Genomic DNA, 121,896 nt, shown 5'->3' with positions numbered 1-121,896 from the left:
AACATAAGGTTTGCTTCCTGGTTGCTTTGTCAGCTGTGGCTGTTCCACGTGACTCCTTCATTCAGAGCCCCAGGCAGACAGAGAGCACCCCACTCCACCATGGGGTATAGTCTCATGCTAGAGAGAGAAGAGTGATGGGGAACCACCCAGTGGTTCTTGTATAGCTGCTCAGAAGTGGCCCCCAGCTCATCCCGTGACGGGGGCCTGATGACAGAGGGAAGAGCAAGTATAACCCTTTCAATGTGAGGGGCAGTGAATAAATGGGGGTAACAGTGCATCAGTCCCACTCTAATACCGCCAAGCCTGATATCTGTAGCCTTTCATCCCCCAGAGCTGCACACCTGGTGTGGGGACAGAGCCAGGAGTGCAGTTTCCAGGCTCTCGCCCTCACGTGCAAAGGTGCTGGCTCAGGTAGTAAACAGCCATCAACTGTGATTGGATGGCCATCAGCTGTGGCTAGTTGGCCGTCAGCTGTAACCAGTGAGCCATTGGCCACTAATATAACTGCTGTGGCTACGCTAGCAGGAAATGGGGGGCTAGCAAGAAGATGGTGGCTGAGCTAGCAAGAGCGGATTGCAGCTAGCAAGTGAGGTTGGTTGGCAGAGAAGCGGACGGAAGGTTGCGGATAGTGTGGCTCCTGCTTCCTGAGTCTCCAACCCAGCCTCCAGCGAGAATATAGTGGTGTGACTCCCCTATCTATGGCTCTGTGGGTGTTCCTTTTTGGCCTCATCGTGTCCTGCGTTCTTATGTGGGGAGCGGGACTACAGACCTCGCATGCCACCCTACATGACACCTGGGTACCCACCGCCTACAACTCAGCCCCACCAGCTATGTCATAAGCAGCTTACATTTCACTTTCCCCAAAGTCCTGATTCCTCCAACCCAGCCTGTTTGTCCCCATTTGGGTTGAGGGCACCACTAAGTACTCAGTGGCCCCGGCCCCAAACCCGGAAGACTCCCTTTTGCCAGACTCCTTCCTCCCCTTGTCACATGCTGAGTTCGGGAGTGCAGGGGTCTCACAGACAAGGATCTGACCTTTAACCTGCCCTCCAACTCAGTCTAGACACTGCTTTAAACAATTACAACTGAGAGCGAGGCGAGGCTGTGATGGAGGGAGGAGCTACAAAGAGGGCTGACGTGTCCCGTTCCAGTCTACCCTCATGACCTCACAGTGTGTGGGTTCCTCTCATGGCCCCTTTTTCACAAATGAGGAAAGCAAGGCTGTAGGAGGTGACGTGGCTGACCTAAGGTCTCGGCTGGTAGGAAAGTTGGACCTGTCTGATTTCAGAGAGGCCGTGCTTCAAATGAGACCGGCAGCCTCTCCCAACGGCACCTCATGGGGCCAGAACAGGGCACTGATGCTCTCTGGGGAGACGAGACTCATCCTCAAGGGAGCTGGTCCTGCCGGAGCAAATGGATGGAGCGATCACTCGTGTGCTCGCATCCTCACAGCCCTGAAACAGCTGTGAACTCAGTTCAAGTTTGGTCCCGTGAGCTGTGGCATCACGAGCTGTTGGGAAAGTCTCTTGGTAGCTGGAAGTTCACATTCCCTGGGGCCTCAATCAGCCAGGCCAGTGAAAAGAGGGCTGGACTCGGCACCAAAAGCCAGCCGCCACCCAGCTATTCCCACGAGGGATGGCTGCTGCTAACAGAACAGGGCTCAGGTTACCTGGAGGTCCTGGTTTTCAAATGGGGGGATGGATCCAGACCAAGGACACCCAAACCTGTAGAATAAGTAGGGAACCTTCTCCACAGCAACCACTGTGCTCCAGCATATTTTGATATGAAAACAAATACAGGCTACACGGCTGGTGGGAACACAAAACGGTGCAGCTGCTGTGGAAAACAGTTTGGCAGTTCCTCAAAAAGTTAATCATAGAACGACTATATGACCCAGCAATGCCACTCCTCGTAGGTATATACCCAAGAGAACTGAAAACAGGTGTACAGACAAACCAACATGCCTGTTCATAGCAGCACTGTTCTAAGAAGCCAAATAGTGGCACAATAGCCAAAGGTGAAAACAACCCAAATGCCCATCAGCCATGAATAATAGATCCAGAAAATGAAATATTACTCACCCGTGAAAAGGAATGGAGTACTGATATGTGCTACAATGTAGATGAACCTCAAAAACATTAGGCTCAGTGAAAGGAGCCAGGCACAAAAGCTCACATACTGTACCATTCCACTGAGATGAAATGTCCAGAGGAGACGAATCCACAGAGACAGAAAGCAGATTGGTGCTTATCGGGGACCTGGGGTAAGGGAGGAGGCAATGGGGGGTAACTGCTTAACAGGTACAGGGTTTCCATTTCCGGTGAGGAAAACGTTTTGGAACTACATAGAGGTGTTGGTTGCACGACACTGAGAATGTACTAAATGCCCCTGAATCGTTCACTTTAAAATGGTTAATTTTATGTGATGTGACTCTCACCTCAATTTAAACACTAAAATAAAATAAATACAGGCAGGCTCTAAAAGAGAATGCAAACTTGCTTCAAGGACGCTTCCCACCGCACCACCCGCTGCGGCTGGGGAGTCAGGGAGGAGAGCTGGCAGGACCGCCCTAAGGGGGGGGCTCTGGTGAGGACGCACAGCAATGGGGGAGTTCCAGGGCTCCCCAGGCCAGTCTCATGGGGGTTAGAAGACAGTCTCGAGGATCCCAGAGATGTCCCGGCACACCCAGGCTGGGTGCCCTCAGAAGCAGCACCCACCACTCCCTCCTCCTGTGCCCACTGCCCAGGGACTGGCTCCTTTCAGCTTCTGCAGCGCCAGCCACCCTGGCTTTGGCTTCTCCTGATCCCTCGCTGCTTTTAAGTTTCTTCTCACGGCCCCTGCCGCCTGCCTTCTCAGCTTTGGATCCCTCTTGTGAATCTGTGGTGCCCCTGGGGAACCACACCAGCCTGCTGGGGCTGTCTTCCTGGCAGCCGGGGGGCGAGCGCTCCTGCTTTAACCAAACCCAACACACTTCTTCTCCTTTCAGGGATGGCAAGTGGGACTGTGACTCGCTTTGCACATCTGTGAAAGGGAAGCGGTCTTGCTACCTGGCTCAGAAGACAGAATTGAGTCATCTGAGTGGAGACCCCGGACTGGGTGCCCTCCTCTGTGTCCTGTCACTTTTTCTGTCCTCCCACTGGGACAGGAAAGCTGTGAAGGAACGCAGCCATTTGTAGCCTTGAAATTAACCGTTTACATCAGCCCATTTCACAGATAAGGAAGCTGAACCCCAGAAAGAGATGACGGTGGGGGGGAGGTTCAAGACAAGTTACCAGAGCCAGTTCAGTTTCCAGTACCTCACAGCCAGCAAACTCCAAACACCATCCAATAACTGCATGTACAGCCAGTCTCACGGGACCCTAACACTCCTATGAGGTGACCATGAAAGGTGCTTATTTCCCCATTTCACACGAGGAGGTCAGACAACCAGGTGTTGGACAGCCTCAGTCTCTCAGCCTCCACCCCCTTCGCTTACCTGATATTAGTCCCCAGCCCCCGCCCTCTAGAGAAACAATCTAACCCCTCAATACCACATGGACTCACTCATTCACTCACCACCTCACTCACTCACTCTGTGAATATTCATTGAACTCAAATTCTTGGGGAGATTTTATTAAAAGTTTTCGTGCAGTTGGACCAACGGGTCATTTCACCTTGGTGGGGTCAAGGGAGAACGCTGCCCCCCAGGAGTGGTGCCCGGCTCAGTCCTGGAGCTTGCTGGCAAATACCTCCGCCCTGTCCAGGGCCGGCCCTCGGTTCACAGATGTGTACGAAGGTTCTGAGGTGCCCAGGGACTTGGGGACGGCCTCCTGCGTGATCTGGGAGTCGTGCGTGGTTTCCCCATCAGAACCGCCCATGTCTCTAACCAAGAGGATGAACAGAACCAGGGTTAGGGGCGCAAAGCAAGCCCAAACCCCTTTAGCTGGTCAGGGACCTTTCTATTTAGACATTGCTTTCACAGGTGTTCTTTTAGGCATTCATTCAATAAACCAATCTTTCCAGAGTACTTACTGTGTGCCAGGCCCTGGGATAAGGAAAGTGTCACCCTTTTGGAACTATGTGAGCAAACAATTTACAGGTCTTCCCATAAGCTGGGTACTTGGAGTCCATTGTCCCATGTCCCTAAAGAGCTAAGATTGTATGGAGAGACAGACCACAGCAGACAATGACCAGACAGAATGGACAAATCCAGTTGGGAGCCACAGGAGGGCTTCCTGGAGGAGGGGGCAGTTAATCTGGCCCGAAAGGAGAAGAAAGGGGGCAAAGAAAGGCATTCCAAGCATTTGATCAGAGTGGCTGGGGAGTATCTGGGGCAACAGTAGGAAGTCTGGTGCAGCTGGAGCTGGGCAGGGGACGGCAGGAGGGGTAAATGGAAGAGCCAGGCTCAGTCAGCTAATTAGACCTTTGGTGCCAGATTAGGGTGCTGCCTAAAGGGACGGAAGGACAAAACTATGTCCTGACTGCTCCCCGGTCTGGCCAGACAGACCAGTCTCTGGGTGGCTAATCTCACCTATTATTGGTGTTTTCATTAATGTAAATGTCAGAGGCTCAGCATGATTTCCAAGTTCACTGCCCCCCTTCCCACCCCTGACCCACCCGTGTCTTTTCCTGCCTGGCTAATTTACGTGCCCACTTAATTTCCCTGATTCCAAGCAGCTTTTCCACCTGTTTGCTCGCTCCCACTGGGACACGCTCCCCTCTTGATCTTCAAAGTCCCCTGGGCTCCCTCCCTCGCTGAGAAGCACACTGCATGTGACTTCCATCCATCCCTGTCCCAAGGAGCGTTGGCCCTGCTGTCCCTTCCTCCAGGAACCCCACCCTGATGCTCCAGCCAAGATCTGCCCGGTCCCTTCTCGATTCCCAGGGCACCGTGGGCACCTCAGTCCCTGCCCCGCTCAACCCCCCCAGGAATAACGGGCTGTGTGACGCCTGTCTTGCTCCCTCCTGTCTTGCACCCGGCAGCCCTGTTAGCTGCCCCAGACAACCCATGGAGACCAGGAGTCCTAATCCAAACAGACACAAGTCAGAGCTGTTAGTGGAGTCAGGAGATTGGGGCTCGGGTCCCAGCTGTTTTATAACAACTGGCTGTGTGACCTTGGGCCATCCTTCCCCCCCTCAGACCTCAGTCTCCCCATCTGTACTGCAAGTGGGTGAATTATAATGACAACAAAAGCTGATACTTGTTTAGTGCCTGGGCACTGCCCTGAGGACTCTCTAGGGATTATTTCACTCAATCTTCACAACTCCGAAGGGTGGATAATATTTATTAGTAGCTCCATTTTCCAGAAGAGGAACCTGAGGCATAGCAGGATAAGATACTTACCCAAAGTTGTGCAGCTGTGTCAGACCTGGGATCTGCCCTCAAAGCCACACCCCACCCAGCTGACCTTGACCTTGGATGCCCCAGGACTCAGCTCTCCCCTCCCCAACCCACCACACCCAGGGTGAAACGCAGCTCCTTTGACTGCAGGGCCCTCCCCTGCCTCAGCGTTGGGGTCTAGTGTGTCCCCAAGTCCCGCCCTCCAGCTGGTGGGTACTCACACAAGGCTGAGGACGATGGCACCGACAAAGCCCAGAAGCAGGAAGAAGGGCAGGGAGCCCAGGATGGAGGTGATGACGATCATGCCGCCACTTCGCCGGCCTGGCCACGTGTCGATTGCCAAGTACGGGGTGACTAATGGGGCACAGGTCCATTACTCCCAAGACACTGCACCCTCAGCCTTCTCCCTGGGATGCACAGGGCTCCCGGAGGGCTGGTGGCTGCCAGTCCCAGGGATGAAGTGGGGACCAAATTCCATGACTGTCTCCCCCCAGCGTTGAGGTTCAATGATCTTGCTTGCCCCCATCCGACTTCCCAGCTTTCTCCTGTGTATGTCTGGTCTCCTCCTCTTTTAAATGTCTCTGTACATAATTGTAAATTATAAACTGACTCCAATCTCCTGATGAGATGATAGGGATGCAGATTATAAACTATTAAAGGTGAAGCAAAGAGCCAGCTGGCCCGTGGCTCGCCCTCCGCTCTGGCCAGGGTCACGCTTTTTGGAATGAAGTGAACAAAGTGTAGTTCACTCACTGCAGCTTAGGGAGGCTGACTTGAGGGCCACTCGGACGCCAGACACGAGCCGATAGGTCTGTCTGGTCCCAAAGGGCCTGCTCTCCCCACAGACTGACTTCAGGTCCTGCCCTAAGAGAGCTGGGCCTAGCCCTCTTGTCTGGATTACCCAAGCAGCTTTTCCACCTGTTTCCTCACTCCCACTGGGGAGGCCGAGCAAGGATTCTTCTTCCCACTTCTCAGATATGGAAACTGAGGTCCTGCATGGCTCACACAGCAGCAGGGCTCAGAGGCTGGGCTTGTTCTCAGGACTCTTGGTCCCAGGGTAATGGCATCTCAGGAGCTGCGCTGGCCACACACAGGCCTGACTACCCCCCACTGCGTGACCTCTGGCAACCTTTCAGAGCTGCTAAACGGCACACTCCTTGGATGCAAATGCACCATAAGGGCTGGGAAATGCCCCTGACTTTGACTCCAGCCCACCCATCCAGCCAGGCCCAAACGCCAGCAGTCCGCCACCTTCCTTTGTTACAGCACCTGGCCCTCAAGGAAGGAGGGAAGGAAGGAGGGAACGATGAGGTTTCAGGTGAAATTATTTTAAGATGTATTTTCCTCATAGACCAGTGGCCTGCCTGTGACTGGGGAAACTTTCCAGAGTGACAGCCTGAGTCTGCCTTCCCAGATTCCCTTGAGGACCGCCCCAGCCCACCCCTACAACTTACGCCTGTTGGTGCGGATGGGGTCGGACCACAGGGTCTGGTCCTGTACCAAGCCCGTGGACATGTTGACAAGGACGTACTTGAATCTGGAAGGAGACGGAGTGAAAATGACTTCCATGCACAAGGCGGTGAGCTCCAGCCACGGGGAGGTGAGAGGGACTAAGACGGCCGGGGTGGGGGACAGAGTGAGGACTTCTGGGCGGCCACAGGTGGGCCTGGACAACAGGATGGTGCTGGACTTCGGATTGGCCCCTTTGCCACATATCACTGCCCAGGCCCTTCCCCAGGGCAGATGCCACCTTCTCCAGGGAGCCTTCAGCACCCATGGTCCTCCTCTCGGCTGTCCCTCTGAGACCCCAGCTGGTTCTCTACTTTATATACACACAGAGGGTGCCAAACACATGCATACACATTTTAAGAAAGGAAAAAACTATTAAAATTGTAATACTCAATACATATCGATAAGAAAAGAATGCAAGTCACGTTTGACTTCTGCAATTACAAGAGGTGCTCAAAGTGGTGACCATCAGTGTAATTTTAATACAGTTTTTTTCCTTTCTTAAAATGTGTCTACATTTTCTTGGCACCCTCTGTGTGTGTGTGTGTGTGTGTGTGTGTGTACACAAACGTAGCATATTTGCTCAGTCTTGACCCATTTGTCCTCACATGTTTGCCTTCCACTATTCCCAGCTTGGTCCTTGATAGCACACAAAAAAGAGTTAAAAAATAATAACATCCATTCCCGCCGCTCTGGGATAAGGGCTATATTTTACATGCAGAAAATCTCAATCAAGCATTACGAATCATAAAGGAAGGCCAGGCGATACAGTCCAAAATACCCATAGCCACATTAAGATCCATTTAAAATAATGGATGTTCCAAGAACTAAGAAATTGACAGCCTCGTGCTCGCTTCGGCAGCACATATACTAAAACTGGAATGAGACAGAGGTTAGCCTGGTCCCTGCACAAGGGTGACACCCAAATTCATGAAGCGTTCCCTATTTTTTTCTCTTGCTCCGGGTCTCCTCGAACCCACCCGCTGTTCTTTCTCTCCTCTCCTTCCGCCTTCTGCTGTGTTTTCCCATCACCCTGGAGCCGCACTCCTTCCTCCGACAGCCCAATTGTTTTTACCTTATATTCTAAGCTCCTACCACCAACCTTCTGTCCCTTCAAATTTTGCCCTCCTCAACAAAAGTAAAAAATAAATTAACGAATTTTTTTAAAAAAGAAGAAATTGGCAGCCTCTAGTTTTACACAGAAAAAAATTAAGACCTTTAAAATCAGTGTTTTGCCTATGGGGTGGCCGGATGGCTCAGTTGGTTAGAGCACGAGCTCTCAACAATAAGGTTGCCGGTTCAATTCCCGCATGGGAGGGTGGGCTGCACCCCCTACGACTAAAGATTGAAAAGGCGACTGGACTTGGAGCTGAGCTGCGCACTCCACAACTAGATTGAAGGACAACGACTTAGAGCTGATGGGCCCTGGAGAAACACACTGTTCCCCAATAAAAAATTAAAAAATAAATTAATAAAACTGGTTAGCATTTTTTTAAAAAATCAGTATTTTGCCTAAAAATCCCCCACTTCTCTAGGTCTGAAGATGAGAGTTTCGGAGGCTGGGATCTGCGCCTGTGTCCCCAAGGTGGGGTGGACTTTGCGATCAAGAAGGAGGGAGAGGTTAGGAACAAGGTCAGAGGGGAGGATTGAGGGGGGGCCAGAGGAGATCCAGGGCTGAGGCCAAAGGTGGGGCAAGCAATCCGACAGGACGGCAGGTGAGTGACGGCCTGGGGAGCCTAGAAGGTACAGAGACCCCAACCTACGCATCTCCATGGTAACAGGAGTAGCTTTGACACCAGATAAAAAGAAGACCCTCTAGCCGTGGGTCAGGGCTGAGGCCTGAGATCTGCACGGAGAAGATGCTCAGGAAACACCTGTGCAAATGAATGTGGGGCTGCTGTGGTGGGGTCGCCACAAAAATGTGCACTGAGAGAGGCAGGCAAAAGCAGGGGCTCAAGTGGTAGCTGGAAAGGCCTTAGGTGGGGCTCAAGTTCATGCCAGGTCCCAGCTTTTCACCAGGTGACCCCCTTCCCTCTCTGGACCAGTTTCCTTTCCTGTCAAATGAGGGGCACCGTGGTAAGTGCCCCCTGGGTGATGGGGAAGGACCAGGTGTATGATTTGTGGGGCCCAGTGCAAATGAAAATTTAGACCCCTTGTTGAAAAATTAACAATTTCAAGATGTCAGAGCATTAAGCCAAGCAGGGTCCCTTCTGAATATGGGATCCTGTGCTTGGTCACATGACCAGGAAGCCCTTTATGGGACCCAGGATGGTCCTGGCACATAGTAGGCTCTCAAGACATGTGGCCTCACACACTTCACCAGCTTTGGGTCTTCCCGAGTCGGGGTGGAGCACACCTGCCACTCTCCCGCAGCTGCCCACACCCACCTGTATTCGGTGGCTGCTGACAGTGGTGGGTTGCAGAGGCCCTGGAAGTTGGGGTCAGACAGGCAGGTCCCATTGGCGCCCACTCTGACCAGGTAGGCATTCAGGATCTCGGAAGCCCGGGACACATCCCCTACGGCATCCAAGCTGGGCAGGTCGCTGCAGGGCGTCAGGTCAAAGGCCGAGGCCTTGTACGGGCCTGTCCTCCCCCCCTCTGTTTGCTGGAACGTGGAGCTCAGCGGGGCCTTGGTGTTGTCCTGCACAGACGCATTCCTGGAGCTGGCTGGAGAGACAGTGCTGGGCGTGAGCTTCCTGGCCACCCCAGCGCCGTCACTCACTCAGTCATTCATCAAACGCCCCTGAGCATCCTCTATGAGTCAGCACTGTGCTCTGGGCACAGGCACAGGGCAGGCTCAGTCCCTGCCCTCAAGGGCACCTCTCCTGCTTCGGCCGCTCTGTGCAGCTCTCACCCACCTCATCTTGTCACAGGCCTGCAGTCCTCCCACCCCAGCAGGCTACTGTCATGTCCTCACTGGACTCTCTCGTCTGTGAAATGGGAACAGAGGGCCACACGGTACAGGGGAAACAGCGTGGAGGCAGGCAGACCTATGACGGGCCCGAGGCCTCTTCCTTACTAGCTGAGTGATTTTGGACACCTCACTTTACTTCTCTGGACCCTGGCCTGTGAAATGGGAGAAAGATACCCTGCAGTGCCCACAGGTTGGGCACAGGTAGGTAGGAGGTCAATAAACGTTTGCTGGAAGAATACAATAACCCTAAATAAGCTGTTGTAAGTGACCAGTTTCTATTATAGAAAGGTAAGAGGTTGCCATTGGGTTCCTTCTCTCTGGAAGCCCAGGATTACTCCTAGTCAATGGGGGAGGGAGACTGGGCCAGGGCCAGCAGGCCCTAACACGTGGGTGCCCTCGAAAAGACACAGCTGAGCCAACTCAGGCAGGACTGGGGCGTGAGGACCAGAGAGTCTGGATTCGCTCTCCGGTTCCGGGGGCTCCGCCTCTCTGAGCCTTGATTCTCTGCTCTGTGATGGACATCATAACACAGTGGACCCATGAACAATGTGGGCGTTAGGGGCGCAGATGAAGGCCCGAATATAACTTCTGACCCCCAGAAACTTACCGACTAATAGCCTACTCTTGACCAGATACCTTTCCAATACCGTGAACAGTCGGCTCACCCATATTTTGTATGTTATATGTATCATATACTGTATTCTTACAATAAAGTAAGCTGAAGAAAATACAATGTTACTAAGAAAATCATAAGCAAAGGAAAATACATTTAGAGTATTCATTGAAAATAATCCATGTATAAGTGGGCCCAGGCATTTCAAACCCGTGTTGTTCGAGGGTCAACTGTAGTTACCTTGCAGGCTGGCTATAAACATCAGCTCTAAGGTGAGCCGAGCACCTGGCGTGATGTAGGTACTGAGTGACTGGTGCTGTTATGATTCCCACCACTAGACTGGATGTCCCTTCAGGGCAAGGACGTGTCTGTGACTGCAGCACCCAGCCCAGGGCTGGCACTGAGCAGACACAAGTGCAGGTTGGTGAGCTGCATGGGGTAGGTGGCTTACAGGGAGGCAGCACCCCTCCACCTGCCTCCTTCCCTCGGCCCTGTGGACAGGTCAAAGCCCCTTTCAGCATAGCCAGAAAAAGCAGGTGCCTCACCCGAGTCCACCAAGACGTAGAGGTAGATCTCACAGGGGCCACTGAGGGCTGCTGTGCTGTCGAACACGCAGAGAGGTTTTTCCAAGGCCACGGTGCTGAGGGTGGGGTTGTTGGTGGCAAAGGTCACGCTGGCCAGTTGGGGCTGGAGGTTCACACCTGGTGGATGCAATGACAGGAGCTGACCGCTGGCAGAACTGTCCACACTCATGGGCATCCTCTGTCCTCCCCTGAGACACACACACACACACACACACACGTTTGGATGCACTTACTGAGTACCTGCTCTGTGCCAGGCACTGGGCTTCACACTCCCCACGCGTCCTCTCAGGAACGTGACTTAGACATGGGCAGCACTCCTGCCCCCACCCAGTCATCCGGGCCAGGAATTGGGCCGTCCAGCTGAGCTGCTGCCCTCTCTCCCCCCCTGCAGACTTTCAATCACCCTGTTGGGGTTCTCTCCACCCTGTCTTGGAGTCCCACCCTCTTCACCTGGACCCTAGGAACAAGCCCTCCCCCATCCTCTGCTCTCTAACATGAAACTCTGACCGTGTCACTCTCCTGCTAGGCCCCTTTTGTGGCTCCCCCCGCCCTCCAATGCAGTCTGGTCTCTCTGAAGGGTCAGTAAGGTCCTGAAGTTATGGGCGTTGCTTTATTGGGTCTCCAGCCTCACCTCTATGCACCCCAAGTTCCAGCCACCTGGGTGGACAATGCACAGGAGGTTCCCGGGATAGATCATGCCACCTCCCTCCTCTCTGGACCTGCCCATGCTGCTCCTTCACCTGAAAAGTTCCTCCACCTCCCCTAGTCCAGGAATCACCATGAGTCTAGCTCAGTGCTTTCTCTGCTCTCCCACAGCCCACCGTGTATCTGTCTTTTGCAGCATCCATCACAGGGCTCTGTCATCCAGGAGACCTGGAATCCCCACCAGAGGAAGCTTATTAATCAGTATTGGTTATTGCTAATATCTGGGCCCCCAGAGCCTGCACAGGGCCTGGCACAGAGCAGGCATCCGTGCCTATTCCTGAAGTGAACAAATGAAGGTCCCATCCCTAACGCCCCTTCCCATCCAGGCTCTTATCAGGACTCCTCGGGAGGGTCAGGATGCAGGACACAACTGCCCACCTGCCCTGGGCAAAGATCCCTCCTCTCATCATCCGCTTACCTGAGCAGAGCCGCAGGCAGCCGAGGGCCAGCAAGGCCCAGAGCGGAGACATGTCTGGGACAAGCCGCGACAGCGTGCGGTGGGAGGTCCCAGGGGACAGCGGCACCGCGCCTCGCCCGCGGCCTCACCTGCGAGCCCTGAGCCCTCGGCGCGCCCCGCCCCCGCCCGCGCCGGCCAATCCGTGGCCTCTCGAGGGCTATTTGCATACGCCCCGCCCCGGGCCCCGGGCCCACCCCCGATGTGTACCCCAGGAAACTTATCAATCTGCGCAGAAGCCGTTAACAAAGTGCCTACTACGTGTGGAGACCTGGGTGGTGCTTTCTCCGCGTCTCCAAGTGAGACCTTGGGGCCAAGACACCCCTCTTTGAGCTTCAGTCTCCATACTGTAAAACGGGGACGCTAATTTCTGTAACTATTTATAGAGATCCTACTAGGCACTGACTGGGCTCTTGAGAAGATGAACCGAGTTAACCAGTGAAAGTGCTGTCACGGAAACCTTGGCGACCTGAGTCTGTGAGCTGTCTGGAGACTGCTGGTGCGGCCCTCCTCAGTTCACAGGTTCAAGACCAAGGCTGCACCTGGATAAAAACAAATAACCTATAACAAACACTATTACAGTTAGTATGACAATGAGAAAATTTTGAATTATGGAATGTGTATTGAATAACAATATTGATTAGATGTTAAATTTCCTAAGTGTGGCCATTGTACTGTGGTTATGAAGAAGATACATGCTGGAGTCTTCTGGGGGAAGTGTCACCCGACGTGAAACTAACACACACACACACACACACACACACACACACGCGCTTGTATATGGAGTGAGGGGAGAGAGTAAGCGATAAAACAAATGCAGCACGATGTTAATAATTGGCAGATATGGGTAGTCATTGTATTGTCCTCGAAATGTTTCTATAGATTTGAAAAGTTTTAAGTAAAAATGTGAGAAGACAGAGATTCTGTGCTCAGCCAGAAACAGTGCTCCTCTCTCTGGGCCTCAGTTTCCCCTCCGTAAAATGGGGAGGGAGAAGCTTAATGGCTTCTCAGCTCTGAGTGGATAATCAGATCTTTATCTCCAGGGAACAGAAGATGCCCCAGAGACAAGGAACTCATGAGTAAAGGGGGAGGTTTTCCTCCAAGAATTTTTATGGACTGATATTTCTCGTCCACGATTCTTTGTGAACCTGGAGTTTATCAGAGGCTGGCAGAGTTGATCCCACAAGCTCAGCCCAGAGTTACCATGAGAAGGAGAAGGCACAGTAAGCCGACGTCTTCTCCAAAACTCAGCAGTTTCAAATGAAAAAACAAACAAAAAGTCCTCTGCTCTCTTGGCTTGCCCAAATATGGAGAGAACATTTGGGGGGAAAAGTTAAAATAATAATCTGCTAAGACTCAAAAACGTTCTGCAAAAAAAGGAAGTCTTGGATTTATAAACAAGTCTCCACAGATGCTGACTTTTGTCTGGCATATTCTGAAGAGGGAAAAAGTGCAGGAAAAATGAATCACTGTGGCAAATTCGATTGGGAGACACCTATGCTGGTCTGCATGGAGGGACATGGGTGAAAAGAGGCCCTGACACCTGTCAATGTCCCCCTACTGTGCCTCAGTGCCCCAATGGACATTCTAAAAAATGGTGACAAAAGAAAAAAAAATATTTTTTTCTCTTTTCTGGTCAAGTGGATTCCAGGGCACTGGGCTTTGGTCTGACTTAGGTCTGTTTCTATACCTCAGTCCATCAGCCGGTCTGTCTGAACCCTGGCCTAGAGGACGTGCTTGTTGGGAGGCTGCAAAGCAGGAAGCTCTGTGATGTGAAAGGTTATGCAAACCCCAGCCCTACACAGGCCTCCTTTGAATTTGAAACACGGGGAATTTATGGGTCGGAAATTCTTGACCCAGAAATATTTCTCCAAGGATCAGAGAGGCCTGAGCCAGTTTCCATGACCCTTTTCTTTAGAAGTCAGAGAAGTTGCGGGTAACCACTGCCCCCCACCCCGTCCTCCTCCCCCTCCCCCCACAAACACTTGCTTTCGCCTTCGCCACCTATGACAGGTCCTGGAAGCGAAGCTTTTCTGCACATGGAGATTCAGTCACTTTAAAACAAGACAAAACAAAATGCAAGCAAAGAAAGCCAAGCTCCTGGCCCTGGGGAGACCACCCATCTTCCCCCAGCTCTAAGTGGCTCTCAGCAGCCCCACCTGTCCCCCAGGCTCCAGCCATGGGTCCTACACGGGCCTGGGGGGTATTCGCGGTGCCCCCTTGCAGAGTGGAGGCATGAAGTGCAATCGTGGTGTGACCGTGCTCCGTAACAGGGGTGCTGGGCAGTGTCGGGGTTAGAAATCTCTCTCCCACGCATGCAGGCCTCACCCACTGCACGGCCCTCTCAGGCTTGTTCTGCCTTCTCCCACCATCACAGCCCCCTTCCGTGCTCTTAGGGTAGAATCCAATCTTACTCAGCAGATATTTATCCAGTGCCTACACCGTGCTGGGCAGCCTAGTCTCCCAGGCGACTCGAATCCATCGCTTGTGTGCTGGTCCTGCTACTGCTGCCTGGCACCTTGTCTTCCTCACCCCTCTCTCTCTAACCATATTAGTCTGCTCAGGATTCTGGAACAAATACCGCAGACTGGGGCTTAAACATGGATTTCCTCATACTTCTGGAGGCTGGAAGTCAGACATCCAGGTGTCCTGGGGTATGTTTCTTCTGTGGCCTCTCTCCTTGGCTTGGTAGACAACTGTGGGGACAGAGCCAGGAGTGCAGTTTCTAGGTTCTCAGCCTCACATGGAAAGGTGCTGGCTCAGGTAGTAAATGGCCGTCAACTATGATTGGATGGCCATCAGCTGTGGCTAGTTGGCCGTCAGCTGTAACCAGTGAGCCATTGGCCACTGATACAACTGCCGTGGCTACGCTAGCAGCAAATGGGGGGCTAACAAGAAGATGGTGGCTGGGCTAGGAAACACGGATTGCAGTTAGCATGGCGGATTGCACTTAGCAAGTGAGGTTGGTTGGCAGAGAGAAGTGGACGGCAGGTTGCGGATCGTGTGGCTCCTGCTTCCTGTGTCTCCAACCCAGCCGCCAGAGAGAATATAGTGGTATGACTCCCCTACCTATGGCTCCGTGGGTGTTCCTTTTTGGCCTCACCATGTCCTGCGTTCTTATGTGGGGAGTGGGAGCTGAGACCCCGCATGACACCCTAAGTGACAACTGCTCTCCTCTCCCTGGGTCCTCACATGGCTGTCCCTCTCTGGTTATCTGTGTTCTAATCTCCTCTTTTTATAAGGATGACAGACAGCCATCTTGGGTCAGGGCCCACCCTAGTGACCTCATTTTACCTTAATCACTCCTTTAAAGACCCGTCTCCAAATATAGTCACGTTCTGAGGTACTAGGGGTTAGGACTCCAACACACAGATGTGGGGCAGGGGGGACACAATTCAACCATAACACATCCTGGGCTCTCTCCATGGCTTCTTGCCTGGACTTATAACACAATGACAATCGCCCCGTGTGTCAGGGACTACACTAAGCATTTTTTGTGGGGTTTTTTACATATATTAACTCACTCATTACGTTGTCTGGGAGGCAGGTATGATTATTACCCCCATTTTACAGATGAGAAAATGGAGGCTCTAAGAGGTCAAGTAACTGCCCACTAGAATGTAAGCTCTGCCCAGGCAGGAACCGTGTCTCTAACCCCAGCACTCAGCACGGCGCCTGACACGGTTATGCTGGATGGAGAGACATGCCCTGTGCCCCTCCCAACCCAGCAGGTAGGAAGTAGGGAGGTGGATTTTAAACCCAGGTCATGGGACCCCATTGTCCACGCCCTAACCTCTATGCAGAGCTGCCTTCTCCTTGGTCTGCTCACCCATGGGTCACCCCTCCGAGGCATCTCCACCCAGAAGCCAGAGTGGCATGTCTAAAGTACAAATCTGGTTGTCACTTCTCTCATGTAGAACTCGTTGGGGCCCTAACTGTGTTCTGGATGAAACCCACGCTTCTGAGCGCTGTCAAGGGTGGCCCTGAGCGCTGGCCTGAGGAACCGGAAGGATGGAGCTGCCCTTACCTGAGATGGGGAAGGCTGCGGGAAGCGTGGGTGCGGAGAGGAGGGGAAACAAGGATGTCGGTTCTCGGCCTTCTCGTGCTCTGTGTGCAGCGGAGGTTCTGGAGAGCAGAGGGGGAACCAGCTCAGCCTGGCCCCCCCAGAGCTCGGAGCGGGGGTCAGACTCCAGGGTGCTTCCCACCCCCAACACTGGCCACTGTGGTATCCGTGAGGCTGGTTCTCTCACCAGGGAGACCTGTCCCTGGGCTTCTGTGCATTTGTGAGCGAGCGGCAGCTTCTCCCGCCCAGCGACACCTGAGGGGTAGTAGGAGAGGGGCACCGATTTACAACCTGAATTTAACAGACATCCCCCAGTGCTACCAGCTGTCCAGTCCTGTGCTGGGCACAGGGGATGGAGGGCAATCAGATTCCGGGTTCTGGAGAAGCTATGGAGCCCCTGTGTCAGGCCAAAGGGCAGAGCAGGGTGGGGTGGTCTGGCACTGCCCCCTCGCCTTGGGGAAAGGTGAGGTACCTTTAGTTCAGCAGCGGCAAACTGGTTTGTCTGTCTCTGGAATGAAGCCCGGATTAGATATTAACCTCCCCTTGTCTGTGTGATCTGGAGGCTGTTGTCATGGGGGATGGGGGGGGCCTTTCCTGCCCAGTCCTGAAAGGCCTGTGATGGCCCCTCACCCCGGCCCACCCTGGGGGGGCACAGCTGGGAGGTGAGAGCAGGCCCTGGTTCAGCCCACAGTACCTCTGCTGCATCACCTCTCTTCATCCCCATCATCCCCATGGCAGCTTGCGGAGGCTCCCAGCCTCACCCCTACGTTACAGAGGAGAAAACAGGAGTTATGAGCTGTTTCCCCAGAACGTGAACCTGCGTCCCCAGCCAACAGTTCTGTGCAAGCTCTGCTCCATTGAGTGTGTGTTTCAGGGGTTTGGGGTGCGGATGGGGGCGGTGGATGTTGTAAATAGAGGGGGTAGGTGGGGCCTCCCCTGCCATGGGTAGTGGCTGGACACTGCGAGCCTGGATTCCAGCCTTCGGTCTGATTTGAATGCTCCCCCCCCACCCCCCACCCCCACACACGATCCATTCCAGGTGCTTCTCTGCCAGCCGAAAGGGACCTCTCTGTGCCCCTGGATCCGCTCTCACATGGCCTGCTGGGGAGACTGAGGTCTGGATGGAAGAGTGGCCTCGGGCCCCTTCTGCTGCCTTGCCCAGCACAGGGAAAGAACAGCTCTGACTTGCTGTCTTCTGACACTGCCCTTTGAGTGTTACTGCCTGCATTTTGAACATGATGCCAATAACCCCTGCTCTAAAATGAGTTCTCTACTTCATGGCCTCATCTGAACTCAACCTTCTAACAGCCACCACCCTAAAAGGCCTGACAAGCTAGTTCGCATGGCTCTGTGAACACCCTGGGCCTCCCAGACAGGTCCCTGGGGAAGCAAGGAGGCACCCAGCTTACACCCAGGACTTGCTGTCAGCCAGACAAGCTGTGGCTTTGGGCAAGTCACTTACCTCTCTGCCCTGTGTCCTCATTTGAAAATGATCATAGACTCTTACCCATGGATCTACTCTAAGAATGAAATAAGCTAATGTGTGGTATCTGAATAGATGATCTGAATAGACATTGTTCCAAAGAGGACATACAGATGGCCAACAGATACACGAAAAGATACTCAACATCACTAATTGTCAGGGACATTCAAATCAGAACCACAGTGAGATACCACCTCATACCTGATAGAATGGCTGTCATCAAAAAGATGAAGGTTCCTTAAAAACTTAAAACTAGAACCACTGTATGATCCAGCAACTCTGCTTCTGGGTATTTAGCTGAAGAAAATGAAAACACTAACTTGAAAAGATATCTGCACCCCTATGTTCACTGCAGCATTATTCACAGTGGCCAAGATATGGAATCAACCCAAGTGCCCATCAAGAGACGACTGGATAAAGAAGAGGTGGTACATATATACAATAGAACATTACTCGGCCATAAAAAAGAATGGAATTTTACCATTTGCGACAACATGGATGGAACTAGAGGGTATTATGCCAAGTGAACTAAATCAGACAGAAAAAGATAAATACTGTATGATCTCATTTGTATGTGGAAACTAAAAACAAAAATAAAAAACCCCAAAACAAACGACCAAAAAAAACTAGCTCATAGATACAGAGAACAGATTGGTGGTTGCCGGAGGTGCTGATGAGGGATGAGGGGTGGGTGACATGGATGCAAGGGGTCAAAAGGTACCAGCTTCCGGTTATAAAGTAAGTAAGTCCGGGTGTGTGAGGTACAGCATGGCAATTATAGTTAATGACCCTGCTTTGCATATTTGAAAGTGGCTAGAAGAGTAGATCTTGAAAGTTCTCATCACAAGAAAAAAAATTGTGATTATATATGGTGACAGATGTTAACTGGACTTATGGTGATCATTTCACAATATGGACAAATATCAAATCAATGTGCTGTACATCTTAAACTAATATAAACTATCTATTGTACTTCAATATTAAAACAAATAAGCTAACTATATCACAGGACTCAATGGTGAGAATTAAACGAAATGACACACGTTTTGAGTACTTGATAAATGAATCCTTGATAAATGAATGGGCATTTGCTCATTTGGCAGAATCTTACTCTAGACAAATAACCCCACTGGGTGATTTAGAACACCAGTGAGAAGGGGGAGGGTCTTCTGGGGAGAAGCTGGTCTCTTGCTGCTCTTTAAATCAACCCATAGAGTTAGCTGAGCCTCTCTCTAGAGTCACACTATCCAGTTAGAGCCACTAGACACGTGGCTATTTAAAGTTCATTGCTACTAAATACAATGAAAAATTCAGCTCCTCGGGCAGCTGGATGGCTCAGTTGGTTAGAGCACATGCTCTTAACAACAAGGTTGCTGGTTTGAGTCCCACATGAGATGGTGGGCTGTGCCCCCGGCAACTAGATTGAAAACGGTGACTGGACTTGGAGCTGATGGATCCTGGGAAAAACACACTGTTCCCCAATAAAGTCCTGCAAATGCACACTGTTCCCCTTCCCCAGTAAAATCTAAAAAAAAAAAAAAAAATTCAGCTCCTCAAGTGCCCACATTTCAAGGGCACTCACCACATTTCAAGTGCACTTGTCACCTTTCAAGGGCTCAGTAGCCAGCGGTTGCCACACTGGACAGCATGGCGCTGACTAGAAAATTCCATCTCTACAGAAGGTTCTACCAGACAGTGACAGTGCTGTTCTACAGGTCAGGGTGACTGTCTGTGGGGGATCACGCCGGAATTCCACATATTGGTTAAGACGGGGGCCAGGATAAGAGGCGGAACAAAGCAGGACAGACTATGAGAATGGCTGCTCGTGGAATAAAACTCCTCATTAATTCCTTCCTTCAAATGAATATGCATTTGACCAGTGTTTTATTAAGTGCCTACTACTGTGTACTGTGTGCTGGGAATACAACTATTCTACCCTCACGGTGCTTTATTATTAGGAAAAGGAGGGACTGACTGTTCGTCAAATAAGCTCACAGAACTATGCCAAATACAACCACAACAGGCTAAGAAGAGGCTCAGGGAGCGTGGAGCTGGGGCTTGGACTCCGTCCAGGTGGGCAGGAGAGCTGCTCCAGGAAAGCGGCCACTTAGCTGGGCTTTGAGGGACGCAGTGTAGTGCAGGCAAGAAATGGGTGCACATCAGAAGGGGTAACTGGGCACTGCTGCAGCCTTAGGAAACCAGTGGGGTGGGAGGCGGGGCATCCCCTGGCAGGCATGGCTACACCTCACTTCCACCCCAGGTCTGTGGGGCAAGGAGACAGTCAGCAGGAAGCAGGACATCCAAGGCCTGCAGGTGGCCTCCAGAGGAGCCAGACGCACCCAGCAAAGAAGTAGGGAAGCAAACAGCTCTCCTCCACCCTCCAATTTCCAACCAGGTCCTCCACTGGCTGAATCCTGGGGAAATGGGCAGTTGACCCAGCCCAGAAACACCAAATCTCAGAGCCACAGTCACCCCAGAGAAAGGACCAAGGAGGGCATCTCAGCAGGATGAGGACTTCCTGTGTGCCGGGTACGGCTAGAGCTTTCCAGGACCATCCTGTTGGGGGGTTGTCTGAGGCTTGATGTCTGTGCCCCGTCTAGGATGTAATCTCCCCGAGGACAGTCTTGGTGTTCCAGGAGCCGAGCGTGGCACACAGCGATTTGGATAGTGATGACGTGAGTGGCTGACCCTTGGGTCCCCTGGGGAAGTGGGTCCCACTGTCCTGTTTTTATAGGTGAGGACTTCCCTCGGGAAAGCTGGGGGGCCGGCAAGAGCAGGACCTGGGCTTCAAATCTGGAAGGGGTGAAGGAGATTGCATGGGCCCTTTCTCCCAGTCCCAAGCCCGCAGCAGGAGGAAACAGAGGAGGAGGCAAAAGCCGTCATTCTAAACAGCAACGACAATGGAACAAGGAAACCCTGGCCTGGCATTTGGGGCCCTGTGGTCCAGCCCCAGCTCTGCCTCTAGCTGCTCTGTGCCTTAGCCAGCTCAGGCCGCCATCACAACATACCATAGACTGGGCGGCTTAAACAACAGGCATTTGTTTTCTCACAGTTCTGGAGGCTGGCAGTCCAAGGTCAAGGACCTGGCTGACTCAGTTATTACTAATCCTCTGAGCACTTCCTCTGTGCTCCTTAATCTCCCTGAGAATGGGGGGGAGGGGATAGCTCTGATATCACCATTCCGTTTTACAAATGAAGACACTGAGGCAGAGAGAAGTTCAGTAGCTTACCTAACTAAGGTCACTCAACCAGCCAGAGCCGGAGTAGGGATTTGAACCCCGGCAGAATCGCTTCAGTCTGTGCCATGAACACCTACGTGGCGCATGTGTGAGCCTGAGGCCAGCAGTGGCCCCTGGGGACTGAGAGGCTGAGTGTTCTAGAATGTTCAAATCCAGACTTTCCCAAACCACCTTGCCTGCCAGACACACTACCTCTGCAGGGCCAGCCCCTCCTGCAAGGTCCAAACATATGCGGGAAACCCATAATTACAAGGATAACAGGGTTCCTTCTCTAATTTATTAATTGTAAGAAAGTAATTTCCAACATCTGAGTACTTTATTATTGCTCACAAATTGACAGTGTGTCTCACAAACGACCCCCACCCCACCCCAGCTGAACACTCCCCTTAGACAGGAGGCAGCAGGAGGAGGCTGGGCAGTGGGAAGGGTGTTCCTGGCAGGGGGACCAGCTACTGCAAAGACCTGGGGACAGAGGGCTGGAAAGCTCAAGGTCAGCACGCAGGCTGGCAGGACAGGGTCCTCAGAAGTTATTACAAAGATGTTATGCAAAGGTGATGGGGATGGGATGCTGGTGGGAGCCAGGGAGCCTGGTTACTGAGCCTTTGTGGCCACTTAGGCCCTAAGCAAGAGGGTGGAGGGGACAAGACGTCCACCAATGACCCAGGAAAGTTGCGTGGGGCTCCCAGCTTCCAGATTCATTCACCTGAAAACCACTTCCCCAGTGGCCATTCTGGGGTCCTGGGTGACCCAGGCCCATCCCAGCCCGCAGACTCACTGTGCACTGTCCTGGAGAAGGAAACAGTGACTGACATTGTGACAGGGCCCCAGCAAGCTGTGGGAGCCCAAGGAAGATGCCCGGCCCAGCCTGAGGCCCAGGAAGGTTTCCTGGAAGCCGTGGTAGCTCAGCGGGACTTGTTGGCGGAAGAGCGGCCAGGAGGGCCATAGAGTAGGTTGTTGGCGCTGCGGAGACCGCAGGGGGTGGGCCGGAGCCCCCAGCGTAGGGCCCTGCGGGGGGAAGAGCGCTGTGTCTCCCTGGCGCTCAGAACCTTTGCCCATTGGGGCGACGCGCTGGTGTCAGGCGCCCCCTGGTGGCATCTCTGCGGTCGGTCAGGACAGGGATGGGGCGGAGTGGGGGCGGTGCTGGGAATGTGGGACCGCGCCCACCCCACGGCTGACTTACCCAAATTCTATCAGAATCAGAAGAGAATGGACTTTTACATAGAAGAAAATGTCTTAGCATGAATACTGATATATTTGTCTTTACAAAGTAGTTTTAATTTATTATTATTATTATTTATTTATGGAGGAAGGGTCCCACAAAGGCAAAAGTGCCAAGAGCCCAGGAAAGTCATACTGCGGTCTCATCTGGGCCCGCCTCTCGGACCCAGGCCCTCCAAGGCAGATGGGGACAACACGGGGGGTATGAAGGTTGGGAGATTTGGAGGAGAGGTGTCAAGAACAGCAAATGCATGGCCGGTGGAGGCTGCCACCGCGTCCCAGTGCTCAGCATTCTTGAGTCTCCACTCCCCTCCTGTCCCCAGGCAGACACAGTGCCCCTTCTCTGTTCAAGTTATGCAACAAAGAATAATGAGCACCTCCCGTGTGCCAGACTGGACACTAAGATGAGGCAGTGGACAGGACAGAAGCCTTGTGACCACAGAGGCCACATTTTAGTGGGGACACAGTCAGTAACCCAAGGAAGACCTCTTGGGTTAGAGGACATGAGTGCTAGGCAGGAGGCTGGGGCAGGTGAGCGGGGAGAGTCATGGCGGACGGGGTACTTTTGCACAGGTGGTCAGGGAGGGACACTTGAAGAAGGGACAGAGGGAAGTGTGAGGAGGTGGGAAGAGCGGTCCAGGCAGAGGGAACATCGAGGGGTCTGTAGAGATGAGGGGGGCAGAGTGATAGGCAATGAGGTCAGCAAGGGGCAGGGTGGAAGGTGGGGGTGCAGGGCCTTGCATTCCCAGGGCAGACTTGGGTTCCTTCTCTGTGTGAGAAGGGAGCCCTCACTATTAGAAGGCACTTCCGGGCTGCTGGGAAGTGGAAGCAGGAAGCCCAGCTGGGAAGCCATGCAGTGGCCAGGGGAGCAGGCGTCTGTCCCTTCCTCTCCATCCCCCCACTTTGGGTCTCCTCTCTCTCCCTGGCCACCCCATCAGCTCCCCCCAGGTCCTCCCACCTCTGGCCCTTCCTGGAGATCAAAACCCAAAGGGAAACAGAATCCATTTGTTTTATTTGCTCAGTGCACAAGAACAGTGAGGAGCCAGAGGTAGAAGATTCCTTTGTCTCTGAAATTTCTGGGCTCTCAAGCTTCCCGCCAGAGTGGATTTGGTTGAACCACAACAGCAAAGAGCTCTGGGCCATTTCTGGGTCACAGGAAGGAACCTGGCTGCAGAGTCTTCAAGGAGTCGTGTTTCCTAACTGGTATCGGTCATTAGCAGCTCTGGGGAGGAAGAGGCGGAAAGGGGAAGGGGTATCCTCAAGGAATCCTGGACTATTAGGTGTGATCAAAAGATTCAATGAATGTTTAAATAAAAAAAAATATTACAGTAAAAGACACATTGCCATTAATCTCCCCTCAAAATACTCCCTCTCACTTTGACCACACTTATCCCATCATTCTTGCCACTTTCTGAAGCAGTTCTCGAAGTCCTCTTTTCTGAGTGTCTTTACTTCATCCTCCATCATGACAATGCTCTGTGTCACACATCGCTTCTGGTATGGCAATTTCTGTCAAATAAAAACATTACGGTGTGTCCTCATCCACCTTATTCACTGGATCTGGCACCGTGCGACTTCTGGCTCTTCCCCAAAGTCAAAATGATTCAGGACACTGAGGCAGCCACGACAGCGCAACTAAAGACACTCATGAAAGAGGACTTCCAGAGCTGCTTCAGAAAGTGGCAAGAACAATGGGATAAGTGTGTTTGAAGTGAGAGGGAGCATTTTGAAGGGGATTAATGGCAATGTGTCCTTTACTGTAATAAATTTTGTTTTTATTTAAACATTCACCATATTGTTTCATCACACCTTGTATTATGGCCTAGAAAGCATCATTCCTACCTCCCTCTTAGAAATGGGGAAGCTGAGGACTTTTCCCCACCCAAGCCCACAGATGTCCTAAGTGTTACCTACAGATCCCAAGATGCGGGTTGGAGCTCTGTCCCATGACGACGCATGAATCGATGCACTTGGTGAGAGGAACAGCATTGCCAGGAAGGACGAGAATATCAGTGAGCAGTGGAGGCAGGATCCACAAGGTCACTACGGGGGAGGACAGATTGGGCTTAAGCAGGAAGACAATGTTCATGGACACCCAGTGTGGAAGGTCTGAGCTGAGTCTGAGGGTCAGAGGGCATTCTAGGGTCAGAGGGTCACACTGCATGTGTGACCTCAGGCAGGTCTCACCTCTCTGGGCCTCCGTCCCCCATCTGTACAATGAGCAGGCTAAACCAGAGGCCTCCTGCCAAGTGCTCACCCTCTACTGCCCGTGTCTCACTTTCATCTCTGGTAAGGAGGGCCCTGACAGCCAATGTGCCATAGAAATTCAACCTTTGGTTAAGTGTTAAGTGAGGGCTCATGATGGACCTTTGTTTCCATCACGATCCACTGACGAGCAAGGGGCAGAATCCCCTCTCAGCTGGCTTCAGCAGGAAAGGGAGTTTTAGCTTCTGGAATTGGGCAGAAACCAAGACTAGGCTTCACTTTCCATCTCTGGGCCCTGCTCTCCTCTGTGTGGGCTCTATTCTGGGCTAGTCTGCCCCTCCTGCTACTAAGGTAGCTGCCAGCAGCTGTCCTCATAGCAGCCCCCTGCAGAGACTACCAGAGTCTCAGGGTTGGCTCTGATTGGACCAGCCCTGGACCAATCACTGTGGCTTTGCTCTGATGGGCCAGGCCTGGCTCAAGTGCTCACTGCACATGGACTGAAATGGATAGGCCCCTGAGAAAAATTCCAGGTTCCTAATAAGAAGAGGATGGAATGAATGCTTCACTTGCAAAAGAGAGAGATTTGGGCCACAGAGACACCAAAGGGACTACAGGCCATGTGACGATGGAAGCAGAGACTAGAATGATGCAGCCCCAAGCCAAAGTGTGTAGAGCATATAAAATGCACTATATATATTGGGTTGAGGTTTGCTAAACAAGTTGTTTACTAGTAGGGATGCGAGCTAGGAATATGCCCACACATGTGTGAGACTAACAAGAGTGAAGTGAAAAACATGCTTTTGTGTGAAACTGAGCATAACAAAATTGAGTGATAAACACGTTCACCAAAACAACTTCTGGTTATCACCTCAGAGGTAACAACTCCTGGCAAACAGCTTCTGCTTATCACCTAAGAAGTGAACAACTCCTGGCAAACCACTTCTGGTTATCACCTAAGAGGTAAACAACTCCTGGCAAACACCTTCTGGTTATCACCTCAGAGGTAAACAAGTCCAAGGAAAAGAGGATAAAAGCAGAACTCCAGAGCAATGCTGTGAGTGGTCCAACTGGGCGGTCTGGCTAAGACCCTCTGCAAGGTGCAAGCCACAATACTCTGGGACTCTCCGAAGTTCTTCCCTTGAGCAGCTGTCTCGGACATGTCATGGGCCAAGTCATCTCTCCTGGACCAGGGACCTTCTCCACCTCGATCGACTCTGGGACTTGGTTCGTTATTAAATTCAATTCTATTCTGTATAACCTTCTGTGCTTACCAGAGCATTGGCCTCTGGAGGGACATTGTCTCCCAAATAAAGCTGTGTTACTCACTCTATCTGAACCTGTGTGTCAGGACTTTGTTCCGCACTCGCGTCACGAGTACCATGCAGGGACGTAGGGCCCTGCCGAGGGGTTAATGTCCCTTGACTTTCAGGAAGAGACTGAAATGTGGCGACTGCCCTTACAGGTGCTTGCAACACAAGGACGCCTGGATCCATGAGAAGCTAGAAGAGGCAAGCAAGGACCTTCCCCTAGAGCCTTGGAGGGAGCTCAGCCCTGCGGACACTTTGATTTCTGAACCATTTCTGTCATTGTAAGCCACCCAGTTTACGGTCATTTGTTATGGCATGCACAGGAAACTTACACTCCCATCTCAGTCTCGCTTTTGAAGCACCCTAAGCATCATCTAGCTGTGACTCTCAAGGGTTGAGGGTCTCTATAGGGGTGGGCCTCAAAACACGCCAAAATTTTTTCTCTAATCTAGCCCCTCACCTGCCGCTCCCAGGATGCACCACTGCTCCCAACACCTCCATCAGAAAAGTACAGCAGTGGGTGTAAGCAGCTGTTGCTACCTCAACTTTTGTCAATGACCCGTCACAAAGTAAGTGCTAGATAAATATATCAATATGACTGAAGTGAGACCAAAATATACAAACACGAACACCGCCTTCTTCTCAAGGCTCATGGGCACGTATCCCAGCTACACTGCACCCTGGCTGTGTGCCCTCGAGTAAGCCACTGGCGTCTCTGAGCCTCAGTTTTGGCATCTGTAAAATTGGGATAATAATGGAACAATGCTGAAGCTCATGTGAGGGTTCAGTAAGCTGGATACAATGAACTTGGCACCAAGTTGGGTGTTTAAGACCTGCTGTCTTCATTCCCCCAACCCCTCAAGTGGACAATGAGTTGTTAATTTTCTTTCTTTTATTCAATGTTTGCCTTCTATATGCAGGCCCCATGCTGGGGGCTGAGAGGACGGGGCCATCTCCAGGCGTTTGCTGGCCTGAGTCATTCTTGCTTTGAGAGGTTATGCCCACATCATCTCAAACATGAATGTACCCTTGATAAATGTAATTGTTTTCCAAAAAAAATTCAGAACGGATTTTTATAATTTTGTTCTTGCATCACTTGGCTACATGACTCTGCCTCTGATGACCTTGGAGAAGATACCTAACCTCTGTGTGCCTCTGGCTTATCTGCAAAAGATGGATAATGATGTCCCTAAGTCACAGAGTTCAACGTCGGCATTTGTCAAGTCATAAAACAGTGCCCGGCACGTAGTAAGTTCTGCATACGTGTTTGCTAAATAAGATAAAATACCAGTAACTTGTAATTTCTGATTTCTTATCAACTACCCAGAATTCTCAAAATTCTTGCTGCATGAAAAAATATAACCCACAAAGACATCTCAAACGTAGTAGAATTTTTATAAATGTCAAGTCAAAAATAAAGGTGACACGATGGTACATCTTGTTGGCATTTAATGAATCATCTATTCATTTTAATGTCTCTCTTTTATTTTCGTGCTTTGCAGGAGTACACATGTTGGTTGTTAACACAATTTCCGTTTCCCGGAGGTGGTGAAGGCCGTGTGTTCATGAACCAGGGAAACGACTCCCAGGCAGGACCACTCGGAGCAGGGGCCCGGGGAGCCAGGAAAAGGAGGGCAGGCTCTCTAGCCCTGCCCTGGCTTATCCTGCCTGCCCTTCCACAGTTGGAAAGGCCTGAGGGGACAGCTAGTTCAGCCTCCTCAGTGACAGATGGGAGGCTCAGGGCTCTGGAGCAGAAGGGCCTTGCCCATGTTCAAAGGGTGTTGGTTCCAGGCTTCCTGAGGATCAAATGTCTTCCCTGCCCACATTTAGCATGCCCCCCACCCCTCGCCATCCTCGGGTACCCTGCAATTTTATTTCCTGGCACGCACCCACTGCCTTGCAGTTCCATGAAGTGGGTCTTCTCTTTGCAAAACTTATCACCCTGTGTCCATTCTTCACTGGTTCTTCCCTCCTGAAACCAGAAAAGAGATGAGTTAATGCCAGTTGGAATGTGCATTGGTATCTCTTCCTTCCTGGCTACAGGAGGGTTCTTACCTGCTGTGTGATTTTTGAGCATTACTCAGCCTCTCTGGGCTGTCTTACCTACACATGAAGACAGCAGTGTTTGCCTCCCAGAGTTCAGGATTACACTTGTCCACACTTGTGACGTTTCTGGCATAAGGCAGTTCCTCAAGAAATGTATCTCCCCAACCCCCAACCTCATCAGGTACTTCCTCTTTCAGAATCTCCTCTGAATCCTTTATTCTCACCAAGGTGCCGGTGCCTGACCATAATTTGAAGGTTACCCCCTCCAGGGAAATGTTTAGCAGGGATCTATTAAAAAAGAGTGGTGTGGGCCGGCCCGGTGGCTCAGGCGGTTAGAGCTCCATGCTCCTGACTCCGAGGGTTGCCGGTTCGATTCCCACATGGGCCAGTGGGCTCTCAACCACAAGGTTACCAGTTCAACTCCTCGAGTTCCTCAAGGGATGGTGGGCTCTACCCCCTGCAACTAAGGTTGAACACAGCACCTTGAGCTGAGCTGCCTCCGGATGGCTCAGTTGGTTGGAGTGCATCCTCTCAACCACAAGGTTGCCGGTTCGACTACTCGAGTCCCTCAAGGGATGGTGGGCTGTGCCCCCTGCAACTAGCAACGGCAACTGGACCTGGAGCTGAGCTGTGCCCTCCACAACTAAGACTGAAAGAACAACAACTTGAAGCTGAACCAGAACCCTCCACAACTAAGATTGAAAGGACAACAATTTGACCATTGTTCCCCAATAAAGTCCTGTTCCCCTTCCCCAATAAAATCTTTAAACAAACAAACAAACAAAAACAAAAAAAAAAGAGTGGCGTGCTAGAGCTGGAATTTCTGACAACAGCTGAAGATGAGAAAATATCTGGAAGCGGGATGGTGGAAAAGGGGCTGGAGGAGGGGAGAAGGGAGGCGGTTAGACCTTTTCAGGTAGTTCCCCCACTTTGGTACCAGGTGAGAAAAACACCAGTATTGGAGGAGCTGTTGCAATCTAGATCAGGGGGTGGTTGTATTTAATTTTCCAGATGAAAATGAGGCTGAGGAGCAAGGACTCCCAGCAAAGGGGAACCATGAGTCATAAGGAGGGAGAAGTCAGGCGGGAAGCTGTTAAAACACTCACATGACGTGGAAGGAAAAGTATATTAACGGATTATCAGGGGAGAGAGGAAGAGCCTTTGAACCTGCCCCTGGGAACACATGCTTATGGCCCCAGGGTGGGCTTGTTTATAGCTGACCTACCCTGGAGGAATTAACTGTCTTCTTCTAGGGGACCAGGGAGAAAAGATAAATAGTTGGAGCCCAACTATAGACCTACTGAACGAAGGCCAGGAGGGACCTCAGTGGTCATCCAGCCCCACTTTCCAATGTGCAACAGTAAAGGGAGGCCCGGATAAGCGAAGGTTGGCTGCCAGGGGCTCTCAGCTGAACGAGCCCTTCTCTACCAAGTCCCTGGGCCTTTCAGCCACTTAAAAAACGGGAGAAGAGTTCTCTGGGGGCATTTGTTCTTAACACTGACTGGCTCTTAGAATAAGATCTGTCCCAAACATTTACAGATAAAAAACGTGACCCATCAACACCACTGTCACAATCATTGACTGGAGATTCGTATTTAGGGCATACCATACTGAAAATGAAGCAACTGGCCTCTTACAGCAGTTGGCTTGTGGTTGATCTTGCTTTTTGCTAAACTTTGCTTTATTATTGCTCTAGTATTGTTTGCAAAACAAACCTTGGGGAAAGAAGTGCTTGAGTAGAGAGAAATTCAGTGATTCCCTGCATCTTGGGGCTGTTCCTTGTATTGGTTTTCTACCGCTGTTGTAATAACTAACCAAATAAGTGTCTTGAAACAACACAAATGTATTATATTACAGTTCTATAGAGTAGAAGCACAACTGGGGTCTCATTGAGCTAAAAAAGGGTGTGGTCAGGTCTGGTTCCTCCTGGAGGATGTAGGAAGCATCTGTTTCCTTGCCTTCTCCTGCTTCTAGAAGCCGACTTGTGGTCCCATCCTCAATCTTTCAGGCCAGCGACACTGCATCTCTATGACCTTTCTTCTGTCATCACATCTCTTTCTGACCACAGTCAGGAAATCACCTCCAAGTTTAGGAATTTATGTGGTTAGATTGGGCCCACGTGGATAATCCAGGATAATTTCTCCATCTCAAACTCTATATCCCAATCACTTCAGCAAAATCCATTTTGCTGTGTAAGGTGACATAGTATATTCACAGGGATGAGGGTGTGGACATCTTTGGCTGTGGACATCTGTGGGGGGCCATTAGTCTGCTGACATACACTTAGTTTCTCATTGGTCTTTCAAAGAACATTTTCATGATCATGGGAAATATGGCTAAACCAGAATTTTTTTCAAGGATTTTAAAATTTTATTTTTATTCTACTTTTTATTCTGAATATTTATAATGTATATGGAAAAGTGCATACATCACAAAGTTACATCTTGATTAATTTTTATAAACTGACCACACCCATGTAATCAGCACCCAGATCAAGAAACGGAACGTGACCTGCAGCCCCAGAAGCCGTGCTCTTCAAGTCCAAAATATAACTTAACACTTGTGGACATTAAAACATCGCCTATGTGGACGATATCTGGAGTGTTATTGAAATAAAAGGGAGAGAGCCCCAGCGATGTCCATTGATTCATTCAACAAATATTTTCTGGTACCTGTCTGGGCTGGATGCAAGGAAATACGGGCTGTGTTGATTCGATGCTAGTCCCATGGCACAGAATCTATGGAGGCAACTGTGGGTGTGAGGTCGGGTGCCGGAAGGGAGTTTGTGAAGCGAGGTAAGAACACAAACGCATTGAGGAAGCCTAACCAGAAGGCCTCCCAGGGCAAGTGGGCCTGGACGGTGAGCACAGTAGTGGAGAAGAAATGATTTCAGGCAAGGGGGACAGCATGAGCAAACGGATGGCAGTGGGAACGGGCAAGGCTTGTTGTGAGTTTTGGGAAACGAGTGGGATATGACCATTGGACTTGCCAGCCTCTGAGCCCTTGTGCAGCCCTGTTCATTTCCCATTTCTCCCAGCTCCAATCTCAGCTGTCCAGACTGGAGGCCTTAACCCTCAGGGACGCAGGCCCAGAGAAGAGACATATATCCATAGCAATCATTTGCTTCGCTAATTCCCACCTCATTCCACACTTTTTTACAGAGCCCCTAACTCCCAGCCCAAGCCTGGCACTGGGGACACAGAGGGGTCACACATGGGCACAAAACTAGAGGTGAGGCCTGAAGCAGGATCCAGACCACCCATTTCCTTCTTCAGGGCTGTTCCCATTTCCCACTCCCAGGCCTCCTCACTGCCCCTTCCACGAAGACTTTCTTGCTTCCCTATGAGGTCTCTCATTCATTCTTCATTCATTCATCTCACATTTAGTTATTTATTGGGCATCCACCATGTGTCAGGCACCGGGAACACAGCTGTGCAGAAGACAGTTATTGCACACAGCAGACTGCATTAGGAAAAGTACACCACCCCTTCCTCGGTGGGGAGCCAGGCAACAAACCACACAGAGCGAACATAGTGTGATGTGAGAGGAGGTACGAAGTGCTGTGCTGTGAAGAAAAACACAGCAGGGTAAGGGGCCAGAGAGGGAGCGAAGGCGGCATGTCAGGTAAAGCGGCAGGGAAGGCTCTTGGAGGACGTGACACTGGGATCCAAAGGAAACGAGGAAGCAAGTTTTATAAGGATGGGGGAAGCAGGGAAGGGAGGCAGGACCTTCCTTGATGGGCCCCAGGAATGGGGGCTAGTGTGACTGCAGGGGGATAAGGTTAGAGATTTAGCTACTCGTTGGGACCCCAGCACTGTCTCTCCAGCTCCATCCCACCCTGTCCTTGGAAGTGGGCCACCAGGGTGAGGTCTGGGGAAGGCCTCTGGCTGTTGCTCTCTAGGTCTTCCTCTGTCAGCAGAGGCCAGCACACGCATGGATGACGGACCAACCTCTGCCTTCATCAGGATCACATGCCCAGCTGACCATATACCTCCACACCCCGCAACCCCCTCATACTTAAGTCGGCACTCGTGGAGACACCCCTAATGGACGGCTGAGGAAACAGGCTCAGAGCCCTTCTCAACACCTGCACTGTGCCAGGCGAAGGAGTCTGGGGGCGGCAAGGGCTTTGCCGTCGTGTCCCCCATGAGACCTCTATATTGGGGAGGGAGTAACCTCTTTCTGGGTTCTTCTAAGTTCCCAGCAAAAACCGGCCATCGCACCTTGATGGAGGAGAGGAGGGTGACAGCGAGGGGGGTGTGGGACAAAGCAACCTTGTGCGGAGTGGCTGTAGGCGGGTGGGGGGTAGGGGACGGGTCCGGAAGAGGCGGTGGGAGGGGCCAATATGCCCGAGAAGGTTCGGGGCGGAGAGAGGGCCTTGGGGCTAGCGCCTGGAGAAAGTGACCACAGGCGTAGAGGGGCCAGGGAGCGCCAGGAGACAGTGGACTGGGGGTCGAGGAGGGATCCCAAAAACCATTTGAGGAAAAGAGTGGTTGGCGTCGGAGGTCGGCGAAGGCGGGCCTCTTGGGGGGCGGGGGGGGCCAGCGCGGGCCGGAGGTTGGGTAGGGGTGGGGGAAGTTGCAGGACCCGCCCGCGCGGACTCTGGGCAGAGGAGGCAGAAGCCGGGGGAGCCTGGTAGGTAGGGGGCGGGGCGGGAGGCGGATAGGGGCGGGGCCTGGAGAACTGGGGGCGGGTCAGAGCAGCTGGAGGTGAGTGGAGAGGTGGTCGGGACGGGGCCTGACGGGCCGGGGGCGGGGCCTGACGGGCCGGGCGGGGCCGACAGCGGCCCGGAGGCGCGCGGGCGGCGACGGCGGCGCGGAGGAGCGCTCGCTTCCCTTGGGCTCGGCGGGTGGCGGCGGCGACGCGCACAAAGGCGGATTGTGGCTTCACTGGTGCTCGCTGCGGGCGGCGCCGGGGCGGGGGCGGCGAGGCGCGCCGGGGGCCCCCGCGGGCGCGGCGCGGGCGATGAGCCGGGGCCCGGCATGGCCTCCGCGCGGCCGCCGGGCCGGGCCTGCGCCTCGGCGCCCGCGCCCGCGGGGCTCCGGACTGGGCCGCCCGCCCTCCCCGCCGCCGCCGCCTCCCCCGAGCCTGCGGGCGGCGCGGAGGACGAGGAGCGCTCGCTGCAGCACATGCTGCGCGCCATAGCGGAGGAGCGCAGCCGCCTCAGCCTGCGCCGCGAGGTCTGCGGCCTCGGTGAGTGGGACGCGGGGCGACGCCGGGGTGGCGGGGCTGGAGCGGCGCCGGGGGGTGCGCACCTCTGCGTGTCTGCGTGTCTCCTTGTCTGTGCGTGTCTCTCTGTGTCTGTCTCTGCGCGTGTCTCTGCGTGTCTCCGTCTCCTCGTTTGCCTCTGGGTCTGTGTCTCTGTGCGTGTCTGCCTCTGTGCGTGTCTCGGGGGCTCCCTGCGTGTTGTGTTTTTCTCCAGGAGCCCTCTGGTCCCCACGTCTGGGTCTTTCCTGTGTCTCTCTCGTCTCTGATTTTGGTCCCAAGAGCGGCCCCCACGCTCGTGTCCCTGTATCTCTTTCTCTTTCCCGGGTCACTCCGTGTCTCCCTCTTTCCGTCTTTCTCCTTCCTCTCTGTGGTTCTGCCAGGCCCCTTCCGTTCCAGGAAGCCTTGGGGCCTCGGTGCTGCTGCAGGGAGTGTGGGCGCTGGATTTGGGGAGCCCCTTAGCCCATCACTGCAGAACCAGGGCGCCCGGGCTCTGGGCAGACCTCCCAGTAGTCGTCCCCTGACCACCATCCCCAGCTGACGAGGGGCCGTGTCTTCCGATTCCTGAAGGCTTTGTCTTCCCACACCTGTCAGCACCCGCTGCTTCTGCTGGACCCTTAGCTGTAACTGGGGACCTGTTGGGCGGTGGTCCCCTGAACCCACGCGCTTGCCAGAGGGAGCAGGGCCTGCTGCCTCTGTGGGTGATTCTGCTCTCAGGAGGCCCTAATTCATAGGTCTGCCCCGTGAGGTGGGATGGGGTGGGGTGGCTCTTATTGTTTGAAGGAGCCTGGGGCTGCAGGTGTGGGTGGGGTCTCCCGCTTGGCTAGGTGTGAGGTAATCACTACTGATGGATCCTGCCGGACTGGAGCAGGGGGAGCCCCCTCCCCTGTAGTGTCTGGTTTGCCATTTTCTCCATGCAAAGACCCCTCCCTTCCTCATATGGGAATGACTTCATAGCACGTTGTCTGCCACCCCCTCCCCACCCTCATCCCCAGTCAGGGCTGGGGTTTTCTGAGACCACAGCATTGTGGAGAACGGAGTGTCAGCCTTGGAGATTCTACCAGTCCCTCCTTCATTCACCACTGGGGAAACTGAGTCCCAAAGAGCCCACAGACCCCATAAAGTCACAAGGCATCAGGAACAGGGCAGCCCCAGGCGGTCAAGGCCCCTCAGCAGGCCACGCCCTGGAGGATGGATGAGGAGAGAAACTAAATTCCCGTCCTTTGTGTAGGAGGCAGGCTTAGCATGAGACACTTCCCCTTCGGGAGCAGGTACCAGCCCAGTCTGCCCTGGGAGTGAAGCTTTTCTCCTGTGCTGGGTGGGGGTGAGGGTCAGGTGGGTACAAAGTGGGGATGGAAGAGGACATAGGTTTCTCTGGTTTGTTTTCTGAAAAGGGTCACGACTTAGTTTTGAGCAGAAGTAGAAGGACCCGCATTAATTCATCCAGCAAGCATTCATTGAGCATCTACTGTGTGCCAGGCTGCATGCCAGCCGGGCAGGCCCGCCTGTCACCTGGCACAGAATGTCTGAAATGGGAGGGTTCGAAGGGACCATCTGCTCCAGGCCCTTCAGCCCTTTGCTCAGCAGCTCCAGGCAGCCCCTCCCCACTCCCGTCCACACACGCCTGCCTTCTGCCCTCTGAGCATCTCCCCCCGTGAGACAGTCCCTGCTCCGAGGAACCCGCAGGGCCATCCCCAAGAACAACAATACTTAGTTCTAGCAGCTGGCATTTACTGAGCACTTACTATGTGCCAGGTGCCTTATGTGTGCTCTGTCACTTTGACAGTGGGATATTATCTCCATTTCACTGATGAGGCCCCTGAGATTCAGAGAGGCAAGAGACTGGCGCAGGGACAGCCAGTGAGGCTGTGGCACAGCTGGGATTGACCCTTGGTCGGTCTGACCCCAGAGCCTGCCCGTCCTTCCCCTCCCCCCTAAATGTGCCCAGCTAGGCCTTGCTGTATCTACTGCACTGCATCTGCAGAGAAGGGCCCTGTAGGAGGCTGAGGGCAGATCCTGGTGGTCACGCATTACTCTTTCTCCTCTCCGAGCCACAGGTCTCCCTGTCTGACCGCCCCCTTGCCCCATACATCCCTGAACTCCATCCCTATGGTGCTCTGGTGCCCTGCATGTTTGGGCCTGCAGTTTTCTCCCCCTGGAAAGCCACCCCCTACTCACCGACCTTGCAGACACCTACAGGGCTCCCCTGAAACCTCGGCCCCAGTGCTTCTGCCTGAGGACCCTTCCTCCACTCCCTGTCGTGCTGCCTGTGGCATCGGAATGGTCTGTGTGGCTGTCTCCCCAGGTAGCTAGGGACCCCTCCAGGGCGTTGCCCAGTCTCAGTCTGCTCCCTGCCCTGATGCACAGTGGGCACCCAGGAAACTTAGCAAACAGATGAGAGAATTAATTTCTGGACGGGGAAATGAAGGGTGTGGATGGCCAAGGAGAATGGAATCCTAACCTCTTAGGAGGACCTCGCGTTGCATCTCTTTTGTCAGGTGAGGTCAATGGGATGTTTAGCAAGGGGAAAGCTTAATAGTGGTTTGAAGCCGGTGGTCGGCCTGGGTACCCAGAACGCCGGCCCCAAAGCTCGTCTACATCCAGTGAGTCAGGAGACACCCTCATCTCCACTTTACAGCTGTGACGACCTGTTACATTTAGGAATTCACTGAAATCTTCCAGACTTTGTTGTGGTTTAACGAAAGCTTGGGTTGCTCAGAACTGCCATGTCCTCTGAGGTTGTTTTGAAGGTGTAAGGGAGGTGCTGGTGGAGGCGCTTGATCCTGGACAAGCTGTTGTCATTTCTGAGTCACAGTGTATGTCTGAGATGGGAGAAAGCGACTGGCCCCCTCACGCAGGGATCGTCGCTTGGCTGTCATGATGAAAGGCACCTTGGAGATTCAAACCTGACTGGAGTCTTGTGTACTCTGGCCTCTACAGTAGAAGCATTCTTTGAGCACTTGCTCAGTGCCAGGCGGGGAGACTGGCCCTGATCCCTGCCTTGTCGGAGGGCACAGCTGAGTCATGGAGAGCCGCCAGGTGCACAGGTGACTTAGCTGGAGTAAAACCCTGCTGGAAGCAGCCGGGGCTGTGGCCGCCCTGAGCAGGATTTTGGTGTTTTGAGCACAGGAAACTGTGATTCCAGGTAGCAGATGAACCAAGCTGGCTGGCTGAGGTAGCTTCTGTGGGGCCCCAGAATCTGAGCTGGGAAGAACCAGATGGTGCGATGCCCAGATGTGCGATGCCGACATCTGGACCAAAGGTGGATAACACAGTCTGACACTTCTCCTGGGGTGTGGGCCTTCTCATGGTTCCTGGATGTCAGCCCGGGCGTTCTGTGCGGGCAGCTCCCTCTCAACAGGGCAGCGCGTACTGACATTGGGTCAGGCCACCTGCACGTGACCTGGCCCCCGACCTGGGATGAGTCGTGGATAGATGCTGTGAGGGGAGGGGCCGACGTCATGCTGGTTGTCTTTGGGCCCTGGCAAGGGTGAGCATTTTTAGAGCTGTTTATACCTGGGCTGCCACCCCCGTTTAGGTGGCCTAGGGAATTCTCTCTCTGTCTGGAATGCTGTGTGGCAAAAGGAGTGTTTTATGCTCACTATTTCCTTTTATCCTCAAAATAACCCCATCAGGTAGGTATTATTATACTCTTCTCTTTGTCCCGACGAGGAAATGCTGTTGTGGAGGGAAAGGAACACGCGCCCTGTCGCGTGGCTAGTCAGTGCCAGAATGTGAGCCCAAGCTCTTAGCAGAGGTGAAGCCCACCCACACCTGTCCTCAGCTGGTAGCCCAGCTGTAACAGGTGTGCACAGCTGCCTGGCACAAGGTAGACCGAGGAAGCGTCAAGTGGACGTGAGAGAGAGAGTGTGTGTCCTTTAGAGGCACAGAGAAGGGACCACTGAGGTTGACGGGAGGGGTGTGCGTGGCCTTTGTGAGGGGCTGAAACTGGGCAGGACTTGCCTGGATGGGGGAGGGCAGAGGCTAATGGGGCTTGCAGGGGCAGCTGTGGGCGCTGAGGCCACCCCAGTGGTTGGGGGCCCCAATGCCCGGCTGAGAATTGGGCACTTCCTTGGCCGGACCTTAGGGAGCTTTACAGGAGTTTGACTTGTGGGATGGCCTGTGCCAGAGAGGCCATAGCACAGAGGTCACTGCACACCTGCTGTGTGCCAGCTGCGCTGTACCCGCAGCCGTGCGTCCTGTAGGTAGCCTCTGTTATCACCTGGGTTGCAGATGAGAGAACCAAGCTTCAGAGAGGAAAGTGACTCATCCACGGTCACTGGGAGGTGGCAGAACGGGGGGCCATGGGGTTCCAGCTGAGGCCTGTTGGATGCAAGTAGCCATTTTGCAGGGTTCAGGAATAAGCCTGAGGAATGAAGAGGGAAACAGCTTTCCCGTGAGCGTCTCCGCTGTGCCAAAATGCATGCGCCAGGCACCTGATCCCGCCCTGTGATTTGGAAAAAGGGCCGTGCACCCTCGGCCTGGACCTTGTTCTGCCAGGTGCCGTGTAGCTGGGTGTAAGTGGAGGTTTGGGGGGTTTTAGTTGGAGATGTGCTGGAAGGGAGAGTGGGGCCTAAACACGTCACCCTTCGGGGCCTCTGTGTCTTCAGCTGTAAAGCTGTGACAACAAAATCTGTAGGGTCATGGGATCACATAGGAAGTGACAGGCACAGCCTCATGGGGCAGCGTGGAGTAAATGAGACACGCAGGCATAGGCCCAGCGCGGCCCTGGCATAGGGTTGACCCTACGTGCAGCTGCTGCTACAAAAGACACAACCTGTGGCCCAATGCCTGCACGTGTGGTTACGGTTGGATTCGTGCTTAGAGCTCACACTGCTCTGCAGTCACGGGGGACAGTTTCTGGGACACTGGACCCTCCTGTCCTAAGGCAGGCAGAGCCAGTTCTGGGCCAGTGGGGTGGGGAGGAAGTGTGACCGTTTGGAGGAGTAGCGGAGACTCTTTCGGTTCCTGGGCCTATTTTTAAGGCCTGTGGGTTCCGGCCTTCATCCGTCTCTGGGGCCGGAGCAGCCAGGAGGCTGCCAGTGGGCTGCTTCTCTCCGAGGCAGGGACTCTGGGACTCTGCGTCCTTTCAGAGAAACCTGAGGATGTTGGACTCACTTTAAAAAGATCGAGGGTCACAGCTGCAGGAACCAACGGCTCTGCAAGGCCAGAGGGTAATCAGCTGTGTTGGCACCGCCCCCTCCCGCCCCCGGTTGCTGTCAGCGTTGACTGCCCTTGCTTATACATACCTGCTTCACTGAGCCGGGCAGGCTCATGGCACCAGCTAAGCCATGAGCCACTTGTTACAAAACAGCCTCAAAATCCCCAGTTGTTTTCCAATTAAAAAATGTTACACGCACAATTATAGAAACTGGAGAATAGAAGAAATGGAAAAAAATTACTCATAGTTCCAATCACCCAGAGACACACAACTTTGCAAAGTCTTGGTTTCCAATGTTTTTAAGCCTTTTTAAAGAATACTTGATGTTCTATACATAAAGTTTCTTAATCATGCTGTCTTACTTAAAATTCCTAAAACATTTTTCATGGTGTTCAAACTCGCAACATTATTTAAATGACTACACGATGGTTCGGTGGATGTGCCGTAATTTCCTGAATTGGTCTCATCTTGTGGGAAGCTTAGCTTGCATCCAGTTTTGCACTGTTATAAATAACTCACAACAAAGCTCTTTATTTGTGCAAAGGTTTCTGGGTTTGGATGATTTCTTTAGGAACCTGGGAGGCCGTCTCTTAGAGGCTGCTGTCTGACCCCCAAGCACAGGGCTGGGACCGTAGGTGGACGTGGCGGGGGACAGACAGATGTTTACCAGACTCAAGGAGAACCGTGGAAGCAGTCGGTACAGAACAGGAAGAAAGGTGAGCAGCAGGAGGTGGCGATGAGCTGCAGGAAGCAGGGGCCCCTGTGTCCCACAGGCCGGGACGGGGGCCTGGAGCTGAGTGACATAGGCCAGGCCAGCTCTCCGTCTGCACCCACAGTCCCCCCTGCATCTGGCAGCTGCTTCCCCGCCCTTCCATTCTGCTTTGCCCATTTCACTTCTCACCCTCGGAGACAACAGCCTTGGGCCCAGGTCTGCATGGGCTGCCTGTGCCAAGGCCCGCTGGGTGCAGCGGGCAGCTGGGCCCGGCCCTTCGCAGCAGGGGCTCGTGTGGAGGAGAAAGCGCTGGGCTCGGTCAGGTTCTCCTGGGCAGGAGCAGACCTGACTCGGAGGCGGCTTCTGCCTGAGCAGCTCCTCCTCCCAGGGTCTGCAGTGAACCGGTTTGTTCCCGGCCTCCTGGCTTTGGCTCTGGCAGCGCAATGTCCTCTGGGTCACAGCCTGTCCTGGGGGAGCTGGGATGGACAAGAAGGATCCCGAATTCTGCCAGCCTAACCCTGGACAGACAGGTAGGGGAAGCTCAGACAGGACCCTGACAGACAGAGCACAAGGGAGGGGCCCTCCCACCTGTAGCCCACCTGTGCAGACAGGTGAGGACATAGAGGCCCATTAGTCGCAGGGCTGGGTTTCCTTATTTTCCGAGCGCAGGAACAGGGCTGGCGGTGTGGAGAGGAGAGCAGCCCCAGGACGGCCGTGCCAGGGCCCAGCTGGCCACAGACGGGAGCTGGGGTGTTGCTGGCCGACCTGTGGACCAGGGGTCGGGGCTCCTTGGGTGGAGCCGCCGGCTCAGGGGGGGACCCTTGGCACAGTCCAGGCCGGCAAGAGAAGCATCAGCCCGGTTTGGGAGAGACCCCATCCTTTGAGAAAGGGACTCTTGTGTCTGGTAGGATACAAGACAAACAGCCAGCTGGCCTGAGTTTTTAAAAGAATATGGATTTTTTGCCGCCCTTGAATAACTGGTAAATGCTTAAGAAATGTCTGTGGGTGAAGTAAGGTGGGGGGACTTAATTTTTAATTTCTTGTCTTGCAGATGGAGGTTCTGTTACTGTTTAATGTAAAAATTTTTGCTTTTGGATGTGGTTTGAATCTTGAAAAACACTATAGTTGGGACAGTTCTATGACAGAGAAAGTGAGAAAAGCAGAGTACAAACCACTCTTTCTGAAAAGCATGTATTACCTGGGTAGTTAGGGAAAAGCCCGCTTTTCACCAAGTGCTCACCCTGCCACGTCTGCATGGGTCCTCACAGCTGTGTGGAGTGGGATGCTGGGCGGGTCCCCCCTGTTCAGAGAGCCCCCGGGGGTCAGAATGACAGGCGGACCTCGAGTGCGGCGCGCCTGGCGTCTGCCTTCTCGCTCTGCAAGACGATGCTTCACAGGCGCTTTTCCAGCAGCACAACAGCCCGGCTGCTACTGAGCCCCTTCTCTGCCCCGTCTGCCCCCGCCAGGTGTGCACGTGTAGGTGTGTGGTCACGTTGCCTCAGTGCAGGTCAGTTACTGAGTCCTGGGGGTGCAGAGCTAACCTGGGCCTGGGCCTGCCCCCAGGAGCTGAGAGCTTCTGGGGAGATGGCAGAGGCAGGTCAGCAGGCGGTGGCCCACAGCCGTCACGGACCAGCCCTTCTCCTCCCCGGGTCCCCAGGCCCCGGCTGACTGCCCTCGGACCTCTGTGTCCCCCGGAATGTCTCAGGTGCCGGCGGCTCAGTCCGGCCCCACACCTGCGGCTGCACGACCTTCTCTCCAGCTCCCAGGTGCTTAACCCGCAGGTGCTCACGCCCCTCCTCCACCTGTGGCCGAGTTCTGTCCTGTCTCTGAGCCATCCCTCATGCCCACCTGTGCCGCCTCTGCCAGTCACCAGGCCTGGTGCTCTGTGCCCGCACAGCTGCCACTCCCGACTGTGTCATACTCTGCTGCCGACACCTTTAAAGACAGCTCGAGGCCTGCAAGTCAGAGGTCAAGGTCCTTTGTCACCTGGCCCTGCTGACAAGCTAATAAGCCCTGGCCATGTAACTATTTTTTGGGGGGTCCTCCACATTTTGCCACTCCCTCTGCCTGGATTTGCCCCCCTTGCCTTGTCTGTTGGGGGAGCATCACCTCAAGGCCCCCCGGTGGCCCTTTCCTGACCCCTTGATGGAATTTGCCATCCCCTCCCTTTGTTCTTGTTAGCTCCTGCACCGATTTCTGCCACCAGTCCTGTGACACTGTGTAGCCTCCTGTGTGTGACTTCCTTTCCCTTACTACTCAGCTGCCCTCCAGGGCTGTTTGTACTGGCTCTGCGTCCCCTGTGCCGACTCAGGGTAGGTGGCACCATGAGCGCGGCCCAGAGAAGGGGCTGGAGGGGAGGGTAGTGTGGGTGATGGATCGGTGGACAGGTATCTGTCGGGTGAAGAGGGCGAGGTGGCCTTGGAGTGGGGCGTTCCTCACAGAGGGCCCCCCTGCGCAGAGACAGTGGGGAAGAGGGCAGGGAAGGCTCAGAAATGCATTTTCCCCAAATGCTGTGCCGCTTTGGGGCAACGACTGCAGCTCTCTGGGCCTCCACTCTCCTGGCAGAATAGGACTGATTACTGCTCTGCCTCCACCTGGGGCAGAGGTCGGCCCCCAGCCCTAGAGCATCAGCAAGTGTCACAGAGGCTGCCTGTGACCGGTGACAGTGCTGGGTGAATCCAGGGCCCTTTGGGAGTGGCCCTGCCCACTCCGCTCAGCATCCTCTCACATAAAATGGGAGATGAAGCTTGACCTGGACCACTGTTCTCAGCCTGTGCTTCTGGGACCCGCGTTCACTTGTCCACACTCTTTATTGCCTAAAACCAAGCCACATATGGAAAGCAGGACCAGTTGCACCGTACGAGGTCAGTGCCACTTGCGTGCTTTGGTTCAGGGACAAGAGAAATGAAACAGGAAGAGACAGAAATGGGAAGAATCATCTCCCCTCCCCCCAAATACAGAACTAGCCCTGTCATCCCCCACCCAGAGCTGCAGTGTCACATTTGGGGCTGCAGGTTTCAGTCCTGCCCAGCCCCCCAGCTCTGTCTGCATGTCTGCTCGGTGAATCCGCAATGTGTCTGCAGCAGCTGGTGCCAACCATGGTCCTGAGACTGTGAACCTGACCCAGGAGGAGGGGAGCCCCCCACCCCCCGCCTGCAGCTCTTTGGTTCTGGGAGTCCCGCTGTCCTGTCTGCAGCAAATCCCGAAGAGCCAGCCTGAGCCCAGCTGCCTGCCACTGCAGGATGCAGGCCGAAGTCGCCTTCAGCTGCCCTGAGTCCAGCGAGGCCCTTCTCTGCCGAGGACGGTGGACACCTCCTCCTCTTGTGTGCCCGGTATTGCGTCCTCCTGTAGCCACCCTGTGACGAAGGGGTGTGCCCCATTGGCACATGAAGGCGATGAGACTCACAGAGGTTAAGGCACTGGTTCGGGTTCCCAGCGCAGGAAGCCTGGGTTTGGGACCCAGGTCCCCTGCAGGCGCGGCTGCGGCCTGTCCCTGTCTCCCAGGCGAGGCGCTTGGTGCCTTTTCTTTCTGTGGCTTCACCCAGGTCCAGTGTGTGAGGAAAAAGCCGCCCTCTGCTTCTCCCAATGAAGGCGGTCTTAGGAGAAGAGTGAAGGGGGCCATGGCAGAGGAGGATGCTGCATGGCAGACGGCTGGGGCTGAACACGGGAGCTATGGCCCCCAGGTGTGGGGAAATGGGAGAAGGGCCTCCTGGAGTGTGTGTGGGTGTTTAGTTTCCAGAAAGAGTATGTGAATGACATTGGAAGTGGAGCGACAGGGGACACGTGTACGCTCCTGTCTGTCCAGGGCCTGGAGGGCCAGAATCTGCGGTTTGTGTGTGTCGTCAGCTTTGCAGCTTGGCACATCCAAAGTGCGTGGTAAAGGTCGGGCTGAACCCGAGAGCTGGCAGGAGCAAGGTGCTGGGGCACGGCAGAGAGCCAGACGGCCGCTTTTGCCGGGACTCGCTGCTGGCTGGGTTGGGCCAATGGGTGCCTGGTTCCCAGCTCCGAGTCTGGCTCCGTGAGTGAGGCGTGAAGAAATGAGTCCCTCTAGGTTTTAGTGTTTCTACTGATCAGTGAGCTGTTTGGAGCAGCTGGGCTGTGAGCATCTCTTGCAGGGCCGGCCTCGGCTTCTGGGGTCCTGCAACAGGCCTCATGCCATGTAGCACTTTGGGGTGGAGGCGGGAAGAGCTGGGATGTTGACTGGTCAGTGACCCAGGCAGTGGGGGAGGTGGGGTGGCTGGGTCCCGGCTCCTGTCTGGGACGGGGCACCTTGTGTGGGTGTCCGAGGAAGCCTGAGCTCACCCAGGAGCGTGGCAGCTCGTCTTGGAGGCCCCTGTATGTGTCAGAGCCAAGCAGTGAGTCAGGAGCTTGAGCAAGGCCACAGCAATGAGGCTCGTGGGAGGGATTTGAACGGGGAGTGACTGTTCTGCCTGGTGACTGGTTTAGGCAGGATCGAAGCTGTGAGGGAACAGTTGGTGGGGAGCCAGGTGGGACATCGTGTGACAGTGGCCGCTGGGCTGCAGGGCTTTGCAGGCATTGCTGTTTTGCAGAGTCCGGAGTTGCTTTTGGGATCTGCGGGTCGGGCCGCTCTGGCAGAAGCCCCACCTCGTGAAAGCAGCCCCGAGGTCAGGGCCCGGGTTCCTTCCTCACTGAAGTGCAGGCCTCACGCAGTGGCCAACTGAACCCACCTGGATTCCAGCCCCAGCTTGCATCTGAGTCACCTGGATCAAGGGCTTCCGGTTCCCTTAGCTGTGAAGTGGGTTATTAGGAGATCCCAGATGTGGTCTGAGGGCTGTAAAAGCACTTGTGTTTCCCAACATCGTATGTGTGTAAGAAGGGATCGCGAGTTACTGCCCGTGGCAGCGTGGGCTGGGTTTCAAAGCTGCTGTGAATGACCTGAGAACTGGAGGTTTGTCACAGTCACCTATTTGTTTAACATCCACCGACTCCCTGTTGTGGGCCCTGCTGTGCTGGGTCCCGCGTCACCCTGTCGGCAAGGGTGGGAAGGGACTCTCCGGTGCTTAGGAACCAGTGTGACAAGGCCACGGCATAGAGTTCCGAGCTCAGGGGCAGATCTGGGCTGTGGTCTGGCTCTGCCACGTACTAGCAGCGTGACATCAGACAGGTGATTCCAGCCTCCAACCTGTTTCCTCCTCAGTTAAATGAAGGTAGTAATTGAATTCACAGGCCCTTGGTGAAGATCAAAGGAGGGTAAGTAGCTCAGAGGGACACCCGGAAATGGAAGCAGACTGGTGCTTAAGTACAGGTAGCAGTGGGGTGGGAAGGCCCGGTGTGGGGGTGCGGTGGTGGGGATGGACCCTGGGGAGGGGACAGATGAGCTACCCCCAGAGGCCAGCTGGTGTGGCCTCAGGCCCTAGGTGCCTCAGGCAGAGGGGATGGTGAGGGGTTGGTGAGGGTGGACAGGGTGTCTGCTCAGGGAGGAGGGTGGGGGCCATCCCTCGGACTTCAGGGGTGCCTGGAGGGCCTGGCTAGTCTGGCGAAGGAGCTGAAACTCTTCCTGAACAAGGCCGGGAACCAGGCCCGAACTGGGCTGTCCTGACCCGACCGCTGCATCACTGAAACCCCACACTTCCCTTAGGTGAGCGCAGAGGGCCAGCCAGGCCTGTGGGGTTGCTCACGTGGGGACCCATCTGACCAGCTCTTCTCCATCCAAGTGCCTCCTCAGGGCAGCTCTGGGCTTCTTTGTCCTGTGTGCCCCAGGGAGGCTCTGCTGCCAGTGGGGGCCACGGAGAGGCACGAGGCGCTCAAAGGCCCATTGAGGGCCCACAGAGGCCCGTTCATTCAGCCCTGGCTGCCCGGGTGGGTGGTGGCCATGGGCCAAGGGCTGCCTTGGACTCGCCTCAAACAGTCCAGCATCTGTCATGCGGGCTCCTGGTACACAGCCTGCCCTCCCGGCCCCCTCCCGGCTGCGCTGCGTGTACAGCCTGCCGCCCCACCCCCACGCTGCAGGGCACAGGGAGCAGCTGGAGTCCACTCCCAGTCCCAGCCCCAGCGCTGGGCAAATGTTTGCTCTGGGTTTAGGGAGGTGTGGATGGGTGGGTTCAGTCAAGTGCCAGCTCCAGCCAGCTGTGCGACCTGGGGCAGCTAGTGTCCTCTTGGGGAAATACAACCTGCTTTCGCGGAACGGAGAGGTCAGGCAGGTGCGTGTTTAACACAGCGCCTGGCACGCAGGAAGCCCGAGTGTTACTTCCATGCACAGTGTATTTATAAACTCACTACAGAATATTTGAAAAGCAGGAAAAAGTGGTCATTCCGCCCCTCTCATCACTAACGACTGCGGGCATTTTGATTTGCTTTCAGTCTTGCTAGGCATTGTTTTGAAAGCAATTTTCTTCATTCAAGTATGTATTCACACTTTGGTGTCCTTTTTAAAAAACTTTCTATCATAAGCATTTTTCCAAGTAACTGCATTGTTATTAAAAAATATTTTTGTTACTTTTTAAATAGGTAAACATGGCCAGGGCACCAAATTCAAAGGGAATGAGAAGTCACAGTGAAAAAAACCACTGTCCTTTCTGCCCTGTAGCCTCTCTCCAGGGGCCATGGTGACACCAGCGGTGACATGAACAGCACTTGCCAGCCCGGGTGCCTGCTCGGCGCCCTGAGTATCCGCTAATGAAAACTCCCAACAGACCCAAGAGCTCGATTCCACTGCCACCGCCGGTTTACAAATTGGGAAACAGACACCGGGTTTGGGATTATTTGCTGGTCCTACGGCCAGCTGTGTGCTTCGCAGCCGCCCACCCCGCAAGCTTCCGGGTCATTCTGAAGTGTTCACTTTACTATTAAAAACCCCTCGTACTGTTCTGCTCCTCACTTTTTCCCTCACTTCGTTTATCCTAGAGATCTTTCCATGTGGCTACAGATACGCAGCTTCAGTTCGTGTAAATACCTGTGCAGCATCCCGTTCGACTATGAAGGATTTCTAGTTAATTTAGTTACTTACCTATTGAAGGGATCGTTTCAGTACTTTGCAGACAGTGCTATAACAATTACATAATTTTACACACGCGGGAGTGAGTTTGGGGGAGGCCTCGGGTGGAGCTGCTGGGTCAAAGGTGTGGAGAAGCATTTGTGCTTTTTGTTGCCCAGCGTCTCCATAGTGATTTTATCAGTTTACCTTCTGCTGCCAGTTGGGAAGTCCCTGTTTCTCCACACCCTGTTCTAGCTGGAGTGTCATCAGGTGTTTTGATATTTGCAAATCTGATAGGTGAGAAATAGGATTTTGTAGTTTTCATTTCCATTTCTCTAATTGTGTGCAGTTGAGCATATTTTCCTGTTTTAGAAGCCCTTTGTATCTCCCTTAGTTTTCCATTCTATTTCATTTTCTTAGGTATTGTATGAAACTTAGTCTTTGGTAAGGAAGTCAACTGTTGTCATGCAGGGTGGCCTGCGGGGTCTCAGCTCCCGCTCCCCGCACAAGAACACAGGACATGGCGAGGCCAAAAAGGAACACCCACGAAGCCATAGATAGGGGAGTCATACCACTATAGCCTCGCTGGTGGCTGGGTTGGAGACACAGGAAGCAGGAGCCACACGATCCGCAACCTGCCGTCCCCTTCTCAGAACCCACCTCACTTGCTAACTGCACTCCGCCTCTCTGCAATCCACAATCCACACTCCGCCCTTGCTAGCTTAGCCATGGCAGTTATATCAGTGGCCAATGGCTAACCAGTAACAGCCGATGGCCAACTAGTCACAGCTGATGACCATCTACTACCCGAGCCAGTACCTTTCCACGTGAGGCCGAGAGCCTGGAAACTTCTCTGGGGCTCTGTCTCCACAAGTGTCATTTAAGAGTTCCAATAATTTTTCCGGTGTGTTGTATGTGTGGGTTTTTTTCCCTCTAGAAATTTCTTCATGTAGTTCATTTTCTTTGATAGCTTTTGTGTTCTACTTAGAAAGGCTTTTCTCTCTCTGAGAGAATAAAAAAATTCACTCATGGTTTATTTCATTTTTTATGTTTTTACTTGTAACATTGAAAAGTTTTGATCTTTTTGAAATTTATTTTGGCCTGAGCAGGGACCCAACCATATTCTTTTTCCTCAGCTAGCCAGTTGTCCCAAGAACAGTTGGCAAAGAAGCATCTTCATCCTGCCGATTTGAAGTGCCGTCTTTATATAAACTAAATTAGCATGTGTTTTCCTTCTCTTTACTCTGTTTCCTGTCTAGTGATGCACCAGAACCACCCTGCTTTCATTAATCACTTAGTTCATTTCATTTATTCATTCAATCAGCCAATATTTATTGTTTCCTGTAGGTCAAACACTATTCAAGGAACTAAGTATACTGCTATGAGCAGAACGATCAAAGAGGAAAAATACTCAGACCTTCCTGGAGCTCACATTCTCTGTTAACACGTTGCCTAAGGCGGGGTTTAAATCCCTCATACCCCTCTGTTCCGGCAGATTTTTAAAAGAAACTACTTTAAAATGCACTCTTCTCTTTAAAGCGTAAATGCTTCTATGTCGTTTATTATTTTTCTATGGAATTTTTTAGGATTTACTCACCTATGATGTTAGTAATCCCTCCTAGTGTGATACTGCAGAAAGCAGCTTCCTTTGTGCAGTGGGACACGGCAAAAATTGCATATGTACCGAGTTTCACTTCTCACTTTTTTTGATGCGCACACTTTACATACCCGTGTGTGATATTTTTTCTTTCCTCTTCCCACTATGGGCTCCAGATGATGCGTGGCCAAATCTCCCGAGAGCCTGGCCGGATTGTCTTCCTTGGGGGCCCGCTGCGCAGGCACTTTCACAGCCGGTTCCCTATCGCCACTCGTCTCACCTCCCTGTCTTGGCCTCTCACTGCTCTCTGCCCAATCTTTCGAAATTCTCGTTATCCGTCCTTAACGCATGGCTCAGAAAAAACGAAGATTCTCGTGATCCATACACAACGTGTTAAAACACAGCTCGGTTCTAACGGGGCAGGTGTTGGCGACCTATGGCCCCATGCCAACTCCGGCCGGCTGCCTGTGTTACATTAAATAAACTTTTATTAGAACATAGTCTTGCCCAGTTCTTTATGGACTACTTAACTGTAGCTGGTTTTGTTGTGTTGAGAAGGACATTTAATCTGCAGAGCCTAAAGTATTTTTCTATTTGGAATTTTACAGAAAACGTTTGCTGGCTCCTATACTAGGAAAAGACTGAAAGCAAACAATAAATGAGTAAAATGTGTACTATGGCATATAGTGACAGCTGCGATGGAGAAAAGTAAAGCAGGAAGTAGAACAGGGAATGCTGGGGTGGGGTTTGCAATCTTAAGTAGGGTGGTTGGGAAGGTGAGCAGGTAGATGTTTGTATAGCGAGCTCAGGGAGCTAAGGAAGTAAGCCTCTCAGAGAATTTTGAGCAAGTGGCAAGAACTGCTTTAAGCCCGAGGACCGGTTAGGAAGCGGGGGGGGGGGGGGGGGGGTGTAATACGACAGTCAGGAGAGGACCGCGTTTGGCCCAGGTGGAAGAGTGGTTTGTGAGACGTGGGTGGGCTCCGGGTTTGCTTGAAGGTAGAATCGATGAAATGGTACAGAGATAAAGTCAGAGAGTTCTGCAGGGGGAAAGAAAAAGAAAAAATGGTAGAAAGGAATAAATCTGTAAATCTGTAACAAATCTGTTCAAGAAAACGAGGACTGAAAAGTTCCTAGTGGAGTCAGCTTCTGGTGAGACGGTAGCTGGAGGGCGGCACGGGGTCAAGCGAGGCTTGTGGTCTGATCCTAGAGGTGGGTGAGTCTTGAGTACAGAGTTTGTTAGGACTCTTGGTTACAAGTGAAGAGAGCGTCCGCGGGAGCCCAGGCAGGAAGAGGAGTTTGCTGGCTAACGGTGTGCGGGAGGGTTGACAGCCCAGACCTCCAGAAGGACAGGAGCGCACAAGTACAAGGGCTCGCGCGGCCCTGTCTTTCCAGCTCCGTCCCCGGCTTCTCTCTGACCGTTATTTTCTGCAAGGCGACGGTGACATGAGGGGTTACTTTCTAGTATGTTTTAATGTCCGATAGGCGTCATGTCCCCACGTCACTCTGAATTTTCCTGGCCTTACGTTAAAACGTTCTCTTGGCATTTTTTTATTGGGTCATGTTAAATTGGTAGATCAAATTAGGCAGAATTGCCCCCTCTATGATGTGAATATTTCTTAGCTGAGAGCTTGGTCAACCTTTTCAGTTGTTCAACTCTTTTTAAAAAATTCTCAGTACACATTATATCTTCTCACTAGGAATGCTGGTTTATATCAGAGGTGTTGTTTCTGGATGTACTGGTGATTTTGTACCCAGATACCCTATGACTTCTGTTTTGAAGTTTGAATAATTTTTTAATAGATTTTTTTTTCTGCATTTTCTAGATCAGGTGTAATATCATCTATAAGTAATGTTAAGTTTACCTTATGTACATAGTTTATGTTGTTAATATAGTGTGTAATTGCAACGTCTAATACCTTCAGAACAATGTTGAGAACCGTGGATTGTGATAATACTTGGTTTCTAACTTATCCTGGTTTATATATATTTTGTGGAAGTATCCACTTATTCGACTTTTATGGAGAATTTTTTAAAAATCAAGAATGGGTGTTGAATTTTATTGAACATTCCAGTATCTGTGGGATGATGATGTGTTATTTCTCATTCGAACTAGACATGTATGCTGCATATACGTATAGATTTCCTAACATTGGACCGTTCTTATATTCCTGAATTAAATCCTGCTTGTCCACGGCGTATCCTTTTAATGAATTGCTGGATTCTTTTTAATACTATATTTAAGATTTTTATGTTCATATCCAGGAGTGACATTTGCCTGTAATTTTCTGTGTGTGTGTGTGTGTGTGTGTGTATGCTGTTTTTGGTGTCGATGTTATACCTCCTTGTTAAAAAGAATTTGCAAGTTTCTTAGGCTCTGAAAATGTGCGTGTAACACTGTATTTCTTGAAGATTTGATAGAGTTGTCGACTCAGAAGCATCTCGGCCTCCTGCTCCAAACGTACTTTTCTGGCAGTAGCTCTTGGACAGTGTTCCTTGTTGTAATACAGGCCCATCATTTTTACTGGCTGCACACTGTTTTCATGAGGGTGTTACCATAGCCTGTTTACCCTATGTGGCTTGATGGTCTAGAAGAGGGTTGGGGTGGGTTTCAAGACATGCCTCCTAAAGTCCAATTCGTGATTACTCCAAAGGGCTGGTTACTGGAAAATGGTTCCATCCTTCATAGTAACAGTGGCAGTCTTCCGTCACTGCGTCTTACTAAGTGCCATGTGCTGTACTGAGCACCTCGTAGGTGCTCATTCGGTCTCCATGGCAACTACGGGAGGGAGTTGCTGATCTCCCGATTTTATTGATAAGGAGACAAAACAAAGTCTGAGAGGTTAAGTAACTTACTCAAGTGGGCAACATTCATGAACGGGAATGAAATCTGCCCTTAAACTCTAATGTGACAGATTGGCGCCAGCCCCAGATCGGGATTGCATTATTACGGAAAGCCTTAGAAGATAGAAAGTTCCCTTCCTGTTCAGTATTCATTTCAAGAATCACCTCTGTGGGACATAATTTCACTTTGTTAAATTGCCGCTCTGCTGGGCAGCGGAGCCCACGCTGAGTGCCTTGTCCAATGGATGTCCTTCCGGGGATTGTAGGAAGACCTGAGGCTACGTCAGAGCTCGGAATGGCCACTGGGAACCCCCCTGTGGAGTGGGGTCGGGCTTTCAGGGCATGGGCAGGGCTGTTCCTGGGGCTCAGGCGTGTCGTGGGAAGGTTTGGAAGAAGCCTGACTTCATTTCCCAGCTGCCCCCCAGGGAGCCTGAGGGTCCCGTCAGCCTCGTGTGTAAGTGGCCAGAGGACTCCGCTCCTGCATGTGCCCACGGGTGGGCCTTGGAAAGGACGTGGGGCTGGGTTTGAGCCCCAGATGCCAGCGAGCCCCTGGATCCCCGAGCTTCAGTTGCCTTGTCTTTGAACCGAAACAGGTTTTAAGTTAAACTGCGAGTATCCCCGCTCACCAAGGTACCATGAGGATCTGAAGAGGGAACACGTGGAAGGGCTTTGTAAACGCTGAGTGCGGGGCTACCGTGAGCTGTCATCACTGCGCGTCACTCCGTAACCAGTACAGGCACAGCGCGTGTCATGGGGCCTCGCTTCACTGCGCTTCACAGAGGTTGCATTTCTTTTTTACAAATTGAAGGCAAGACTCTCCACCAGCAAACACAGTAGGACTCGCTTTTTGCAGTGGGTTGGAACCAAACCCGCAGTATCTCCCAGGTATGCCTGTGCTGTTGAGCTGTTGGCACTGCTGTGTCACCCACTCGGTGTCATGCAGAAGGAGACAGAATGTGTGGCAACAGCGTCCCAGAGCCCTGAACTGGGGGGAGGGAGGCCTGGCTTCCCGTCCTCATAGAGCTCTGAGCCCTCTGTGCATCCCCGCAGCCACTAGTCTAACAGGGGTCTTCCACGTCTGAAGTTTGAGGACAGTGGCTTCCGGAAGCAGGTCGCTTCCCTGAGGCAGGGGTGGCAGCTGGATCCCCGCAGCCTCATTGGAGCTGGCACATGTCAGGTTTTCGATACAATGCATCCTCATTATTCATGGATTCTGTATTGGCAAATTCACGTACTTGCTCAAATTTACTTGTAACCCCCAAATCAGTCCTTGCGGCACTTTTAGTGGTTAATTGCAAACATGCAGATGGGTGAAAAATCTGTCACCCAATGTGCAGGTTTCCAGCTGAGGTGGCACAAGGGGTGACACTCTGCTTCCATGTTTCAAATGTCTGTAACGAGTGTCTTTCGCGTCTGCTTAGTGCCAGGTGCTTTGCATTTCTGTGCTTTGTGTCAGGGACTTTGCTGTTTCAAACGGCCCCGTGCTTCGTGCTGAGGGGCTGTCTAGGCCCAGGCAGGCGATGGGCCTCATGGAGAAAATAGGCGCCGGATGAGTGTCGTTCAGGCACAAGATGCCGTGCTGTTGGCCTGCAGTTCATTGTTAACGAGTCAACGATACATTAAGGTGTCTTTAAACAGAAACATACAAAACAAGGTTACATATTGATGGGTAGACAAAAATACTGTGGCCAGAGGCTTGCAGGAACCTCGCCCTGTATTTCCCCTAGGAGAACTGGTTTGGGATTTGCTAGTTAATTCGGTGTCTGTGGCTACTTTACAGAACAGAAGGAGGAGGAATGAGAAGGTGGGGAATCACTCCTGCTGCCGCTGGACCCCCGCCCAGCGGGGAAGGCCCGCCCTCAGGCACGGCGCTGTCCGTGGTGCTACCCATGTGATCGCTCAGCGTCAGGGGACTGCATCTCTCCCCCAATGGAATTCAAGGCACTGGATTCAGGGGCGGGAAACCCTGCACCCCTGGAAGCCAGATGTCAGGCAGACAGGGACTGAGAGAGTTCTGGAGGTTAGGGGACTCTCTGTTGAGTGGCAGCTCCCAGGGCTTATCACCCAGGGGATTTCTTGCTGGGCAGGCCTTGGGAATGATGCCAGGAGGAGGGGTTCGCCTGTGGGAGATTCCCCAAAGGTCCTGTTATCCCTCGTGTGTTTATTCACATGCAGTTACGGTATCACGTGGTCCAGGGACACTGGAAGGTTTGGGATCCAGTGACCTCATCAGATCAAGCCACACTGATGACAGAGACATGCAACGCAGCTGTGCAGAGGGTCCCAATGAACCCACAGGTGGAAGGGACTTTACAGCAACAGTTTTTCCTGTTGGCTGGACTCTGCCCCGGTCCTCATCACTGATGGTGAAAGGTGGTCGGTTAGACCCATCTGACAGGTGGGGTCACTGAGATTCATAGAGGCTCATTGAATTGGCCACCTGGCTGGCTAGGGAGGAGTAGAGTCAGGACCTGGCCTCAGGTGTGTTTCACTGCAAATCCTAACACTGCTGTGCCTCCAGGAGTCAGAATCCACTTGGTCTTGACCCTTCCTGGCTTTTGGACTTGGACTCTGAGGTCTCCCTCCCTCCTAACCTCCCTGTGAAGACAGGGATTCCCTTCTCCCCACTTTCTCTGTCTTTCTTTGATGAGCCTTATGACATTCATCAAAAGTCATACGTTCGTGGGAAAAGGTAGTGTAATCTTACTATTAAAAATAGCTAAAAGTAAATAAAGAAGAAAGAAAAAATATCCCGTTAGGTTTAGCAACTCCTGTCATTCTGGTGTATTTATTTTGAGTGTTTCCAAGTGCCTGACGTACTTGGACTCTGTGTGCCCAGCTTGAGGTCCTGGTTCACAGAACATTATATTAGACACATTTCCATGTAGCTCCTTCCCTTCATAGGCATTCCCTGAAAAGGTTGATGATTTGGTTTATGCGTGTAGCGTAACATACCTCAATTAAATGTCAGTAACCACAGAGTGGTATTTTTCTCCTGCCTTATTGTGATTATTGCTGTATTATTTGCTGTCGTTAATAACATAGGAAATATCTTTGTGCATAGGCTCTATGTCTGTATTTTTATTCTCTTCCAGAAGGCAGAGTCATGGGAATGGGAAAATGCTCATTGGCTTTTCACAAAGAGTTTAGTGAGTTTTGTTCTCTAGCAATGTACAAGAGTTCCCAGCTCAGTGCACCTTGCCAGCTTCATAACTTTTTATCAACTTTCTTGGAGTCTAATTCATGGAAAGTAAACTGCGCCCATGTAAAGTGAACAATCTGATGAGTTTTGATGGCTTTATGCACCCATAAAACCACCACCACAATCAAGAAACAATGTTTTGGGGCAGCCACCAGTCTGCCTTTTGTCACCGTAGTTTTGCCTTTTCTGAAATGTCATTTGAACGTGATCATACAGTATATAGGCTTATGTCTGACCTCTCTCGCTCAGCATGACGATTTTGAGATTTACCCATAATGCTGTGTGGCCAGTGGTTTGTTTTTATTGCCGGTAGCAGCCCATTGAATGGCTGTTATCACATTTCGTGTGTTCATTCTCCTGGTTTCCAATTTGGAGCTAATATGAATAAAGCTTCAATGAACATTTTTTGCCTGAGTGTTTGTGTAGACACGTGCTTCGTTTCTCTTGGGTAAGTACCTTCTCTGAGGAGTGGCTGAATTATGGTAAATATATGTTTGACTTATAAGAATCTGCCAGTTTTCCTAAGTGGTATTTGCTTAAATACAAAATTGTTCCCTCTTAAAATGAAAACTTGTTCTTTCAATAAGAAATTTTGATTACCTGGGAAATCAGTCTTTTCCCACGTTTTGGCTCACCGGTTCTGTTTCCCTTTTAATCTGTTACCTGTTTTGGTATTTGTACTCGTTTGTCTAGTGGGGTCTTACACATTTTTTTCATAACTTGCTATGATGTGAACTCTGCGTTACAGATGTCATGCATTTGTTGTGATTTCCCTCCCCTGGTTTTGTGTTCCTTTTCAGTTATGCTTCTCTTGGGCACGAGTGGGGCTCTGATTTTCAGGAGAGCAGCTCTTGACCTTTGTGATGTCTCTTTCTTGCTTTTAAACTTTGAGTGTCCTGGGTGTGGAGGTGGTCTCTGTCGTCCGTCCAATCAGTGTCTCTTGGTGTGATACCCACAGCCCCTTGCAGCAGTGTTCTGGCAGGTCTCTGTCTTAAATGCCTGTTCCCCCCTCATGGTAGGGCCTGTGCCATGAGTTAGAACGCACGTGTGGGAGTGGGTGGGCCACAGGTCACCCTGCAGCCTGGCAGAGGGCGGAAGGCAGAGGTCAGGAGCTGGTGTGGAGCCCTGGTTCTTTGGTCAGTGGTGTTGCATGTGACTCCGTCTTCCAGAGCCTGGTGGCTGCTGACCCCAGGGGGAGGGAGCTCGGGCTGGGGGTCCGGGGACCTGGCCAATCCTTGTCAGGCCACGGAACTGCCTGTGAGGATGAGGGAGGGTCCGGCAGCCACTGGCCCTTGGTTTCCTGTCTCTAACTGTAGGGATTTTGGTCGGGTCCTTCCCGCACTGAAGTGCGAGCACTTGGTCACAGAGGTAAAGTTTCTTCTGGGGGAGAGAGAAAGAAACCAGTAACCATTTAATATTTGGAGTTTATAAGAAGTGGCTCTGTAGTGTATCTTGAAATTCCCTTGGATCTGTCTAGAACAGGAGGAAGCCAGCTCTTTGATCCCGCTGTGCCAGACAAGGGGTCTTCGAGCCCATGGTCTCCGTCAATCCACATTCACCACAAGGAACCTGGGGATCAGAGAGGCCAGGCTGCTTGCCCTGTCACAGAGCAGGTGGCCAAGCTGAAGCAGAAACCCAGGTCTTTGCCCCCAGAGCCTGGGGACTTTTTCTCCTTGTGTGGGAAATATTATGATAAAGACTTATTTATCGTAAAGAAATATGATTTGTTGTAAAGAGCAAAGCCCCCACGAATATCAAGCAACAGTAAAACTGGTGTGCTGAGAGGCCTCGCAGCACAGGGGTGAGGGGGGCTGAGAGGCCTCGCAGCACAGGGGTGAGGGGGGCTGAGAGGCCTCGCAGCACAGGGGTGAGGGGGGCTGAGAGGCCCCACGATGCAGGGGTGAGGGGGGCTGAGAGGCCCCACAGCACAGGGGTGAGGGGGGCTGAGAGGCCCCACGATGCAGGGGTGAGGGGGGCTGAGAGGCCCCGCAGCGCAGAGATGAGGGGGGCTGTGCGTGTCTTCCCTGCTTTCTACCTGCTGCTGAGACTGGTTGGCAAAGGGACGGCTGTTCCTTTAAGTGGGATTCTCCGTGAGGATTGCCGCAGCCTAGGGTGGAGGTGGGGAGTGTTGGCTGCGGGTGGTGCCTGCCTGGCGATCCCCCCTCCAAAGCCCTGCCCCCGCTCCAGCCCACACAGCCCTGTGACGTTCCCTCTCATTAGGTCTTTCCCTTTCACCAAAGCTGCTGATTCATCCTCAGCTGGAGTGGCTGGGCTGTGGGGCTGGGTGCTGGGACTCTCGGCTGCGCTGGGTGGGGAGCGGGGCCTCCTGGGAGGGGCCCTTGATCCTCTCTCTGCCCCGTGGTGGGGGCTGTGAGGGAGCAGAGGGCTCTGGGCAGCACAGAGCCCGGCATGTTTCCGACCGGAAATGCAGGCTGGAGACGGGATGGGTGTGGAGGGGGACGAGGAGTGGCCAAGGTCGCATGGCGTGGGCCAGGTTGACCCGTCCTTTCTCACTCCCCGCTGGCCTCCCTCTGCAGGGTGCTTCAAGGATGACCGCATCGTCTTCTGGACCTGGATGTTCTCCACCTACTTCATGGAGAAATGGGCGCCGCGGCAGGATGACATGCTGTTCTACGTGCGCCGGAAGCTGGCGTTCGCGGGCAGTGAGAGCAGCGCCGACGGGAGGAAGGTGAGTGCCTGCCCTGGCCCAGCCAAGCATCCCTATGGTGTCTGCTCTTGGCAGGCGAGGTGGCCTTCTTTGCGTCCCCATGCGTGTCAAAAGGGGGAAATGAGGTTTATTAAGCACCTACTAGCAGCCCGGAACCGTGTGGAGATGGTCACACGTGCTAGCCGATGGTGGGGTGTGCTGGCCGTGTGTGTACATTGTCGTTAACGTTCACCATGACCCTGAAAGGCAGTGACTGCTGTCACTATTGTACCTTTGAGGAAACTGAAGGCCAGGTGATTGGGCCGGCCTCTCATACTTAGTAAATAAGTGGCAGGGCAAAGCTTTGACCCCGAGTCCAGGACCCTCCCATGGGCAGGGCGACTTGGCTTGGTGATGACGGTGATGCTGACCCGTCACTGATCCCAGACCACGGACCAGACAGAGCACTGAGCTCTCTACTTCTCGATCTCGCTGTGTCCTCTCCACAACTCAGCGGGACAGATGGAATTATCCCCTTTTTATAGATGAGGAAACTGAGCGCTCAGAGGTGGAGTGGCTCCTCTAAGGTGTCATCCACTAAATTTAAGTGTGTAGAAGAATTCATGACACAAACTTTGCATGTCTCCTCTGTTTTCCAGAAGCTTTAGTAGTTTATAAAGTGTTTAAGCAACCTGTGTACCAAACATGGGAATGCATGGTTTTCCTTTTAATACAAACAATGGGAGGGCCACGGAGGCAGCCCTGGAACTTGCAGTCTGCCCGGCTCCGAGTCCCTTGCCTGGATCCCTGGGGTGCAGCTTCTTGGCTGTGGGGATACGTCAGGCGCCTGAGCTTTCCCTGCCGTGTGGCGGCTCTCTGAGCCTGACACGTGCAGAATAGGTTTTCTGCAAACAGACAGGCCTGCTGCGAAGGAGACACGTGACTTCCTGCCATGCTGGCCTCCTGCATGCCGGTGGCCATACAGCTGATCTGGCTGGGCTGCGTGACATGAGGAAGACCCAGGGGTGTGCCTGGGTCCCCCGTGGTCATCTGGTGTCTGCAGCAGCCGGCTGTGTGACTGTGTTGTCACTGGGACCAGTGGGCCATCACTGTGAGCCAACGCTGTGTGATAACTATATGAGCAGAGGAGTGGGAGTGGTCAGCAGAGCCACGTGGGTGAGAAGAGTCTGACAGGAAGGGGAAACTGCTCCTCAGCAGGGGGCGTGATGGCCCACGGTGGGCCGGACATGTGTAGAGTTCCCCCGCATTCAGGTGGTCGCTTGTGGTTCTGCGTGGCTGCCGTATAGAAAGGTGAGGACCCAGGAAGCAAAGTAGGCAGCACCAGATCAGGGTGGGCGCCAAAGTCACGCCCAGGGTTTGGGTGTTGTCTCCAAAGCCCTGGGAAACCGCTGGACCCGATAAACTGAGGAAGGGACGTGGTCAGAGTTCCATTGAGCAAGCTCCCGTGCTGTGGGTAGGGGGACTGGGGCGGGTTAGGGCGAAGCCAGGAGGCTGCTCAGGAGGCCGCTGCTGGTGTCTTGGACCAAGGAGAGGGCAGGGGACCCGGGAGGGGCAGGGGACTGGGGAGAGGGCAGGTAGCACCAAGGAAAGGGGCTTACCCAGCAGGACTTCAGGCGACGGAGCGGGGGTGGGGGATGGGGGCAGAGGGAAGACTCGGCCTGACAGCCAGGTCTCCGAGTTGGGCCCAGGGTCACCATGGTGCCCATCATAGCAGGGGACCCAGAGAAGGGGAGATGAGTGTTGGATGGGTTGCCTGTGAGACATCCAGATAGCGATGTCTTCCAGGCAGTGGATTGCCTGTCGAAAGGTCAGCAGAGGTCAGGGGCAGAGGTGGAGATTTGGGACCCTTAGCACAGGGACCCTGGAGCCCCCAGAGCGCGTGGGAAGTGGAGGAATGACAGTAGAAGGGGCCTAGGACAGGGCCCTGAGCTGGGCTGACACTGGAAGGCGCAGTGGGAGACCATGAGCGACTGGCTGCGAGGGTGGGGGAAGGGCCTCACCCCTCTGGATTGCAAGAGTTTAAATTGTAGACAAGTTTTGTTTGCAGTATCTCAGTCTTTTCCCAAAGGCGGTCTGTGTGAGCAGAGGCTCCAATAATAACGGGGTGTATCTGAGACGCTCTCAGCTGCCCCTGGGATTCAGGCCCAGGAGAGGCCCCAGCTCTGGTCAGGAAAGGTTTTCTTAGCCCAGCTGGGCCTAGAATTCTCCAGGAGGGCAGGCAGGACACAGGAGAGGTCAGGTCTGCGTCTCCCCCGAGAGGCCAGGTGGGGAGGTGAAAGGAACAGGCAGATACTGCTCTTACCTGGGGCACGAGAGGTCCCTTGGGTCCAGGACTGAGGAATTTGGAGCAGGATGGTGTGGGGCCGTGTGCAAACTCTCCTGAGAACTGGGGGGTGTTGAGGTCAGTGAGGGGGCATGAGTCCGTGGGAGCACGTGGCAATTCAGCTATTGATGTGCTAGAATGTTCCACTGAACACCCACAGTGAGCTAGCCCCGTGCAGATGCCCCTCTCCCAGCACTGGGAGCACAGAAATGACCCTGAGCTGGCCCTGTCCTCGGGGAGCCCCAGGCTGTTAGGTCAATCACAAGCGTAGCCAGTGACACACAACTCAGTTGGTGCTGTGATGGTGGGAAGAATGGGGGGGCAGGTGGGGGCCCACAAAGAGGAGGAGGTGACATGTGGCTGGAGTGTTGTCAGACAGAGAGGGGCCAACAGTGGTATGACGACGTTCTGTGTGGAGGGGCACGTGTGGAGCAGGAGGCGGTGCCAGGCACACACATGACAGTGCCTGCCAGGGTGGGCCGTGTGCTGTCTGTCTGCAGTGCTTGGAGGACGGGGTGGGCCGTGATTCCAGGAGACCCCATGGGCCTTGGGGGTGCAGGGCGGGCCCAGAGGGGAAGTGGGGAAATCCAATGGCAGCTTCCCAGGCAGCTTCCTGCCCCCCACGATTCAAAAGAACAGAAAGAAAGGAAAGCCCTTGGCAGTTGCGGTGTGGGCCCCTCTCCAGCGCCTGCGCCTGCGCACTGCAGATCCTCTGCGGCGCCTGCGCACTGCGGGTCCTCTGCGGCAAGCCCAGGCTGCTTCCCGCCCCCTTCCCATCCTGCAGCCAGCCAAGCTGGTACCCAGTCGCCATAGCAACCCTCTGGCTTCCTGCGCTAGCTGGCGGTGCTGCGGGGGAGGATGGACGAGTAGACTGGCCTCCTGTTGGTGGGGTGGGGAGCAGCAGTGCGGGTAGGACAGGACGCTGGCATCCCACCTCCCTGCTGCAGGGCCCCAGGGACAACCTGAGGCTCAGCTCTGGATTTACTCTGGTGTGACTAGCTGGAGATGGAGGGACAAGGCTGGAATCACGTCTGTTAACAGCTGCCCAGTGCAGTGGTCAGGGAGAAGAGTGCCAGGTGCCACAGTGGGGCTGGCTCACCCCTGCCCTGTGCCTGGCAGCTGGCTGAGTCTGAGCCCCAGGTGGAGGTGGAGGTGTACCGGCGGGACTCCAAGAAGCTGCCCGGCCTCGGAGACCCTGACATTGACTGGGAGGAGAGCGTCTGCCTGAATCTCATCCTGCAGAAGGTATGGGGGTGCGGTGGGGGCAGGGCTCCAGGGGAGGGCTGACGGAGGGCCCCGAGGGACACCCTGTCCTGTGCTCTCTTCCAGCTGGACTACATGGTGACATGTGCCGTGTGCACACGTGCTGATGGGGGGGACATCCACATCCACAAGAAGAAATCCCAGGTGAGCCATGGGACTCAGAGCCCCCAGGCCTCCTGGCCGCCAGCTCTGCCCAGAAATGGTCGCCCTCTGGCTGCAGTGTTTGTCTTGAGGAAACAAGTGTCCCGCTCACCTCCCTGCCCCCGAGGTGAGGGTCTGACTCTGGAAATGCATTCGGCGCCCGGGGTCCTGTGTCCCGTGCACAGAGCACAGACCAGCTCATCCCCAAGCAGCTCGTTCTAGCGGTTCCTTCTGGCTTCGGCCTGACTCAGCAGCCTGAGCGCTGTGACCTGCTCCTTGGACAACACGTGCCACTCAGCTGAGTGGCTCTGGGACTGGGTGCAGGGCGGGGGGGCCTCACTCTGTCCTTAAATCTCCCCTCTTTCAGCAAGTGTTTGCGTCCCCCAGTAAACACCCCATGGACAGCAAAGGGGAGGAGTCCAAGATCAGCTACCCCAACATCTTCTTCATGATTGACAGCTTCGAGGAGGTGAGCGCGTCCCCTTCGGGTCCCCTCCTCGGGGAATGCCGGAAGCTTCTCTCCCTCGGGCCTCACGCCCTTGCATATAGGAGGGAGGTGGCTGGCAGCGGGGTTGGTCTGGACCCCTAACACCGTGGCTCCCACTCTTCCTGCTCCTGAACGTGGAGCAAGCACGCTCCCCTAGCTCTGAGCCTCAGTTTCCTCATCTGTAAAATGAGCGGCGTGACCTGTCAGGGTCGGGGATCAGACGGGCACGGGAATGGAGAATGCATCGTAAACTCCTACAAAAAGTGCTGCCTGGCCAGGAGGAGTCATCCTTATTGCCATTAAACTCTCATACTCTCATAAGCGCCGTCATGATGCGCCTGCGAAGGTTCCTAGCACGCCAGGGGGGTGGGGCTTGCAAGGTACCTGGGCCACGCCTTTGTTTTAAGGTTGGGAAAATGGACCCGAGGCAGAGGTGAAACCCAGGGTGCTGGGAAGAAGCCGGCCTCGTCCCACTCCCCTCTGTTAGGCCCCGGTGGTGGTGCCGGCACTCGTCCAGAGGGGGTCAGGACCTTGCGAGGAAGGGAGCGTGGTTTCCAGGGTCTCCTGGATTTGATGGTATCTCGAAGCACTTTAGGCTCAGGGGGCTAGGTGCCCCCTCCAGACTTGTTCATGGCAGAGCAGAGACAACCTGTGTGACCGCGAAGCTTGGTCTGTACGCCAGCCCCTGGGAGCAGTGACTTGGGCAGGTGGTTACTCTGTCAGCACCCCTGGGCCTGCACCTGCACACAAGCTGTGAAGCTCAGGGTAGGGGTGGGGTCGGCAGGGCTGGGCACCCACAGCCAGCGTGCAGGAGACCTTAGAATGTGGGCCAGATGGTCCTTGTAAACTGCCTAACTCCTTAGCATGAGGAAGTGTGAGGGGCAGCCCTCCTAATGGCCAGCTGGGGGCTCCGTCCTCTTCTGGTCCCAGAGGCTCTGTCATCAACGCCCACTGTTAGACACCACCTCTGCCCCGAAGTTAGACGGTTCCTGTGCTGGGCTCAGCAGAGGGTGGAAGAGTTGGGGGGCCTTGGGCAGATATCTTACATCTCAGGCTCAGTGTTGTCACCTGCGAAATGAGTGTTTTCCAAGCAGTCCTCTCGGGCAGCCCTGGGCACGTGGGGGTGGGATGGTGCGGGCTGGGCTGGGCTGTGGTCGGGTGGTGGCAGCTCACAGTTGATGTCCCCATCTCCACCTGTGCTTATCCAGGTGTTTGGTGACATGACCGTGGGGGAAGGAGAGATGGTCTGTGTGGAGCTGGTGGCCAGTGACAAAACGAACACGTTCCAAGGGGTCATCTTTCAGGGCTCCATCCGCTACGAGGCACTCAAGAAGGTGTATGACAACCGAGTGCGTACAAGGGGGGCCCCCCACTGCCCCCGTCTTGTCTGTCCCTGCCCAGCGCTGTGCTGTAGCTGCCTTCTCAGCACCGCAGGCCAGCCCCAGATGTGGTTTGGGGGCTGCTTAGTGTTGCGTGGTTCATGGCTCTGCTCAAGCCACTCGGGCCCGCCCCCCCAGCCCCCTCATGAGAACACTCCCGGGGCCCCGACTGACTGACTTGAGGGGAGAGGAACAGATCGTCAGCCGCTCTCCTGAGCCAGCCGCCATCCGGGACTCGCCTCCCTCAGAACCCGGGACAGGAGGAATGGGAGGTGGTCTCGGGGCCCGCGGGGTGGGGCCTCTTTCCCAGCCTGGCCCTGGGCCTGCTGTGGGCGTGGGTCATAGCGTAGTGAGGGGAGCGTCAGCCGGGGACCCCAAGCGTCCCAGCACTGCTCTGCCTGCTGGGCGAGGGAGTGGGCAGCCCTGAGGGACTGCTGTTTGAGGGGTGGTCGTCCTGGCTGCTCGTGTCCCCGTGGAGGGGTCGTCCCCACCAGCCTGGCTCAGGCCATCTCCCGATTTCCCGCAGGTGAGCGTGGCCGCCCGCATGGCACAGAAGATGTCGTTTGGCTTCTATAAGTTCAACAACATGGAGTTTGTGCGCATGAAGGGGCCGCAGGGCAAGGGCCATGCCGAGATGGCGGTCAGCCGTGTGTCCACTGGTGACACGTCCCCCTGTGGGACCGAAGAGGACTCCAGCCCTGCGTCGCCCACACAGGAGCAGGTAAGGGCTGCACAGCTCGGGAGGGGCCTCCTGTCCCCCGTCTGCTTCCCTCCATCTCCCTGGTCCTTACAGCCCCCAGTGAGGTAGGTGTCGTCAGCCCATCTCTCAGGTGGGGAGGCCGAAGTTCAGAGAGGGCAGATCACTTGCCCAGGGTCACACAGCAGGTTAGTGCCTGGGCCAGAGTTCTTTCTGCTTCCCTGAGCTGCCACTGCAGCCAGGCTGAGCCTACTGTGTCCTGGTGGCCTGCCTCGGGACCCACTGGGCTCTCGTGGGCCATGACAGGCCTCCCCTGGTGAGTGAGATGGGTCAATGGTGACCTGGCCTCCCTGCCTGCCCTGTGAGGATCAGCCCCAGCTCGCTCTTTGCCCTGCCCACGTGGTTACCAGGTGTTGTGTGGTGTGGTCTGCGCTGCTGGGAGTGCCCCCAGCGGCTCGTGGGGGGTGTGAGCATTCCTGGGAACCTGTCTCCTGTGACAGCACTGAGCCTTGGGGCCCTGCTCTTTCTAGGCCACCATCCTTCCCTAGGGGTGGGAACCAAAGTCAGAGGTCAGCGGCCCCTTTATTCCCAGAGCTTCCAGTGGGGCCCAGGCAGGAGAAAGTCTCCAGCCCACTGGCTGCTTTGCCCCGCTTGGGTCTTCTAGAGGGGGCTGCTCAGAGCCGGGGGTCTTGGAAGAGGACAGGTAAGTTAGCGCACCGCGATGGGGAGGCAGGCTTGCTCAGCACATGTGCAGGAGAAGGGTTCAGCGCGAGACACCATGGGCCGGAACCAGGCACTGCTGTTTATGTGACCTGGGTCAAGTCTCTTTTCCTCTCTTAGCCTCAGTTTGCTCATCCAGAAATGGGGTGAAAACACCTGCTCCCTTCAGTGCTGGGAGGCTCAAAGGAGCCGCTGCATCTCAGGCCCCAGCATGGGGCTTGGCCCTCAGGAATGTTGCCCAAGGAGCAGCTCTGTAGAGACTGTTTGCTGGTGACCTACTTGGGAAGTGACTTCAGAATGTAAATGATGCCTTAGTGCTATTGGAGGGGATGAGGAAGAGTATTTACCATACTTTGAATTCTGTAAAATGATGTTAACTGTGCGTGTCTCCACGTAGCCAGAGGGTGGTTTTCTTTCCTTTATACCTTTTGTTGCTGTTGTTGTGTATTTTCTGCAATGAATATGTTTTATAAGCAGAACAAAAACAAGAAATGCTATTTTTTTGCAAAGATGGGCGAGAATTCCAGGCAGGGGCCCCTCTTATCATTGAAATGGAGATTGTTTATATTTCTGAGCTCATGTCTGAGATAAGGGGCCTAATTCTTCTCTCTGATCCTAAATTGCCCACTGAGACTCGGACAAAATGTATATGAGAAATCCTCGTGAAGATACAGGCCGATCTCTGGGCTGGACAAACCTAGGTGCCCATTCCAGCCAGTTGTTCGCTGAATGATTACAGATGCATTACTAGACTTCCGTGAGCCTTGATTTTCCCATCTATCAAATGGGAGTGACAATCTCACTCTCCCAGGGGGCTGTGGCGGGTGAAGGAGCCAGTGCCTGGGCCATAGCAGCAGGGAGGCCCTAGAGTCAAGGGGAGGGACTTGTCAGGGCCATGCAGCTGTCAGTGGCAGGGCCTGACATGGGGACTGCTCAGGCCCCTGCCACCTCTGTGCTCACTGTCACTTGTCCCTCTTTTCCAAGAGGTCATTTGTAACCAGTGCATGACAAATGCAGATTCTGTGTGTATTGTGGTTTCTGGTGTTTGTTTTTTATCTTTTAAAAATCTTCCCTGACTTGTGGGAGGACCATCTGGAGCCAGCGGCCGCCGGGACTTTGGTGGATGTCGGAGCCGTGACGAGGAGGCTGATGGGCTCCCGAAGTCTTGGTCCCAGCTCATCTTGTTCCTCAGATTCTTGTTTGCATGGGGAGGAGGGAGGAGATGGGCCAAGTTCCCTCTGCCTGGAACGCCCTTCCCCCCCTTCTTCACCTGGCGAACTCCTACTCGTCCTTCAAGACCCAGCTTGAGCGGCATCTCCTCCAGGAAGCCTTCCCTGATTTCCCAGGCTGTCAGTCCCTTTTGCTTCTGTGCTCCCTGTATCCTGTGCTTCCCCTCTTCTGTCTCAGCAACAACATGCCGTCTGTGGTTGTCACTTTCCGAGTGTGTCGCCCCCAACAGACTGTGAGCTCCTTGAGGGCAGGAATCAGTGTCATGTGCCTGTCTGTCCTCAATGCTGTGCCCGCCTGGCCCTGCGTGGGTGTGGAGAATGTTTGGTGATCTGAACAGTGTTGTTAGAAGAGAGCAGAGGAGGGGAGGGAAGCATAGACTACTTAACCATAGCATGTCTGTGAAAGAATGCTGGGCGGGAGAGGGATGGGGACATAGTAGCCAAGAGAGGAAATGCAGGTGAAGAGCACAGCTTTAGGTGGGAGACATCGGTGGCAGTCTCAGTTTCGCCACCATCCTGCTGGGGACTTTGGACAAGTCAAGGTCCCTGCCCGCCTTTATTTCCTCGTTTGTCCCGTGGGGCCGGTACTGGCTCCCGGCTGGTGGATTGGTCAGGAAGGTTCCGCGGGTTCATGTGCTGTGGTAGGTGCTTGAGCAGTGTCAGCAGCCAGTCTTCCTTTGCATTTAAATAATCCCCTAACGAGTGTGTGAGGCCCACAAGAGGGCAGAGCTGGCAGCCGGCCGTTCTGCTGGTCTCTGAGCTGAAACCCTCTGCCAGTGCCCGCGTAGCCCCAGGATGGCCGGGCCCCAGAAGGGAGGCGGGCGGGTGGGCGGGTCAGTGAGCACAGCCCGCGCCCCCTCCAGCCAGGTGCTCCCTCCCGGAGCCCTATGTCAGGTGTAATTGGAGTGCAGGAGACAAGTGGGCTCTGGGACCCCGCGTTCTGCGGGCTGCTCTGGTCACTACGGCTCTTTGTTCCAGGTGACCTCCTTCAGCACCCCCCCAACCCCGGAGCGGAACAACCGGCCTACCTTCTTCTCCCCGTCCCTGAAGAGGAAGGTGCCCCGGAACCGGATCGCCGAGATGAAAAAGTCTCATTCAGCCAACGACAGCGAGGAGCTCTTCCGGGAGGACGGCGGTGGAGGTGACCCTGGCCCCTCTGAGTCTGGAGGGCCCCCCTCGGCCTTCCGGTCTCCTCTCGGGTCATTCATTCATTCATTCATTCGTTCACTCACTCACACTTAGGGAGTGGGTGCCATTCCCCTCCAAGGTTGGGGACTGAGCTGTGAGTGGACAGACCCCTGCCTCAGGGCGTTCCCCTTCCCATGGTCTGTGCCTGGACCTCCCGATGTTGGTGGTCTGACTGCCATACAGTGGGCGCGAGAAAGGACTTGCTGAGGGGGATGAGCTCCCGTTCAGTCGTGCGTTTTGTGACTTCAGGCTCTGCCAGTTCTACTCCTCCCTGCTGTCTTTGGCCAGCTCGCCCTCGCTCTAGAACCTTCCGGGGGGGGTGTCCCTCAGGGTCTCCCGAGGGCTTGCCTGCTGTCTGGCTTCCCCGAGCCCAGGCCTGTCTGCAGTCTCTCCCAGCAAACCTACGCCTTCTCGCTGCTCTCTGCGTGGTATCGTGGTATCGTCCCCACCGTCAGTGAGCTTTGTGCTGGAGGGGAGTCATGCTCGTCTTAGGAGCATTGACAGATCAGATTTGCAAGTTCAAATTCCCACTCAGCGGTCCATGCAGAGAACAGAGGGCAGGGCTGGCTGACAGAGGTGGGGGGTTCTGGTCAGTTCCGTGCTGCTGAGGCCCAAGTGCCTCAGGCACCATCCTTTGGACCGAGCTGGGCGCCTGGCACAGCCGAAACTCCATGCGTGTTTGCTGAACAGATGACGGGGAAAGGATTCGCTGACAGCATGGATGGCCCTGGACGGGGAGCTGGGTCTGTGGCGTTGAATGGTCCTGCCCGCCAGGACCCAGAGGCAGAGGGCCTGCTGAGCCCTGGCTTTGACCTGCTCTTGCGTGAGCTCGGGCAGGTGCCTTTCCCAGCGCAGCTCGTTTCCAGACCCATAGGAAAGTGCTGCTCACCGCCGCCCCGCCTGCCTCCCTGGGTGACCCATGAGACGGTGATGATAAGTCATCCCAGCCTCGGCCCTTGTCCACATGGTAGCAGAGAAGTAGCACGGGGCTGACAACCCCGAGGAAGAGGGCTCAGGGAAAGCTCGGTGGACGGGCACTGAGGGATGGGCTGGGGCCCGATAGGCAGGAAGTGGGTGCAGGTGTCGCAGGCCAGGGTGATAAGTGCCAGGCAGAGGTGGAGCTGGACCGTGAAGGAGTCTCCCAGAGTGGGAGGTGTTCTCCCCAGGGCCCGTGGCCTGGGCTCTGACCCGGCCGTCTCTCCTCCAGCCGATCTGCACAATGCCACCAACCTGCGGTCTCGGTCCCTGTCCGGCACGGGGCGCTCCCTGGTGGGGTCCTGGCTGAAGCTGAACAGAGCAGATGGAAATTTCCTTCTCTATGCACACTTAACCTACGTCACTTTGCCGCTGCATCGGATCTTAACAGGTACTGTTGGTTGATGTGGGAACTAGTGTCACTTCTTGTAGCCAGCCTGACTCCTGGGCCTGGGTTCCCGAGGCCAGTTCATGGGAGTCCCAGCATTTTAAGTCAGGAGCCTGTCCGTGGCTTCCGTGGGGGGTTCTTGGTCTCCCCATTCACACTGCACGTGGGGCCTCTGGGAAAGCTGCAGCCCCGAAGTGCCCCTTTGCGTAGCACTCTGGTGGCCTTCCTGTCCCCTCTGTAGTGTCTGCAGGCCTGTGGGTGAGGTGAAGCTCGGGTCTGTCACTGAGCCCGCCTGCAGCGGCAGTGCCAGGCAGTGGCTCCCGAGTCAGGCCCGGCTGGGCAGCTGCTTCAGGCCCGTTTCCCGGCTGTAATGTGGGGAGGATAAGAGCATTGCCACGGCTGTGAGGGGTGGGAGTTAGGCAGCGTGGGCTTCCTGCATACGCGGAGCTGCTGTCACGGGAAGTTCCTTGTCCGGTCCCGCCTCCCACCCTAGACATCCTGGAAGTACGGCAGAAGCCCATCCTGATGACCTAGCCGTGTGCGGAGCCCGCACGGAGCCCCCCAGCCCTGCCTGGCCCTGGGAGTGCTGCCAAGTGCCTACCTGTCCACCGCCACCGGGGTCTTCTGTGACAACCCAGCGCTGGAGCCGAAGCCAGGCGGGGCCACTCGCCCCCCAGGGCCAGGGCCGACTCCAGGAACACCAGCCCAAACTGAAGTGCCTCTTCCTCTCCTGCTGGCTCTGCTCCGGCCCTGCGTCCACCCACCCATCGGCCCATCTCCGGAGAGCCCGCTGCACCCGGAGAGGACCCGAGGCGCCCAGAGGCCGTGAGAGAAGAGGAGCAGCTGGCACCCAGTGTGTCCAGACCCAGCGATCCAACGCGCACGTTCCGACAGCAGGCGGAGCCCATCCCGCTGGGGCCCTCAGCGTGTCGTGCTGTCCACCCTCCTTGAGGAAAATGGGTTCAGATTTTGTAGTGCTGTGCTGGTGAGCTTCAGCGCCGGGTCTGTCCTGACACGCGCGTTCTCCCCAGCTTACACTTGGTTCGAAATGGGTTACATGGGGAGGTGAGGAACACAGCTGTTTGATGGTTTTGCCCTGGGCTGCGAACACCTCACCCCACACCCAGTTCCAGAAAGGCCTGGAGTTGAGCAGACAGGCCCTGATCCCGCCGGAATGGCCTTTGCTTCCAGCCAAAGAGCACCACCAACACACACACACCTCCAATGTGGGGACAGCCCGCTCTGTGCCTCGGCTGGCGTGACCTGTGGACTGAGGGCGGGTGGGAGGGCTTGGGAGCCAGACAAAAGAGTGGGATCTCCGTCCTCGGGGGGCCAAGGCGGGAGACAGGCTGTTTCGTCTCCGCTTTCCTAGAGCGTCCTTCCTTTGCCTGAGTGCTGGTCCCATTTCTCAGACCAGTTCACTGGGGCAAAGGGGGATTGGCTTCCATGTGGCCGGTCTGGGCTGTGTGTGAGTGGCCGTCCAGCCCCGGGCTTGCCTGTGGCCTCGTTCCAGCCTGAAGGATTGCCACCTGTGATGACACGTGTTCTCAGAACCACGAGCCTTGTGAAGAGCAGAAACGTTTTTCCTCGCCCACTGGGAATTAACTGTGTGCTGGGTCTCTGTTGCTATGATGCTCTGTTTGAAGTCCCCAGGAATATTTGAGGGGTTCCTGCTGTGCGTTTAGAAATCCTCTGGGGGGAGACAAGGAATCAGAGGGGCTTGCTCTCTGTGTGATTTAATTCTATGCTCCAAGGGTTTGCGCTGGGCTCCGTAACAGGATGGACTACTTGGGGCTTTCTCTAGATTTTGTATGCTGTTATTAAAAGCGAGCTATTGCATTTCATTCTGCCTCAGTTTGCCCACCTGTAAAATGGGGCTGATACCACCTACCTCACTGAAGTCTCCAGGGTTCCAGTACACGGCTGGGTCAGGGCGCCGCTATTCTGCATCGCTCCTGTCAGGTATCATCACCTCCCCCTCCCCCTGCCCTTCTAACCATCCAGTCCAAGAAGACGTGTGAACATTCTCGAATTCTCTGACAGCGCCCAGCTCGTGCTCGGCGGTTCCAAAGCAGTGTCCTAAGGCAGCAGAGTGAGGCCTCGCCCCTGAGTGCAGGAGTTGGGCCTCAGGGAGCAGTGAGTGTGGCCCAGTGTTCAAGGAGGCCACTGGAGTGTTTTCCAAGGGAGCTGAGCTCAGCCCCCGAGCTTGTGTCCAAGGTGGCTAACAGACAGCCATTTCTTCAGGAATGTTTTCTTCCCTGGGCTGAAGACTCTGAACTCGGTTCTTGGAAGAAATACTGTCCTGATGTGGCTTTCATGGAAGGATGAGGTAGTTCACTTGTAGAAAGAAGTGTAGTGCTGAAGAGCTCGAGAAGGTTCCTCCTGGAGCCAGAAACCGGCCTGGCGCTGAGGCTTGGCCATGACTCCTGGGGGGGCCCTGGGCAAGTCAGGCTCCTCTGTTAACTGCAAGCCTACACTCTGTCTGCCTTGCGGGGTGTCTGTGGGCCAGTTGCAGTAACGTGAAAATGCATCGCACACGGAATTTTCGAGCTGACACCTCACTTGTGAAGCATGTGGACAGGTGCACACTGTGGCCTGACTGCTCTGTGCCCAACACTTAGGGAGCACCCACCAGCGTAAGCAGGCTCCCGCTAAACATTTAGGTGCCATCATCCCCATCTCACAGATGAGGGAACCGCCAGAGAGGTTAGTGAACTGCCTGAGACTGCACAGCAAGCAGCGAGGCAGGAGGCCCACCCAGGCGTCCGGCCCCCGTGGACACTGAGCCTTGACAGTGCCGCCTGGCCTGTCTGTCTTTCAAGCCTCCAAAGGGCACTTCTGGTACTGAATTTAAAACATGCTCAGAGATGCTTAGTAACTGGGCAGTAAGCTGGTACTCTGAGGTGTTTTTTTTTCCTAAGTGACAAATGACATCAGTAACAAGTGACAGGACCAGACCCAGCACCCCAGCGTCCTGCTGGGTCCTGCTGATAATATACTTTGACTTTTTGTAAGGACACCTTTACTTTGGGGGTCATGCCTGTCTCTTGTATGAGCAAAGCTCCATACATTTCTGAAATCGGAATTGGAATTCCAGTTTTCCTGTGGGGAATCCCAGGTGTCACTTTTTAAGACATTAATAAGAAAATTATCTTTTTTGTTGTTGTTCCTTTGAAAGAAATGCCATGGTCCTGGAGTCCGGTAGGTAACGTAGCGCCTCCATCTACATCTTCTTCCAGCCCCTGAAAGTTAAGGAGCGTTTAGTCTACACCCCGGTGTCACTTGCCCGTGTGAACAGCCAAGGCTCCTTATTTCAAAAGCAGAATATTATTTAAAACCTAAGTATCAGGGAAGTAGTCAAAGAGAAGAAAATGCGGCAAAAATATTCTCTAGCCCAGTCCGCTTGGAGACAGGGTGGGTTTTCTGATGAGTCAAATCGACGCTAACATTCGGACTTTTCAGAACTGAACGGATCCTCAGAAATCTGGTTTCTCTGTGGAGTAAAGATAGGCAGGACGTAAAGGCACGTTCTTAATGTGATTTTTTCCCCCAAAGAATCTGGCTAGAAACCAGGATCTATGTTTGCTTTTTAAGTCACAGTTAGTAGATCTTTGAAGAATGAATTAAAGTTTGGCTGTCCCATTAAACGACGTTCCAGGAGGCAATCCCTACGCAGTTGGTACAGTCTGATGACTAACGTTTGAAAATTATAGGTGGTGGTGTCATAATATGATGGTTTTGAATCACTGGCCAAACTTCTTTAAAGCTTCTATCTTACAAATCTGCCAACTTTTCAATGAGCCTTCGTAGGCGTCACTCATACATATATTCTGTTCAGTTTTCCAGTTTAGTTGGAATTTAGTTTTATATTCAGTTTCAGAAAGCAAGTATTTTTTGGCATTACGTTGATTCTTCCTGTTCAGGCTTCCTCTCATCTCCGTACCAGAAAACAGAATTACGTCTCTTTTAAGAACCACCCTAGTAGGACAGGCTCTGAGATATGAAAATGCAAGTGCTGGCTGATACCTGGCCCTTGAGCTTGAACGAAGCAGCCTTTCGAGGTGTCAGCAGCTGGACTTCCAGGAAGCGCTGCCCTATGGGCCAGAGGCCCCGACCCTCTCGGGAGGTGCCCTGTGGGTGTCAAGGTGCTGGGTGCTGCTGGGGCTGCTTTTCCCTTCTCACTGCCTGACTTGGCACAAGATCTTCACTGGACAGAAGTCCCCGCCTTCTCTCTGAGCCCCGGACCTCCCAGGTCACCACACACAGAAGCCAAATCACTTGAACACCGAGTGGCCTAGGGGCTGGGTTCAGCTTTCCATAGCAGGTAGAGCCTCAGAGGTGGAGGAAGCCGGGCGCACGGAGAGTTTGTGTTTACGTTTTCTATCCTCCCAAAGCAAGCAGGCGTTTTCCTGGCTGCGGTTCCCGTCCCTGGGCTCAGATCAAAAGCAGCAGCTGGAGGCACCTAGTCTTTCTCAGCTTTGTTGTCCTCTGGGTCCCCACTTCACAGGTCGGACGATTTAGGTGTAATCTCTTATGGTTTCCAAGCAAATTCTGTGTGAGAATACCTACAGCTGCCAAGAAAACCTGTTGAGATTTTTCACTCCTTTGAGGCATACCTAAAGTGACTTCTCCAAAATCTGTTTTGGCAACAGCAGCACGATGGCAGACGTTGACTGTACTAGGAGCGAATGGTCAGTGGGCTTTCCCTGACCACTTAGGGCAGCTTCTGCAGTAACCACCTCCCAAATCCAGTAGAAACCATTTCTAAGCGGCATTCGTGGTTGGCTGTTAGCTGTGCTTCATGATTTTGCATTTCTATGGAAAGTTGATTTGCATGTTGACAATTACATTTCTGTGTCCTCCGTGTTTTCCTCTGACTGTACTTGGGGTTTTTTCTCTCTAATAGGGTATTTCAGATTAAATACAGATATTACAGCAATGTGATAACTTAGTGATTGAAACTTATTTTGCCCCCAAAGATTTCTTAAACTTGTTTTGGAGCTCTCACACAAGTACTTTTTTGAACTGTGGTTGGCGAGGGACAGAAAGCGCCCCGGGCCCTGGCAGTCCTGGGTCAGTGAGGGGGTCGGTGGGCCGTGACTGTGGTTTGGTCAGGTGGTATATTTGCAAAATCATGAGATGCATTTCAGCTTTAGCTCTCAGCCCCCATTAATTAGTACATAGCCTTTCAGTTCTGCTGTAAACTTTCCCAAGCTTTTCCTGGGGAATCTCTTAAAGAGCCCTCAGAAATAGGAAGAGGACTAGAATAGCAAACAGGAGGCCCGCGTTCAATTTGGCGGGCTCCCAACAAGCCACCTGGTCTTCCGGAAGATGGGTTCTGGACCGTGGGCTGTAACCTGGCAGCTCTAGAGTTCAAGTTGACGGTGAGCACATTTCCACATTTTCGGGCTGACTCTAAGCCTATCAGCTTCCTCGTGGATGGAGGCAGACGCGGTCACACCTCACACGATGGGCTTTTTCCTTTCCATGGTCAAATGAAATCTACGTCACAAAGTGAGGGGTAGAAGTAAGGCCTAAGACACTGTAGAAAGCTCCAGAATAGAAATGAGTGACAGAGAAAAGGGAGCTGTGGGGACAGAGCCCCAGAGAGCAGTTTTCAGGGTGTCGGCCTCACGTGGAAAGGTGCTGGCTCGGGTAGTAGATGGTCATCAGCTGTGGCTAGCTGGCCATCAGCTGTAACCAGTGAGCCATTAGCCACTAATATAACTGCCATGGCTACGCTAGCAAATGTGGATTGCAGTTAGCAAGTGGGGTTGGTTGGCAGAGAAGCGGACGGCAGGTTGCGGATCGTGTGGCTCCTGCTTCCTGTGTCTCCAACCCAGCCGCCAGCGAGAATATAGTGGTATGACTCCCCTATCTATGGCTCCGTGGGTGTTCCTTTTTGGCCTCACCATGTCCTGCGTTCTTGTGCGGGGAGCGGGAGCTGAGACCCTGCATGACACCCCGCATGACGGGGTCTGAGAGGAACACATACACAAATCTAGGAAGTCAGGGACGTCAATCAAATGACACCTCTTGGAAACATTGCTTTAAACATCTGAGCCAGAATTTTCTGAACTGGCATCACCAAGGGCAGACTGCAGGAGATGGTGGTTATGAAGGAGGCAGTTCAGTAGGTTAAAAGGATGACTCCCTTGCCATTCAGATGAAATGCCCTCCTGGTTAAGTAATTAGGAGGCTCTTTTAAAATAGTCACTTGAAAAATACCTGGTATCAGGGAGAAAGCTCTCCCTCGAAGCGGCCTATAACCCCGTTCCTGTCTCTCGCCTACTCTTGAAGGCTTCTATTTGTTTCAGCTCCTTTAACTCTGACCTATGTGAACTCTTAGGAACGGCTGTCTTGCCTCAGCTTAGAAGAAAATGTTGACCGGAAGGGAAAACCTTTGGGAATTTTATAGGAGAGGGGGAAATGGAAAATGGCTTAATCCATACGCTCACACAGTTCACTGTATATATACATGTTGAATGTGTAAACATGCTGTGCTTTGTGCTTGATTGTGAAAATGACAGGACAGCTGGAAAATTTGTATGAGGAAGGGAAAACATTGGGGGGGATGATAGAAGACGTCTTTTCTTTTGCTTCCAGCTTCATATTGAATTCCCTCCTGACGTGGCCTCTACACAAGCCAACAGGTTTAACAAGACATTGCTTCCCGGTATGTGGATTAAGGGTCTTTCATCTTGGAATCTGATTTAATAAAATAATTAGATCGCTCAGTTTGAAATAACCATGGTTGTTAGTGAACTTTAATGATTATATTTTGAATAAACAGTTTTTGTTCAAAAGACTTGAGCCAATTCCAGACACCACTGACGCCGAGTCCTTTAACGGGCACACGTACCTTCAAGCGGCTCGCGTGCACCTGGCCCCCTCCACAGGCTGCGTGTACACCTGTCAGTTGTTATCTAAACCCGCGCTGGGCCTTCTCAAACATAAAGTAGAATCACCACCTACGTGCCTTCCCAGGTGCGTGAGGTTGACGTGGGACGTGCACAGCGCCTAGCCTAGCTGCTGGCGACTGCTGCCCCCCCACCCCGAAATGTGTGGAAAGGTATTTCATAGGTTATCTTTAAACAAAAGTCCTAAGGCGGGGCAGATGTAGCCCAACGGTTCTCAAGTTTGAGCGTGTATCAGTCACTTGTTAAAACCCAGAAAATATTCTGGAATTAGATAGTGGTGATGGTTGTGCAACTCTGAATGGACCAAAAACGACCGAATTGTACACTTTAAAAGGGTGAGTTTTATAGTATGTGAATTATGTCTCAATAAAAAACAGCATGCAGCGCCCCAGCCCGCGGTAGGTGGTGACTCAGCAGGTCTGGGGGGCTCTAGGGGGTGGGGCATGTGCCTTTCTGACAAGTCCCTTGCTGCTGCTGCGGCCGCGTCCCTAGGCCCACACCTGACGACCGCTGTTCTAGCCCGGCTGCTCAGTTGAGTACCTCAAATAGGACTGATGCATTTGGGGTACAATCTTCCTCTTTAGCTAGGACCCTCTTAGTGTCACTGAGTTTCCAGTAGATGAGATCAGTTTAGGAAAAATACTCTGATGGATAAGTTAGTCTGCAATGTTTTCTTTACCAGATGATACCTCTTATAAACCAGCGAAGTGCTGAGTAACTCGGGAAACTTTAAAATGTGGACTTGACTCCAAGTACTGTAATTATTTTACAGTTCAATCTATTAATGCCTTAATAGTGATTTTTCTAAATCACTGAAAATTTAGTTACATAAACTCAATGTATTTTTTCCTTGATTTTAATCCTTAGTTTTAAAATGTCCTTACGAGGACTCAGATTTTTGACTGAGATCCCGAGTCCCCTTACTCATCCATAAGAATCTTAACCTGCCTAATCTCGCTTCTTTGGAAAACCCACTGCGACGCCCATGGGGCTGGGGGGGGGAACTGCTGTGAGGCCAACACCAGACGACCCATGGGAAGTGCCCAGCACGCTTCACACAGCAGCCAGGGAGGGACCCACTACTCCCACTTGTAAATCCATGAATCCAACAGAAACTCCTGAACAACCGGTTTGGAGCCAGCCGGCCTGTGCACACGGGGTCTGATGGTAAATGGGTCTCCCCTCACCGCCAGGCAGGGGCGGGTTCTGGGCACCGCTGCTGCGGGCAGGATCCTTCCCTCTGGTCTGCTTGACTTGCTAACGCCAGGTACATCACAGAGGAACAAGAAAGCGTCAGACACTGATTTTGTTTACTTTCCATTTATTCACATTTCGTGGATTGTTACATTTCCTCAATGGGATCATTCAAAAACGAATACAAACTGAGATTACATTGTCTGACAATTCAAGTATTTAAGTTTTAAAAGCAATTTCCTATTTAAAATAGAAAGCAAACAATGTAGCCACTTGATTGCTAAGAAGTTTTACATCTCCGCTGCACCCAAAGGAGTCCTCAGTCTTTCCCATGACCGCCACTGGCCAAGTTCACACAAGCAAGTGCTGGACAGACGGCCAGTTTCAGGGCGCCCGTCACCTACCGCCTCTCCTGCGGTCTCACTTCCGGAATGAGGATGGGTGCTTGGGGTTGGGAGCACGCCATTTAGCTGACAAAGCCTCCAAGTGCAGTGTGCTTACTTACATGGGACTGTTCTGAACTGGAGCAACTGACAAATGCTCAAAAATAAAACAACTCATTTACCTTTCAAACTAAACCAAAATGGCGTTCTCAGTGAAAGCTTTTCTGAACTCGAGTATTAGGTAGGTATTTTTGGCATGCGGCATATCAAAAATATGAGTTAGAATTGAAATGGGCAAACAATTTAAAGAAAATCGGTCCATAAGCAGCCTTGGCCTTCCATGGGAAACACAAACTAAACTTCTTTAAAAACTGGACACATTTCCAGTCTGTAACTCTAATAATGAAGACGGCGCAACAGGCTTTTTTTTTGCCCGCTGGGAATGCTCAAAAGGATGGCATGACCCCGCCGGTTTGAAAAAAGGCGACTGGGACACTCAGTGTTTGTCCAGACGCACCACTGCCTGACAGAAAATGAAAGCTGTACACACCTCATGACAGGCCACGGGTGATACACTTTATAGATTCATAAACCAAAAGCGAAAATTTCAGTCCACATGACACATTTTAAAGCCTAATTTCTACTAATTTGATAAAAATAAACCAAACTAAACCCTGGGGTAGGGTTTAGCTATTAATACACTGGGGAAGAGAAGGTACGCCCTCCAGGAGCCAAGGGCCCCTGCCCCCTAGTAACATACAAGGGTTGAGAGTTTACAGTAAGACCCACGTACACTTAGGCTCTTTTATACTAGTACATAATTGGAGACAACAAGTTCCTAAAGGTAAGAATGATTTTACGAAAATAATCACATTTTGAGTTATGGTATATACACATCACATTTTTCCCTGTAATTTTCACTTTAACGTGACAGTTTTAGCAGCAAGGATTTGCTGGGAATGTTAGGAAAACAGAAAGCCACACATACCCACTAATTTAAAAAGATGTAAACTATTTTTACAGGGGTGTTAAAGGTAATTAACTCATGATCTTTGCGTGCCACTTTCCCTGAAGGTCCCACTGCACATGCAAAAGCCAATGAAAAATAAAGAAGCCACTGACACTGTGTGTCCCGAGAGGCCTGTGAGATTTCTATTCCGCTGGGACCATGGGAGCACGTGGCTAGGCTGTCACACTGCAATTTGTTCCCCTGTATTTCCTCATCCTTCTCACAGCTGGATAAACCTACGATGGACAGGGCAGGGCTGTATTATTGTAACCGAATCGATCACTTGCTTATTATAAACCATCTGTAACAGAAGTTCACAAATAATCTCAATTTTTAAAAAATGCAAAAGTAATTGCCACCTCTTCCTAAGTCTCACGACAAGCTGAATTTGACCATGTCCCCTAATAGTGTGAGCACACCTCTCTTTGCCTGTGTTTATCTGAAGTCACACACTAGGCCAAATTCTTCCACTAGTATCAAAACAGAGCAATACAAGAGTCTCATGATAAACACTGGCCTCAAGTAATTAACATACTTGTTCATAAAAGTCTCCCCACCTGCTTTACATCTAAAAATTGTCATTTTTTTTTTTTAAATAGCAACTACACTATCTACAATCATTTTGAAGCCTCTCCTCTAAGTCAGGAAACAGAAGATGCAAGTGTGAGCCCCCAGGCACCGACCCTGAACCTTTAAACAAGGTCATCTAGTACCAGCACGGTGATTCGTGAAGGATGAAAACCGGATGTTTAAACATGAAAATCTCTATCTGTGCACGTGCCCAGTCTTCGAATGCTGGTGTTAGCTACCAGCTGTGGAGAAGTGACACGGGTAGTTCTGTGCAAGCCATGGCTCCCTTCCAAATGGACATACTGAACAATCTCTTAAAAAAGCAAATGGAAATTGCAGATCGCAACAGAATTTCCTGCTGCCTAGTTAAGGACAACACGTGCCAACACCCTTCCTCCTCCACTACCTGAGCGCATGTTTCCTGGCTCACGCACATGGCTCACGGGTGACAAACGCCAGTTACTTACTTAAGCAGTAAGTCGTTTTTAGATCCGCAGGGCTCACCACGGCGCAGACAAAGCACATTCGCTCCTTCTGTGCTGGTTTAACTCTGACTTAACTTTCTGGTTCATGGGGTTTACTGTCCACAGTTTACAAACTAAGCTCCCGAATTTGTGCTTTTAAACCTCATTTCTGGCAATCCACCCCCCCGTCCCATGTCACGAGGGGGACACAGAAGTGACAGCACCTCATGAATAAAACTATGAAACCAAAGAACAAGCTACTTGTTTCCTTTTAAAATGAAAAGCAGTCCCCGAATTCCAGTACAGCAGCTACCGGGCGCCAGGACCCCGTCCGCGTAAGGTGAGGGCTCGAGCGCCGAAGGTGCAGGCCGTACTCACAGTGCAGCTGTAGGTGACACCAGATACAAGCGAGCAAGGAAGCATCTGGCACGGCGGCGGCAGCGCGGCGCAGCCGGGAAGAGCGGTCCTCAGGTCACCGGACAGGCGCCACCGGCACGTTTCCGTGGGCTGGCCAGCGCCAGCGGGGCCTCGCCAACCCCCAAGGTGGGAGGAGCCTTTGGGAAATCTAATCGATACCCTGATTTCAGTCCATTAAGAAATCACTTGTGGTCAGTTTAATAAACGGACATTAAAAATCTTTCTAAAAATTTCTTTCAAATGTATTTTACACATTAGACAGTTCTCAGGAAGGGGGAGAAGAGGGTTTCTTGACACTTAACATGAAAGGTTTTATTGGCCATATTCATCTTCCTTGCAAAAGTTTTCAGTTACCTAAAAGTTCTTAGAACGTCAAAGTTAGAAGAGAACTAAGTTTAAGGTGGGGAGGCAGCAACGTGGCAACGACGCGTGTGGAGGCGAGTTCAGGCGTCCTTCTTCTCCAGCAACACTCTGTGCAGCTCGTCTGCGTCCTCGCTCGTTTTCACCCGAATGAGCATGGTGACCGGGACGCTGGCGTTCTTCTCATCCACAGGCGGGTTTGGAACGCACACAATGAGCACGTTGTTTTTCCCTGTGCGGCTACACGGCATGTTGGGTGTGATCAGAACATTCAGCAGTATGTTGCCTGCATTTAAACAAAAAACACATCAAAGTCACCCAAACTGTGGCTTCCTGAGAGTACAGCTGTCATGTGCTAAACTCAATACTGAAGCAACGGACACTCATGGAGCAAAACCGGGAGGCACAGCCATGTCACAAAAATGGGCAATGGCTCGCCGACACAGATGCCAGCACGATGTCCCTGAGAGGACCGCGAGGCCTCTGGGAGGACTGGGACACAACCCTCCCGTGGGGGAACGGCCTCCGCCCTCCCTGCCGCCGCCCCAGCATCCCCAATGGGGAGCGGCCTCCTTCACGATGGTCACCCCTGCTGACCACTGTCCATTCCTGCACTAAAGGAAGAGCACAATGGCACCAGCTGGAGTCTTCACTAAGTCACTCCAACAAAGGCAGCACGATCAGCAAAGACACACCTGTCCCCGAGGCCGGCATGGCTCCCTGGGTCACAGTGCTGTTACTAAGAGATGACCACAAATTAGTCAAGAGGAAGAAGCCTCACAGAAGTTTGCTTCTGCAACCCAGCCTGGTGTGGCGACCACCACTTCCTCTCAGACCTGCCCACCCGCCTCCAGGAACTCCCTCCTCCTCTCAGGGGACTCTTTTAAGGGTAAAGCGGAGGGGGTGCGGAGGTGCTAATGATTATTTGCTATACAAATACGATTCCTTTAAATGGTTAATTCCCCTTGTGCATTTATTATTAAAGCATCCAATTTACCTACAACTTCTCAGTCACATTTCTAACACAAAGGAACATGAAAACTATTCTGGTTACTTCTTGGCTATAGCTTTTAACAATCTACGTTTGCTTACACGCTATCACCCCAGTACCCAACTGAATCTAGAAATAATCGGGAAGTATAGGATGAATTTGACCTCAACAATCTCTTCTGTTCCAAAAACCACATCAATGTACTTGGAAATCTCAAAGGCTGAAGTCAGCAAGGTGAGGGCTTGTCCGCCTTGTAGGTCACGTGATTGTGATTATCTTGTACCCACCTAAACTGGTGTCTGCCCGCACTAAGAGCTGTGTCTTCTGATTCGCTGTGGGTTTTAAATGCAGAGTGCCTACACCCTTCTCTTTAAATTCGTTGTCTTTCTTGTAAAACAGTTTACACCTATGGAGAAAAACAATAAGTACAGCCAGACACTTGATGACAAATCAAATCACAGTCTCCTAACCACTGTTCATACTTGTGTGGAAAAGTCTGCATGAAATGAGAGCAGAGGAAGCTTTCAGATAAATCTTTTATTGACCCAGATTGGGTCTGGGCACAAACCAGAATAAGAAAGTCTGGTTAGATATTCTAGAACCTCTACCCCCACATTGTTTCAAATTATTGGATATGGGCCCTACCTAACTTGAAACAACACCAGGTGCCTTTCCCAGCCTCCCGTGTCACACATCTCCCTAGATTTTTAATAAACAAATCAAAACCACTGCCTGCTCCTTTGATTTATTTTGATTAGAAAAAAACATTAAGTCAGGGCCATTCCTTTATGTCGCCTGTGTAATTCAATTTAAAAACAGGCAAAGGAACTGCTGGCCTCTTTTAAAAGTTCTCAACAGTAACTAATATTTGGAACTGCCATAGGATATGGGGATTTGTGTTATGAAAACTGTTGACTCATTAGTCTGAAATGTTTCTATTAGGAAAACACATTTCGGGAAGCTTCTAAAATGACAAGAATGTTTTCCAGTAAGTAACTGTTAGGAAGTACCAATTTCATTGCGTTGAAATGAGATTAATTCAAAATTTCTCTTCTGCTTTCTTCTAAAAGCAGCAGTTCTCATTTAAAAACAAAAACAAAAGAGCTCTCATTACCAGGGGTGAGACAAAGTGTTACACACCCTTCATGGAAAGGGATGGTGGCCATGCAGTCATGTGGCTGTGAGAAAATCCATGAAGGCCAACCAGGTCTCCAGGAAGACACCCCGACTCAGACCAGAAGTAAAAACCAAACCTGAAATCAGTGACGAGGTGACTAAGGGGGAGAAGGAAGGCGAAAAAGGGAGGGAAGGGATGAGACGGGGCAGGAAGATCAAAGAAAAGCCCCTCTCTAAAGCACTGTCTAGAATTTTTCTTTTTAATAAACAGGCCAAGAATTCTTCCTCGCTGCAATTCACAGAGCAGGCACAGCCCGACCCCAGGATGGGATGCTCAGTAAATTCTGCGGGACAACGTCACCCCCAAACTCTCCAGCCAGAGGCCTCCTTCCCCGTCCCTGAAAACACCTCCCCCAGTGCGTCCCCGGCCGCCGACTCACTTTTTGGAGTAGAAAGCGTCCTCTTCTTTGACCTCGGTAACCACCACTTGGGGCGGCTCCTCGTTTTCGTCTTCATCTCCACCTTGTATGAAAGCAACACTAACTCAGTAAGAGTCCAATCAAGAGCTTGAAAAGGTGATAAAAAGTTTGTTATGTACCCCCTACCGCAACCTAAAAACTCCACGTAGGCGGATTTAGAAACGGAAAGCACACACTGAAGTGTATGTGTGTGTGTGTGTGTGGGGGGGTGCACCCACTGAACTTTAGTTCCTTGTGAAAAAGAAGAACAATTTTTAATGGGAGCATACTTCTCTTCTAAAACAGATGTTAATTTGTAGAAAGCCTTAGAAACAAAAATGTCCTTGGCTTAAGATTCAGTGTACGAGCTAACTTTCACAGGAAGAAGATCAGTCTGCATGCAACAGAGTGAAAGGCTCTTCCTCTGACCCATCCTGGTCCAACCTGCTCTGTTCCCGGGGCCTTCAGGCTAGTAGCTGTGCTTGGTGTTGTGGAGACACACTTATCATGACAGGAATTCTGCTTGGGGCTTACGTTTTACAGAAACAGCCCCTTACCACAAAGCGCCTCACCCAGGAGATAAGGGAAGGATGGATGTATGTTTCCCAAAGATTAGCGAGAACCTCATGGCCAGACTCACGTCAACTCAGGTCACCAGACTAAGAGCATCTCCCGGGCCCCTGCCGGCGCACAGGAGTCTGCAGGCGTCAGTCACCTTGTGACCTCCCATCCCCCTCCCCTCCATGTAAAAGAAGCCTGGACTCCACTTTCTTAAGCTGGATTTGAGGATTAGGTCTCCCATCTTGGCTGATGCCTTCTCGATCAATCCACCTTTTCCTACTCTAAACTCTGACGTTTTGAGTTTTGGCCAAGCGGACTTCGGCCCAGTGACACTCGTGTGTACTCAGACTGCCAATGGAAGACGCAAATCTCAGCTAGGCTTCTAATGCCTTCATCCCCAAATGACCGCCTTCATCCCCAAATGACCGTGCCTGCACCACAGCAAGGACACTCGCTGTCAATCCGATGGGGAAAACAAACAGAATGTGTCACAAGGCAAGTCACAGCGACATCACTCCACAGCCAAGCAGGACTCCTTTAAGCTGTCTCAACGCCACCCTCCCAGCTCTGGTGCCGGACGGAGCCGGCTCCCCAACCCCAGGGCAGAGCTAAGACACTGCAGCAGACAGACGCAAATACTCATTCTCTTAAAGAGAAAGGTGCATAAAACTCCCTAAATTAAAAAGCAACTCTACGGAAAACAATTCTGGTGCTCAAACAATTCAAGTCACAGGCTTTACATTTGAAGAAGGTACTCTGTGGTTTTCAAACTGGTGTGCCGCAGAATCTCAGGAGTGTTTTGCGTATTTTTTTAATAAAGATCTTGGGACTCCTGAGTCAGGCTGTCCAGGGTGGGCCCGGGCATTTAAGACTGATTTTAATAAGCTCTCCCATCTTTCTTTCTGATGCACACAATGTGACAAGCACAAGGGAAGTAGTAGGTGCTTTATTGAGGGACATAGGCAGACAATTCCAATTGCACAGATGCAGCCTCCTTGTTCCCGTGGCGACTTCCCCAGGACTAGACAGACTCTATTTGTCCCACAAGAAGAGGGAGACCTTCATCCATGCTTTGCCCTAGAGGGCCCTTGCCTGCGGATATAATGGAAGGTAGGGCACGATGGGATAGCAATGGAAGTTTGGCTCCAGGTAGCAAAATACATTCAGTGGCAACCTGGCAACTGCTGTTTTCTTGCTCAAGGACCAGCGTGTTAAGACCGCTTGAGTCTAACAAGCATCTTTGCAGACATCACTTGTTCATAACCACGTGATGAAGAGGGGTTATGACGTAACAAGGGCGTGGAGGGGCGGGGACGACGGCCCAGGCGCTCTGCCTGCCTTAGGGCACTGACACTGCACAGCCGAAATTTCTGGAAAGGGGGCGGCCATCCAGGCATGTCTTGCGAAGACACTGCTTCTTCCTCATGGCTGTGAAAAGTCTACCTTTTTTTATTTATAGTACGGCTTTGCCATGTGACTTTATTTATAACCCAAATCTCTTAAATATAAATAATTCAGTGGATATTCATGATAAACTTTTTCAATAAAACAACTGTGAAAACTACGTTAATTCACGTAACGTTTTTTATATGCAAGGCCATGTGTTTCAAAGTCACTGTGCCAGATGATTTCATATTCGTAAGTTCTATTTCTATACTCAATCTGTATAATAACCCGACAAAATAGGCCTCACTCCATTTTACGAATCAGGACAGTGAGACACCAAGACTCATCACCTCTGTCCAGCATCACACGTCTCGGAAACGCTGGCGTCCCGATGCGCCTCCAGACCCGCCGGAAGCACAGCCTGTGCTTTCCCACCAAACACAAAGCTCACACAAACCGGACAGACGCGCGAGGAGAACCTGTATATTTACCTTTGCAGTCATGACTGCCGCCACCTGCTTGGCTCTCCAATGTTTTAGTGGAAAATGGTGAAGAAACCGGTTTACTCTGAGGACCATCTTTGCCAAATAAACTGGAGTTGCCCGGAGGAAATGAAAACCCAGTCACGGGGCCCGAGTTCAAGGTGGCCAACACAGAACTATCAATTTTCTTGCCGAAACTGAACGAGGCACTTGTTGCTCCTGGGGAGGGGTCCACTTTCTTGTCAGGTCCAGCCTCCATCTTTTCAGACGTCCCCTCAGCTTTGTTACCATGAAACAAAAATGTTGACTCTTGCTGTAACTTCACGGACCCGAACAGGGAGGGGGGCTGAGCTGCCGCTGGCGCGGGCGCTGTGCTGGGCTCGCTCTCGGGGCCGCTGGCACCAGCGCCGCCTTCCTCCTCAATGCCTGCCAAGTACTTCTCGTAGTCTTTAAAGACAGGCGTCAGGTCGCAGAGGGGGTTGGCATTCACGTGCTTCACTATCCAATCCCGGACGGAGCAGTTCAAGGCCGCCAGCTGCTTGTGGTAGGTGTTCCGGCGGGGGGGTGCCCTGGAGCTCAGGCCAGAGGACGAGGGCGGCTGGCTGTCCCCATTAGTTTGGGGATTTGCACTCTTTTTATCGACCAAGGAAGTAGGGCCATTGGCAGCAATGGATGCTACAGGAAATTCAAGTTTTAAGATCTATTTAGAAGTGGATTTGACTAAACCGTCTGGATTTTTATACCACTCTTCGTATTTTCTGCTCTTACTGTAGCCCATTTTTGTGATAGTTCAAGGAGTGTATGCACATCTAATATTTAGGAACTGGCTATCACAAAAATCCAATCAAACTTTATACAAGAACCGTATCTAGTCCATGCTTGCACTAAGAATTTTAAAATAATCTTTTCCTTCAAAAGGATGCCCATTTTACCCAGAACTGTCAAAATACTGTTAGTATAAAACTTAATCTCCAAAGTTGGAGGAATGAATATGTATTAATGGAGTTAAAATGTTAAAAGAAAGTGCTTATTTTAATCACACTGAACATTCTGCCTCATTAAAATGAAACAGTGTACACTTCTAGAATAACGAGCTAAGTACAACTGGACTGGTCAGGACCACTTCCAAGAACCCAAGATTTTAACCTACGACCCCATTCTCTGTCGCCAATCCCAACAGTTCTTGACTAATCCCTCAAAACAAGGTCAGGTAATCAACACATTATATATATATGTATATATTAGCCGGGTAAAATAAGTCTAGATGGGCGGACCCCCCGGTTTCCGGAAGGTGTATGTCACCCCGGACGTCCTTGGTACACACATTAAGGAATGAGGATGGGAAAGCACGTCTTTCCAGAGGGCCCGTTAAAAGCTTCCCCTCCTTTGACCCGCAGGCCCAGCCTCAGGGTCATTCTCATTTCCTAGTTGAAGATTTGGAGGCTCAGAGGTGAAGGAACTCCACCAAGGTCACAGAGCCGGAAACGGGCAGAGCTGAGAACGGAACCTGGGTCTATTTTGGCTCAGAAGTTTATGCTCTCTTCACTTACTCTGTAAACAGCCAACGTCTCCCTAATTGCCATCGCTTTCATTATTACTGCTTTTGCTCATATAGTCCCGGGACCCAGGGTAAGCACAAGAGAAACATCTTTGCAAAGTTATTTTTCATAGATTATCTTCACACAGACGTGACTGGAGGAAGGGGACCCTACTTACCAAAGGTGGCCTTGGTCTCGGTTGCGATGCCTGCACTGGAAAAGGCAGGGGCACTAGTGATGCTGTTTCCATTCGGCAGTCCTTCCAAAGGCCTCACTCCAGCACCAGCACCAAATCCAGAAAACCCTCCAGAAGGTGCCACCAAACCTTTAAAGCCCTTAAAAGCCCCTCCAGTATTGTCAGACTGAAACGTAAAGGAAGAGCGCACATTAGGTAACTCCCTTGCATCACCAGGTAAGCCAGTGAGGGACAGTATTTATTATCTTGGCCAACTAGCACGGAGACTCCTTATGCCATCAGCATTAACGGAAAACTGCCAGCACAAGCAGAAATGGGAAGCGAGGCAGGTTTCATTCACGACAGCTTTGCAAACCATAGCTGCCTTCCTGAAACAGCTGAGAAGGATGGTCCCAACTTACAGTGAAGTATATTTTAAAAAATACATTGAATAAATATTTTTTAAAAGACAGAAAAGGGAAAAAAGACTAATGCAATAAATTCACGTACCTACCACCCAGCCTCAGGATAATAACTAAAAACATTCTCAACACAACTAAACCCCAAATAATATATTTTTCAGGTACCTACTCAAAGACAATTTGCCTAAGGAGGTCGTAGGAACATCAAGTTAGGTTAAATGAAAGTATTTTACCCAGTTACCTATAATTTCCTAAGAAATTCTGTAGCTTTCAACCTGCTTTCAGCCTATAGAACTTTGGAAGCTGACTTGAGTCTCAAATCGAAATTTCCCATTAGTTGAGAAACCCAGAGGCAACATTTTATTCTTTTTTTCGCTGCTTTCTTTAGCAAGGTCTCTCTAGCAGACCGTTCCCCGCAGTTCCCTGCTTTCTTATCTCTAACCCAAAATGCTTTGGAAATATTTGCCATTCCTTAGGAAATTCTAAAGCTGTCCTCTGTCCCTGGGAACTTGTGGAGTTTACAGTGCTTTGCTCAAGTCACGACAATTTCTCTAAGATCTTTTTTTCATTCAAAGTAGTGATTACACCACAGGAGTATCTGCTTCTCAGCCCAAAGATCCGAGGCAAGCTCTAGGAAATATTCTCGAAAATACATCACAGAGAACAATCTTCAGAACAGCCAAGAGAGTGCACAAACCTTAAGTCCCTACATAAGTGAGTGAGAATCATGATCTCACACAAAAACTACTTAAGCTGGAAGTGCTTCATTTTCTAAATGGGCCAGTGAGCCTATTACTACACAGTTTTCAAGAAACACAAAAGTTTCAATCACGTCTACAGAATTTCAGATGGTTACTGACCATAGATAAACTTATAGCAACAAAATTAGGCAAATGCAAAATCTTAACTTGTATGAGTTTTAATACATTTAATAAATATAGCTTAGGTTCCGATGCTCTAAGTTTGATTTCTGAAGATTCAAAATCCAAAACACACCAAACTGATAGTTTTTATATATAATATGATTCATGGAAAAACAGCAAAGCTGAATGTGGCTCTTCAGAGTCTTTTTTTGCACGAGATTTAAAAGCCACATGGTACTTACTGCTATTTTGGAAATTACTGAGAGTAAATCAGCTCTAGAACCACTATCATGACAAAAATTCAAGAAGCACTGGTTTAAAATTTAAAAAAAAAAAGGAATGAGACATTTAGAAAAATAAGTTTCAAGTTGAATGAGAAGCGATCCATTTGGGCTCCACAGAAACTGAAACGTCCCCACGTCCTCCAATGTCCCTCATTTGTTTTACTTTTCTCCACGGCACTTAGAGAAAAGTAAATACTACACATGCGGCTCTTCCATCACTAGGATGGAAGTTCCATGAGGCAGGGACAGTCTGGCCTTTTTCACCCAGAATGAATCCCCAGTGCCTAGCAGATCTGTTAAATAAGTGAACAAACAAATCCACTAAAAACACATCCTCGACACAACAAACTATGGGAAAAGCTACATTTCACCATTTAAGTGGATGATACATTTCTCTAACACACAAGTTCTGACAGAAACCTGATGCTGAAAGTTATAGCTAAAATTACATGTGGATTTCAAATATCTACGCACATGTCCTTTCCTTTAGTAGCCCAAGGACTCCCCTGCCCCCTTCCCCTGGGCCAAGTTTGGATTGGGGTCTCCACTGTCTCTGCTTCTTCACCTCCATTCACCCGACAGCTGGACCATCCCGCCTTGATATACCTCCCTTGACTTCGCATTCTCATCACGAGGTCCCACTCGCGCCTCTGCTCCCCCACCCATAACGTCAACTTCCTGTATGACTGGGCTCCGTGGAAGAACTCTCGGAGCGGCCCCCATCTCTCACCCCAACTCCTGTTCTGAGCAGCCAACCTGAATACTTAGCGTTCTTCTCAGAACTCCACACCACAGGCCCTTAGGACATTTCCAAACCCAAAGCAATCGTTTCCTCCCTGATTCAGTTGTTCCCCCCCCACCTCCCACCCCACCCCCACTTCCACCTCCCCCGCTGTCTTCTTTACAAAAGAGCCATCAAACAACGCCTGACTCAACACCTATGTCCAACTAACCACCAGTGTTAAGAATGAAATTACACCAGAGAAGAACCGGAACAATAAAAACAAACTGAGCAGAGCCACCGCAGCGTGCGGTGCGATTGTTCCCAAGCTGCCACCAGGATAAACCAGCTTCTCCTGCCTGACAAGAGTCCAGGTCGCCAGGACAGCACTGGTGCCTGGAAGGTCCTTGAGGGCTGAGGACCGACTGGGGAAGAGTTGTGAAGTGTGGAGCGATCGCTGAATTCTGACCACATGACTTCACGAGTTACAACTCGCCTCTCATCCTTCCAAACTCAGGAACGAAGCATTTGAACGTATGTATTAACTATCGATGCCGAGAAATGCTTCTATTCTAGGTAAAGGCCTTCCCCCACCCACGCCCCGATCCCAGAGAGGAGACTGGACTGAGAATTCCTTCCATCTTCCCTTCTCACTCCTATCTCACTGCCACACACGGCTCCTGCCCTTTGTTTGCTATCCTCCGCTCTCCTCTTCACACTGTCACTCCACTCGCTTTGTCGCTATCCCATTTCAGCAACTGGGTAAGACAAAGATTTCATATTTATTAGTTTTTTCTATCTCCCATGGTCTACACCAAGGATTTTCACAAGGGGAGAAAGCACTTCAATAAGCATTTATTGATCTGACTGCTCCCAGAGGTAGAAATGCTCTGCAACTCAGAAATCAAATTAGTGTTTATACCAGAAGCTGTATGAAAACACTCACTTCAAATCCAACATTTCTACGCTTTGCTTTCTTTATGGCTCTATTCTTCAAGACTTCCTCACTGGCCACTGAGAATGTTCCCACCTGCAGGGGTACACAAATTAAACACAATTACGATAAGGCCAAAAAGGAGCTAAAATGCTGAATGCAAAAGCTAGACCAGGCAAACTTATCTAAAAACCTGCTGGTTTTAAAGTACTATTACTACTCGGAATACAATTATAGAGAGGACATGTTAAAATAAAGTTTATGTCCATTACCTATCTTGAGAAATCCAATGCTGCTAAGACGAATCATGAATCTTCTAGAACCTACATACCCAAGATCTAAATCGTAATCCAGAGCGCATGCACGAGTATTTTGACAAGACTAAGACTATCAAAACTTTGGTGCAAAACTACTCAGCACAGTCTTCAAATATATTCAGAGATATCAATAAAACAGAATAAAAATTCAGTTTTCTTTAAGAAGCAAAATCTATTCTCCCAAAGCTGGAAGGTGCCTTGAAGATCATAGATACTTGGGCGTGGAGCCAGTTCTGAAACCCAGATGCCCAAATCTAGTATCTTACTACTGTCGTTTTGAAAAATAAAATTTATAAACCACATACATACACACACGCATGCGCACACAAATTTTTAAGACGAGCCCTGCCCATTTGCCCATCATCCACAAGACCACTGAGGCACTCGGGACGCTGAGTGGCTGCTGGAAAGCTGCTGCCCCTCCTCAGCACCCTAAATTACCATGTCCACAATTGGGAATTTGCTAAAGACCTTTGGCTTTCCTCCAACCCTTCTTTTACCCTGTAGGACAGGCAGAAAATATTTTCTGTAGAAAGTTCTCACCTATAGTTATTTCAGAAAACCTTAAAGAGATCTCTACATCTATAGTCACACTTGCCTAAATGAAACGTAATGTCCCTCCGTACTCATTCATTAGCATCTCTCCAAATGGGAGTTCTTTCATTCCTGAAATACTTTAAAGTCAAAGCAAATCCTTGTGTGGTAGTCTAAATCTTACTAGGCCAGAATATGTGTTGAGACCCAGAAAATAGTTACCAAAGACTTGGTTACAAAGCATGAAGTCAGTCAGAAATGTTAAAAGCCCTGGCAAAATACTAACATGCTTGTGATTTTGATTTCCCTAAACATTTTAGTCCATATATGTGTAAAGTCCTAGGAAACAGCTCAGAAAGCTCAGGTAAGCCTGGAAACACTTTTGCAGATTCTTTCTTCTTTTATTTGACACTATTCTAGTAACTTGAAAGCCTAACTTGGTTATAGATTTCCTTGGTGAACTAGCCTGGGAGTACCCAACTGCTGATGAGGCAATAGAAATGCAACTGTATTCCACTCTTTGTAAGAGAAAAATGTAAAGATTTCCTCAGGGAAGACCATTTTTACTTTGTTACGAAAGAAACTAGGCCAATCTAAATTCTATTCCTGTTAATGCCATTATCGGGAGGGGGAGGCAGAGGGGAGTCTCAGGTCTCTAAGAATATAGAATAACGCTGGCCTCTGAAGCATTAGCATAAGGGAGGTGACCTCAATCTTCTGAAATTTAGTTACGGCTATGGCAGCCCAAGCTGCTGTACCACTTTTCAAGTCTGAGTGGCCCTGTGCTAACTCCATGACTAGATCATGCCCTCACCCCTCAGTCTTGCCTGAAACCATGGATGTAGAATGCTGCAAATATACGAAATTCAGGAGGAAGGAGAATATTCAGGGAATGGGCGCTGGCGGAAAGGCACATCCAAACGTAATCAACACTTTCCTATACTAAGTACAGGTCCTAAGAAACCATAGCATTTCCCATTCAGGATGGTCTTAAATAAAAAGACCTTTGAATTTTACCACAAAGTCTTCATGAGGAACCCCAAAGCGAATGTAAATTTAGAAGCACTAGGAAATCACTCCCAGGGAAACTGCTTTTTACCTCTTCTGCTTCGTCTTCTTGATCCCAGTTCCTATCTGTCAATTCCTTCTCGGCAATTCTTTTGGCCATTTTTTCGTACCTAAAAGTAAAAAGGTTAGACGTAAAAAGTTTGCTTTTCTAGACCGAGACACCACTCGTACACTCACTCGAGCATGAAATGAGACAAAAACATTCCTGATACCAGTGGGAAGGGCTTTAATGAGAACTGCAGTTAGGCTCCGTGTGTTTCGAACCCAACAAAGGAGTATGCGAGGAGGCAGCGAGGTCTTCTAGGGACACTGGCACTCTTCCCAAACAACACTAAACCAACTTTATTTGGACAAAATTGATGACATCTCAATCGATTTGTTTAAAATCTGAAATCTTCAGTACTGCTTATATGATCAAGTGCTTAACTTATTCTATGCAAATGACACAATCTTGCTACAGACAAAACACTTTTAATAATTAAAATTATCTTACATATGATCCAACAAAGAAGTTCATTCTCAGGTAAGAATTTTAATAAGGCAACGGTAATACTTTCATAGCGTGGACACTCTTCTTTAGGTTACAGACAGTTGATAGAAATACATTTCCCAAGACTGAACAGTTAATTACCCTAAGTTGTATATTGCTAAGGTAGGACATCATTTGAAAGTTCAAATGTAATTAATATTGATATGTTAACATTCCTTCAAAAATAACCCATGAGCTCAACTCCTCTACCACCACTGCGTTACAGGGAAAGGGGGGCCGGGGGGAGGGCTGACAGTATTATCTCTGCAGTAATATAAGTACCTATCCAAAGAGGGTGCTTGCATCTGTCCCTTAAAATTTGTACTTTGCTTTCTTATCCTAACATCATAGCCTTTTACTATAAAAAACATAAAAACAATCAATGGCGAGCGTGCGCCACTGTGAGTGGATGGCCGACTTCCTCCCTAACTGACCAGTTACATGGATAAAAACCCTCTAATTCCTCTGCCACCCACCTTGCCCAGGAATTTACCCATCAGTTCAGGGCTCCTGAAACCTGCCTAGACGCCTGTCTGATACTTGCTCTGTCCAACTTTCCTTCTACACCACAACCCACCGGAGAAGTTTCTGGAACTTCACAGTCATTAAGATACAAACTTACATTTCACCTACTACTTTTTAGTATCTACAAAATTCAAATGCTGACTTCCAAAGCCCTCCAAAATCTAACCCCTGTAACTACATGGGGGTTTTTCAGCTTTTAATAATATCCTAATAATCTTTGAATCCTCTTTTATACTGTCTCCTCCCAAACATCTGGTCAAGCTTTGCTATTAATCTTTGTAATCCAAACAAAAACAATGTCCTTTTAGACATCATTCCTTACTGAACTTTACTGTTCAGAGGCGGCGTCTTTCTGATGCTTTCTTTTGGCCATTTTCCTGTTCAGTAACTAACACTTCCACCAGAGGGCAGAAGAGGAGAGAAGTTGAAACAGTCATTTTTGCTATCAAGGTTAACTATTAACTGGTAACTTAATAACTTGTTATTAACTGGCAAAAAGGGGTGGAGCTAAAAGGGCAAAACCTGTAATAAAGTAAAAATTTAACTTCTAGCTCATACCCACAACTGAAGAGAGAACTGGCATAGCAAAACACCCTACATTAATGTAGCTGCTCCCAGATTGGACCATATTCATCAGTATCTAACCAGAGTGCAGGGATCTGTTTTGTTTACTGATGGACTCCAAATGCCCAAATCTGCCCCTCTCCGGGCAAGTTCTAGCTGTTGTCCACTCAGTGATCTGGGACACTACATATTTAAGAAAATACCGTTTGGCATCCCAGTTTTCCCATTTTATTGCTGGAAACCTTGGGCAGGTTAATTTTTGTGCCTCAGTTTCTTCATCTGTAGAACGGGGAGGTGTGAAAGTTAAATGAGATAAACAAAAAACTTAGTTTAGAATAGTGCCTGGAACAGAAAAAGGGCTTAATAAATATTAAAGAAACAATTGTTGTTAGAAGCAGAGGCTATAAAATACTGTATTTTCTCCAAAATTTAAAGTTGTAGTGTGAAAAAGAGAATTTACTTAAATTATGAGCTGAGCTTTAAAATATTTTAACAACTCCATATTTTACTTCAAGGCATGACACTTCAGACAATAAATTTTCTTTTTATGAAAGAAGAGGGGAAAAAAATTGCTGTAAGTACTTGGAATAAGCCCTGGCACCTAGACAGTCTTATGTGCTAGCTATTATTATAAGGAACTTAAAAAACGTTTGGGCTTGTGGTTTAAACGGTACCGAGTTATTAAATGATTCCTTGTGACAGCAAATTGAAACTTTTGGTAATTGGAGTAACTTTTATTATTTGTGCCTGTTATACAGAGGGTGCCAAAAAAATGTATACACATTTTAAGAAAGGAAAACTATATTAAAATTGTAATACTTGATGTATACCGATAACAAAAGACGAATACAAGTCTCGTCTGACTTCTGCAATTACAAGAGGTGCTCAAAGGTTACCATCAGCCTCCGGACACTTCTGATTACGGAGAACTACTGCTCGAGCAACGCTGACCAAAGTGTCCACTTAGACACATTTTTTTGGCATCCCAAGTAGTTTTGTGGTCTCTGCCACTTGGTGCTGCCCAGCTCCAGGGGTTGAACTTCAGTAGACGTTAGTTTACCCTAAGATGAAAACAGATTTGACCCGTACTTGATAGTGAAGTGTCCCGAGGAAAAAGAGAACAAGGGGACGGACCCCGAGACTGAAACGCCAGGGGAAAAGAAATCGCTTCTTAAAAGAACAGAGTAATGGGGTGATCGGTGGCCTGGGGTTGCGGTAAGAAAGTGAAGCCAGGCCAAAGCAGTGGCGGGAAGGAGAAGAGCGGTGAGACGGCCAAGGGGAAGGAAGTACCGAGAGGAACCGCTAGGAAGTAAAGCAGAAGGCCACGGTTAGTCGCTCCGGCCTCCCGCCTCCACCGGGGCCGCAGGGGCTCGGCACCCGGCGAGCCTGAGCCAGGGCCGCAGCCCCACAGGTCAGCGCCGAGCCGGGCTTCATAAACAGCGCCGGCTGCGTGGCGGCTGTCACCCCGCCCCGCCCTCCCGGGGTCCCCCAACCGTCCCGCGTACCCCGCCCGGCGCCCGCGCCCCAGGCCCGGGCTCTTCCTTCTGGCTCTTCCTTCCCAGACTCCTCTTTCCGGGCCCGGGTCCCGGACCCTGATCCGCCTCCGCCTCCCCAGGCCGGGGCTCCGCACCCGGCTCCTCTTTCACAGGGTCCATTCCAGGCCCGAGTCCCGTGCCCGGACCCCGGCGCCCCCTCCCCAGGCCCGAGCCCCACGCCCCAGCTCCCCCTTCCCAGGGCCCCCTTTCCAGGCCGGGTCCCGTGCCCGGACCCCGGTTTCCTCCCCCCAGGCCCGGGCCCTACACCCGCTGCCGTCCGGTCGTCCCGACACCCGGGCTCCGGCGCGCGGCCCCATCCCCGCCCACGCTGCCCACCCGCGTCTCACCTCCCGGGCAGCCGCCGCAGGACTCGCTGGGCTGTGGGCGCGGCGAAGCGTGGGTGCGCGGCGATGAGCAGGTGCCAGGACGAGGCCGCGTCGCTCGCGTCTAAAGCGGCGGCGGGTCGCCGGCTGAGCGCGCCCGGCCGCTTCCGGAGCGCCGCGCTTCTGGAAGGACTCGGTGACCAGTAAGCCCAGAGTCCCAAACAGCATGTCCCCTGGGGGCCTGGGCTCTCTGTGTTCGGCAGTGAGGAGAAGAAGTGTCCGCTCAACCGGAGACTGCCGGCGGAACAGCACCGAACACACTCCAGGCCGCCATTTTGTAACTCGAATCTAACCCTCAAACCCAATTCGAAAAAAAGGGAGGAAAGAAACGCCCGCGTCCGCCTACTGCGCAGGCGCGCCGGAGGCTTAGTCAGCAGCCCCGCCCTCCGCAGGCCGAGGGGCGCCACGCAGCGCATGCGCCTCGCTACTTGGCAACCGTCGCCGGGAGGAGCGGCCCTGTCTCGCGCCTGCGCGCGCCGGCCGCAGTTTACGCGCGTTGGTCACGTGTGGGCTGCCGTTCGCGTTTGAGGCGTTCGCGCGCGGGTCGCCGCTGCGGGGCTGACGCGCGGGAGTTTGCGAAGCGCTCCGGCGGGTAAGGTCAGTCCGCGAGCTCGGCGCAGGCTCGCGGTGTTCCGTGGGGGTGCTGCGGGGCTGAGCAGGGACAGGCCGAGGGCCGGAACACGTGAGTGACAGGGGAAGCGTCACGTCGGGAGCGCGGTGCCGCCGTCGTGTCCTCGAGAGCCCTGCCCCCTGCGCCCGCCGCACACCTGGCTGCTGCGCGGTCGGAAGGCCCGGGATTGCGGAGCCAGGAGGGGTGCTCTCGGTGGAGGAGGACAGAAAACGGACCCAGCCGCCTTCCAGCTTGGATTTGTTTTCCATGGTGACACCTCGGAGGCGAAATAACTTGCCCGAAATGGCGCAACTGTTTAGGGTCGGCGACGGTGAAGTCTGCAAACACGTTTTTACGCTGCGGAGCTACTGCGTGTGTCCAGCGTCAGGATGTGTGTTCTTGTGCTTTTATTTCGTGTCTTGCAGTGCGGCGTTTCACTCCGCAGGTTAAACTGTATAAAGCAACTCAGTTTGGTCCAACTCTCCGTGCCTAACGGCCGAGAATATCAATCATCAGACACTATGGGAATTAGACCCACGTATTAACCAATGGAAAACTCGCTAAAGGAAAGGAACGTGCTTAATTCTTGGAGCTCTGCTTCTTAGCATTTGGCTGAAGGGTGTTTATGGATCTGCTTGAAAATGCAAAGAAAGTGTGTGCATACGTGCATATAAAAACCAGTTCGCACATAATTTCAGGGTGTTTATGAACCCTCCCTAAAATCCTGTCCGTGGACCCCGGTGCTAAGGACTCCTTATCAACAAACTAGATGGAATGTGTGAGGGCTTAAAAAAGGGTGGCCCCCCGCTCTGGACATTTAAGATAAAGTCAGATTTATTCCCTGCCATATGTTTAATTCCCCTAAGACAAGAAATCCGAAATATAGATGTTGCCAGATGTTTCTTTTTCTGAGACGGATGTGAAAAGAAATACCCAGCCAGGGAGCTGTATTAGGTGCTGTGTGTCTTCCACACCGTTGGTGATTGGATGGAATATTGTGAACCGTTCGCACAACTAGTCAGAGAATATTGACCAGTGGTGTATTGCAAAAAGAGAGGTCTCCAGCGGCATGCTCGTCAGTGTTTCTGTTTTCATCAGCAAAAAGAGAACGTAGAACAGACCCTTGGGGATGATACGCAGCTGGCCAAAGCTGTCCCGTTGGTTAGTGGCAGAGCTGAGGCCGGGTCTCAGTCCAGCCCAGCACCTCTTCCAGTTACCCTTTCAACATTGAATGCCCATAGCTGGGGACTCCACAGATTTTTGGTGCTGAGCTGCAAGTGGCCCTTTGTCCCTTCCAGCTCTGTTGGGTCAGCCTTTCCATACTCCCCCAGTGACGACTCTAAATCCTCACCACTTAAACCTTTCTGGCCATCTTTCAACCCCATTCCGCCTCCCAACCCCCAGCGTCACCATCCTTAGTACATAATACTCAACTACCCAATGAACGAAGCCTTCTTTTTCTTCAAGGGAGAAACATTATCCCAGATGTTTCTGAGTTCTCCTCTGACTAATAGTTTGCGAATCTTTGTATTTGGTTCTGTCTGTGTGAAGCTCGTTCATCCCAAACTGTTTTCTTGTTCTCCATTCTCCAAATACCATGTCTATGTGCTGTAATGTTAATTATTAACTATCCTTCACCCACCAGTGTAAAAGAAGTCTGGGTTTTCTGTTTCGGCTTTTTATCCAGTCCCAGAAATCCCACCCCTCCCTTTGCTTTCTCCCGCCCCCTTAATCTACCACCTATGGGTTTCATGTAATCTTTGAGTCTCCTTTTATTCTAATTAATAAAATAAGCTGCAGAACTGCCATTCTCCAATGGAGCATTTTTCCAATCCGTTGAGATTCTGCTTCCCAGCAATTGTCCTCAGTTTGGCTCAAATAAACTCACAAAAATTCTCTAGAGGTTTGGACGTTTCGTCGACAATATGTAGGATGTTTCCATATAAGGGACACAGCTTAGGTTGTGACAGACTTTGTTATATTCACGTTTCTTATGTAGAAATGTGGCTAGTTAAAATCACAACTTTTATTCTTGTAGTAATACAGTATCTTGTAAAGCTAAGCAAAATAACAAATTTACTTCTTAATTACATATTGTAGCATGAGGTAATTGATGCCTTTCTGATGCAAATAAAAAAGATTTATGCACATAATAGCACTTTAGCTGACTCGCACATGACCCGGTGGATTTCAGTGCTTCCTAAAGTGACAGCTTTAAACAGGCTATAACTCAGAAGAATGAAGGCAGTTTGCATGCAGACCTCTACCTCCCTTGAATTTGACTACTGCCATTTGGTGAGGCCCTTTGTCCCTCATTATATGAAATAGTTCCCCAAAGATAATAGCCGTTTTTTTCCTGAAATCTGCCTCCAAAACTCCCTTTCAATTTGCTTAACCCCTGAGGATTTTTATGTTTGCCAGCCTGGGTCATTTTCATGTTTATGTTCAGTGAATAGATATCCAGACATACTGGTTTACCTACTTTATCTAGTTCAAGACAAGTTCGTGGTGATGTAATCTTGCATTCCTTTCTGCCACTGGAGTTCTGTGGCAGAAATCAGTATCATCTTTGCCACTGTGATCAAGTCATAAATGTCTCAGATAATTCAAGCCTGGTTTACCCTAGTAAAGAAAATTGCAAGATAAAAATTGTTGAATTCTAGCTGAGTTCTAGCTGAAGCTTGAATCTTGAGATTAGAATCATTCTCTACTTGGATTTACCAGAAAACATCCAACAATAGGAAACCTACAGGACCACACTATGCTCCTAGTTTAAGGAATTGAAACAGGAAGTGTTCTGTCATCAGCCCAGCGGAGGGGCTGCAGGCCTGGAGTGGCACTGCTGATGTTCCCAGCTAATGAGCTTGGCACCTCTTTTGTGTCTGGAGTGACCTCTTTGAATCAGAAATGAAGTTTTCTCTGTGTTTTGGGTCATTTGTTGACCAATGTCTGTGCCCTATCCTAGAGTATCTTTTACCTAAAGAAAAGGAAAAAAGGTTAGGACAAATGGGCAGGTAGCATGCAGTGCCGAGAAGAATGTCATGTATTACCACTTTTCTCTTCCCAGTCTTCAGTTCTCCATGAATCTGACTTTGAATACTGATCAAAGGACCTCCACAGTCAAGAGAAGTTACATACTAAGGCAATGGAATGAAGAATTTGGGATCATTATTACCAGAATTCCATGGATTTCTTCAATAGTTGTGCCACAGAAATTTGAGAGTTCTTGGAAGATTCACATTTCCCAGACCTGGTCTGAGAGATGGAAGTCCCGCAATGATGCACGTACCACAGGCGCCCACCGAGAGCCTTGTTTCCTCCCAGGATTCTTGCCTAAGCTCGAACCTAGAAGAAAATCTTCCTCCACTAGTTGTTGGGGAGCCAAAGCTTATCCAAACTGAGTGAGGGAAGGGAGCGGACTGAACTAGGGTAATGCAGTGATCAGGACCGTGAGCTTTCGAGTTCATTGCCCTGAGTTTGATTCTTGACTGTGCCGCTTACCAGAGGGGCCTTGGACACGCTGTTCACCTCTTTGAGCTCAGTTTCCTCATCTGTAAGCTGAGGATTCAGTGAGAACATTGATGTAAAGCGCACAGTAAATGCCCATCATGATTAAGACAATCGCTCTGTTTCCAAGTTCCTTGGAGCTCCACCCCCAACACTACGCAAAGTTGTTAATTATTTTTTCCCTAACAGGATTCTTTTAAAGATTTTATTTGTTTTAAAAGCTTTATTTATGAAATTATAGTTCAGTTTCCCTTTACTAATTAAAAACGTAACTGACATTCAGAGGTTTTTACCTCTATAACAACTCATATAATTGTGGTGAGTTCTTATAATTCTCGCCGGGAGCGAGAAACCGTGCTGTTACAGCTGGAGCAGTTTTATCATGAGTTACATTTGTGATTTCCAGGAGGCTTTTTAAAATGTCGCCAGAGGCCAGGGACTCCCTGTTCTTCATCATAGATTCTAGATTAGATCTTTCTCATCTCATCGCATTTGGCTTCATAACAAAAGATTAATTACTAAACTGGAATTCAGCTGTATTCTCTCGAGACTGAACAATGACTGATTTTGTCCTAGAGACTCCAATCCGTTGGTCACTCTGAATATTTCACAACTTGTATAGTAGTTTTCGTATGTCAGGCTTCAGTGCAAAAGGATTAAAACTAATGGATACATTTCCTAGAGCTGTTAATTTATTTTCCTTTGAGGGTTTACAGCCACTAAAAAGGTAATACGTAATATGTTTTTAAATTGTTCAAGATACTATAAATTATATAAAGTAGCATATTATATCTTTTTCTGGGAACAAAATTAACTGGTAAGAATGAAATAATAGATAAAACTGTCAAGAGACATCATGGGCAAATATTGTAAGTTCCAAGGAGGAAGAACTTACCACAAACAGAGGTGATCAGGAAGTAAGTATTCACCACATTGGGGCTAAAAGACCTCCCAGGATGAATGGCTTTTGTGTAAATGCAGAGGAAGGGTGGGAGGGGGCGATGGGACGGTGTGAACAGAGGACATAGAGATACGAAGTCATTAAGGTGTCTGGGTCTTGGAGAAGAAGGTGTAGAGACTACATGAAAGCAAATTGACCATGTCCGTGAAGAGATCCAGCTTGTTCATCCTGCCGCTCCCCTCAATGTCTAAAGCCTTTGGAGCGTGGCGCTTGTCTCCTTGGTTGCTCCTACCTACAAGTGTGTCCCAGTTTCCGAGGGCTGCGGAGTGCCCGTGCTTTTTAGATGCTGTTGAGTCTAGTGACTGGTGTTTCTTTAAGGGCTCGGGATTAATGTGATGGGAACTCGGTATTTGTGAGATTGGCCCTAAACCAGCCCACAGTCTTCCTGTGCCTGCCTCTCGCTTCCCCGTGGTGACCTGCTTGCTGCTTTACCCTGTGGTCCTTCATTGGCTTTCTTCTGTGTCTGGCCCTCTCTTATTCTTAGCCTTCTCTCTGCCTGTCCATCCCTTTCCGGCCACCTCAGTACCCCCTGCCACATAGCTTTGTCTCCAGGGTTGTAACTTTAATGGACCCTTTTGGCAAGGAAAAGGAGGGAAGTAGAAGGTGGGTACACATTTAGCAATGTGCAGATACCCGTGATGATGTGATTGATTGCCATCTGATCTTAGGTTGTATTAGTAATACTTAGAGCAAGGGAGGCGGTCTCTTCCTACTGTGACCAGTTGAGACCACACTTGGAGCACGAGGAGAGGCAGCACAGAGGTAGAAATTGGGATACAGGGCTCGAGGCAAGCTGCCTGCATTTCACTTCCTAGCTTTGTGACCTTGAGCAAGATGAGACTTCTCTGTTGAGTTGGGGGCCTGCAGCTGGTGTATTACACTTATATGCAGATTACGACCTGATGAATGAGGGGCACAAGCTCCCTCAGCATCTGAGCTCCCGCTTTGGGGAAGTGAAAAACCTGGGCTGCTTCTGATTGAAGGCACAGTTTCAATACAGCCACACAGGGCAAGTAAAGTCACATGTTTATTACTCTAGATCCCAGAAATGGGGGTGGGGGTGCAGTGAGCCCGGGGAAGGGCAGCCCGCCCTCAGCTCACTAGCGAGCAGGAGATACTTAGTACTTAGGGTCGCAGGTACTTAGTACTTAGAAGGTGGTTGGGCGGAGGTCACTAACTTTTCAATGGCTCAGCTCTAGTGGTTATTTTAAAAGGCGCCCCAGGAAAAGCAAAGTGGGAACCAGGGACGGGAATGCTAAGCTCAGGTCCGTATCCAAACATCTGGGCTCTGGGTGTGAGCGGGGTTGTCACACCGTGAAATGCCTGGGCAGTGACTCATACAGGTTTTCTCATGTCATCTGTGTCTTTCCTCATCTGCAAAATGGAAAATAGTAATAGTGACCTGTCTAAAGGGTTGTTGAAGATTAAATGGAAGTGCTTAGAATGGAGCCTGGCAGCTAAGTACCCAATAAAATGTGGTTTTTGTAATTAGCTCCGAGAAACACAAAATGCAACAGATTTCAGGGATGTGACTATATAGGGACAAGGGACAAGCCTTGTCACCTAAGTGCAGGCCAAAGGAATCAGTGGTATTAAGACTGGAAAAGGACACCCAGAGGATATAACAGTGTTTTTACACATTTGGAGAAATCCTGTGTGGTGTTTATCTGTTACATTCTGTGTGGCTCAGAAGTAGGACTCTGTAATAGTCCTGGAAGAAATGAGGAAGGCAATGGGATAGAGTTGAGAGAATAGAGTTTCGTAATCAGAGAGACCAGCGTTTGAATTCCAGTTTTGTCACTTGGTAGCTGTGTTTCCTTGGGGGTTTACTCAGAATTTTTGAACCCCAGCTCACAGATCTGTAAAATGGAAATAATAATGACTTCTGATACTTTAATTGGAAGAGGTGATGGGATGGCTGCCAGATGGGAGGAGGGTTGAGAGGACGGGTGAAAAAGGTGAAGGGATTAAGAAGTACAAATTGCCAGGTATAGAAACAGCCATGGGATGTACAGCACAGCATAAGGAATATAGTCAGTAACATTGTAGTAACTCTGTGTGGTGTCAGGTGGGGACTAGACTTACGGAGACGATCACTTCGTAAATTATGTAAATATCTAACCACTGTGCTGTGCACCTGAAACATAATACTGTATGTCACCTGTGATTGAAAATAAAATCAAATTAAATAAAAAGAGATGATGGGGCTGGTTCATGAAAAGGCAGAAGGGTACCAATACACTAATTTATTGTCCAAGATCTGGCCCTTAGCTTTGCAGGTCTGAACTGTTGTTAACTTACCCAGAGAGGGTTTGGGTGACAGACCCCCCAGTATCTCTCTCTCAGGGTTGTAGTAGGTTGAGTAGTGGCCCCCAAAAGATAGAGCCACATCCTGATCTCTGGGACCTCTGACTGTGACCTTGTTTGGAAAGACAAGGCCTGGCAGATGGGATGCAGGACGGGAGGTGAGATGCTCCTGGGTTTCCCGGGTGGACTCAGAATGCGGTCCAGGCTTTATCGGAGGAGGAGGGTGAGGGCGCCGCAGCCACAAGCCCAGGAATGCCTGGAGTTCCCGGAGACGGGAGGAGGGGGGGTGGTTTTCAGTGTTGGGGTTCTCTGGTCTCTGGGGGTCTTAAAATGTGCTAATAGGTTTAGTACAGTTTAACACAATTAGGGACATTGCGAAGGATGCAAAATGAACAAGACATGGTTCCTATTTAGGGGATTCAGAATCCAGAAGGGGATATAGTCACGTGTGCTAAGTGCCGATAGACGTGCTCAGGGCGTCTGTGTGGAGGAGCGTGCTCTCCAGCGAAGGTTACACTTCACAGAGTGGATCAACAGTTGCCCGACAGCGAGGCTTCAGAGTTTATTTAAAGGGTATCTTTTTCTCTTGGTTGGGATTTTGTCAACTTAGTGTATGAATTCTCTGTTGCCTGCTGATCAGATTTGACTTACGTATTGTCTTTGATGTTTAACAATGAGGAACTTAGGAGTTAATAAGTGTAGTTTGGCAGGTGAAATCTTTTACAACCTGGGAGTCCATTGGGGAAAGTGCCTTAATAGCAAAAAAAGACCCACTTCCCCAGTGGGCAGTGTCTTAAGCTTCTCTGTACATGTGATAGTTGTTTGTTGTGGTCCGAGCTCCCAAAGTTCATATGTTGAAGTCCTAACCCCACAACTCAGCAAGCAAGTGGTCACATTTGGAAATAGGGCCGGTAAAGACATAATTAAATTCAGATGAGTTCATCAGGGTGGGCCCCAGTGCAGTCTGAACGACGCCTTCATAAGAGGCAATCTGGACACGTGCACATGCAGAGGGGAAGTTGTGTGAGAACAGCCGTCTCCGAGCCAGAGAGGCCTCAGGAGAAAGCATCCCGCCGACACCTTGATTGCGGATTTCCATCACGCAGAAGTGTGAGAACATAGGTTTCTGTTGTTTAAGCTGTCCAGTCTGCAGCATCTTGCTGTGGCAGCCCTCGTGACAGTACATTGTAAATCAGGATTTCTCACACTGAAATGTAGCTTCCTTGGTATTGGCAGTCAGGGACCCTCCCATGCCCCCGTCCCCCTTCGCAGCCTCCTCTGTAGTGCTCCTTGCCACGCCCTCGACGCTCCAGCCTCTCAGTGCTCACCACATACATCTGCCATCGTAGGTCGCGCGGTCCTTGCAGGCAGGGTCGTCTCTCCTGGATGGCCATCTCTGCTGTTGGGCCTCTGGAAACCTTGTTCAGATGTGTGCTCAGCGGACCGTTTCCGAGCTCCCAGGCGGAGTTAGAAGCACTCACCACCTTGTTTTCAGGAGACGGCTCTTCTCCCCAGACCGAGCGCTGCGAAGCACAGGGCCTTTTCTGATTCCTCTTCCTCTCACGGCGAACGTGGGGTAGTAGCCTGCTCAGGCTGCCAGCACCGTGGGCGGGCTGGGCGGCTTCAACAACAGACACTACCTGTCTCAGTCCCAGAGGCTGGGCGTCCAAGATCAAGCTGTAGCAGGGTCGGCTCCTCGTGACAGGTCTCTTCCAGGCCTCCATCCAAGTAGACAGATCTCGGCCACCATCTCACTAAGTCCCCTCCTTGGTGTGCGATGTGCCCTGAGGGAGAGAGCAGGAGAAACAGGAAAAGACATCTCTCTGGGGTCTCTTCTGATAGGGCACTAATCCTATCAGATCAGGGCCCCACCCTTCGGATCTCAGTTCACCTTAATTCCTAATGGGAATGACTTTCTTCTCGGCCCTAGTTCTATATTCAGTCAGTGCACGTTAGGGCTGCAACATGCGGCTCTGGGGCTGGGGCACAGTTCAGTCCGTAGCATGTGGTCCATCAGGCCTTCAGTCGACTTGGGAGAAAAAGTCCTAGAGGGCTGATAGGAACGCCAGTCTCTTTCTAAACAGGAACTGTAGACAAATAATTCCATTTGAATAAAGAGAATATTTTAAATAAAAAGATGTAGAATATTGAAAGCCATGAACTGGGATTCTGTATCTGCATAATTCTATGTGCAGCAGATTTGCACTGAGCTGTATTAGGCAAGCGTGCTGTAATCACTGTCATTGGGATCTTCTCCCGAAGAACATGCTGCATTTCAGGTATCCATAATAGCAATAAGCCCCCGATCTGGGATTTAGCTCAGTTATTTCCATAATTGTTTTGCACTTTAGTCTCTTTTTTTTTTTTTTTTTGCCAGCAAAACTCATATTTGGCATAGACTGCCAAATGCAAAATAAATTTTAATATTTACAATTAGATAAACTTCACATGAAAAAAAATTTCCGGATGTTATAAACACAGAGACTAAAGGTGGCTAAGCTACTGGGTATAGTTCCACATTATGGAGACTAATGAAATTCTGATTTGGCATTTCACCTTTGAGGGTAAAAAAAAAAAAAACTACGGTAAAAAGAGTAATGTAGAAATGAGCAGTTAAGAAGCTAAAATCTGGGGCCGGCCCGGTGGCTCAGGCGGTTAGAACTCCGTGCTCCTAACTCCGAAGGCTGCCAGTTCGATTCCCACGTGGGCCAGTGGGCTCTCAACCAGTTCAATCCCTCAAGTCCCACATGGGATGGTGGGCTGTGCCCCCTGCAACTAAGATTGAACACGGCACCTTGAGCTGAGCTGCCTCCCGGATGGCTCAGTTGGTTGGAGCGCGTCCTGTCAACCACAAGGTTGCCAGTTTGACTCCCGCATGGGATGGTGGGCTGTGCCCCCTGCAACTAGAAAACGGCAACTGGACCTGAAGCTGATCTGCGCCCTCCACAACTAAGACTGAAAGAACAACAACTTCAAGCTGAACGGCGCCCTCCACAACTAAGATTGAAAGGACAACAACTTAACTTGGAAAAAGGCCTAGAAGTACACACTGTTCCCCAATAAAGTCCTATTCCCCTTCCCCAATAAAAAAACCTTTTTAAAAAAAATAAAATAAATTGCACTAAAAAAAGAAGCTAAAATCTAGGTATGATACATAAAGCCATGTACTGAGAATTTAGAGAACTTAACAGTGAGGTAAGTTAGGTTGCAGTCTACACAGATTTTATTTAGATTCTAGTTGGAGATAAATTCCTGATGGCTGTATAATTTGGTGATTATGATTTTCAGATGAAATGTGATGCAGAGTTTGAGGATATTGGAGATACGGTATGTGATTTTCACAAGAAAACTGAAGAGGGCATTGGGGCTTTCTGTGCTGGTTTTTATCTATAACTCAGTCATCAGCTTCATCTATGGTGCCAGATGGTGAGATCTATTGAACGGTAACTCTTGACTGGAGAAAGTGAAGATGATCAGTGTGCATTATAAAACATGAACCCTGACATTGCACCCGAGAAGCTACTTGTAGAACAATATTGATCTCCAACAGCTCACGTGTTCTCTGAGCTCCAGAGAAAGTCTCAGATGCGGGCGCTCTGCTGGGATGATGGCCTGGTACTTCCGAATTTCAGCTCTTCTGCTGCATGGAGTTTTCATCACATTCATTCTCCACTTCCACCCCACCCCGCAGGTTTGAGGTTTTACTCTGTTTCCACATTTATCATCCATTTTTGCTTACCTGAAATTAATCAATACCTCTCTATCCTAGTCCCGACTAACACCAAGACCTTAAAGTGGTTTAGTCCAACCCCGTCCAGGCTTCAATGTCATTACTGTCCGTTCCTTTACTCCAGCCTCGTGAGTATACTCTTCAGATTAGCTGTGGTTGCTAAACACTCAGGGCGAATTTCAATTTACCACATATTACCAATTACCTTGTTCATCAGGTTATATATATATATGAGACAAAGAGAGAGAGAGAAAACAAAACTACGGTAAAAAGAGTAATGGAGAAATGAGCAGTTAATAGTGAGGTGAGGTAATACATATATTTCTCTCTTCCAAAAATGTTTTCTTTCTGAAATAAGCCCTGTAGTATTTCTTTCAGTGAAAAATCTCTGTGAAAATATTTAGTCTCTTAAGGAAAAAACCCTCTCCCTCACTGTTATATTGACATTTAGCTGGGAAGGAAATTCTAGGTGGACAATTTATTTTCTCTCAGCAGAAAAATCGCACCACACCCCTTTATAGAGAGATCACGGCGCCACGGCCCGTTAGGGGAGGAACTGAGGCTCAAGTGTAGGTCCACGTGGCACCAGAGCTGCTGTTAGCAGACCCTTGTGTTTGGACTCACCAAGTAACCTACCATTTGGACACCAGCCAAGTCCACAGTGTGTCTGCATCATGACAACACACAAGCACATCCTCACAGGCCGTATTCAGGCCAGCTCAGCAGGCATCGTATTGCCAAGTTCCCGTATGCTGAGCAACACGGGGGACACAAAAGGATCTTGTCCTTCATTGGAGACGTGCACAATCCTGTCAGGGAGGTGGGCTGTAGCAGCAGCACGGGTCCCTTACACGGCAGCATCCTGGCCTGTGTTCTAGGTCTCTGCACATAGAAAACGTGGCAGGCTCTCCCTGAGCCACGAATGTGCTCATATATTGATTGCCCTCAGTAGTACAGATGCAAACCCCTATCCTGGTTAGGGAGCCCCCAGAAGCAAGTCTGAGAGAAGGGTGTGCCTGCACCTAGTTTATGTCCAGAAGCCAGTGATTCCAGAGACTGGGAGAGGGTTACCGGAAAGGAGGAAAGCCAATATGAGGATGCCTGCTCACGTTGGTCACTGGGCTCTGTATTACTCAGGGTTCTCTGTAGAAGCAGAGCCAAGGGTTTATTATAAGGGATCGGCTCATGCATTACGCAGTCTGAGAAGTCCACGTGTGCAGGGTGGGCCAGCAGGCTCGCGACCAGGAGAGCCGTGCTTCCCGGGAAGTCTGGAGGCCGTCTAATGGAGAACTTGCTCGGGGAGATCAGTCCTTGTTCTCTTCAGGTCTTCAACTGGTTGGATGAGGCCCACCCATGTATGGAGGGCGCTCTGCTTTACCGGAGTTCACCGTTTTCATGTTAATCTCATCCCCAAACACCCTCCAAGTCGACACATGAAATTAACCATCAGACTCAATCCCCTGGGACCTCCTAGCGCGCATGTGTGTGTGTGTGTGTGTGTGTGTGTGTGTGTGTAGAACGTGCCTGAGATGGTGCCACCTGGGACAGAGGAAGCCGGTGTCCACTGGTGCCATGTTCCCAGGCCAAGGCTGTCCTGTGGGATGTTAGGTCACTGCCCAGGTGTGGGTGTGTGAATGCTGGGCACGTTCCTCCAGGTGTCCCACGCTGCAGTGCCAGGTGCCTCTGGATATACCGCAGGATGGGGTCGCCACACACCGGCTGGAGTGAGAGGTGGGATGAGAGGGCATTAGACCACACGAGACGCCTAGTTCCTTCTAAGTACTTGAGTTTTTCCTCAGTGAGCGCTCTACTTCATTTCCTACTAGAGAATTTGAGAGTTACTGTTTGTTTTCCACTCGCGGTAGGAAAAATAACTTTGTTTTTGTTACTCTCCAGCAATCACCAATGTCTCCTCTGTCCTAATGAGCCTTCCCTGTCCATTGTGGTCACTGCGTCCATCTTTCTATCCTGCAGCCCTGATGCTCGCACGCCGCCCCGACTGCTGCACTCTCCCAACTGCCATGAAGCCTTTGAGGGGAAGGACCCGCCCTATGGTTCCTGCGGCCCAGTTCCTCTGTTCCTACTAATTGCTTGATGTGGCAGGAACAAATTGAACAGGCTTTTCTTTCCGACTCTACCAGTATTTTAGCACCGTCGGCTTCCTTCTCACCGCACTTAAAACTCTGGTTATGCCTTACCCCAGTCCCTAAACCCCTTCGCCCCATTTTCTTGTGCATAAATGAGAGAAATGTTACCTACTCAAAGATTTGTGCTAGATTAAATGACGTGGTGGATAGGAAAGCATTTGTTAACTGCAAAGAAGTACAGCTGCAAGCTGATTGTTACTGGGGCAGAACTTGCTGGTTGGCCACCAAAATCTCTCCCCGTCTAACACAGGCATAGACGTGCCATTGGGCTCGGCGAGAGATGACACTTCCCATCTCCTCTGTAGCTGGTGTGGCCAAGTGCAAGGATGTGTGCAGAGACGACGGTGCAACTGCCACGTGGGTCATCTCCGACAGACCATGAGCCCGAGCCCCGGAATGGCCCTCCATCTGGCTTGCGAGATGGAAGCTGAATGTGCCCGCCATCCAGCTTTGACCCTGGGAGGAAGGCAGTGCTTGAGGGGCCAGCACAGCCACAATATGGAAAGGGACCTGGTCACATCCTGGATCTGGGGACTGTTCATGGTGGAGAAACTTCCTTTACACCCCTGTATTGTAGCATCTCTGTTGCAGCAGCCTGGGCTTTGTCCTGTTATGAGTACAGTGGGAGCAGGGACCTCGTCTAATTCCTCCTCTACCTCTGACACTAGACTCATGGTGGACAAGAGTCATTGGCCTTGTTCCTCCCTCAGTGAGAACGTTAGGCTGGAGGGGGCAGGAGAAATTGAGGACTGTATTAGACCAGGTTCGTGAAGGACTCTCCTTGCTTTTCCTGCATCTGTGTAGAGTAAGTCTAGACAAAAACATTCAGCTCATATCAAACCATCTGCTTTGTGAGGCCGTGGGCAGAGAAGGTGGAGCTGATATAATGAAATCCTTGCTTTTGTGACAGCGTTTATTAACCAGAGTCTACCTGGAAGTTGAAGTCCAGGAAATTTTCCTAGAGTAGAAAAAGCCCAATGCACTTGAAAAAGTCAGAGCAAAGCTCAAATTCCAACGTTATTACTTAGCAGTGCAATTATTTAATCTTCCTGAGTCCCTCCCTTATTATTATTTTTTTCATCTATTAAATGAGGACACCACTGTCTGCCTCCAAGGGTTGCTGGGGAAATCACGTTTCATTGAGACAAAAGGGCCTAGCATATTCCTGGGCATTTGATATGCTCTTCACTGATACTAATTTTGTTCTTTGCTCAGAAAAGTTGGGGGAAGCCTTTCTGTTTGAATTATTTTATATCCCACCTTCTCAAAAATATGTGAGGCTCCCTCTAAAATGTATGTGATTTATAAATAAAGTTACAAAATGCTTTCACATTCCCTTAGGGCACATTATTTTCTAATTGTGAGGGGTGTGTGTGTGTGTGTGTGTGTGTGGATTGAATCCATCCTGAAAGAGGAGACGCTGAAAAGCAGCAGTCCTTCGGCTATGAAAGCTCACTGACATGGTGGGAGGGGAGGGAGAAACGGGAAGGCACCAGGCCCCTTTCAAGGCCGGCCAATGAAAGCTGGCTTGGAAAAGCCACAGTCAACGTTGAGTGAGACTAGAAGCTTGTAGGCCCCGGGAGGTCGGCCAAGATGTGGGTGTTACAATCACATTTCCAAGTCTGTGTCTAAAGCGATAAGGCAGGTAATTTCTCAGGCCATGCAGGTTCCTGGGGACTCCAGGTGGGGGGTAGATACTTTGTGTTTCCCTCTCCCCTGTCTCCCTTTCCCCTGCTCGCTGCTCTCCAGTCTCTCTCTCACACATGTAGACATGCATTTGTATTCAAAGCAAGGTTCAATTCAGTCATTCATCAGTATGCATTAAGTGTGTCAGGTTCAATTCACAAGGAGCCGTGAAGACCATAGTAGGTATTTTAATGGGCCACACAAGTGCCCAGTAACCTCCAAAGAGCAGGGTTACCGTGTGCTACTGGATTGGAAGTGCAGGGGCCCACCTCCCGCCATAATTCGAACTCACTCGCTTCCCCCATCACAGACAGAGAGGCAGCCCCCCCGCAGGCTGGCCTGATTTGTTCACAGGGAGAACATTGGTCTCAGGGAGCAAGGAATTAGCTTTGCCTGGTAAACGAGGCCATGTCCTCTGGCTCTTGCTGGTCCCGCCAATTAGAGGAGGGAACACTGAGTCATAGGGTTGGGGGTGGGCAGTGTTCAGTGCCTTGCTCCTGGGGGATAGAGCAGAAGTCACCCCTCTGGGCCTGGGAGGAGGAGGTCTGAGTGGGTGCATGGGAGATATCAAGCCCTCTCCAATGGAGAACTTTGAGGGGCACTTTTATGGGGTGAATATGTCTCCTCAAAGTTCATATGTTGAACTCCTAACCCCCAGTAACTCAGAGTGGGACCTTATTTGGATTTAGGGTTGTTAAAGATGGAATTAGTTAAGATGAGGTCTTACTGGGTTAGGGTGGGCCCTAACCCAACATGGCTGGCGTCCATATAAAGAGGAAATTTGGGTACAGACTGGCACACAGGGAGAAACCATGTGATGGTGGAGGCAGAGATTGGGGTGATGCGTCTAACAGGCCAGGGAATGCCAGAGGTCACCAGCAAACCCCCAGAAACTAGGGAGAGGCCTGGCTGTCTCCCCCAGGGCTGTGGCCACCTTCATCTCGGATTCTGGCCTCCAGGCTGTGAGAGGAGGGATTTCCGTTGTATCAGCCTCCCCGCCCCATGTCTGTGGTGCTGAGGCCGCAGCCCCAGGACACTAATACAGAGACCTTGAGTTACTTGTCCTAGGTTCAACGAAAATGTGGCATTGGAATGAGAACCCAGAAAAACCCTTCTGCAGCCTGTGGTCTCCCTGAAAACATCACACACGCCAAGTCTCAGAAAAACGACTGGTCCAATTGCCGTGCGTCCCCAATTTCCAGAGCAGTGCTGGGTTAGTGTCATTCTCCTTCTTTCACTGCAGGCAGTTCATTAACTTTCTTTCTGGCCTCCCTTTAGCTGGCACGCTCCTGCTCAAGGCTTCCAATCCAGCCTGTCAGCCCTCTGCCTCCACTGCAGAGCTGGTCGTCCTGCACTTTAGTCCTTCTTGGTTTTTCATTATAGTTATTTTCTGTAACCCAAACTGGGCCACAAAGGATTTGTTTGAATTGAGGGAGCCTGTGTGGGAAATCTTACAAAAGGCTCACAGAGAAGATGCTATGAGATTTAAGTTTCCAGCATGAATCTGTCCCCTGAACCCCAATCCCGTATATCCAGTTGTCTACACAACATCTATATTTGTATGTCTAACCAATGTCTCACATTTCAAAGCCTGAACCCCAAAGCCTGATCACCTCCTTTGACTCTGCCTCCCTTGTCTGCTGCCCCTGTGGTGTCCCCATCTCAGTGGATGGTACCTCCATACGCCAGGTGCTTGGGACAAATCCTCTCCTTCCCTCAGACCCCACATATAATGGGCTGATGCATCCCATTGTCTGTCCAAATTATGCACGTCCACAATCTGACCCGGTGATGTTAATTTTATGTGTCACTTTGGTTAGTGGTACCCAGATAGTTGGTCAAACACTACTCTAGATGTTTCTATGAACATACTTTTAGATGAGATAAGAGTAGCATTTAAATCAGCAGACTGGGGAAAGCAGATTGTACTTCATGGTATGGGTGGGCCTCGCACAATCAGTTGAAGGCTTTAAGAGAAAAGACTGACTTCACCCCAAGGAAGAGGGATTCTATCTGCAACCTGCCTTTGGACTTTAACATCAACTACAACATCAACTCTTCCCAGAAGCTGTTTCACGCTTGTGTACATGAAAGCACATTCTGGAGTGTAAGGTTGTGAATATGTCCCGTACCTCAGCTTGGTTCATTTGTTTTTCACTGTCTAATCTGTTTACTGGAGTTTTCCTTTCCTTATTCAATCATGGGAAAAGGTATGTTAGAAGCTCCCAAAAGTGATGGTCAATTTGTGAATTTATTCTTGTAATTCTTTTGAGTTTTGCTCTATACGAGGTCAGACAATTAAGTCCGTGAACTCATCCCAGAAAAAGTGCTACACACCTCATTGCTGAATATCACTATGGTCACCTTCGAAGTGCTCCCCTTGGGAAGCTATGGACTGACGCCAGCGCCTAGTCCACCCTTCAAAGCAATTTTGGAACTCTTTTCTGGAATGGCCATCAGAGCTGTCGTCATATTACCCTTGATGTCCTGAATGTCATCAAAATGTGTTCTTTTCAATATTTCCTTTGTCTTTGGGTAAAGAAAGAAGTCATTGGGGGCCAGGTCAGGTGAGTAGGGAGGGTGTTCCAATACAGTTATTTGTTTACTGGCTAAAAACTCCCTCACAGACAGTGCCGTGTGAGCTGGTGCATTGTCGTGAGGCAAGAGCCATGAATTGTTGGCAAAAAGTTCGGTCATCTAACTTTTTCATGCAGCCTTTTCAGCACTTCTGAATAGTAAACTTGGTTAACTGGTTGTTCAGTCGGTACAAATTCATAATGAATAATCCCTCTGATATCAAAAACATCGTTGCAATAAGTTGGTGAACTTAATTGTCGGACCTCATCTACTTAGAAGCTGTTATTAGATGTACACCAATTTAGAATTGTCCTATTTTCCTGGTTGTGTAACTTCCCAGATTAACTGGTGAAGGTGACTAGTGGCTGCTGGCCCCCGGCCTCGGCTGGCTTCCCTCCCGTCATTCCTGCTTCCGCTTTGTTTCTGACTTTTGAGAATTTCCTTTCTTTCTCAGAAGCCCAGTCATACATTTAAGAGTATACTTTTTATATTTAACTTAGACTCTTACGCATTGTTAGTGGGGGAGTGTCAGGACCAACTGACCACTGTTTTGCTGGACCAGAAACCCCTCGTAAGGCCTCTCTGTTCTCTTTGCCGCAAGGGCACACACTCTTCTCTTTCCTCATAACCAACCGTCTTTTATAACCGCTCACTCCTACCAACACTATGTCCTTCCACACAATTCCCGTACTGAGGAAGTGGAGGGAAAGAAAGCTGTTTGGTCCTCCCTTTGCCACTTAGAATATCGGCACTTCCGGAGTGGGACCTTTCGTAGGATGCTTTGTTTAGTAACAATTGCACTTCGTCACAGACTGTCGCTTGTTCCCACAGAGCCGTATGATGAAGGGGTGTTTACTGTGCTCTCGAGGGGTGGGGGAGCTGAGCTGGCTATTTAAAGACACCCTTTATGGATTCTCTTTGTATATGGAAGGACAGGCTTTGGTTGACGACGGTTTCACATATGATAAGGAATTTTTCTTAAAGTGGGATACTTTTGGAATTGCACAGCTGTATGTGGATTCAACCAGCACAAGGTAATTCGGGGGAAGCTCGGACATTATCCTACTGGTCAAAACAATGCCCTTCTCATAATTTGTATATTTAACCGCCACCCAACACTCGCCCCCCAAAGGGGTAGATAAAGTCATGTTTCCTGGCCTCTGACATGGTACCTTCAGCCTGCCGCCTGTCAGCCAGAATGGGCTGGGAACCCTGTCAGGCACACCCGCCAGGCAGGGAGGTGATTGTGGTCAAGTCCAGTGCAGCCGGAGGATGACGGAGTGGTGACAGGTTCCGTTATCCTCGGAGAACAGCTACTCATCACTCCTGGTTCTTTCCAGGAGTAGTTACCTCCCCGTTTCTTTAAGTGATAAGTGCACGTTCCCGGAATAGAAGCCCTGCAGCCTTGGGCGCTTTCGTGCATCATCCTTCTGGAAAGTTCGTTCCTTCCGCCCAAAGCATGGATGCTCGTGTCCAGAGAGCAAAGGGGTATTTCCTCGCATGCCTTCTTTCCTTGTGCTGTGCATAGAACACCCAAAAGACAATGGGGGAACCCAGGGGCTCCCCTGAGCAACAGGCCACAGAGCTATTTAGGGAATTAGAACTGGAGATGAGGGAAATGTCTCTAGGGCTTTGCAAACCATCCTCACAAACCTCCAAAGGACAGTGGAAGAGCCGCAGAGTGAGGAAGTGTAGAATCGTGCAGACCGTGCCCAGAGTGGGTGGCGTGAACCTTGTCATCTGGAACCCTTCACATGTCCTCACTGGCTTTGTCAGGACCCAGGATCCCACAAAAGGGGTGCCCAGTTGTCAGCCGTGTTAAGATGGAAAAAAAATGGGTCCTGTGCTTTGAGTTTTTACCAGCACACCCCTGCCCAGGCTCCTCTCACCGTTGGAGCTTGCAGGGTGTTTCAAACACTTGGACCTCACATTTATAGAACTTCCCCGGTCACTCCTACAAATCATTCATGTTCTTATTTTGCGGGAGTTATAGAGCAACCTCATTTCTCTGCTCTCCGGGTTCCTGGGGAGAACATTTCACTTTTGCCCCACGTACTAGCAAAAAGGCCAGCCCTGAACAACAGGGTTAGAAGGACAACAAGGTAAGAAGCCAGTGTACCATCTAGCTGGAAGGTGACGGAAGCCTGAATGAGGAGTGACAGATACTTATGGGCACACGCGAGTGCCCCGTGGACCATTCCTCATTTGACAGCAATCCCTTCCTACCCCTGGAAACATTCTCACAGAGTTCCTGAGACTCCCGAGGGCTCCCAGAAGACCACTGTATCGCAAACTATTTGACACATTTCTTTCCACATCTGTCTTCCAAGTAGTCCAACGTCTTCAGGGCCCTTGGATCCCAGGAGATAGATATTTTCAGAAACAGACCCCTGGGTTTATTACGTCCAAACTAAGTCGTATCAGCCACCCAGAGGACGGGAAGTCTGTGGTCACGGAGTGACAACTGTCGAGAAGAATTCATGGTTTTACTGTATTTATTTATACACTGGCATCTCAGATGACTTTCTCATTAATATACACCAAAAGTCTAGTTCTTATAACCTGAGATTTTCCCTGTTAAGCCCTGTACTGTGTCCTGAGCAAGTAAGTTTGTTGGTTGTTGTTTTTTTTTGCCTCAGAGTGTAGCCCAAAGTAGAGTTCGGATTTTCTTGTAAATAGGATGTTCCCCAAGTAATTATCTCAGTAACCACTGGTGGTTGTGGTTGGTCCAAAAAATCTCCCTTTGGAGGCAGAGTCTGTCCATGCTCCCCAGTAAGTCGTGAAGGCCACACCCAAGACAGGTTGAATATTTATTCAATATTTACTCAGGGCGATTTGATGGCAGCAGAGAGAGCAGAGGAAAATAAAGAGCCATGAGCACAGAAGAACCTCTTGAAATCAGCTGGTGCAAGCTTATAGCTTCTTGTATTTACAGCCTCCTTCTACGTCAGACCCTCCAAAGAAACAGGCTTTAGAGAAGGAACTGCAGAGCTAAACTATCATATACTTTTTTTAAAAATAATACCTACCTGTGCCGGGCTCTGAGCTTCTCCAAAGATCATTCAACTGTGTTATTTTATTGAAACTCTGATAACAACACTATGAGGTGATGAGGTGGGCAAATTGTGCATCACTCTCTTCTCTCGCCTACAGAAGGGGACACTGAAGGTCCACAAATGGTGTGGCCAAGGTGACCCGGCAGCGGAAGCACATGAATTCAGGTTCAAGTTTCCCGGCCTGGCATCTATTGTGCCGACCATGAGGCTCATGGCAATTTCGTTTTGTGGATTAAATGTACTTCACTCTGGGTGTGTTTACTTTTATTTAAGCTAACGATAGAAGTAGCAGAAAGAGGAAACTAGTGTGGCTGGGACCGGGGCTCTGGCCCTGATGCTGGTGGGGTAGCCTGTCTCGGCTGTGGCTCCTGGATGGCCCCTCCCACCCTGGCCCCAATCATTGACCAGGCGCCCGTCACTTTCTCCTCTGGCTGCTGTCATCTGGAGACATTGCAGTCATGTCCTTTCACGCATTCAGTGATGACTTCAGTACCTGGCTGTCTGTCTTCATTTGTACCAGCTGGAATTTTGATGAGGGTCCCATTGACTCAGTACATGGAGAATCTTGCCAGTCTGACAGTACTGAGCGTTCCAACCCATGAGCGTGGGTGTCTTTCCATTTATTTCAAGCCTCTCTATTCTCTTCCAGCCATGTTTTGTAGTTTTCAGTGTACGAGTCTTACACGTCTTTTGCTAACTTTATTCCTAAGTATTTTAGTCTTAACTGATGCTGTTGTAAATGGGATTGTGTTTGGTTCGTCTTCAGAGTTTTCACTGGTAACGTGTAGATCTATAGTAGGTGTTTGCACACTGAGCTTACGTCCTGTCACTTCTCTGATCTTGTTTGGCAGTTTTCATAGTTTTTGTGGATTTCTTGGGATTTTCTATATACAAAGGCAGGTCATCTGGGAATAGAGATAATTTTACCTTTTCATGTCTAACCTGAATGCTTTTAATTTCTTTGTCTTTCCTAATTTCTCTGGCTGGACCCTCCATAAAATGCTGAAGGAAGTAGCAAGAGCAGGCATCCTAGTCTTGTCCCTGATCTGGGGGAAGCCCTTGACCTTTCATCACAGAGTACGGTGCCCCTGTGGGCTTTTCAGGTATTTGTTATCAAGTAGAGGAAGTTCCCTCCTATTCCTAGTTTGCTGAACATTTTTATGAAAGGGAGAATTATGTCAAATACCTTTTTTGTGCTTATTGAGATGATCACGTGGTTTTTGTCCTTTATTCTATTGATATGGTGTATTAATTGATTTTTGGATGTTCAGCCCAACTTGCATCCCCAGGCTAGGAATCCCATTGGACTCTGGGGTGAATCCCATTTGGTCATGGTCCTTTTTATATGTTGAGGGATTCAATTTGCCAGTATTCTCTTGAGGATCTTTGTGTTATATCCATAAGAGACATTGGTCTGTAGTTTTTTATTCTTGTGATGTCTTTGGTTGGTTTTGATATCATGGTGATACTGGCCTTATAGGATGAGTTGGGAACGTCTTTTTCATTTCCGGACCACAACTTTCAGGGGGGAACTCAACACTGCCAGACAATGCGGCTACTCTTCCCTAGTAAATTTACTTTCAGACACTACCAGGTGACTGATGTGCACCTTTGCTTCTAGCCTCTCATTTCTAGGACTACTCAAGTGATGACTGCCTTGTATTTGATGGAGAATGTAGATGCAATGGCATGAGAACAACATTGTTTCCCACCCCCCAGCTCCCAGCTCCCAGCTCCCAGCATCCTTTGCCAGGGTTGACCACTGTCTCCTTGAAATACTTTCTTTTGTAGGCTGCAATGGTACTGCACCTGTGTGGATTCTTTTCTGCTTCAGAGGCTGCCCCTTCTCTACCTCTCTCAGATCTCTAAATGTTTGGATTTCTCTAGGGCCCCGTTCTCTTTCCTCTTTTCTTAGCTACACTCTCCAGGTGATCTCTGATCTCACGTATTCCTATAACTGACTCAAAAGTGTGATCTTCCGCCTGCCGTTTCTCATGAACTCCAGACTCTTATATCCAACTGTCTTCTCATTATTTCCATTTGAATGGATGTTGAAAGACACCTCAAACTGAATTCTGCCAAAACCCAACTGTGGCTCCCCTGCACCCAACCCCTTCCCACAGCTGCCGCTCACCACTAGCTTAGGTCATCTGCGACTCTTCCCTTGCTCTCAGACCCCATTTTTACACAGAAAACTCCTGGTTGACTCCACCTTCAAGACATAACCTGCTGTATCCAACCACTTATTTCCCTGTCCCCTGCCCGAACACCTCCTGGTTTGCCTCCCCTCACACCTGTCATCTCTGATTGCAACTCTCGTTCTTTTTGCTGCACTGATGAACTTTTTTCTTTCCTTCTTCCTCCCTCCCTCCCTTCCTTTCTCTCTTTCTTTCTTAAACAAACACCAACTGGGAGGGGGCTGATTGTGCATTGCCTTAAAGAAAATAAACAAATACAGGTACTGTTATCTTTTTTCTCAGGAAATAGGGTGTCTGGACAGGGCTGCATATACAGGTTGTAGGCTGCACAAGTCCAAGCCTGCGCAGTGGGATTCAACAGCCTTGTAGCTGCAATTGCCCATGTGCATTTTTTAATTGATGTTTTTATTGTGACAATATATACCACAGAAAATGGATCATTTAACCTTTTTTAAGTGCGTAATGCAGTGGAATAAAGGACGTTCACAATAGTGAGCAGCCATCACCATTTCCCATTCCCAGAACTTTTTTTATCTGCCCGGACAGAAACTCCACCCATTAAACACTCACGCCCCATCCCCCTGTCCTGGCCCCGGGTGAGACTATTAAACTTTCTGTCTCTATGAATTTGTCCCTTATAGGTACCTGTATAAGTGGAATCATACAGTATTTGTCCTTTTGTGTCTGGTTTATGTCTCTGCATTGTTTAATATTTTTTCATCCTTGAAGTTTCATTTGAAAGTTAAAATTAAAAAAAATTATTTAGCGAACTCAGTTTAATATTGGACAAATTTACATTAATGTTTTTGAAACCAGTTTATCATTTTTTTTTATTTTTTTTTTGGGGGGAGGGCGCAGCTCACAGCAGCCCATGTGGGAACCAAATCAGCCACCTTGGTGTTATCAGCACCGCACTCCAACCAACTGAGCTAACCGGCCACCCCTAGTTTAACTTTTCTTTATAGTTTATATATATTTTTTATCTAGTTAGTCTTTTTTGTGTGTTACTTAGTTATAAAATGTAGTTTGTCTCATAGGGTCTCTTAATATTACATTTTTAAAAAAGAAGACATTTGATTATGACAGAAAGTCTCTGCTTGAGCAAACTTTAGTCACCCTCCTGAATCTTCTCTCAGGCCCCTCTGTGCACTTCCTTGTAAAATCCAGTTTTGGCAAGCACCCTGCTAAGTTGGTTTAACCAGAACCCCCACCCTGGATGTCTGATCACGTAGAAATCTCCTCAGGTTCCTCACCCCACCCCACCCCCCAGGCGATGTCTGATCATGCCCACCCGCCTTCAGCAAAGAATCTTGTTAGGCCTGTTTCACCAGAATCCCCCTCCCCCACAACCCTGATGTTTCCTCTTAGTAATTTTTCCCTCCACTGACCCCACTCGGCAGCTTGGCGGTAAATCCCCACTTGCTGTATTCGGAGTTGAGCCCAGTCTCTCTTTTCCAGGGATCCTTCGCAGTGGCCCCTATACATGTCCTGTGGCCCCAGTAAAGTCTGCCTTACCATCTTTAACAAGTGTCATTGAATATTTTGTTTCTTTAACAATCATTGCAAATTAAAGACATGGCAACATCTTCAATATGAAAAGAAATATATATTCCTTTTATTAGCTGTTTTTCTTTTCTTTGTGACCACAACAAGGGTTTAGATTTTATTTTGAAATGTTTTTCCCATTCACACCACCATCAGATTCCCCCCTTTTTTCTTTCTCTACCGTATTTCCCCGAAAATAAGACCCACCCGGAAAATAAACCCTAGCAGATTTTTCAGGATGACATCCTGTGAACATCCTCTAATGCGTCTTTTGGAGCACAACTTAATATAAGACCCGGTCTTGTTTTCGGGGAAACAGTACTGCTTTCTAGTCTAAGCCAACCGGAGCTCATACTTTCTGCCAGAACAATCCAATTAACCCTTAGTCCTTTGAAGCCAGACCCAGTCAGCTATGCAGTGGTGCTGGGTGAGCTACCGGCTGCAGGAGGGCGAGAGGCCTGGGAACGGAAGACCTTCATTGCAGGCTCCCAGAATCCCTCAGGAAGGGCACTGCCTCGTCCGTCCCTGAGCTTCCTTCTCCCCACCCCACCCCTCCCTCTGAAGCCTGAAGACAGCCATCTCCTGACTTTGCTCTCTTCCAGATAAAGGTAAGAACAGTTTCACATACCTCTTGTTCGGGATTATAGGAAATTACATCCTCATTCTAAAATCCACTTGGACTCAACAACAAGTCAGATTGGCTGCTTCTGGACTTTTCCCTCTTTACCTGCCTGCAATTCTTCCTGCTAGGAGGTGGCAGGATAGAATCTGTCACCTCGTCCTGATGAGGATGATGACAATAATGACAATAACACTAGCTAGCTAACCCCGGTGTAGCCCTCTCTGCTTGTACACGGGTTGCTGTTTCATCCTTCGCAACACACTGAAAGTATAAGGACATCACGGCACAAGGGGCTGAGCAGGTCTTCCGGGTCACAAAGCTGGTGAGTAGCCGAGGCCGTGTCTGAGCTGCAGCGGCCTCCAGAGCCTGCCCTCTGGCCACAGTAAGCTCTCCGGGGCATCCCCACCCTACACTCCATCTTTCTTTAGTGGATGCCCGAGGCCGTCCTTAAATGTCAGTCTCCCTCACCCTGCCATTTAAGCATCGGCACATTTGCAACCACTTAAAGTAATTGTCTGTGTCACCGGTACAGCAATTTTTACGTGATCAGTCCACAGTATCTACTCTCCATGACACTTAAATCAATAAAAATAATGTATTTAAATCAAACTGAATGTATCGAAATATAATGTAAATAAATACAATGTATCCAAGCACATAGGCAACAATGTATTTAAATCTAATACAATGACCAAGGGACCCTAAGTGGACACTTACTGGTTCCAGAGGATTCTCTAGTTTCTACACTTTCCTGGCAGAAATTCTGAGAGGAAGTTGACACAATGTATTTGTATTTTAGTTACTCTGGTACTTTGTTGGTGCTTCCAAAACTTTCCCTGAATGTCTCAAGCCCCTCATCACTCCCTGTTGAATTGCAATTATTTATGTGCGAGTTTCACCTCCCCCCACCCCATCCTGTAAGCATCTGAAGGCAGGCTTGGTCTTTGATTCGTCTGTCTGTCCATCCTCCTTTCCACCCACTAGTCCCCACCCTTCCCCAGACAGTGTCTGTCACCATACCCTGACTGTTGTAAGGCCTCTGTACATACTATGTTTCCCCGAAAATAAGACTTAACCGGAAAATAAGCCCTAGCATGATTTTTCAGGATGACATCCCCTGAACATAAGGCTTAATGCATCTTTTGGAGCAAAAATATAAGACCCGGTCTTATTTTTAGGGAAACATGGTAGTTGATGAATGAATGAATGAACGGTCCTCTCCCTGAGACACTGCCTGATGGAAGAGACCCATGTACACACACCCAAGCTTGTCTCCGTGGCCCCAGTGAGGCTCCACCAGGACCTTCTCCATTGAACTTTAATTGTATCAAAAGGGCTAGAACATGAAGACAAAGCAGTTACTTCAGTAGAATCCAACTGAGACTAGTGAGGTTGTATGAACAGTTTAAAGAAAACATTGAATTCAAACAAGGAACAGCTAGCCCCGTGTCCACCACAACTATCACTGTCAGTGAGTCCCAGCGTCTCAGTGACCCTGAGATTGTTTCAAGGGTCCCACCTCCCTCTCGCCTCCATCTCTCACTGGGGCTGTGGTTGTCCCATAGCCTCAGCTATGACGGCTCATGATACACAAGTTCCCACTCGAAGGGCTGGTGATAAAGCTTTCTTTCTTTTCTTTTTTTTTCTTTCTTTCTTTCTTTCTTTCTTTCTTTCTTTCTTTCTTTCTGTCTGTCTTTCTTTCTTTCTTTCTTTCTGTCTGTCTGTCTGTCTGTCTTTCTTTCTTTCTTTCTTCTTTCTTTTTCCTTCCTTCCTTCCTTCCTTCCTTCCTTCCTTCCTTCCTTCCTTCCTTCCTTCCTTATTACATCTCTCAAAGTAGTAACAATTTCCTAAGTAATTTTATTGAAATCACAGTTCAGCGCTGGACATGTGGGGAATTCCTTCAAATTTATATTCTCATTGGGAAGATTTTTTTAAATGCCGGTAGAAGTTAAGTGGCAGCACGCATCTACCAGTGACAGAAGGCACAGCATGAGCCGTGTCACAGGACAGGATGTGATGAACTTATAAATGACAGGCCTCAGAATTCAGAGACTGGGGACGTGACTCTGCTGAGCCAGTTTGGGAAGGCTTCACCCAGGAGACGGCTTCCTATTTCCCTGTTCCCAGCAGCCCAGGCCATCGGTCAGAGAGCACAGCGGGTGACCTCCAGTAAGCGCCACAGCCAGATCAGTACAATCATGGTGGGAACCGATGGATGGAATGAGTGTTACTCTCCATCCCCCAAACCAATTTCTTTCTATTTCTCATCGTTACTTGATGAATCTACGTACTAATTAATAGCTGTGATTTCATACTCAGCAGCTTAACCTGCCGCTGAAAATTACAACAGAGCTGAAAATGAGTGATTGCCAAGATACACTAATTATGTCTCCAGGGGAGTGCCCAACATATTTAGACTATTTTTCTCCTCCTTGGTTGCCTTCCCCTAGTGAGTAAGTTTGCTCTAATCACTTTTGAAGAAAGCAAGTTACATTGTAATTCTAGCACCTGAGGGGCTGTAAGAGGAAGAGCTAAGAGTAGGATTGGATTCTGGTAGCAGGGCAGTTGGCAGTCTTGGAAATGAGGTATGCCAGGGCCTGGCCCATTTCCCTCCTCGTATGTCACAGTGGCACGTGAGTACAGCAGGGCAGGTGGCAGGATGGGTACGTACTTCCTCACTCCTGACTCAAAGGAAGAGGGAGGTGGTAGAATCAGCCTGTGTGCCAAACAAAAACTTGGAAGGCGCCATTTTTGGTACAGGGTCCGCCAGCTTCTGTGCCAGGACCCCATAACGTCAGCATCTTTGTACCTCATTCCACACAAGTGGCTTCATTTAATGTTACAAGTTGATAGTTAAGGATTAAGACCTTGGGTGGAACCTAAGTGACTGAGATTTCTCATATTTCATCTCTGTCCACCGCACAGAGGGCCACACCTCAGTCAGCTCTTTCTTCACGGACACATGGAAACAGTGCTGCGGTGAACGTCCTTTTCATGTCTCCTTGGGAACACGAGTGCATTTCTCTCAGCCGGATTGCAGGGTGCACAGACCCCCAGCTGTGCTGGGGCCCTGCAGTGCCCCGGCCCCCTTGCATGCGCCTGCACTGTTTCCTCACGTTCTCTGGTGTATTCAGACTTACCGATTTTTACTCTGACTGATGTCAAATCTTTGCAAACTCCTTGGTCATCAGTGCCGTTGAGCATCTCTTTTGTATGTTCCCAACCGTTTGAGTTTCTTCTTTCGGACTGCTTACTCAAATTCTTTGCTTATTTGCCACTGCGTTGTTATTTTTTCCCCTCTCGTGTTAAAAAAATCTCTTGCATTTTAATGCAGCTTTTCACGCAGGTTTTGTTCCCTCGCGTGGATACTGAGTTCAGGAGAGCAAAGGCCAGGCTTTCGGCATCAATCACGCTGTTGGTGCTTAATTGATACTTAGGGGTTGGGTTGGGCCTTTTCGATCTCAGGTTGAGACAAAA

At 50.7% G+C, this 121,896-nt stretch overlaps 4 protein-coding genes, 2 long non-coding RNA genes and 1 other non-coding gene across 10 annotated transcripts; 5 read left to right on the top strand and 2 right to left on the bottom strand.

The window, feature by feature from the left end:
• Positions 1 to 3,602: 3,602 nt before the first annotated feature.
• Positions 3,603 to 12,205, bottom strand: UPK3A (uroplakin 3A). Its single transcript, XM_019739209.2, has 6 exons — positions 12,064 to 12,205; positions 10,902 to 11,057; positions 9,217 to 9,496; positions 6,775 to 6,857; positions 5,542 to 5,674; positions 3,603 to 3,861 (listed from the first exon to the last, which is right to left on the bottom strand). Exons 1-6 carry the CDS (start codon positions 12,113 to 12,115, stop codon positions 3,702 to 3,704), a joined length of 864 nt encoding a protein of 287 aa, XP_019594768.2. The 5' UTR covers positions 12,116 to 12,205; the 3' UTR covers positions 3,603 to 3,701.
• On the top strand, positions 7,676 to 7,779 carry LOC141570242 (U6 spliceosomal RNA). The gene has a single exon (XR_012494252.1). It is a non-coding gene; the product is annotated as a U6 spliceosomal RNA (small nuclear RNA).
• Positions 12,206 to 32,479: 20,274 nt separating the features above from the next.
• Positions 32,480 to 68,614, top strand: KIAA0930 (KIAA0930 ortholog). 3 transcript variants are annotated; one of them, XM_074326539.1, is made up of 10 exons: positions 32,480 to 32,853; positions 55,850 to 56,001; positions 59,423 to 59,548; positions 59,633 to 59,710; positions 60,075 to 60,176; positions 61,403 to 61,543; positions 62,100 to 62,294; positions 65,198 to 65,360; positions 66,615 to 66,773; positions 67,264 to 68,614. In XM_074326539.1, the coding sequence occupies exons 1-10, from the start codon at positions 32,643 to 32,645 to the stop codon at positions 67,302 to 67,304; spliced, it is 1,368 nt and encodes a 455-aa protein (XP_074182640.1). In that variant the 5' UTR covers positions 32,480 to 32,642; the 3' UTR covers positions 67,305 to 68,614. The 3 variants fall into 3 exon arrangements, with proteins under 3 accessions (XP_074182640.1, XP_074182642.1, XP_074182639.1); XM_074326541.1 differs by lacking the exon at positions 32,480 to 32,853 and adding an exon at positions 39,205 to 39,268; XM_074326538.1 differs by lacking the exon at positions 32,480 to 32,853 and adding an exon at positions 55,297 to 55,621.
• On the top strand, positions 39,734 to 44,033 carry LOC141568845 (uncharacterized). The gene is made up of 5 exons (XM_074319680.1): positions 39,734 to 39,748; positions 40,073 to 40,706; positions 40,920 to 41,050; positions 41,509 to 41,602; positions 41,822 to 44,033. Exons 1-5 carry the CDS (start codon positions 39,734 to 39,736, stop codon positions 42,010 to 42,012), a joined length of 1,065 nt encoding a protein of 354 aa, XP_074175781.1. The 3' UTR covers positions 42,013 to 44,033.
• LOC109451197 (uncharacterized) lies at positions 44,034 to 45,575 on the top strand. Its single transcript, XR_012494172.1, has 2 exons — positions 44,034 to 44,337; positions 45,207 to 45,575. It is a non-coding gene; the product is annotated as an uncharacterized LOC109451197 (long non-coding RNA).
• Positions 68,615 to 74,994: 6,380 nt separating the features above from the next.
• Positions 74,995 to 93,801, bottom strand: NUP50 (nucleoporin 50). Of its 2 annotated transcripts, XM_019739237.2 has the most exons (8): positions 93,438 to 93,800; positions 89,969 to 90,047; positions 88,031 to 88,114; positions 84,798 to 84,981; positions 83,091 to 83,756; positions 80,635 to 80,716; positions 79,366 to 79,484; positions 74,995 to 78,373 (listed from the first exon to the last, which is right to left on the bottom strand). In XM_019739237.2, the coding sequence occupies exons 2-8, from the start codon at positions 90,035 to 90,037 to the stop codon at positions 78,171 to 78,173; spliced, it is 1,407 nt and encodes a 468-aa protein (XP_019594796.2). In that variant the 5' UTR covers positions 90,038 to 90,047; positions 93,438 to 93,800; the 3' UTR covers positions 74,995 to 78,170. The 2 variants fall into 2 exon arrangements, with proteins under 2 accessions (XP_019594796.2, XP_019594795.2); XM_019739236.2 differs by lacking the exon at positions 88,031 to 88,114 and having other exon boundaries at positions 93,438 to 93,801.
• Positions 93,802 to 93,885: 84 nt separating this feature from the next.
• On the top strand, positions 93,886 to 98,264 carry LOC109451203 (uncharacterized). The gene is made up of 2 exons (XR_002137935.2): positions 93,886 to 94,702; positions 97,151 to 98,264. It is a non-coding gene; the product is annotated as an uncharacterized LOC109451203 (long non-coding RNA).
• The last annotated feature ends 23,632 nt before the right edge of the window (positions 98,265 to 121,896 follow it).

This window comes from Rhinolophus sinicus, linkage group LG02 (assembly GCF_036562045.2).
Source record: "Rhinolophus sinicus isolate RSC01 linkage group LG02, ASM3656204v1, whole genome shotgun sequence".
In the NCBI taxonomy this organism is placed as follows: Eukaryota; Metazoa; Chordata; class Mammalia; order Chiroptera; family Rhinolophidae; genus Rhinolophus; species Rhinolophus sinicus.
This window is presented reverse-complemented; position numbering and strand designations above follow the sequence as displayed.

What these genes read in the sequence shown, in the direction of transcription:
- UPK3A (XM_019739209.2), bottom strand. Translation starts at nt 12,115, where the DNA reads ATGTCTCCGCTCTGGGCCTTGCTGGCCCTCGGCTGCCTGCGGCTCTGC. An exon ending in CCCCATCCGCACCAACAGGC is followed by an intron (nt 5,675 to 6,774) that starts GTAAGTTGTAGG and finishes GTGCCCCATTAG; the next exon opens with TCACCCCGTACTTGGCAATC. An exon ending in GCCATCGTCCTCAGCCTTGT is followed by an intron (nt 3,862 to 5,541) that starts GTGAGTACCCAC and finishes CCTCTTGGTTAG; the next exon opens with AGACATGGGCGGTTCTGATG.
- LOC141568845 (XM_074319680.1), top strand. An exon ending in TCGAGGCCTGCAAGTCAGAG is followed by an intron (nt 40,707 to 40,919) that starts GTCAAGGTCCTT and finishes TGTTCTTGTTAG; the next exon opens with CTCCTGCACCGATTTCTGCC. An exon ending in GTCCCCTGTGCCGACTCAGG is followed by an intron (nt 41,051 to 41,508) that starts GTAGGTGGCACC and finishes CACTGTTCTCAG; the next exon opens with CCTGTGCTTCTGGGACCCGC.
- KIAA0930 (XM_074326538.1), top strand. Translation starts at nt 55,312, where the DNA reads ATGAGGGGGGCTGTGCGTGTCTTCCCTGCTTTCTACCTGCTGCTGAGA. An exon ending in GGGACTCTCGGCTGCGCTGG is followed by an intron (nt 55,622 to 55,849) that starts GTGGGGAGCGGG and finishes CTCCCTCTGCAG; the next exon opens with GGTGCTTCAAGGATGACCGC. An exon ending in TGATTGACAGCTTCGAGGAG is followed by an intron (nt 60,177 to 61,402) that starts GTGAGCGCGTCC and finishes GTGCTTATCCAG; the next exon opens with GTGTTTGGTGACATGACCGT.
- NUP50 (XM_019739237.2), bottom strand. Translation starts at nt 90,037, where the DNA reads ATGGCCAAAAGAATTGCCGAGAAGGAATTGACAGATAGGAACTGGGAT. An exon ending in CGAGACCAAGGCCACCTTTG is followed by an intron (nt 83,757 to 84,797) that starts GTAAGTAGGGTC and finishes AATTTCCTGTAG; the next exon opens with CATCCATTGCTGCCAATGGC. An exon ending in CGGCAGTCATGACTGCAAAG is followed by an intron (nt 80,717 to 83,090) that starts GTAAATATACAG and finishes CTTTCATACAAG; the next exon opens with GTGGAGATGAAGACGAAAAC.